This window comes from Rhea americana, unplaced genomic scaffold (genome assembly GCF_003343005.1).
Source record: "Rhea americana isolate MKP2758 unplaced genomic scaffold, rheAme1 scaffold_173, whole genome shotgun sequence".
Lineage (NCBI taxonomy): Eukaryota > Metazoa > Chordata > Aves > Rheiformes > Rheidae > Rhea > Rhea americana.
In genome coordinates this window covers 598,268-742,446 of record NW_028185850.1, presented here as the reverse complement: position 1 = coordinate 742,446, position 144,179 = coordinate 598,268, and the positions used below count along the sequence as shown (strand labels likewise).

The 144,179-nt window shown below is 40.6% G+C and overlaps 3 protein-coding genes across 5 annotated transcripts in view; 1 reads left to right on the top strand and 2 right to left on the bottom strand.

Moving 5' to 3' along the window:
* Positions 1-23,145, top strand: part of STRN (striatin) — a 70,482-nt gene extending 47,337 nt beyond the window's left edge. The window contains exons 12-20 of the mRNA XM_085301190.1: positions 1,700-1,836; positions 6,443-6,618; positions 7,677-7,724; positions 8,343-8,464; positions 9,276-9,443; positions 10,193-10,333; positions 12,171-12,278; positions 13,615-13,701; positions 13,790-23,145. Coding sequence (XP_085157316.1) covers positions 1,700-1,836; positions 6,443-6,618; positions 7,677-7,724; positions 8,343-8,464; positions 9,276-9,443; positions 10,193-10,333; positions 12,171-12,278; positions 13,615-13,701; positions 13,790-13,959 — 1,157 coding nt within the window. The 3' untranslated portion in view covers positions 13,960-23,145. The remainder of the gene's footprint in view (positions 1-1,699; positions 1,837-6,442; positions 6,619-7,676; positions 7,725-8,342; positions 8,465-9,275; positions 9,444-10,192; positions 10,334-12,170; positions 12,279-13,614; positions 13,702-13,789) is intronic.
* A 2,701-nt stretch (positions 23,146-25,846) lies between these two features.
* VIT (vitrin) lies at positions 25,847-88,306 on the bottom strand. 3 transcript variants are annotated; one of them, XM_085301148.1, is made up of 19 exons: positions 88,223-88,306; positions 68,567-68,636; positions 66,430-66,495; positions 65,256-65,412; positions 62,864-62,997; positions 58,022-58,099; positions 54,688-54,768; positions 52,711-52,917; positions 51,931-51,981; positions 46,672-46,710; positions 46,514-46,570; positions 45,843-45,905; positions 40,806-40,853; positions 37,306-37,368; positions 34,970-35,117; positions 33,997-34,100; positions 33,249-33,475; positions 29,888-30,401; positions 25,847-29,276 (listed from the first exon to the last, which is right to left on the bottom strand). In XM_085301148.1, exons 2-19 carry the CDS (start codon positions 68,595-68,597, stop codon positions 29,098-29,100), a joined length of 2,247 nt encoding a protein of 748 aa, XP_085157274.1. In that variant the 5' UTR covers positions 68,598-68,636; positions 88,223-88,306; the 3' UTR covers positions 25,847-29,097. The 3 variants fall into 3 exon arrangements, with proteins under 3 accessions (XP_085157274.1, XP_085157275.1, XP_085157273.1); XM_085301149.1 differs by having other exon boundaries at positions 65,256-65,401; XM_085301147.1 differs by lacking the exon at positions 88,223-88,306 and adding an exon at positions 86,998-87,235.
* Positions 88,307-107,415: 19,109 nt separating this feature from the next.
* Positions 107,416-142,570, bottom strand: LOC146597971 (visual pigment-like receptor peropsin). The gene is made up of 6 exons (XM_085301146.1): positions 142,450-142,570; positions 131,957-132,162; positions 115,777-115,876; positions 113,495-113,599; positions 108,654-108,877; positions 107,416-108,019 (listed from the first exon to the last, which is right to left on the bottom strand). Exons 1-6 carry the CDS (start codon positions 142,568-142,570, stop codon positions 107,582-107,584), a joined length of 1,194 nt encoding a protein of 397 aa, XP_085157272.1. The 3' UTR covers positions 107,416-107,581.
* Between the last annotated feature and the right edge of the window lie 1,609 nt (positions 142,571-144,179).

Sequence of the window (144,179 nt, the reverse complement as noted above, 5' to 3'; positions counted from 1 at the left end):
CCATAAGAGCAGAGCTTTATTTTCATGTCTTTTCATGTATGTGTTTTTAATTCAGAGACTCAGATGGAATTGCAGAAAAACAAAAGAGGACAGTTAATTTTTATTAGTCCGAGTTCAGTATTACAAGCTGTTAGTTGCGTAATCYTTTATAAATCTGAGACCCTCTGATATTTTTGGCATCCAAATCTTGTTATCCTAGTAGCATTTCAAATTCGGCGTTAAATTCATCAGAATACATGAATTCTCTGGTAGCGCTAACAGCAGTCCTATATATGTTGTGTTGAATGGAGTCTTATAGCACAAATGCGAGAGAGAGAACAGTGGTTTGTACTCATCAGAGTGTGAAKAGATGTTTGCAATTAATAACTTGAGAACTAATTAAACAGCAGAGCATTGAGGGGTGTCATGAAAACCTTTTACTTGTTTGTGAAAGATAACAGAAAGCAAACAGGGCATTTTAGAGAGGTGTGCGCRTGGAATGGAAAGACCATGAAGATTATCTTACTATATGCTGGATGGACTAGAGAGAAAGTGAGCAACAACTGAAGCCAAAGCACTGAGACAAAGGAGGAAGAAGCCTGAATAGATCAGGCTATTCCTTGTAAGCCATAGTTTGTTGTGTTTAAACTTAGTGATTATGCCATTAAACTAAATAACATTTTGAGGATGAGCTGATGTTCCCTTTCCTCTCTCCCTGGCAGCAACGGTATTTACAAAGGCTTGTGTTTGCAGTGCAACTAAAAGGAAAAGATAGATTGTGATTTGTTGAAAGACTCTTGTAACTTGAGATACAAAGCACATAAAACTGAGTAGGGTCTGCCATGCCCAGAGATTACATTTTTGTATGTTCAGCTCATCTTTTGTGATATATGACTACAGGAGAGCTGTAGTAGAAAGCTGGTAATGGCACAGCTCTTTCCAGTTACATCGCATAAAGCTTTGCATCAAATGGTACAAGTGTATGAACTATACTCCCCTTAGTCTTCTGTGCTTCCATCTCCAGTGAATCTACCATCAAGCACACTTACATTAGTGACTAGTGCTCCTATAGACATGCTGTATAGCGACTGTGAACTAGTAAGTTTGGATACTGCTAGTAAAAATCTGGAATTCAGTGCTGACTAACCTATTGGGTAGTTAAACTGATTTTGCAAGCAGCAAGGAATTCTCTGCTTCCAGTCATATTGCTAGCTTGGAGTGCATGTAAACAAATCTTAATGTAGATATATTTTTGGATTCATATATGTGCAGCATTAAGAAAAAAGCCCCCTCCCCYTTTTTTTAAGAATGTACTCTGTATCTATCTGTTGCTCCCACTAGCTATTCTTTTATACATTTTTTGCTGCTTCTTCAGTCTTGTGTGTTTTACAGGGGAGTTGGGGAACAGCCTGAGTTTGTGTTATTTTTGCATTATACATGTGTGAGTGATTACATACTCTTCCCTCCTGTGGCTAATTGTGCTTATTGTCCTGAGTCATGCAGACTTCAAGTGCAAATATTATGTTCAGAGGGCACCATTGATTAGGAAGCGGGGTGCTTACCTTTAGAATGTCTGGGTTTTTTTCTGCATCCTTTTATATCTTTTTGTCCCCAGCTACTTGAGAGATTTTGTCTTTTGAAAGTAGATTATATGCTTTTGTTAATAAACATTTTATAAACCTATGTGGTTTTCTGTATGTTTTTGTTTCTTTTCTTGCAGTGGAAGCTTTAACATTCCCTCCTTCTTCAGGAAAGTCTTTCATTATGGGAGCAGATGAAGCCCTTGAAAATGAGCTGGGTCTTGGAGAGCTTGCAGGCCTTACAGTAGCCAATGAGGCAGATTCACTAACTTACGATGTAAGTGGTTATTAATAGTTACTCAAGGTCCTGCTGTCTCTACATGTTGAAGGCAGATGGCAGTTGCATCCATGTAGACTCAGCAGAAAAATTTCTTGTGTTTAAAATTATATCAGCAAAGGATATCACAAGTTTTTTTTTTTTTTTTTTAAATATCTGTTTTCTCCCTGTGCAGCAGCCTTCAAGCTGTCTTCAAGCCTTTCTCCTGCGGTCCTTTTGTGTGCTGTTTCATTCAAATAGTTGAAAGCTGAAAGTAACTGTAATTGGCGATAGTGATACAGGGGCACTGTATACCCAATCGTGGAGTTGGGTTACATGCAACATCAGGAATAGCATGACCAGCAGATAGATGTCTTCTCCGCTTGTGGCTGGTGAGGCCATACTTGTATCCAGTTTTGGGCCCTTCCACTTCAAGAGGAGAAGTTTTGTGGAAGAACAGGAGAAGTTGAGGGAACTTGACCTCTTCAGTCTGATGAAGAGGCCAAGAGGTACTGCAATAGCAGTCTGTAAGCATTGGCAAAGTGCTTATACAAAGATGACGGAGCCAAACTTCTTCATAGCATCAGCTGATACAGCAAGGGGCAACAGTCACAAATTGTGGCTTGAGAGGCCAAGCTAGGTTGGACATTATGAAAAAGATACTATATAGGAGAGTGGTGTAGCACTGAAGCAAGTTGCCCAGAGAGCTTGTGGAATTTCTGTCCTTGAAGGTATTTGAGTCTTGACTGGGGAAAACTATGGCTGACTTCATCTGGTGTTGGTGATAGTCTAATTTCAAGTGGGAGACTGAGCCAGAGGTCTTTAGGTAGGAGGCCTTTGCAGCTAGCACTTCTATGGTTGTGTGGGTAGCACAGCACTCCTAAGTTAATTTATATGGCTGCCTTCTATTTCGCTTTTTGTGGAAAGTGTTTCTTAAAATCGCTTATTTGCAGCAATATGCAGCCATATGCAGTTTCTGTCTATTTTTGATTTCTTGCAAAAAGATACTCTGGATATTACTTTAATCACTTATTCCTTTGTGATTTGACAACTTCAGGTGAGTCTTGCCATTGCATTGTCAAGCTCAGTCAAAGTTGAGGCAATTCATAAATGACTGAGTACTGCGTGTTGGAGAGGAATGTTGTCCTTCAGCAAACCTGACTGTTTCTAAGCAGTGACTGTCTGGGATTTTACTGTCACAAATCAGATCCAAGACTTAAAATAACATGCAGGTACTTACTCAGAAGCTTCACTGTTGTATGTACTTGTAGAGGCATATATTACACAGCTGATAACATTTACAGATAGTCTATGAATGACATTGCAGAGGCATGTGTGTGACTTTTTGTGAGTCATTAGGATTGCAATGAAATTGAACATCCCTGATTTTAAATTCAGTAGCTTAGTTTTATCTCCTAATTTGTGCTCAGTGTGAATTTTTATGTTAATCTTGCCCAACCTTGTCTCCAAAAAGATGATGTGCAAGTTCCACTTCTTTTCCAGTTACACATGAAATCTCTGATAAATTTTTAAATTTAGAGATGATGACAAACCTAATCCATCTGTATGAAATCTTTCTGCTTTCATTGATCAGCTTCATTGTTTAGATGAGTCTAGTGTCGTTTGTCCCTGCCTTCACATCTTGAAGGAACAGCTTTCATTTATGAAATGTAGCACTTCTTTGCGCCCCCTGCCCCCTCCCCATCTCTTCCTCTATGGATGGAGAGTATTAACTTCTGTTTGTTCACTGATTTAATGGCTTTATTAAGCCAGTCACTGTGATCAGGAATTCTTAGTCATTCTCACCTCACTCCTCATCTTTTCTACTCTTGACAATTTTAAAAATTCTTATTTGAGAAACTCCTCTCATTGCTGTTATCCTTATGGAAGCAGAATAAAAAATCATTTTTTCCAGTTCAAATTCCACTGGAAGTGTAGCTTAGAAGTAATACAATCTGTACTCTGGAGTACTTGGTACCTTTTTTTTCAGATGTCAAATGTGAATGAGGTATTTAGGAGGATTTCTTTTAAGTGTTGATTTTCTTGAGATTGACATTGAAAATTTTTCATGTGACTCAGTCTTCAATTATGTGCCCTTAAAAGTTGCAGACGCTTTCTTATTTTGAGGCCTTTTCTTCCCACTTAAGTTTTTATATGAGTTACTTTCTTCCACAAAATAGGAATATTAGCCTACTTCATTTCACAGTTCATATATTTAAAATGTTGCTTGGGCTGTCTTTAATTTAAAGAACAGTTTCAATTAAAGTAGATTGTTAATTTATTACTTAAAAGAGAATTTTTTCCCTTTGTATGTCTGTTCTTAGAATATCCAACAAAGTGAAATTTTTCAGCTTATTGGCCAATACAGTCTTAAATTTATCTGTTCTTTTTCCATGGTAACAACATTACACAGTTTTGTCTCAAGTGTTCAGTTCAATTGGTTCTTTTTTCTGTTAAGTTTTCTGGTTAGATTAAGAATTTCATTAAAAATTATAATAGACTATGTTGTGAGTACAGTACAAAGTACCTAAATTACAAATTATTTTACAGTAATTAATAACTTGGAGTTTTAATATGGGGTTTGCGGTAGGCTCTTGCTTGTTTGCCTACAGCTTTGGTCAACAAAAGTATCTGTAATGTTACAGCGTATCATGGCATTTTCTGGATTTTGCAAAGTTGTTTATGTAATATAAAGTTAAATACTTCCAGAGAGCATTGCTGTTTCTGGCAAATACTAGTACTGCCAGATCAGATGCCAGCTTTGGTGTGCAAACCCCTGCAAATACTGGTGTTCTTATTTATTTATTTATTTMTTCAAATCTCTGAATAGCTCACTGGTATTTTAGTAGAGATAGAAAAAGGAATCTGGCTGCTTTGTTTTTGCCAACTTTTCATGGCCSTTAGGTGACTCTTGGATGAAAAGAAGTGATGATAGTGTGGGCCGGCCTGTGGGGCATCTGCCTTTGGTTCTAGCGCTGCTCCTGGTCTGTTGACTGGTACCTCTGGCTGTTTCCCAATCTTTAAATCAGCCATCTGGGAAGTATTAAATCAGCCATCTGGGAAGTATTTAGAAATAAATTTTTGAATGAATGAGAAGTAAATTGAGAAAAGTGTCTTGTCAGAATTGGTGTGTGCTGTTAGGATGTCTGAGACAGCTGTGTGGGTCTGACAGACCGGGCGTAAGCGCTCTGCTTCTGGCATGGTCAGGTGGGGTTCTCTGTTACCTAAATCGGCATTAGATGCCTGTGTCGAGGCAACTGAATTCTGCTCCAGATATGTATGATTACTCTGTACACGTTGTACCCTTTTTGCTGAGACATTCTTGGTCAACATCCAGAAAATCTGACAGAGCTGCTAWCTTTACAGTCCTGCCCCTTCCTTGCAGCAGCCCCAGCATTTGTGTGATCTGTCACTGAGCCAACAGAGYTCTGCAGACTGACAACGAAACTGAACTCTAACCGAGCAGACAGCAGATAATTACTAAGAAGTACGATGAGACTGAGCCTGCTGGTTGTTACGCCTTTTTTCTTGTTGTTTGAACATACAGAACTCTCTAAGGGAAGTGAGCAAGTAACAGAATTTAAGGAAAGTTAGTTCTGGTTTTAAACCCTTTGTACCTTGCAAAAATAGCCAAAATAAAGTATAGATTCCCAAAGTGGCTCAAAAYAGCTGTCTCTTCTTTGCGGTTAATATTACTAAAGTATTTGAAGTTATCTAGCTTTCAATAAAATCATCAATATTTGAATTAATTGTTTGTATTAATGGTTTTTAATAGACCATTTGCAATGGTTATGGCACAGTAAAACTAACCATGGTAGTGATGACTGAAGTCCTAAAAGCCTGTACAGCATTTTATGTCAGTATTTATTCAGAGGAACAATGCTGAAATAACAGTTAAGGGCTTTCTTTCAGATCTGTTAAACATGCTGTAATTGCCAAATAATTGTGTCTATATGTATGATAGTTTATTACATGCCAGTTATATTCCTCAGGTGTATCCAAGTCATTTTTGCTCTTTTTTCTTTTTTTTTTCCTTTGTTTTTTTCTTCCTGACGAGGCTTGCTTGTATTGCATTATTGCAAAGCTTATACTGCCTCAGGAGAATGTGCTAGCCAGTATTCCTTTGTGCTCTGCTAGGTATTTTCCTGAGCTCTTAGGAGACTCCCATGTCAATGATATTTCAGATATTTATGAAACTCAACTTCATTGAGTCAGGCCTAGTATCAAAGMGTGAACCTATATGAATAGGTTGACCTTCAAATCCCAAACCAGGGGTTTATGTTGTCATCAGTCAAAGTTAATTTTCAGCTTTTAAGTTATGGAGCTTACCAGCTCCATACCAGTTTACCAGCTTATGCAGTGTATTTCAGGTTTGTACAAAACACATTACTGTGGAGGTATACTTGCTATCTGTTTTTGTGGAATATCTTYGTTTTCATATTCATTTTGAACTGTCTAATCAATGACAAATGGACCATTGCTCAGGAACACGTTGTTATGAAAAAAGGATGAGGTGATCTGGTATCTGAAAAATAACAAAGCCAAATTCTGATTTTGTCCTTCCTCTCCTGATGCCTTCCACATTAATTACAGTTTTAGCTTTTTTTTTTTTTTTTTTTTTTAATAGATAGCAAACAATAAGGATGCATTGAGAAAGACTTGGAACCCCAAATTCACTTTAAGAAGTCACTTTGATGGAATAAGAGGTCTGGCTTTTCATCCAGTTGAACCAGTCTTAATAACAGCTTCAGAGGACCATACATTAAAAATGTGGAATTTACAAAAAACAGCCCCAGCAAAAAAGTAAGACTTCATTTTTCTGTGTTTCCTAAGAGCATTTTTAGTCATTATTTATAGAAATAACATCATAGATATGTTGTCTTCTAACATTCCTTAGAGTTAATGGGAATTGTTCTTTGACTTTAAGAGTACACAAACTAGCTGTTAAAGAAGGGCAGAGACTTATAAAGAGTGCCAGGAGAAAGCCATGCAAGKTCATGAGTGCTTTTTTGTTCTCAAAGAGAAAAAAAAATCACTTTTATATTTTTCTTGTAGCTAACATGACATGTCTATTTACTAATGAAAATATTTGGACATGGCCTGTTTCATGTTAGCGTGTTTGCATGTGTGTAACACATAAGAGACAGTGTACAAAGCCCAACCACATGTCTGATGAAGTTTGAATTTGTGTATGTATACGCACATGCATGCATGTAAACACAAATATGCATACACAGACACACATACAAATTCTGACGTGGACTGACACATTATTAGGAGCCTTTTTACACTGTCTCCTTTGTGTTGCTCGAGACTTCCAGAAATGAGAGTAAATCCTCTGCGAGGCTAACATAGTAAGAGAGTATATCATAAATTTTAGGAAGAAAGGACAAAACGAGGCCTTCCTGCAGTCCATAATAGGCAACCCCTGGCTGRTAAAGTTTAAATTAAGGGTTTTGAGACTGTGCTACAGCTTTGGTGTAAAAACAAGGGGTCAAAAGCTCTCTCCCTCTAGGAGGGACTGGGAGCACTTAATATTTCCCCCTGATACTGACGACACTCTGCTTCTTTGCTGCTTTTGATGTACCCGCTGGTTTGACTGGTGTGGGAGGACTCATGTACAGCTTACCACTACCTTGGAAGTCTTTAAACAGGAAAAAAAAGAAAAAAAATGTTGTAATTTGAAAGCCTACGAAGAATTACTAATCACATGAAAATCATGTTGGGAGAGGGAGATGTGGAGGACATTCAAAAGAGCTAGATTTTAAGAACGTAGCGATTTTGGCACATTTTCGTAAAATATTTCATAAAACATTGTATAAGGTCAAATACATACTAATGTCTTCCTGTACTTCATTTAGGAGTGCTTCTCTTGATGTAGAGCCAATATATACATTCAGAGCTCATAAGTGAGTATTTGCTAAGAATGTTGTCTTGTCTTATTTTGAGAAAAGTAAGATTTTAAACGGACACTATTTTTTTCAGTAGTTTCCAGCATGTCAGCTAGTGATTTCATGTGGTACTCTTACTTCCCACCTTACTTATTTTAAATATCTGCATATGCTCTGTTCCTTTCCACATAACTATTTACATCTGGATCTAGGTAAACCACCATTAAAAAAAATATGGTTCAAATGTGATCAGGTTTTCTTTCATCATTGCAGCTCTTGCCTTTTTGTTGAGTATATGCATCTATAGAATGAAGCTGTTTTCAGTGAATCAGAATCTACTGAATGGTTTTCATGAGCCTTAGATTTTCAAAAATGGAGAAAAGCTATTTAAACAGATTAACAAAGCTTACACTTTAAAAGTGTGACACTGTTCATGTTGTTCTGACTGTAATTACATCACTAAATATTGTGAAGGGTTTTTGTGGGAGGTGGTATAGCATGTGATCTGAAATGCCCATAATTTTTATTGCAGTAAGTGAATTGTTATTTAACAAAGTGTGAAGATTAAGTTATTGTTTTTCATTTAATTAGTGAAAATGTTAATAGTCAACCTGGTTTTTGTGGATTGTATTCCAGTGGACCAGTGCTTTGTGTGGTAATGAGCAGTAATGGTGAACAGTGTTACAGTGGAGGAACTGATGGCCTCATCCATGGCTGGAATACAACCAACCCAAACATCGACCCCTATGACTCTTACGGTATGTTGCTATCAGACATAGCAATGAAATGATGCATCTAGAGATTTGTGTGGCTAAAAAAAGTATAATTTCTAGGAAATTCTTCTTTGAAAATTTAAAAGAGAAAATGGAATGTTGGCTTCAGTTACTAGAAGTAAATTTTTGTTTTAATACTGGTTGATGAGAAGATTGGCTTGGTGTTTTCATAAAAAGGGCTTTGATTTTATCACAATTTTGAGAATCAGTTAGGTTGAAAAAGTACTGGACCTAAGCTTTGGCAAGTACAGCAAATGTCTGTTTTAATGTTCTTTTCTTTTACAAATTGRTGTGCATATGAGATAAAAAGAGATTGTATAGTCTGAGACCAGTTGTTAACATTGTCTGCAAATTGCCAGTTCAGAAGGTTTAGCAAATATGAATGGGTGTCAGCCTTGTTTCTGTGTTTTAAAACATTCTGAACTTCTCATAGCTTCAGATACGATGAGCCTCAAAGCTGACTTTTGGAAAAAGAGACTCTTATGCCATTAATGTCTACTTGAGAGTTGATTTTTAAAATTGAAGTCTGTGTTGCTGACTAAATTGATATGGTCCCTTTTGCTGAAACTTTGTTTTSTTCTGTTAGTTATAAATCAGATAACTAAATGCCAGATATGCTGATGAAATATTCTTTACACTGGGATAAGTGAGCTTTCTGCATTGATAAGACCTATCTGCACTTTTTTCTTTATCAACTAGCTTATTAAAGGTGCTTCATAAACAGAGACCAGGATACAACTATTGATGTAACTTGTATTTTGTTTTGAAATGTGAATTGTTGTCATTCTCTTCACAGATCCTTCTGTTCTAAGAGGTGCTTTTGTAGGCCATACAGATGCAGTGTGGGGTCTAGTATACAGTGGAGCACACCAGCGTTTGCTGTCCTGTTCAGCAGACGGCACTATACGTTTATGGAAAGCTACAGAAATTGCTCCAGCTCTTAATATTTTTAATGATAATCAAGGTACGGAAAAGCACCCTACCTGAATTTTTGAGTGTCTGTGTTTAGGCTGCCATAATTTTGTCCACTCAGTAGAAAACTTGCTTGTCTGTTTTGGTGGATTTTACATCTTTATGAATATTTTTGCGGGGCAGTGAAGTTTGGATCCCTCCTGCTATGGCACCAGTTGAATAGATACCTATACATAGGGGGACAGTCACACGTATCTAAAATCCAACTCCTGCAGATTACCTGCTGCAGTTACTAGAGCCATGGAGGGTAACACTTCTACTTTGCAGTTCAGACGCTAAGTTTCCATTAGGCTTTTGCTTCTGGTTTGCCCAGAATGAAAATCCCCTTCCACCCCCTCAGTGGTTTGGAATAGCCAGTGAATAGATCCAGGCCAGGGTTGTAATACTTTTTTAGATTAGATTCCTTGGGCTTCTAACACAGTAGTTCTAGCCCAGTGTCTGATTTTGTGTATATCAAAGAAATAGAATAAAAGTAGTGATCAAGCAGACAATCTAGATTCTTGGTATAATTTAGATTTTAAAATCTATAATAAGATGGCATGCTAGTCTTGAAGTAATATTTTGGTATAATATGTACAAGACAGCAGCCTGTGTTTCAGCATTTCAAATAGTGTTCTGGAGGGATTTTTTTGTTTTAAGGTCACATAACTTTTCCTTTCATAAAGATGAACTTTTTGATATCAAGTGCTTTTGTTTGCTTTGACTAAATCTTACAGAAGCGTTTTCTAAATTGTTTTCTAGAAATGGGAATCCCTTCATCAGTAGATCTTGTGAGCAGTGACCCAAGCCTCATGGTAGCATCATTTAATAGTGGACACACTAGCATTTTTAACATGGAGACCCGGCAACGAATTCTTACCCTGGAGTCTGGAGCAGATACTAGTATGTATCAAAAAAAGAAATAAAATTGCTTGCTTTAGATCAGATACTGTTAATGGTCTTTTTAGTGCTTTCAAAATAATAGGCAGACAGTGTCATGGTAGCTTATAATATAAATTATGTTATAAGCTGCATTTTAAGATGTAACACAGTTATCATTACTATACCAGATCTCATGGGCACTTCAATAGCAGAAGAATAGTAATATCAAGAAAATACAAAGTTGATTTTACTTTCTAAAAATGGGGGAGGAGGATTTTTTTTTTCCCCAATCAAAGGTAGCCTTTTTTCTTTTTTTTTAAAGAAAAAGTTTTTTAAAAAAGTTTTTGTGTATGCTTCTAGTTCATTTGCTGGTAGGGTTTGTTTGAGATTTTCACTGTAGAACAACAGAAACTCCAGTGGAAGAGCGTATTCACAGGGTTCCTTGTAATGCCTTGGATCGTGGCAATGGCCAGCATCAGATGTTTTAGAGGAAACTTTAAGAACTCTCTGTCAAGATCTTACTTTACCTCTGCGTTTGGAGAGAGACTACTATGAGCTGAAGTTCTGCTGTCTAATTATATATTTTTTTTTAATAGGAAATAACCCTCTTGCCAGCTTTGCCTTTTTTTTTTCTTTTTTTCTTTCTTTTTTTTNTTAAAAGGAGACCAATGTGACAACCAGCAATAGCTTATTAGTATTTTTAGTTACATAAAGGCACTATAGTACTTCTGTATCTATATATTGAAAAAGAACCACCCAAAAACAAAAAACCAAGAATCATACAAGAGTAAAAGGAATCATCTGTTTCTGTCCCTGGCCAATCCAGGTTATCACTGTTCATTATGGGCCTTGTTCTACTTGGCATTTTAAAGCTGAGGATAGCTAGCTCTGATAAAATGTCATTTGCTATAAAGAAGTACTTTAGGTGGTTTTAGTAATTTACATTTTGATGATTTTGGGTGTTTTGTGGATACTGGCATTTTTTGTAGGTTCAGATTTTTAGAGGAAGATGTAAAATTAAAGTTTTCACCATCTGTGTAGCAAGTGATCCTCCAGTGGTCTTTTTATTTCATTTGGCAAGATTTTGATTAGTCGATGTTGAGTGTCCTTTGGCCATTAGCTTGTTTCATGTGGGAGTTGACTGTATTTGGATGATCTGTGAAGCAGTTGTTTCCTCTGCTCATCTGTCCCTCTTGCACTAGTCTGTGGATCAAAACAATTTCTAGATTTCTAATCAAAACATAAACTACCAAAAATTCTTCTTTCTTACAATTTYCTAGTTCCTGCTGTGAGTAGCAGGAGTTTAAGGGCAGGATAGACCATGTATAGTCTGGATATTTCAAAACTCTTGAAGACTAGAAAAGTGATGCTACTATGAGTAGTCCAGTGTCCCTTTCTTCAAGAAGAATTTTAATCCCTGTGTATCAAGTGATTGTAGATTTTTGCTGCTGGTGGTGGTTAAGGTGGGGAATCCTGTTTGTTTCCAAAACATGCTGACTGTAATGTTAATCTCYCTCAACTGCCTGTATATTATGGAGAAAGTTTGGCTTGACAGAAAGAGGTATGTGAAGGTGGGGAATGCAAAAAGGTATTTTCACTCATTTTTGATTTCTGAATCGTAAGTGGCACATCTATCTGAAAGTGTGGACCTTGTTTGTTTATTTGTATTTACACTTGTATGTATGGTTAATGTATGCCTCTGTGTGTGTAATCTGAAAAGTATTTTAGAAGAAAATGTAGATAAGGTATTGAAAGAATTTCCATTTTTTAAAGGTAGGAATTATGTTATTAATAAGAGTGATCACGTATTTATTTTGTAGTAGCAATTTACATGTGTTATGTGTGGCTTTTTTCTTAGCAGTCAGTTCTTCCTGTCAGATAAACAGAGTCATCAGCCATCCAACTCTTCCAATTAGTATCACTGCTYATGAGGACAGACACATCAAATTTTATGACAACAATACAGGTAGGTATCTTTCCAGCAGAGCCTAGTCGTAGCAGTTGTATAAAACAGAAACAGAATTTCATTGTGATTAATATTCTTCACATAAATCCTAGGAGATGTTTAGAGGTGAATATCCTCTGACAGAGAAATAGCTTTTCACCAGTACGCCAGAAGATGGCCAGCCCATATAAAACTTTACTGGGTCAGTAATGAAGAACTTGCAACATTCTCTGTCACTTGTTTTTAAATGCCTTAAATATGGGTGTTGTCGATACTTAATTAGAAGAGATCTTCTGGTATGTTTTCGTGTACTCATGGTCATGTTTCTTCTATTGTGCCTGCTATCTTTGTCTGAGGGCAGGAAGCTTGGGCACTACTTCAGTGCTTCTAAGACCACTATCTGGATGGTCTGGAGGTAGAAGWTCCCTTGCAGGGCATCATTCTCAATTTGATTCAGCGTTTATCTTTAGATCTTGCTTTGGTGGAAGGAGCTGGACAATTTTAATACTATTTTTAATCTGTAGGGGAAGTCACAATAAGATGAGTAATTAAAAATTACTTCATTTAAAGGAATTTCTGAGTGGAATGGTAGTATTAATACGGTCTTCTTCCTGGGAATCTTGAGGATGTTCAATGTGTGACTTCTTTGCTTCCAGGTCACACTGTCTTTAAGTTAAGAACTTCCAGTATTCTTGTTGATTTTACATGTCACTACCCTGATTTGTGTTAAATGAGAAGTGGTCAAAGGATCCAATGGAAACTGTGGAAAAAAGCTGAAAATAGCTGGTTGATTTGTTTATAGTTCTGTAATGGTAGAGGAAACATATTTGGCATCTCCATTTTTTATGCTTTCTTATTTTCTGCAACAAAAAAAAAGGAAATATGACCTTTGATTTCTTATTTTTGATATAAAATCATTACAGTAAATAGTGAGAAGATGGAATAAAACACTGATTCTCTCTGTGTTGATAAATGTATCCCTTATTCCTGTTCGGTTTATATTCATTGCTTACCAGTGTACTCGGCCTCTATCCTCCTTTCCACTCAAGATATTGCTGCTGAACTTAAGTCACTTGAGACATATTTAAAGTGCACACTTACTGCAGCATCAGGGTGGTTTGACGCACACAATGTAAAGGACTAAAGAAGCTGGTAATAATGGTATCATTGCTATTCTGAGATGGTAAATATTACAAGAACGACTTTTTGTATAACTGTATTCAATTGTGGGACAAGATCTTGTTTTTATAGTAATGTAGGCTGTGGTAGGGTTTAGGCAATGAATACAGATAAGTCAATTGCAGAAAATAACATGAATCTTTTCTTTTTGTTTTTGTTTTGTTCCCCCCGCCCAAAGGAAAACTGATCCATTCCATGGTAGCTCACTTAGATGCAGTTACAAGTTTAGCTGTTGACCCTAATGGCTTGTATTTGATGTCTGGCAGTAAGTACATTAAATTTCATTATTTACCTTTCTCACAACAGTGGCAGATATGAGAATTATAACAAAAACTGTTTTTTCCTTTTTTTAGGTCATGACTGTTCAATTCGCTTATGGAATCTTGAGAGCAAGACCTGCATCCAGGAATTTACTGCTCATCGCAAAAAATTTGATGAATCCATTCATGATGTGGCATTCCACCCATCCAAATGCTATATTGCCAGTGCAGGAGCAGATGCTCTGGCTAAAGTGTTTGTATGACAGAGTGCTTCCCTTTCAACTCTAGCTTGTATATATTTAACCAGCTGCACAAAAGAGAAGGGGGCAAGAGTCTCCTTACCCTGCCCTATAATTCAGAGAATGTTTGTAAGTGTTTAGTTTTTGCAGGGTGCTCTTTTCTAAATTAAGGTTTGTTCTGGTTTCTGTGAGCTCAGCTGGTGCTGAGAGCTTGGAAACTCTCAGTTTCAAATAGTTCAAAAACAAAAGAAGCGCTTTTATTTCGGAGGGTGTGAGTTTTCGTCCAGGCAGGCCTTGGGTGAAACTTGGGTCTATGTATTCTCTATTAATAAAACGGGATACTGGAAAGGAAGAGTCCAGTTGCTTCAGGGAGCGGGAAAAGAGGGAAACTTCCTGGGATGCTTCTCATAGGGGAATCTTAATGTGCTTAAAATTAAATTGCCTGGAAAAAGTGTCAGTTCACATGTTCATTATTGTGCCATGTGAGAGGCACTTTTATCATCCCTTTGGTATTAATAAGTAGATAATGTTCAGAGAGCAGTAGCTGATAGTTAATCTCAGCCACCTGGCTGCTAGCCTAAGATAAATGTGGTTAAAGGAAAATTACTAACAAAAATTAAAATGCAGAAAAGTTTTGTTACATCTTTTATGTTATACAGCAAATACTTAGTTTGCAAAAAATATATATAATTTTTTTTAAAGACTGTATTAGTGTGTGGCTAGAAGCTGAGCCTTTAGTCTAGTCACAATTAACAACAGACTGAAGCAGTCTGTATATACTGTAGTAGCAAATTAACTTATTCAGATTTATAATACTGTTTATCCTTGGAGGTCTGGCACAAGAAATAATCACAAAACTTTCCAAAGAAACTCTCTTACAGTATAATTATCAAATGTTCATCTCCTCTTTCTGTTCCTGCTAAAAAAAAAAATAAAATAAAGAAGGTGTCATTCAGGGCATTAAGTGTAACAGTGAAATACTTTAATTCATTTGAAGATAAAAGCTATACCTGATACTCCATATGAGTTGTATTACTGTAATAGATGTCCATATAGAGTTCCACCAATTTGAAAGATTCTGCTATTTCTGGAGGTATTTCCTAACTTTAATACTTGTGGAACTTTTAACATGTTGTATTGTGCCATTGATCACGTTATGTGAAGAATGAATGCTTTTTTTTTTTTTTTTTTAATTATTCAACAAATGTGCTTTGTTTGTATATTCAGGGCTCATCTGTTGATCTGAATGACAAATAACTTTTAAATCGATATTTTATTCTCTTTATCCCTTCCTAAAGGAAGTGCATGGATTCTTTTCTGTTACGCATCATCATCAAAGTTTTTATTACTCTTCTCCAAGTCTATGGGGGTTGGTGTTTTCCTTTTAAGTGAAATGAAAAGCAGAATTTATGCTGGAAGTGGTGTGGTGCTGATGTGAGCAGGAAAGAACCCAATGCAACTCTTTCAAATACCAACTTAAGTTTAAGACTGGAAGTTGATAGATAAATCTTTACCTTTAAACTGACACTTCTTAAAAAGGAATCATTGAAAAATATCGACATAGGATTTGGTCATGTTGTTTTAGAATGATGTTTCAGGATGGGACCATGTTTTAAGCTGAACTAGTTTAGATTAACTGTATTATTTAGAATAAAAGATTGATCTGTGCTGTTTGAGCCTGCAACACATTGTATTTACTGCTAAAATACCCTGGAATACCTTTTATTGCTCAGAATATTCRGATATGTCACTTCATGATACTGATATGCAATATATTTCCATAGATAAGATTAGAACGTTTACCATTAAACAGATGACTACAATATTAATTCAGATTATTTAGTTTTTATAATGTGTTTTGATTATGATGAAAAGGGGGAAACTTGGCTGCAAAACTGAGCATTCAACTTTGTGAGAGTTCTGTGTACTTGACTCCTATTCTTTCAGTGTCATTATTTTATTTCTTTGTGAAACGGAATTACAAAGATTTATTTGAAAAATTCTAAAAGTTATGTATATTATATATGTGTATATATATATATTGTAAACTTGTATTAAATATGTCTAGTAAGGGAAGACTCCATGGGTGCATTTTAATGTTTTAGTATTAAGAGTTCTCTTGAGTTTGTGTATACAAAGGATAATGGTGTGAGTATGAAATGAATGTTGTGCTTTTGCTTACACAATACAGTAAATAGTTACAATTGTTTAAATTGCTGTACATAAAACTAATAGGCCAGCATGCTTGTTTTTAAAGACGGTCATTCTGATTACAATTGGAATGTAAGAAGTGGCTGTTTAAATGTGAATTGAAAGACGAAAATCACTGAAATGTGATTCTTTAAAGCTGGCAATAGCTAGAGGATGAGGTGCCTTTAAACAAAAACAAATGTAGCCTTATAAAGAGGTTGTGGAGTATATATATTTTTGTGCTGGTCTTCATAATTGATGTCAATGTCTTTTTACTGTACTTGCTCACATACTTGTAGGACTGCAGGGTATTGTGCATGAGCCTGTCAGGTCTTCTGAACGTCATCATAGAAGTTAGGGATGAAAAGATTATTTAGGTTATCTAGTTCATCTGCTTGCTAAAGCAGGTTTATAGACTTGTGCATTTTAATAGTGTCTTGGACAGTGAGGTTTTTATGTATGTTTGAAATGATTAGACTTCCTTTTATTGTATCTCACTGACAGGAGAATTTACCTGGTGTTTAGCAGTTCTTTTCTGTAATTTCACATCAGTATTCCAAGTCATGTTCTTTTGTGCCATTTGAAATATTACTCATTGTCTTCATAATTTGGAACCTGCAAGTGCACACTAGCCCTAGTTGTATATTAATGTTCCTTTCATCATTCTTCGAGCTATTTTTAGCTGACTCCTTATACACAACTTCTGTTCTTGTTTTCAGCTTGTTAGCTCATTTCTCTATAGCTTGATGCCTATAACACCATTCCACATACATGACTTGCTGGACTTAGTCTGGAAGTAACCTGATAATTTATTTTTTATTTTTTTTAATCTGTAACATGATGCCTTTGCATAGGAAGTCCAAACTTTTGGTCTTATGGCTCATGTCACACACACACAAATCTTATTTATCTGACAGTTTTAAATAATTACAAGCATTGCTGCTTCTCAGGTTTCTTCTTCACTTTTCAGTTTGTATTTGTTTCTTCTCCAGCTGGATACTTAACACTTTCTTCATGATTAATACTATTCTTTGTAAGTTTGAACTTCTACAGGCACTAAAGTATTTTTATTTTCCTCCCTTTTATATGCAGTTCTTCCACATTTGATGTAATTGGTAATTTCATGAATGTGATTGATACACACACACACACACACACACACACACACACACACACACATCATATATATGTATGTGTGTATATATGTATACATGCATACACACATATATGTATATATGTAATATAAATAAAACTGGACCTAATGCTTATTCTTGCAAGAAGCATTTTTGTGCAACTCAGTATATCGCGTTTTCCCATTACTGATTTTTCCCATATATAATTCACATAGTATATTTTGTAATGATTAACTCAGAAATTTTTGTGTATGTTAACCTGTGCTACTGATTTTGTACTAGTGACTAAATGAAAAAGAGAAGTTGCAGTGCTTCCGTACGCTGAAAATTGATCCACTAGGTTTAAATATTCTCATTTTTAATTCTRAATTACATCACTGTAGTATGTGTTTTCACATACTTGATTCAGTTACCAAAACACTCACACAAAATAATTTGAAGTAACTTGGAAAAAGCTCTAGATATAATTATATTGTGGAAAATATTTATTTCACTTTTATTATAGAGTCCTAGGCAATGCATTTATTTTTCTGCCTCAAAAGACAAAAAGACAAAATTGTTTTGATATGCGGTAAAAGACTTTGTTTACTGCTTATAGGAAGATCACCTGATTAATATTTTTGGATCTCATTCATCTTCATTTTGGTAAAATAATGTTTTAGCAAGGAGTTTGTACAACTGTATAGTACCTAGGTTTGTTCTTTTTCTTTGCCATATGTTTTCAATTAATGTGGTGTTAAATCAGCCCTTTACATAACGTGTTTGAGTAAGTGCGTGACGTTTTACATACAACTTCGTGATTAGGCCATACAGTGTCATTTTGCAGTTGTAAATTCAAAGTAAATATAAATTTGTCCTTTTGAATAAATATGTAAAGGATAAAGGACTTAATCACACTATCTTTTTCAGTATGTCTGTGTGATCTCAGATGTGTCCCTTTTCCCCACCTCCATACTTACGCTTTAACAATGTGATTTTGAGGAGCAGCRATTTCCATAAACTGATAAGTCGCTTGGGCAGTGTTTGATTGGCAGAAGTATTAGTCCGTACCAAAGGAAACAAAAAATTAAAAAGGCAGACATAACCATCAGTTCATAAAGGTTTTCAGGTGTCTTTGAAGATGTGTATTTGGGAGTGTTTGCAGCATGTGGTTTGGCAGGGTCTTTTCAGTACTGTCTTAGGGAGACTATTTGACACCTTTGTGAAATGTTTATTATGGATTGTAAGTAGTAAATGTTCTATGGTCCAGTTTACAGCTTCTTAAAATCTGTCTTACARTGGGTCACATTTTGTAAGGTAGGTTGAGTGACGGAAGAAGATGCAGCCAGTGTATTTGTTCCTGTGTCTGGACACCAAAAGACTACAGCAGAGTTCTTAATGGAGCCCTCTTGCTGAACCGTCAGGCTTGTGATCTAACCTGAATAGGTTCTTCAGCATTATATTAAATGAGATTCTACTGGAAAATCTTTATTAGTAGTAGTATTTTTGTTTTGAAGATCTGTAGACGGTGACAGTATTTGGCATTGTGTGCCTGTCAGTGAGGCAAGCTGACGGATCATTCTCTGAACTCCAGAGAGAATATGATCAGTGAGGTGTCCGAAACCAGTGTTGCTCCACGGGACTGGTGCGACCTCAGTAGCGTCAGACTGGGAAGCTGTGCAGGACTTAGCCTGGCACTGTCTCAGAGGACGAAGGAAACCCTTTAAAGGGTCAGAGGAGCAAGTTCAGTGAGGCTTGCCCAGGTCACTCCTAAGTTTATTCATTCATCCATTCATTGCAGGCTGTACGTAAGACAAAATTTAGTGCATATACAGGTTCTTTTGTGTCAAAGAAGTAATTTGTTCAAATTTCAAAACTACTAGTTTAGCAGAGGAGATGGCAAGATATTTCTAACAAGTCACTACTTAAATAAGAATACAACCTTTTTCTTAAATTAATGCTCTTGTTGGGGGCCTGACTGTGCTAAGATAGATACCTCGGACAGCTGTAATGGGACCACTCTTGCCCTTGTGGATGAACATTTGCTTTAAAAAATAACAGGATTAAGGCTCTGTTTTGTGATGTCTGTTAGGATTGAACCAAAGCCACAAGATTTGGAAAGCAGAAATGATAATTAGGCTTGTTTCTCAGTTTTCTTTTTTTTTGCATAAGTCACTACCTTCATGTTTAAAAGTAATACATTACATGCATAGTGTCATTTTCATCACTCATAAATATCCTAGTCTGTAAAATGCTCCCCCTTCAGATTGCTTGTGAGGGCACTTGTGAACTGTCGCTTGTAGCTTTCCAGTTCAGCAATAATATGATAAAGGAGTGTCCAAACCATTCGCCTATGTTGATCATTGTTTCTGTATCTTTTTTTAATGTTATTTTTTCATACAAATGAGAGGTGGATTGACCTAGTAGTTCCAATTAATTTGTAACTCGCTTCAGTACACATGTATTTCAGCTTTCTAACAGAGGAGTTGGAACTCTTATAAGACTCGTGGAAATAACTGTGAAAACATTATACTGTTTATAATATAGCATTTTAAAACATTCTGAAATTTGTGGATATTCACCGGAAATTGTTTTGGTCTTCACTGTTAAAAAAATGAAATCTGAATATGATTAAAACATAAAGTTAATTGGTTTGTATAAAATGCTGCAATCTTTGACGTGGTAGTTTGAGTTTTCTTGGACATCTGCTGTTGGTARGCATTGCAGTGATGCTCAGTTTAAGCTGTTCTTGTTGAATTACAGAGAGGAGGCAAAGATTTTTCTGCAAAGTCTACTACCTTTCCCTATCTGAAAAACATTTCAGGAAAGCCTCTTTTTCCATAAGGAGGTGAAGGGGTTGAATGTTCTGTCTAAATCTGATGCGTATTTAGTTGATGGGGTTACAATACATTAACAGTCTCGACTGTTTCATCGTTGATGGGTTTAGGCCTATAGAAGAATAGTGTTAGGGGAACTAACWGCCTGTAAACTGCCAGTCAAACCCTCAGCGATGTTTTTATTGAGCAGGAGTGAAACTAGTGGAAGTAGACAGTGTTTAATTCATCCAGTTACATAAGAGGTGCTTCAGGAGGAATAACTCACAGATAATCTTACGTACTGTAGAGCATAGCAGCAAACATCGACAGGGGAGGAACTAGAATGACTCTTGTGTAAATAGTCTTTGCTCAAATAACCCTGTTCAGCAGATGGGGTTAATCCTGTGAGGGAGAATCTTTGGGAAATCTGCCCTTTTAAATGATATCTCTGCCTATGCTGATGTACCTGTTGTGCAGATTTTTTTTTTTTTTTTAATCTAACTTTATCACTTAAATCCTTCTATAGACTATAATTTCTTGGAATCTTAGAATCTCATCTGCATTGGGCTCTCAGGGCAAGATAAATTATTAAAGCATTATTGATACTCTTTTAGAGTGTGTTTTGAAGAGTGGGATTTCACTTGCAGCCTAATCTTCCCACAACCACCAGAAGGCTCTTTTGCACCTCCTTACTCATAACACACTTTCATTGTACTGAGTTCTCTTATCCCACCTACTGACTTAATTTTACTGCTCCGTCAAATGAGTTGTCAAAACTCATGGAGCGCTGTATCAATTAAGATGATGTTCTTGAGAATCCGAATTCARCTGTAGAATCCGAAAGTGCAGTTGAACAGTGCAATTTAGAGGTCTGAACTGGTTTGTTGTCAGTAGATACTTGGTGGCTGAGGAAATCCAAACTATAGCTGAACTAAGGTAGCGTTTAGTAGCATATGCTTTTTAGCCCAAGTTTYTTCCTGATTGAGTCTACGTTGTGGTGTTGTGTGTTAAACTAGTTTGGCCCTGTTTGTGCTGCCAGGCCATGCTGTGGTCCAGGGAGATAAAACCATGTTTAAACCATGTCTGCATGTGTTTTAAAGCTGCTCCAAGCCCTGTGTTCACAAGGTCCTCGAGCCCTGCCTGCTTGCATTCACTCGGAGAGTTTACTCGCTTGCTTTTACAAGAAGCCCTTAGTCTTAGTGCCAGAATGTTAAGTAGAAGGTTGAGAARAGATTCACACAGCTGGATTTGTACTTTTCTAAAAGGGAAGGGATAACTTGTTACCAAGCCAAATATTTTCRTTATTTTGGATTACTTACTAAAAACAGCCAAAAACATTGTTTAAGGGATGAATGATGGACTTCAAGCTAATATTTTTCCATTAAGAATTTATTTTTTTATTCTTCTTTCATCAAGATAGCAGTCTTTGAGTGTAGCTTGTTTTCAGATGTATGGCTCCTAAAATTGTTGTCGTCTTGCAGTCAGACATTTACAAGCATACACAGATTTTGAAGACTGTCACATATGTTAAGACTTTTTCTGGAAATGCAAAGTGAGCATGTTAGCTAATAATTTCTTGTACCTTTGTAGCCTAAGCAGACTGCAAAGCAGTTTTGTGCTATGTTTTCCTTGAATCATGCATCTGAAAAACCTGTAGGAGAGAATTCATGATAATAAGACTATTGTTGCTGTAACATTTTCTATTTGGCATTTGTCAGCGTGTCTGCTAGCTGCATTGTATTTCATACAAGTATCTTCAATTGGTTTCTTTCAAAAGAAAGGTAACAAAGAATGTTTTCAGACAAATTTCTTTGGCTTATGGAACTAAAAATAATAAAACTAAAGTAATTATCCAATATGTTTCTCACCATAATGACAGTTTGGACTTTCTTTTTCTTTTTTTGTTGTTGTTGCTTGTATCCTCTACTACTTTTTTTCCTACAAAAACAACTATTGATTTAGTTACTTGGCAGTTTCCTTTCACAGGAGATAATGCAGGTTGTAACCACTTAAATGTTAGTAATTACAGTTGCTCCTATTCTTTTGGGGTCRCTTTCATGACAGGTAGTTGATAGGAAATGGCTACTGTTACTGATATGTAAACTCGTTGTTAAACAGCTAAAGGAAATTAAGATTCCCCAGCAGAAGGATGCTGAAGTTATGATGTTGCATGCCAGTTTAGAATGACTACTTTGAAAAAATGTTGGACTTTCAGTGTCTTGCAGAGCAGTGGATCCAAATGAGAAGTATCTGCTTGTTGAGTAATACGGTCCGCTTGTCAGTTTGCGTATGGTTCAGTACAAGGCTGTGTCAGAATTACGATACCACCAAATTACCTTGTTTAAATGCTACTGTTGTATAAAAGTGAATGTTATCTTAAGTCAGATGTTCTATTTTCTAGTTTGTGAAGGAAATAGTTCTCTTGGAAGTACGAATCCATAAACTTTGTGTAACTCATGATTCCAGAAAGGCTTTCTATTCATGGGAAATGACAGAAATAGTGATTTGTTCTTTTAGCATTTGATAAGCCTTTATCATAAAAAAAAATACAAAATGTTGCTTTAAATGAAAATGCTGCATCAAACATTACATTTCATATTAAACTTCAATATTTTAAAATCCTGGATGAATATCTAAAATGTCAAAGATAGAAAATTCTGTGGGAGATTATTTTGAAATACACCAGTATATTTTTRAGCATCTCAATTGCAACCCTGGATTTGCTATTTTTCACTGCAATACATGTTTTGTGAAACTTCTTGGTAGCTTATATTTCAAGTTACATTCACTTTCCTGATTAAACCAAGTAAATACTTTGTCATTAAAATTTTATTGATCTGCTTATGTTAGTGTGCAGTTCAAAATGAGACCACATTGAGGTGACCATGCAGGTATTTATATTGGTATGACAGTAGTGAAGTGGGATAGCTGTATACTGTACCTGCAATCTGTGCTGAGCAAAATCACATGGACTTCCAGAAATAAGCAATGTTTTTTAAGAGCAGCTTTATTTAATGTTACAGCAGCAAGTAAGTGTCATTTGTACCATATAATTATGTAAATTGGGTGCTAATAAATACTATTTTTCAACATTTTGCATTGTGTTCATAATTCTGCTCATTTCTTATCAAGAAATGTGTGGTCTTAGAGTGTGTATCAGGAGAGGGAAATGCCCGCCGACTAGCACAAATTGACATGAGTTTAGAGTGGCACAAGGTAACTTCGTGTGAACTTCCTTTTGAACTGTGCAAAGTATTTTGTCTCCACTTTTCTGTTTTCCATATGTTTTGTTTTTCTGCTGTTATGCCATCTTGACGCAGCTGGCACCCTACATCTTTCCAAGCCCTTAGGCACATGGTCTCCAATATCTGCATCGGGGAACATGCTCGCAGAGTGGGTACCTTGCTCCTTCGCTCAGGAGCTGATTTATCAGCAGTGCATAGATTGCAGCAAAATGTGGCACACTTCCTAGGTGGAACATTCTTTTAAAACAGAAATAAGTCCACAGCTCTGCCCTTGGGGAGAGATTGAGAGAGAGCAAACCACACATCACAGATGGCAGTTGTGTTGCTACAGGAAAGTGCTCAGGACGGCACTGTTGAGGGGGTGGGATAGGAACCTACACAGAATAGAATAGAACAACTTGTTAGCAAGCCCATCCTGTTTTTTCTAAGCTTGTAGGTGGGATAAGTAAAGTTCTCATCTCCTTTCCATGGTAGGTAAAAGAAGCGTTCTGATATAGTCCTACTTAACTTCCCTCCTCGTGGGAAAATAGGAGTTGCCTTACAAAAAGTAACAACACATTGCATTTGCTCTGGTATTCTACCTCCAAAGAGGGTCAATGGAAGGCTCCTTGAAATAAGGAGGAAAAAAAAATAATGAATGTAGAAGTAAACCCGCCCACACAGGACACCTTTCTTGCATCCTTAAGGATTTGCCTGTAAACTAGACRTATCCCTGTGGGAGAAAAGTGAGCGTGTTCCCTTTGGCCGCATGGTGAAACTTTTAACTAGCATTTGAGCGTGGGCTTAAAAATAATGCATTTCCGTGGGTGGTTGTTGGAGCTAGTTAACTGTATTATCARAGTTAGCAGTTTTGCTAGAACTCAGCTGTGGGGCTAAGCAGGTGTAAAGGAAAATAATACCTACTTCTCGTGTCACTCATTATGACTGACAGTTGAATGTGAACCATGTAGCTGATACATTGCTAAGTCTGTTATACCCTACAGGTTTAGCTTGTTAATTTTAACAAAGAAAAAAGGCTCCTTTGGGGAATTTGAGACACAGCTGTATAGATATATGCTTGCAGTGTTTCCAATATATAGATGATTGAACAAGTGTAGGTGACCTTGTGTGGTCTAGGACTTCTACAAACTGAGATGGGAATGGAAAAGAAAATGCAGCTGGTGCAAGTCCTTTCTGGAATGGAGAGATGTTGCTGGTGGGCAGAGAAAAACAGCTAGAGGGATGATAGTGATTTTGTTCTATAGTGAAATCATTTAAGGTAGGTGTAATACAGAGAACTTTTTCTGTTTGATATCTAGATAATACTTCTGATATTTGCTGCTTGCTTTGATTTGTCAGTACGTTATTGTGTGTTAGATTCTGGGGAGTTTATGGGTAGAGAATTAGACCCATTAGAGGAGGGTAGATCGAATTGTGCCCGTCCGGATGTTTAACCTCAATGTTTTTCCTGGTTCTCAGAACTGTTGCAGGGAGAGATGCGGGGGAGCACGGCTGCCCTTCGGCAGGAAAATGAAGCCACAGGCAGCTGTGGGGAGCTCCTCTGGCTGCTGAACAGAAAAGCAGCAGCTGAGGAGCAGGAAGGTGGGTGCTGCAGGCGATGCTGTCCGTGCAGGATGGTGCAGTAATGAGTGGTGCCCACTCTCCCACCCCTGGACTAGCCTAGGCGAGACACTGCTGAGCAAAGCAGACACCAGGGCTTTGAGTTACCTCTACCTGAAGAAATAGTTGAGCTTTTAATTGAACTTTGGTTATTCACCCAGAATGTGAATAGTTAATGCCGGAGTTGCATGTAAAGGGGGATGATGTTTGTTACAACACTCCCCCATCACTTTCCCCGACAGGGCTATTGGTCTTTATTTCGAGGTGCATGCTCTGCAGTGTGCTGACAAACACCAGCCCAACTCCTGARCACAAAGATACTTATGTCCTAGGACCAGATGATCAGACACCMCTTCTAGCCATGTATCCAGTGCCTGCTTCAGGCAGCTCCCAGCTTGGCTGGCTCCCTGCCTCCCAATCCAGCTCTAGGTGCTCTACTCTTCTGTATGCCTCAGCCAGACTGCAGGTTTGATAGCATTCACCAGGCACCTAAAATTAAGAGGCCAAGTGCCAAGCATCAGTACATCTAAATCCTCTTGTAGATGTGGGACTGAATCAAAAGAAGTSTAGACCATGTGTGTTGACTGATTTGCATACTCTTTTTTTAGCTGCAAAACTTGTATGATCTTGCAGACTCAAGAAAGGTACATAAAGGTTTGATACCTTTCAGCCAGTAGGCTCTGCTTYGATGACTGATTCCTTTGGTAGGTGACTTGGTAGTCCCTCCTCTGCTAGTTCATGTCTAGGCTTTTTTTTTTTTTTCCCTCTCTCTATCCCAGTTAATGTAAAAGAAGCAAATTGAAACACCTGAGATTTTATTGGACTTGCTAGGTCTTCCAAAATTCAATAAGAACCTCAGCTGCATTTCAGAAACTAAAATTGCATGGGCCATATTTGATGTTTATTTTGGTAACCAAATGTATGAGACAACATGTACCACATATGCCTTTTGGGACATTTTTATTGCAAAACATTTAGCAACTTGTGTTGTGAGAAGCTCAGAATAGCTTGTATATGTTACAAAGGTAGTTCTGCTGCTTTCTTCAAACAAGCCTTCCCTCCCTCCCTCCAACTTTTATGAAGAAAATGTAAATGCAAGTTATCTATCTATATAAAGTATAGAGTGGAATGAGGTAATTTCATGCGAACTTCCTTTTGAACTGTGCAAAGTATTTTTTTTTGTCTCTACTTTTCTGTTCTCCATATATCTCCATCTATATAAAGTATGTATCTCTATATGTACTTTATATATAAAAAATATTTATGGAGACTTTATTAGATGGCCAGTATTTTGTTTGCTATGAAAGGTGAAGGTTCAGAGGAGCATGTTCTGCACTGATCCACGTGCATGCTTTTGTTAATGGAAATAGATATATATGGTTATATACTTACAACTTTGGAGACTTACACTTAAGTTTACAGTGTTTATGAATCTGTTGGAGGAATCTGTTGGAGTTGGATGAAGAATTAAACCACCTCAAGAACTTAATAAAATACACATTGGCAGGCAAGCACCATCATTGTTCTGTAAAATTCAGATAAACCATTTAAGCAGCACAAACTCTGTAGTGCATTTTATAAATGCTTGATGCAGAGGATAACAGTTGAACTTTTCTGTGAGGAGCATTTGAAAACTTGCTATTGTTGCTTGAAGTTTAAGCTTTTGGAAGGACTTAAAGTGCCTGTCCTAAAGAACACCTGTGGCTCTAACCATTCCTGACTTCTCTGCTATCTGTGCTGTGCTTTCAGCAGAACACAAGCAATACAGTGGGAAGTATCTGAAGAGTCTCTCTTTTGTACTGTGAGAGTACCTTCAGGATAGAGCTAAATACACAGTGATATTTGTTGCGTTAGAAACAAATGCAGCATTTAGTTAAAATGTAGGCTCATTTCTCGGGTAGGCTTAAATAAAACCCCAAGCAAGCAGGTTTTCAAACAATAAATCTGGCATCGGAGCTATAGCCCCCAATAAATCCAGTTTGAGTTTGAGTTTTCTCCAGACCAGCCTTTGTCAGAAGAGAGCGGTGCCTTCAGCAGAATGATATTGAGGAAACAGGTCTGAAGATGGGGTGGGAAATACTGGGCTTTTTCCGATTCTACATAACTGCCTCTCCTTAATCTGTATTGTTTTTTTCAAGCCAAGAAGCTATTGCTGTAGAAGTGCTGCAACATAAATTACTGTTTAAAAAAGAAAAGAARCCCTTCTGTGTACCTATCTTTCATGTCTTTGTTTTGCTTGCTTTCTTCTGGCAGTAATCCATGTCCGCTGTCTGGGTAGCATTACTGTATTTTAGGTGTTCAGTTAAAGATGGAATGGAATATTTCTTCTAAAAGAGGAAGATCTGAATTTTTCCTGTGTAAAACTGTTGCTTCATCCAATTTTGTTTATGATAAGGTTGGAGCACCTCTTGAGAGGATCCTAGCCTGACTTATGCTATCACAYGACAGAGATCATGTAGAATCTACTGTGCTCGTTAATTTGGTTTATGCTTACTGTACTGGTATTTTTTGAACTACTGTAGTCATATTTTCAAACATAAAGATTTGAAAGATTGTGCTAATTTTATKGACAGAAAGGAGTCTTCTGTGATGGCAATTTACTTCAATTAACATTTTTATGTGACTAGATATTGAACATCCTTTGGTCATGGTYATTAATTAAAAGGGTAAAGGCTATTAAAACTCCAGTTTGTGAGTAAGATATGAAATTTAAGCTTTAATTTATTTCAGTTTCCTGTTAGTTCCACAAGCCTGATGCAGTATTGCTTTGACAGCCATAAGGTGTATGAACACACACATTTTGACTAGCTCTGAAGCTTCTTTCCTCTCCTTCTGTAGCTTCTGCTTAATGAACGTTTTCTTAAATTACAGTGGATGGAAACATAACCAGCAATTGCTGCTTCCTAATTAAAGTGTAATTCTTTTGACCCTCTTAATGTAGCACTGCTGGCATCACCAACTAGCGACGTGGCTAGTTCTTCACTTAAGCAGCAGGAGTGTATTTTGAATAATGAAGGACTAGGGTAGGTGCATTTTGAAATCCATCTACATAGCAGAAGCCAAATTTTGAAGATGATGTCTGTAAATTCTAGAAATCTTGTTGTTCCCTGTGTATAGTACAAACCATTACAATTCTTTCCTCTTAAAATCCTTCTAATGGCCCTTGAATAGTTCTCTTCATATTAGTGACTGCTATGAGCTGATCTAACTGAGTCATGGTTTAATGATAGAGCAGTGGTTCTSAAGCACTTTTTGGACTTGAACAACTTAAACCCATGTTTTTTCTCAAGAGTTTCTTCTGTCTCTGCAACTCTCCTGCTGTGCTACAGGCATTGAGCTGCCAGATAAAGTGCAGCAGCAAGAGAGAGCTAAGGGGAAAAGATCTTCTTCCCTAAACCAAATTTTAATGTAGGGCTRTGGGAAGAAGGAGAAGGAAAACTTAGATTCTAGTTTCTGTGTGTTGGCTGCCTTGTGGATCTGTGCCTTTACTGGCATTGACAAATGCTTGCAGGGTCCCCAGTTATAGTTGATCAGGTCACTTGGGAGCTTRATTCTTTCTTCTCACCTGTTTTCCAATCTCTGGATTTGAATAAATCTCAACACTTGAATTTACTTAAGCTGAAACTTAACTTGCTAGCAGGACAGCTCTATGGGGAGAGTGGCTGCTTTTAAGAAGGTGCTCAAATTTTACTCCAAAAAAGAAACAGATCTCTGGATTTTCAGTCCTGATCTGGAGGACAGCTGACAGCAGTGTTGCACAGAGGTGCTTCTGCCACAGTAGCTAGGCAGCATGGATGCTCCCTGAAAGGTCCTGCAGACCGGAGCTGAGGCCACACACCAGTCCAGGAAGGAGGTGGTTCATTTTAAGGAGGCTTGTGTGTGCCCAGAAGTGGGAATCAGAAGCTTATCTATACTAGAAGAAACTTTTCAAACAGCCCCCATCATCTCCTCCATGAAGTTTACTGCCTTTTTCACTATCCATCCAAGTCAGAGTTTCTGAAACCTGTAAGAAAAACAGAAAATCAGCAGCCAACACAGAGCATTATCATRCACAGGGAGAGAGCCGCAATCAGCTTTGCAACTGGCAAGTGCCAGAGAAGAACAATTCCAGTATTTCTTGACCTCAGAGCTGGCATTACTCCTATAGCATTTTGCGTGTCTTCAGCATGACGCCCAAGGATCCTGCTTTGTTTGATTTGATCAGTTCCGTGGCTGTGCGTTAAATTCTGTACAAATGTTTTGGATGAGCTGATTAACAAATTGGTAGAGGTTGTCAAATTCGTCCACAAAGAAGGAATGCTCCTTATCGGGATCTGTTGCAATAGCTTCCAGTTCATCCTGAGCTGCCCAAGCAATTCCAATGGAGTAAGCTATGACTCCTGAAAAGAAACCCGGAGTTGAGAATGCATCTAAAAGTAGTCATTGCATTAAAATTGATTTGCTTAAGTCTGATACCGTAAGCATAATTGCCAGGACACACAAATGTGGGCAATGAATTGCAGCACTCTCACTCCCTACAAAAATGGTATTTTCAAATTCAGACAGACCTAATCTGTTCTTTGGAGTGAACTTTTGTCAATAATGTAAAGGTTTAAATAATAGCAAATTTATAACTGTGGCTGTGATCAACAGGCTCCTGAACAAGAGGTTCTTGCTCCAATGTGAATGTCTTGCAATAGTGTAAGGGGATGAATGAATAGCCTGATTASAGAGCCAAAGGAGGCTTTATGTGTTACTAAGGCAATAGAAATCCACCAAGATCTCCTAGGAATAGATGCATATTACTAAATCTACATCTTTATCTATTTTTTTCCAAGTTACCAAACAGATGCCAGGCTTGCTTAGAGCTTGACTACACCACAGTGCAAGGTACTGTGTTCCCTTCCTAAAGTTCCCTCTGGTGCCTTCAAACCACAGAAAATTCTAATGCTCAGAGTTGGTAAATGCTGAGCTAGAAAGAGCAGATGATGACCGAAGAGCCCCAACTTACCGTTCTGGTGGGCTGTCATGGCCGGCACTCTGACATCATCGTAAGACCTGCCGTCTGTGATGAGAATCATGATCTTCCTTTTGTTGGGTTTGGATTTGTTGAACAGCTGCTCTGAGGCGTAGCTGATGGCTGCTCCCGTGCTGGTACCTCCACTSCAGTAATTGATCCTTTTGATAGCACTCAGCACGTCTTGCTTGGAGCTGTACTTGTCAAAGCTGAACTCCAGCCGTTGCTCGTACGTGTACTGAACAGCTCCGATGCGTGTGTCGGTGTCCGAAATCTCGAACTCCTTGCTGATGTTGGCTACAAACTGGAGGACTGTGCGGAAGTTGCTGGTGCCGACGCTACTGGAGCCGTCGATTACGAAGCCGATGTCAGCTGAGTTGAGGCACGTCTTGCTGCAAACCAGCCGATCGGTGTCGCAGACCCGTTTCACCAAGGGCTGGACTGCCTTGTGCAGGCTGAACCAACTGGGCACGTTGATGGAATAGAAACCGTTTGTTCTGCACACGGCCTGCAAAACGACACAAGTGGGGGTGCAATGGAGATGCAGTGCACCTCTTTCAGTTAGGATTTTAGTTGCACTGTAAGTTTGGGTCCCAGAAAGGAGGATGCCTGAGTCTGAAGTGGCCTCTCCTCCAGTTACCATCWGCTTCCCTGACAAGTCATGTCAATGTAACATCACAGATTCTTGTGTAAAGAGCCAGTCTTTCCTGCCCCTTTATTTACAAACTGGGGGATGGAGCTGAGGCTGTTATTCTAGTGAATGAAATGTAATAGGGAAGTTTGCCACCTGTCAAGCTTTTATGGATAAGTTTCCTGGGCAAAGCACCCAGATCACAGAGCTAGCATTGATTTGGCTCCAGTGGGCATTAGGGGACCCTCCAGATTTGTCAGATGGCAATTTCAGCTCGTGTCCTCCCAGGTTTAGGGTAACTAGCAAAGTTTTGCCTGCTGCAAGCTCTGCTACCTTGAACCAAAACCTGAGACTGAAGCGAGGTCTTTCCTGGCTCATATATATATACTTCTAAGCACAAAAAAACACCCAACCAAATAAGGAATTTTGGTAAAAATGCAGAAAGCCCATAAAGACTTCCAGTTGTGCTGGCTCTGCTGAGTAATATATTTTTTTTTAATTATTGTTATAACTGAATACTTGTAGGGATTTAGGGGTGGCACAGTAAAGTGAGTAGGAGAAGTCAAGCTGGTGGGGACAGGCTAGAGCAAATTTTTCTTGACTTTAGTGCCTTTAAAGTGTCAATGTCYCAGTTCTCTGGCTGAAAATATTTTGTTAAGCCAGACTTTCTCTATCAACTTCTTGTGTATGCATGTAAGGTGAAAGAACTCAGTAGTGCTGTCTTCTCTATGCCTGGGCTTGACTCCCATGAAGCATACCAGCTCTAAGCCAGTTGGGGTTCCCACCAGACTGGGCTTCTCAGCATATCCTGCTCTTGTATGTTTTTTTTCTGGTCTTGCTGCTTTTTAATGTTATGTTGTATGAAGCCACCAAACACTCTTTGCTTTCCTATTTTGGAAAATAGGAAATTTCCTATTTTTCCTATATGCTATATTCTCAGTTTTACTCTGTCTCTGCCAGGCTCACAGAGACTCACTCACTGTAGCCTTGCCCCCTTTAATAAAAAGTGCTACAACCAAGTAAACACTGACTGGTGACTGAGAAACTCTCTGGAACAGCTTTGAAGCTCGTTGAAAATGGATTTCGTGGCAGAGCAACATGACTCAGACAGGAATCTGCTTTCTAAAAATACCGGCTATCTTCCGCCCTGCTTCCCTAACCCAGGCTGGGCTGGTGCTCGATGCCTCCCTCCGCAGCCTCCTGCCAGTTTGCCCCGAAGCACTTTTAAAGTAGGCAACTGCCATTAGTGCTCAGTGCAAATAGTTCAGGGCTGGCGTTCTCCTCCTTGCTGCACRCTGCAGCTTTTACTCTCTTTTAAAGAGTTACTGTAAGGTCCATGACAGCAGAAGGAAATAATACATCAGAGCAGCCACTGATACAAAATGCTAGCTCTCCAGTGTCGCTGACTGGGATATCCCTGTGTTCACAGTGTCCCAACATTTGCATGTAGGAGTCTTTCCTGTAGTTCAGGCATGACTATGGCTGGTGTCTGGRTCTCTTACTGGAACTGCTGTCAAGATACCATGTAGCAACATTAAAAATCACTGCCAAAATACTTGCATCTGCCAGTGTATGGTACATTTTTACATTTTTATTTCCAGTTGTTTAGAAACCTTAGTGTGACCGCTGGATTAGACCTAGTGATTTATCTTTATGTTTAAAGTGTGGTGAATCATACCAACTAAAGATCTGGTCTTTTCTGATCTCTGTAAAAACAACAAAGAAAAGTCCACATTTTTTAAATGAAGTCACTTTCATTTAGAACTCTGTAAGTAGATAGCTATAYAGAAATGTTATATAGCATATAGCTATAGATAAGTATATATATATAATATGTTTGGCCTTTTCTTCACTGCAGAATATTGTGACAGATGTTAGTTATGTATGGTAAGCCTTAAAAAAAAAAATAAAACCCACAAACTCCATGCTGCTCCAAAAGCTAGCACAGTACCATTTCAGCTTGGCAAAGATGTTCGTGTCTAGCTTCAACTTAGATTTAAAAAGTTTTGTTTTCTGACTGACAGTRTCAGATCATGGTTTGGGTGTATTTAGCGATTCTTGATATCTTGCTGCTAATCTACTGGTGTTTTTTGCTCCAGTAGGTTTCTAACCAGCAATTCTCACTGTTGGTGTCAATTTGTTGTTGAAGGCCTATTAAGACTTTTTTGCTGCTGCTAGTACTCTAACACCTCTGAAAGGTGAAATAGATTTAAATGGTCTGTTTTTGTTATCCTGTGCATCCACCTGAACAAGGAAATGGTGCCTGTTTGTAACTGCAACACAAGCATTAGGGCTTCTCAGGCTTGACTGAGAGCGAGAGGTGCTGCTGGAGGCTCGTGGATAAGTTGGAGAGCAGTGGTGCTTTGTCACTCTACTGTGTATTCAGAAAACCTCTTGTCTCAGAATGACTGCAGGTTTGTGCCAAAGTTTAGTGACTGGTCAGCAAAAAGCCATTTGCTTCGTAATAGGTATCAAACCAGAACTTCATGGTGAGACCAAGCCTGCGGTATCTTTTAGCGTGCTGCAGACTCAGATTCCCTTTCTCACTGCAACTCTGCTGCCTGCTCTCTGGCTCCTCATGTGTGAGCCTCAAGATAGTATAAGTAGGGCAAGGAACAGACAAAAGCATCAAGAAGAAAAGAGGGATCTTCTGTGAGGAGGACTGCAACACCCTGATTTAAACAGCTTGAAAAAGTCAGAGCCAGAGCTTAGCCCTGCTAGTACCTTGTCCACAAAGTCTGGTTCAATAACGTTCTGCTTTTCGTTTTCAGCAGGTCCTTCAATAGTGACAAAAAAAATATTGATTCCTGATTCTCTGGCCAGCCTGGAGGCCTCCTCCACTTTGTCAGTAGGCCATCCGTCCACCATCACTATGGCCACGTTTGGCGCTCCGCCTCTGTTTCCATTAGCATCCGAAAAGAAGTTTTTGTTAACAAATGAAAGTGCCTTCCCTACAACAGAAGAGGAGATTGAGGATGAGTTATGGGGTTGGCAGAGCTGGTCTGATAATATCTCTGGAGACAGGAAAAACCCACTGGTGACAAATGAGGCAGAGAGCAGATTTAAGCGTTAGAGCCCTGCTGAGAGCTGGGAAAAGCAGTGAGGCAGTTCATCTAGCTGTGATAACAGGAAAGGGAGGYACCTTTATCCGTACAAAGACCTCCTGAGCCCTGCTGTGCCAGGGTGTCACCACAGCCTCTGCCTCTGTGGTGGCTGGAGGTGACAAACTCTGTTAGCAAGAGCCTCTAACGCACCAGCGGGAGCTGATGAGGAGAAGGGTGAATCCTTCCCTYGCGAGGGACTCTCAGGGCCTCCAACTAGTGCAGGTATATCATCGTGGAGGTGGTGTGCTCCTGCCATAGCCTGCAGCACAGATGGGTCACGGGCTCTGCAGCCCTGTGAGGAACTCGTAGGTTTGCCACTACCGAGGCTCTGAAGCCTTCCCCGAGCGTGCAAGCAGCCCAGCACCTACCAACATTGGACAGTCCGCCTTTCTGTGAGATTTTCTCAATGGCACTTCTTACATCCYTGGAGTTTGCATAAGTTTTTAGGTTAAATTCTGTGGAAGGGTCATTGCTAGCAGATCAAAAGAAGAAATAAAAGCAGTCATTAGTTTTGTGCTCTGCCTGCAGTATGATAGCTGTAGCTCCTGCCAGTGCTATCTGGTTCCTGGGAGAAAGCTGGAGTGTGACCTTTCCTATGCTTTAGCTACACAGCTACGTCTGCCAGCGGGCACAATTGCATCCCGCAGCAGTGGGAGTAGCTTGTCCCTAGGAAGCACCCTAGATATTATCTATCTGTTTCTACAGGCCACGCAATAGGACGGAGAAGGCTGTATGAAGGCAGCAGGCTGGGATAAGCTACTTGCTCGAAGCACGGAGTAAAACACTGGATTTTAAGGCAGGACAACTGTGCTTTACCCCACTGTTATTTTATGTGCACATGCCCCATGCCCTTGGGGGTTTCCCAGAGGAGAGGAGAGCTGGTCTTCTCGTGCAGCGCGCCTTAATGCACAGTCTCGGTGGAAGCCCCTATGTCTAGCTGCCAGCTCTAACAACAAACTGTCACCGTGCCATATGCGCAAGGGAAAAACAAACCAGTGAGGCTGCACTCGTGAGCTTTCAGATGTTGTTTCTGCAGTGACCAGCTCTAAATTCAATAATTGTAGTTCATGATAATAACGGGACAGAGCTAAGTTTACCGCCACTGGAGGTCTGCTCTCACTTGGATGCTTACTGTTTAGGGTAGTCACAGCCCGTATTGAAAGCACATGGCAGGTGTAATTTTTAATTAAGCTCAACTTTAGGCTGTGCTACAAGATAGAAAACTAGATGGTCTTTCCCTCAGTTACCACCATTAACTGGGAGGTAACTCAAAGTTACCTGAAAATCTGCTTACCCCAGCACGTCTGGCAGAGGTAGTGCCAATGTTTAAGAAGCTCTTACCCATACTGAACGACGCCCATCAGAGGACCAGCACTGCCCACGTCAAGGGCTTCAGCCACGTTACTGAGGAACTGCTTTTGGATCTGAAAGCGGCGCTTACCGATGCTCCAGCTCCCATCGATCAAGAAGGACAAATCAACTTTGCAGTCTGAGGGGAAACACACAAACACAAAAAATGTTTTTCTTCCTTTCTGACAGCTTTTCTTCTTGCCACGATCAAAACCCTGAAAATATCTGCATCCAGCAACTTGTCCTGCTGCGCAGGCTCTACTGAAAAAGCCTTTAACAAGGGCAAAGCCGTGGTCTCACGTGCCTACTGCTTGCTGGCAAACACGCTGCTTGGTAAGGTTTGCTCCCGCGCTAAAAGTCGCCCTCCCATCCAACAGCCACGCTGGGTCTGGGTGGCAGCAGGGGCTAGAAGCTGTCCCCGGTGGGCAGCTTGGACGGCGGTGGCCGGGGAAGCGAGGCTGGCCGGGCAGGAGGAGCGGGCTGTGCCGTGCCGCGCCGTTCGCCCTCCCGGCCGGCGCSTGGGCTCCCCGCGGTAGCTCGGAGCACTCTGACTCCCGGCGCTCGGAGCCCGGGCGCGGGAGCTTTCCGGAGGCGGCAGCGGGCCTCTGCCTGCTTTCCCGCCCGGCTGGAAGCAGCGCGCTTCTGTACGGCTGCGGCTCCCTACGCCAGACTCTTCCCGGCAGCTACGGCGCGCGCGAGYGAGCCTCGTCTTTGTGCGAACGGCGTCTTCGAGCGCCGTCGGCCTGCTGCTGCCTCTCCGCAAGCTAGCGGCGAGACGTTTGTCGACTGACCTGCGACCAGGAAAGGGATCCAAACTTGGCTGACCTGGAGCGCTAATTAACATTTTCCCTTTCCGAGTGCGTCTCTCGATTTCTCGCTGATGTTACCGCCTCCCAATCAGGCTGTCCAAAATAGTCTGTTTTAATCATTAGATAGCCCAGAGGCTACAAAGCCCTGATTGTCCTTCGTGCCTTACGCAACGGCCTCCCATCTCATTACTTCCTGTTTTTTTTTTTTTTTTTCCTCTCCCGCGGCTGCCTGTTTTTCTGATTTTAATAATACTGGATTATGGAAGCATGACAGGGAACTGTGTTCTTTCACAGCGATCGTGAGGCAAGGCCAGGAACCCACAACGAATAACAACTTAATTAAGGGCCAGATTCYCCTGAACTTCCTGTCCTTAAAAGGGAAATTCTTCCATGTGATGTGTACGTGTAAAGCGGAAGCTGCCTAGCCAAGAGGACCCGAGCAAGGAAAGCCTTACATGCCTTCTCAAAGTTATACACAGACTTAATTTCTGAGGGCGATTCACACAGCAGGAGCATGTCAGTGCCCGGACACGAGCAGGGCTTTGAAAGATCATGTGCTAAAAACGCTCTGCAGGGAGCTAAATGCTTTCTGATTCATAGGAGATCTGAATTCTACCTTACGGTCCCAGAGGGATCAGATGGACGGGCCTTGCCATTCTGGCACGTCCTATTTCTGCTCAGTTRCAGCTGTGCAGATGCTTGGACCTCTGCTAAACCACTAAATTTTCCTTCAGTGAGGCTGAGCCTGTATGGCAGATCCTTCTCCTTCTCCCCCTCCCTTATTTCTATATTAATTTTAGGTATAGTTGACATTCTTTGGAGCAAAAAAAAAATTTCTAAATATTAGATGAAGCACTCAGGAATATAATGACACTTGGTTTAGTATTTAATTTAAGGGTATTTATCTCGCTGCTCAGTTTGCCTTCTCATTCTTTCTCCTATTCTGAGAACGATCTAAAAGTGAGTGAAGTTAACGGGTAATCTGATTTTAATTAGAAAGGGCTATCCAAGATTTCCTTTCCATAGCCGGAGACCTAACTTCTCCAGGCTGAGGGATCCTAGATGCTCTCTCCATACCCTCCACCGYGGCAGGCACGGGGGCCCTTTCTCGAGTGGTTTCTTGCCCTCCCACCCACGGCAAGGTAGCCTCGTCAGCAGGGCTTACTTGTCCAAACTGGGCCACAGCGTATGGGTTTGCTATGCCCCCCCATCAATACCCCCGTATCGAAATCTGTGCCCCGGGAATGTGGAGATGACGCAGGCTCAGGCAGGGTAATGGTAGGTAGCCATCATCTCACTGCCTAGGTATGCCAAATTTAGGTAGGCAAAAGCGGACGATGTGTATGAAAAAGATCAGTGGAGAACGCCCGCTATTCYGCTGCGGAGGAAAACATATTCCTTAAGTTTCTTAGGTTCCTTAATAACTTATCTTTAGTTAATCAATTTGAAAACATTCTAGTAAAGTATAATTAATAAAATGCTACTGCTTAATTATGAAATTAATTCTGACACACGTACTTGGGTTCCCCTGGGATCTTGACTCCAATGGCTTCATATTCAGCTCTTCCTTTGAAGTGAAGCCTAGAGAAATGAATGAAACATTTAGTCCAGGCATGCACGGGAGCTACCTTAACTCTGGGAGAAGACAGGCSACAAGATTGCAGCTGTTCCTGAAGAAGGAGAAAGGCTTCCATAAAATTTTGTCAACAAAGAAGTTGGGGAAAGACTATAGACCTCAAAGAGAGATGGTAAAAAAATAACATTAGAAAGTGTGAACTTCTTATAGAAAAGAAGCTGAGAAATTACACAGTGCCTCAAGTTCCTCTTGCCGACGTAGCCAGTCACTAGCAAACCAGCTATGGCAGCGTTGATGTGTGTAGAGGGAGAGAGGGTGCCAAAGAACAGCAGTCAAGGTCACCACTGAATCCTGATGGGAGCTATAGCAGCTGTCGCTCAGGTACCACCTAAATTGGTTGGTGAAGATAYAAATGACCAAGCCACGATGCAAGAAACATTCAAGAAAAAGGAAGGAAAAAGCTACTCCAGCTCCCTCCATCACCAGTTTCCGTTCGTGTCTAATGGTCCACCTTTCATGAGTAATAACTACTACACTTGAGTCCTCCATCTTCATGGGGAAAGCTGTGCATAATTTTGGGCCAGGGCCAAATTTTTTATTAAATCTGTGTGTGCAATGCCTAATGCAAAGCTGCCCTGTTGCCTGATTCCCCGCAGGGAGGCTGTAGCATAATACAGCAGTTATTGCTAGACGGTTGCCTTGGAGTCTCATCTTTAAGTTCAGCTGCCAGTGAAGAAAATATTTTCTACTGTAAGGGCTAAACGGACCTGCTGGCCCCATCACTATATGGTTATGCCTTTTAATTCCTTTTGCTTTGCTCTTCCCTAGGCATGTGCTGCTGCCTGCCATTAGAGATGGGATACCGAGCTAGTGGGAGCACTGGGCTCGACCTTGTATGGAAATCACGTAAGGATGAAAAAGGCCAAGGGTGCAACGGTCGGCCTTAGTTTGCTCATGACAAAAGCTATGGCTATATTTATTTGTCTGAGGATTTGTTAATTGAAAATTGAAATCAGAGAGAAAAAAAAGCTGTTGAAAAAATAAGGCCAGCTTCTGCTTTGCTTGCATTGCCTTGCCTTTTTTCTTTATTTTTTCTTTTTCTTGCCASTTTTCCTTCCCTTGCCTTTTCTAATAACATTTATATTTTAAAAAAACCCAATCTTTTTAAAAAGAGCTTTAGAGTATTGTAAATAGATGAAAATGCTGAATTCTGAATGCTCAGTCAAGTCTGAGACTGAGCCTGGGCTCCCCTCGGAAGAAAAATTACTTTTTTGGAACAGAGGTTATGCAAAAGGGCTCCATCTAGCAATGTCTGCTTGAGCCCGTGTTTCTGTGCATCTCGGGCCTTCACATCTCCGTGGTGCTTTCAGGCTTCTCCCGCAAGCCAAGACTGGGCTGAGGACCAGTGACCCTCCTCCTCCACCAGCGCCCGCGGCTTGGCGAGCACGCGAGAGGACCTGCTTGCCAGCAGGACGTGAGGCACTGCGCAGCCTSCCCTCGTGGCTGTGTACGTTTCAGGACAGCCTTTAATTACACGGGCATGTAACAGTTCCTCAACTATACAGCAGAGCCACACTTCCTCTTACAGCCTGTGTGCCGCATACGTAACACGTGCCGGTGTGGTATCGCACACGTGCAGATCTCTCCACCTGCCTTATGCGCAGCTACATAAAGTAGATGAATTTAACGCTGTAGTGAAAATGGATATTAATGTGTTCCATCCATTTTAGCAACCAAATTGTATAGGGAAACTAGTTCATGCTTAGCTGCCTCATGCATTTATCTGCATCCAGTAAAATCCGTACTCCATACCCAGGCGTATAACTGATATTAGTTTTGTCAGTATGGAAAATCCAAGTCTAGGCAACACAGCACTTTCTTTTTTTTTTTTTTTTTTTGCTAGTGCCATTAATTAACAGCTCTTGAAGGTTGTAGGTCAGCTGGCCGCTTTGCGTTTAGTGGAACAATAAGGTCACCCACCAAATAGTCTTCTCCACTAATTGGGGAGGTGGTCGGTTCCCGTGGCTCTGCCTGTCCTGCCAGACCAACTTAATGTTCTTATTGCCATGGGAATTTCAACTGACTGCATGGGCAGCTCACTTCATGCTAATTAAAGTTCCCTTCACTGGTTGTCACAGCTGTCCATGCTGATTAAACTTCCCATTCATTTAAGTAAGACAGCAGTGGCTACATGCACGCCAGAAACCATTCCTTTGAAGTGACAATCTGAATTCATCAGACTTGAGCACGAGTCTGTGCAGACACTTCAGTTACAGAGAAACTATTAATACAACTTCCCTTCCCCCATGTGCAACCTTTCATTGCATTTCATGCGATCTGTCATTTTTCTTTCTCAAAATATCCATCTGCATCACTGGCCATAGTGCTGTAGCTTTTTTTTTTCTGGATAAATGCACTGACAGTTTTAGCTGCAATGGCTAGAAATGATTTCTCTCTCTGGCTCAGCTTGCAACCCTTGCAGAAGGGAAATCTGTTCATATTTAGGATGAGGCAAATTTTGACCAAACAGCCATCATTGCTGATAYTGGATTTTCAAACTAATGGAAATGCTTCAGCTTTCAGTCATTCTTCAGCTTTGAAGTAAGCAGAGCTTTCAGAGGAATGGTCTTTACAAGGATCACCAGCACTGCACAGCCTTCCTCCAGCAACAAAACTGGTGATGGAAAAGACATCTTACATTGGAAGGTGGAGTTCCTTGTGAGAGAGAGTGTGTCCCCTATAATGAATTGCCCTGTGCTTTGTATGGTCTGCTTTTAAATATTTCACAGGAAAAATCCCCTAAGTATCATGCACGTAGAAAGTGCAGTTGGTAATTGCTCCTGATAAAGGGTTGTGCAAGTTCTCTTCTGGCTGCTGCCTGTGTGTCCTACAAATGTAAAATTCTTTTTTCTMACCCATCAATAGTTATAAAAATGTTGGCATCTCCATATTGTCTAATTGAACTTTAGAGATATTCAATAATCTGTATTTTTCTTTACATTTGGTTTAAGTCCTCCTTTCCTTATCTGAATGCCCTTCCTTCTTCTATCCATTGACCTCAGAATAAATTCATCTCCTTTGCTGACTGCATCTCTAGACTGTTATCTGAACTGTGGCATTCCCCATATTCACCTTTGTAATATAGAAATGGATTTTAGTAGTTAGAACTCCATTTTTTGCAGTAGAGCTGCCAACTCTTTCCAGAGCTCATCTGTTCTGTTCCTGCTTGACGCACCACTTGAGACTGATGCAAGCACAGAATAATTTTAACTACTGAGATGTAAACTGTGTACCTCATTTATCACTTTAAATGCTATAATTACTCTTTAAAATGAGATTGCTATCAACAGCGTCATGGGACTGATTAATAGTGCTAGCTCTGCCCATGTGTGTTGGAAACCAATTATTCCCAGAGTAGTTACTGGATGCTTTAAATATTTACCTGTATCAAAAAGGCTCAATCCAGGTTTCCACAAGTCTGTTTCCATTGCTTTCACACATGAAAGAGAAGAAAAAGTATTACTGAAAAAAATAATGGAATTACTGGAGGTTATAAAGCTCTTGGGTCAGTTTAGAAWGGTCAGTTTGTACAATGAGTCATCATTAACGAGTAGGGGCTAARGAAATCATTAAACCTAGAAATCTTTATGGACACATTTCAAGCCATATTTAAGAGCCTCACATCACTGCCTCCAAAGTACTAATCTTCTTTATGATTTTGAATATGCCTTTTTAGATCACTTTCATTGTTTCTCTGAACTGCATTGATATTGAGGCAAGTATGCTAATTATGGTGTGTGTATGTGTATGTATGTGTATATATATATATATATATATATATGTATATATACACACATACACACACACACACACACATGCTGGGCCTACATTGTGTCTCAGTGAAAATCCGCAATCTCCTTCTACCAGCTTCTGTATCACCTCAACTCCTCCAAACACAACAGTGTTGTCTTGCCTACAGCCTATTAGGCATGAAAAACTATATCAAAATTGCTATTTTCATAATTAAATCCTGAAGTGTGCCTGTCTTTTAGAGACTGATGAAAAACTTTCCCAGAAAAGTAATGTTTTGTTCTGGACTACTGCCAGATGAAAGCACTTAACAGCCAGCTGAGGCAGTGGCAAGACCAAGAGCACCGATGAGATCACTGGCCTCCTCCTCCTCATGTACCGAAACATACCTGGCCTGCTATGATAATTCTGAGACGCACATTTCCCCTCACCACCTCACTCATAGTTTCCTCTATTTCCTTGATCACCAGCATTTTAACTGGAAGCTCATGATACATTTTCTTTCTTTTTTTTGTTTTCTTTTTCTTTTTTCTTTCTTTTTTCTTTTTTGTTTCCAGGATAAAACTATGAACCTTATGCATGCAACTGCTGTTGATCCTTGGGCCTTTCTCTATACTACTTTTGATAGCTGGACTTGAGTTCAGAGTGGTTTGCAAAAACCGATATATCCCAGGCCCCTTGAATCTATACTGCCTGTAAGGACACAGSCAACATCCTTCCATGGCTGCATTTCCTTGCCTAGATAGGCAGCTGGCTTGCTCTAGACTACAGTCAGTGGGTGAACCACTGCGTAGATGTGAAAAAACCTGGGAGTCTTGGGCTGGCCTTAGTCCTCCAACTTTATGAGAGCACAGACTTGGCCATTAGATCTCTGTCCATGTGAGGASCTATCAGTTTCTTTTTGAGAGGGAGACTTGTTGCATGAATAGGGTGGCTGAATAAGATTTATGGTCTCCCATAGGGTAGGAGGAACTTCAGCCATGTTTCATTGCGACTGTGATTCTTCTAGGTCCCATTCCCTCCTTATGCTAAACACTGTTTAGACACACTATGAAGAATCCCAGAAACAGAATAAGCAAAGGGCTGAGAAGTCAGTGAAGATTCACACAGAAGTTTTGCTGATTTTATTCAGGAGGAGACACAGGTTGAGGGGAGGACAGGACTGAGTAATGAAGAAGGAAACRGAAGGAAAGACAGGAGGAATACTCCTAGCTTATCATCCACCTGAGCAGGATTATTTACCAGAATTTGAATGAGTTAGCAGAGAAAACTTATTTCCTGAGAAAACAGCAGTGAATGGAGTGAGGGATGGTGCTTGCAGAGCAGGAGGAACCTAGCTACAGTGGAGGTCTGTGGTGCTTGTTTGTTATGAGAGTGCCCAGTGTGTCTCATGGACTCTGTAACCAAGAAGAATAACAGATTTCAACAAAAAGCAGCTTGTGAACAGCTGACCTCAAAATGTGTGCTTCACCTTCCAGAGCAGAGTTTCCAGTGGCTGTTAAAACAAAAGATYAATATGAAGCTGCTTTTCAGCCTGACCAGCTGAAGAAATAGCCAAAGAGCACATCATGAGACAGACTTCACCTTTCTTGAGTCTTCTATACCACAAATACGCTGACTGTGTAGGTTACAGGGAGAAAAGCTGTTTAAAAATGTAGGAACTGCATTGCACATGAAGCAAGCTGAGGAGCACAAAGAGTCTGAATGTCTTTTCTCTTCTTTGTAAGCAGGGACATGAACTGAAGGACTTAGAACAGGGAAACATACCTGTCTCACACATCACAGCTTTGCTTCTGCTGCCAGCTCATTGTCAAGGACTATTCTCAATTCGAGGCATTATGCTGTGTGACTGAAGCATTGGGTCTTCTAACTTTTCTRGATAGTTTAAGCTCAAAGAAGAAAGATGTTTTTCAGTAACTCCACGTAAAAACTGCTTTTTCTCTTTAGGAGCACTGCTGAAGTTTCTCTAGATCTGCTCTTCTCAAGAACTACTTTTACTCAGCAAGTGCTCTAGTCTTTCCAAATCCCCATAAGTGAGTGCTATCTATTGCTTCTTTGAGAAGTCTGCATGGCTTGCATCCTTTAAAACTTGGTGTGATGAGATGACCCTTGTGGTTTCCTTCTTAATGAAGAAATGAGTACTAGTTAAATGGTAGAGGCTAAGGATTTTGGGTAGCTGCCTGCAAATATGGAGAATGTACAGCTTTCTGAATGATCCATAAATCTGTGCACATAACAGTATTTCTTGCATGTAGTCCTAGGTAAATGACAAAAAGATGCTTGATAAAATGTTCATCTAAAAGGGAAATTAGTATTCTCGTATGCAACCAAGGATGTTTTTACTTGATGATGCTCATAAAGACTGAAGCGTTGTTTTTTAAAATACTACAAGACTGACTCAAAAAAAACCCCAACTCCTGAGCATAATTGTCTCAAAAAAAATTCTGGACTAAGTACTTGAGCAAGTAAGGAATTTCAAGAGATTTGATGAGCATTGTCAAGAGCTTGGAAGAGACGGGACGTTCTTAACAAGATGTAGCAAGAAGCAGAGCAGGCAAATGGTGTGTCGGGATGGGTGTTTTCCCAGTACACCTTTTTCCTAACCAGAGCCAATGACAGGAAGTTCCTCAAGAGCACGGCCAAGCCTGTAGAACTGATTATTGTTGTTCRCTGAAAAGTGTGTGCTTGCTTGGTAAGATCAAGAAAAACAACACTCCTTTCCAAGAAAGCAAGGAGTTGTCCAGGAATTTCCCTTTGATCGCTACAGAAACTGGCTGCTTGGAAGAAACACATCTGAGCTGCCAGAACCTGGGCCGAAAAAAAGATCAGGACTCGCTGGGAACATGGCAAGTATGTGTCTGTGGGGTTTTTCCTTCTTCTGTGATTGAGAAGAGAGAGTCATTCATGAGGTTTATGTTTTGTAATCACCTTGGGGGGGAATCTTAAGACATCTTAAGCCGACATATTTGGCAGAATTAAATGCTGACTTTGAGTTAAACAAGTCTCAGCACTGTTTCTCCATGTCTCACAGGCACAGATTCTGATAGATTGACGACTGGCCTCCTTTAGCATCCTTTGGTCCAGATCACAAGACTCTCCCCATTTTAATCCTGCCATCCTGGGCTATTCTTCTCCTGCCCAGGGTGTCACATACTTAGCACATTGCTGTGAGGGACACACAGGCAACCTATTTGCCCTACTGTTCTGTACAGGTAAGTATTGCCCATCTGTTTCTCATCTGAAGGAGGACATTGGATTTTGACACGGACAAAGGGAGTTGAGAGAGGGAAAAAAAAGTGGTAGAAAAAGGAATGGTTGTGACACTGGTATGGCAAAAGAACATGAGAAACACAAACAGGTGGAAACTAGAGGGAAGAATGATGGAAACAAGGAGGAGTAGTGGAAAAGTGAGAGAACAGAGTAAATCTTTGAAGGAGCAGTGGGTACCCATTTTAAATATGCTCTAACTAGGTCAACTACAAATTGTAATTTTGATGGAGACTGCTGGGCAAACTTACTTGTCCTGTACTATCTAGGAAGTCATACTACATACTACTGGCCTCTAATCTTAACATCTACAACTATGTTGCTCTCTTCTGTTGCAGTATCCCTGCTGTGTACTTTCTAGCCCTCAGCAAAGCTGTCAGGGTGCTGAGTGGACCAGCAGGCTCTGCCTGGTTCAAGGGCAACTGCATCACAGCATAGCTTTGTGCCAGGCTTCGGAGAAACAACTGAGCCATGAGAAGTGTCCTTGATGGCCTCCACCTGTGCAGTTCAGGACAAACAAATGCTCTGACTCTTGCTTTTGCTCCATGCCTGAGCCACACTGCAGGTGTAGCCCAGCCTTCACCGTGCTGAGTCTGACGTCTTGCCTTGCTGGCCTGATGTCTTGCCTTGACCTCAGACCTCCTTCATCAGTTTGGACTTCTCTGGGCTGTCAGCCGACCCTGGGCACTGCCACCAGACCTGCTCTGCTCTGCTTGCTTGCGGTATGCGTGTCACCTTTTTTGGTGAGTGCTGCCCTTCCTGCCATGCTGTCACCCAGCACCTTCTCRCCTAGGGTGACTGGCTCTGGCTCCCTAACAAAAGCTGCTTCTGAGAGACTCTGCTTCAGGTCAAGTGAGAAGTAATATTTATACATGAACTGGGTACTCTGGAACCACATAAAGTTGTCAGTAGCCTTCCAGAGGGCCCACTGAAAGGTCTGCTTGCTGGCAAAACATGTTATTGAATTTCACAGTCAGAGAGGAAGGAAAGTATAGCTGATGTTTCTACGCTTAGTATTAAAGGCAATCTCCACGGTTGCAAACAGCTTGGAGGGCTTCTGGGAACAACACGAAGAGAAGAACATTTAGCTTGCTCATAGACCTTATAGGCTACACAGAACTGATTTTTTTTTGTTCCACATTTTGACTAACAAAAAAGGAAAACTGCAAACATTGTGGTCTATGTTCATTCCCACGGCCTGAAACAACAGCTCACCAGTGACTGAGCTTGTCCTTTGCTTTTCACATTCAGGAAGTTGCTAGTTAGCATTCAGCACATGTGGATTGCTCTAGTGTTCCTCCAGGATACATGAAAACAATCTGAAATACTGCCTGTGGGTTTATTTTGGATTACTAAAACTATAAAAAAGAGCAGAAAAACAACTTCTAACAGTCTTGCTCACCCAGATGGACTGGAGATCCAGCAGGCTTCCGGAGGGCTGCAACAGGCTCTTGGCGCTGAATACCTGTGTGATTTTACAAAAAAGTTAGAGGTTAGACATCAGTTGGCTAGGAGACATAAGCATGTTTGCAAGGCACACAGTTGGCACAAACTGTCTTTTTATACATGTTTTTGAACTGAGTGGAAAAGGAAGATGGCAACTATGGATTAAAAAAAAAAAAGAAATTAAAAGCAGAAATGGGAGATATAAGAAGAAAAGGATTTAAATGTTAGTAGGTGCTGCACAGTGCAGCTGCACCTCCTGTGAGATGCTGACCAAATGCAGTCCCTGGAAACTGAAAGCACTCGTCTCYTCTAAGGGTCAGGCCAGTGGTCCCCAAACTTGCATATACACAAAGGTCTCTTGCTGCTTTGCAACAGGAAATGCTATAAAAGACCTTTACAAATGAATTTAGAATTCTGTTTTGAGAACAATTATGAGTTGAATTATTCTTTTTTTCTCTAAAAGTTATACTTTCGTCATGCAATAACCAATGTGATGCCTGCTAGCATTGCATCCTGCTAAGAACATGATTAGGAGTGGAAATACAACACATCGCTACATGTCTCAGTAGACATAAGTGGGGAACTAGCTACAGGGAGAAATTAAAGAAGAGATTTTAATGCCTTTACCTGTACTGGGTCGTAAAATATTCCTGTTGCTTGAGGAGGTGGAAGTGCCCCTGAATGCTTTGAAAACATTATATTGGTTAGTACATGGAATTTAAACATAATGTTTTCTAATATTCTAGTGACAAAAGTTTACTAATTCTTACTAATTTAAAACATACCTGTATTCTGTCCTCTTCCTTGTGCAGCCTGAAGCTGTCCTAAGAGGACATCAGAATGGAAAAGTGTAATTTATACCATGTTTAGTTCAAGACTGCTGTTACCTGGGATCTCCATTTAGTCTCATTGTATAGCTATCAGAGTTCMTGGTTCCTATACAGAGAGTTTTTGTTAACATACTTGTTCAGTTGTTGACRTTGTAGGGTTGGAGTCAGCTTTGTTCTGTCACACAGAAAAGGTTAGTTAACRTTTGCTTCAGTTATGAATATCACTGGAATAGGACTCAGCCTACATTAAGAAAACTTGTAGTTATTACTGTGATTTGTTTCCCATGAAAAGGTTCTTTATCTCACTTACATTTGTTATCTGTTTTTATTTATATTTCAATAGCTTCTAATTGTGCTGGCTGTGAGGGGAAGGAAATGCCAAACCAGACCGAATATAACCCTTCCTGCAGATAGCTTAAAACCTGTGACGAGAGCCAGTAAGCAGACACAGGCAAGAAGGTAGACTGTAACTGTGAGACAATGACCGTACGAATGTGGGAGGACTCGTGTGTCTGAAATGTCTTCAGCACTGTCTTCACAAAAGGCTTTTTGAAGTGATTGGGTTAATATATTAAATTCCCATTGCTGAAAATTACTGAAGGCTTTGCAGGTGGAAATTGTGTCTTTAGTCATGCCTTTCATTTCATTCATTCATTAAGCAGCTTGTTAATAAACTTACTCTTCAACAAGCTTTTACTTAYTTAGTTTTCCCGGCAAAGATGACTTCCAAAGCTTGCTGAAATCAATGAGAATATTTTTTCTGACTTCTGTGAACTTTGGACCGAGTCCCATGAGACATTTTTATGGATAAGATAGCATAAAYGAGACCATTTTGAATGGCTGGTTCAGAAAATAGGAATTGCTGCTCCTTGGGGCCTTGACATTGCAAAATTAGGTGACAGCAAATATTTTATGGTTGACCCAAAGTAGAACCTTTCCAGGCTACTGGAAGACCTTTTATGGGTTTTCTAGGCACTGTCTTGAGGGAAAGCTTCTTCTCCTGAATACCTTCAGCTAGCAAATGAGGTTGAGTTTTCAGGTTTTTGAGTGAAATGTCCGCTTATGCAGCAGTGTTGTATGGAGTTTCACAAGTTATACTTCCCACACTGGAGATCTGTGTGCGCCAAAGAGCCTAAAGAGAATGACCATTGAGCCCAAGAGCTCTCCTTATTTTTGGTTTGCCACAACTGAGCAGTATATAACTTTCTACAAGGACAGTAGCAACAGAGTATGAGAGGGGCAAGAGAAAGATTAGGTCAGTATCAGAAGTATTTTATGCCACTGAGCTTGCATTCGTGCCTGCCATGCYCTTTACACCACGTTGGCAGCCCAGCCTTCCCTTTCAGCTCCTTTTGACTGTGCTGGGCCGTGGGGCTATTTACTCTTGCTGTGTCACCCAYATTACCAGCACATAACCAGTGGCCCCACAGTAAGCTTTCTGCTAAGTCTTCACTGGCTGGGACAACCATGGCAGTGGTAAAGGGGAAAAGTTGGAATTGAACTTCCAGGGTCTGCAATGGTTGTTCTTCTTTCAAATACAAGGAGCAAATCAGTCTGTGGTGTGCAAATGTGAGTATTCATTAAAGCAGAGCTTTGCAGGAGCTGAAGTCTATAAAGAAAGGGGATGGGCAGTCTCCAAGTGAAGCCTGAGAACTGGGTCAGAAGTTAAAGCAGTGGAACAGAGAAACCTTTTAAATACCCAGATCAGAGAGGTTCCATTTCAGATTGATGCTGTGGTTGTAAACCATGAGAATGAGTGTAAATAATGAGCAGCTAATAGAGCAAGGAATGAATGTGCAATGCAAAACTGAGATCAGTTCTGGAGGGCTCAGATTAAATATGGCCAGGCAGAATAGAGAGCTAATGGGGTTTGGGATCAGTGACGTGCAAGCATGCTAAGATCTGTAGCTAGAAACCAGTCTCAGCCCATGACCTGTCCTGTCAAGTCCTGTAGTGAGCAGGGAGGCATGGAGTCAGTAAAGATGGGCCAAAACAGCTGACAGGGCAGCAGAGAGAAATGCAGTTTGGAGAGGACCTTGCAAGTGATGAGAACTGGTATGAGAAGGGGAGCAGCTACTCCATGCACAAAGCATGAGTGGCAGGAGGGTCTGCTGCAACTTTGTCAGCACTTTTGATGGGTCAGGATTAACTTCAGAGGAAAAAACAGCATCCAAATTCCAGCTGTTCTCCAGTGCTTCCTGTGTGTATAAACCCTGATGGTTAGGAACTACTGGGTAAGACTTTTCAATGCTTTTTATAGTGTTTGCAGTACTGTCGTTTGCCTCCACATTCTACTCCTCTTTTTTTCTTTTCTTACTACTACAGCAGTGCCAAAACTATGCTCTCGACTGARGACAGAAAGCACTGTAGAGTACAGTGGCAGACAGCACCAGCTTGGAGTCATGACCTGAAAAGGAAAGAGATGGAACAGTAGAACTGAGATGGGCACCGAGTACAGGACAGTGGACTTGCCTAAAGAAGCCCAGGTGCTTCCTGGCCGATGCTGAACTAACTGCCACCTCAGTGCCCTAATGTGGGACTGTGCTCTCTGTCACACATGGAGGGCTGGCGATATGACTGACTATGACTCCAGGGTTCACAGAAGCACTGGCTTTATACCAGTCCCTATCCAGGGTCCAAGCAGCTACACAAGAAAGGACTGCTTGAAGCTGCGCCTGGAGAGGGCAAATGCATTTGCAGCACTTGGGTGTGTGCTTAGTGCCTCTTTTGTAAGGCACAGTAAGAAAAGCTGTCAAATGTGAAGCTACTTGCATCAATATTTTCACATTTAGCAGTTCTGACTCATTAAAGTCAGGGGTCCTGCAGTGGAGCAAAGCGTCAATGTTTTCCCTGATTTTGTATCTTTGACAGCTATGGAAGATAAAGGGGAGAGAAGTACACGAACAGCAATGGCTAGGATGGGTGGTTTTAGCCCCCTGCTCAACACTGAAAGCCGTAAGTCCTGCTTTGCTTTTGGTCCTGTGAACTTTTGCCAATGCCAGTGGCTGGAAATGGAAACACCTTAGCTAGCAGCAGGCACAGCAGTGCTCATTCTGACTGTGCTCTATTTCAAGGGTATTTACTTTTGAGGTGTCTTTTGCAGGCAAACTACCAATATAGTGAGAGGTAGATCTGTGAGCCTCTGTGAGCCAAGATAGACAGGAGAACATTTGATTCTGCCCGCAAAGTTTCTTTATTTTTTTTAAGAGTCCAGTCAAGCCAAACTGTGGTAAAGACAAGGGCATCATCAGAAACTCCAGTCTGAGTAAGAGGAATGAGCCCTAAAGGCTCCTCAGACAGAAAAAGCTGATGATACTACTTCATATGTGGTCATAACTTCAAAAACATATTGTCATTTCTGTCGGTTTTAACCAGTTTTTCTCTTAAGAATCAAGAAGACATCATGAGAAGTTAGGAAGCCAAATGTCAAGTACAGACATGCTGGACATGATCCTAAAAATAAAGTCCATGAAATCAGAAGTAAGTCTCCACTACTCCTCTAGCTCACAATTAGCTGTCCCAAAATCTGACATTTTAATCTTCTGGAGATTAATTTACATTAGAACTTCAGTAAAGAGCATTATGAAGAAACATGCATCCAAATTGCAGTGAGGTGGCTTTAGAAAGACCTCCAAAAGTGAGAGGCTTTTATTTATATTTTTTTTTTCATTTTTTCAGCTAAAGTTTTGGTTTTATTAAAGACATGAAACCTTCAAACTGACTTTAGTGCTGCCAGAACTTCACTCTTGAGATGGATCTCTTACTGACTGGGGAAACTTGAATAGGTTTTTCTAACTATCAGTAGAAATAGTAAAGGCCTCACTTGTTCTCAGCCTGCAAGAACATGAAATGGAAAAGAAAACAACAAATAGGACCACGTTTACAGGGACTTTAAGCGCCAAATGAGGCAGATTCACAATGAACCTAAAGCCCACCGAATTACGTTGGCACTTTAGTAAATCCTGCCATATACATATTTGCAAATTTCCCTYTGTAAGATTAACCCTCAGCACCTGCTCCTATCCTAGAAGAGTGCAGGAGCATACAGATCCTGCCAAGGGTCGCTTGTGCTTAGTCCTCAGAAGAGGAGGGAATTAACGAAGGTGGATGGTTATGGGGCCTCAGGTACCTGTTGCCCCTTTGATGTGGACAGGTAGGAAATGGAGCACTCCCCCCACACATAYGTACTCTTTGAAAGGCCCAGCTGTAGCTCTCCTGGAGGGTGAACACCTGCCTTATTGCAGGAATATGCCGCAAAAAACCAAAACCTTTCGCCTCAGCCCCTTTCTTTCTCCCTGGGCTTTCCAGGTAGACATAGTGAGGTAGAAGACTTCCAGACTTGCAGCTAAATATGACTTAACAGTACTTTCCCTCAACACCTGAATTGGCCAGAAGATACCTGCCATGTGCTTTGGCTCTGAATTACTAGGYTGCAGGGATAGCTCTAGTCATGTCTGTGAGAGCAAAACTGAGCTCAAGGCATTCAGAAATAGTGTCAGAACATAAAACCTAATGATGGCCCACCTCCCTTTTCATTTGAAAGCAATCATATTCCAGCACTCAGAAATAGCTGAAAGTATTCTCCTTTACTTGACCGCACAGCTGAGAAATTGCACATTGTATGGGGAAACTCCTCTAAATATTTGTATTGAAGCCTGCAGGCTAGAATGGAAGCAGGCTTCTGGATCAGGATGAAGAGCTTTGAACAGCCACGATTTTGTTGTCAATAACACAAATGTGATGCCAGGAATAACATCACATTTATGCCAGGCTCAGAACCACTGCCTGAGGTTTTCGAAAGATCATTGATCTAATTTAAGTCGGCATTTCAGAGCTCTCAGCTCTAAGTTTAGATAGCTATGCAACCATCTGTATTATGTATCTTACAACAAGCTCAAAACTCTGAGAGACTAAGACTGCAGAAAGCAATATGCAAATATAATTCAAATAGCACRGGCTTTATCTCAGGTGTTGCCAAATCTAGCATTTGTCAAGGCTGAAATGTGCAGATATCCACTAGAAAAAGGCTTCTCCAAAGCTGTGGATGATTAGCATCTCTAACAATCAGACCAAGTGTCTATTTTTTGGTTTATATCCAGACTTGGCTTCAAGCATTAAATTTGCTGAGCCTTTAAAGGTTGTTATTGAATCATTGCTTCCTTAAAATACACAGTACTCCATGTCTCATGGCACATATTTCTTCACTGTACTTACTTGATGCTGCAGCGGCCACAGATGAATATGCTGGGTGGATATTGCTAGAGCCTAAAAACAAGAGATTTTGTCTTTCAGATATTAAACCAAAAAAACAATGATGTTAATGAATGAGAATAAATGAAGGGAAGGAAAAAAAAAAAAGATTTGCAAAAATCTTTTTGCAAATGTGCAAAAATCATAAGAGAACTCCTTTAGGGTGTTTTCATCTTTAAAATTCAAGAGYTGCTACAAAAAACATATATTACAACTCTCACTTCTTGGAAAGTTATCATAAAACTAATTCTAAACAGAGTCTTGACCTATTTTTTGAACTCTCAGTCGAGGTATATGAATCAAAGAAATATTTGTTGACTATTACAACTGAAAATTACAAAAACTTTTGGGAATGAAAAGTTTACTCCCACATGAAACAGCTCATGTCAGTATATTACAGGCAGAGATAAGGACTCGCCATAATTGCATTGTGTGCTGCAGACGAACTAAGTTAGATACAGCCGCTCTTATCTCAGAGAATCTATACACATTGTTTGAGTGTAGAATATAAGAAACACACTAATCTTGTATGTATCTCAGAGTCAATACTGCAACTCTAACTCCAGCCCATCTACTGGAATGAATTTCTTTATCCACTATTAATATTTCCACATTGAACTACTGAATACATGTTCACGATCTACTAAACAACAGCACATTTAACTTCATCTCCWGTTGCTGAATTTTTAGGAAAACTCCAACTTTAGGAAAAAACCCCAATGCTTCATAGTTCATGCTACTAACCTGTRTCTCTAACTCTTTGTGGTGCAGGTCGAGACTTGGCTGCAGCTGCAACTGTTGTGGTTCTGGTTGTCACAGGTGTTGTAGTTGGCTTTGTTGCTGTGGTGAAAGCATCTGCTGTTTTGGTCATCTGAGTTGGGCTTGTGGTGGCAATTTGTGTAGTTGGTACCGGTACTGGAGATGTCTGGTACTCTTTGTGGACTGTGTTGCCTTTCAGAACATTGAACAAAATCAGYGCGTGTCATTAGCTGGGTATGTGACACACACGGGGAAGCATCATTAATGGTGCTCACTCTTTAAGGCAACCAGGACACTGGCATTTTCCTCAGGATGTCTGCAGGCATCATCATCTTTGGATTCATTTGTGCCTTCATTGCTGTGCAGACAGGTAACRCACGTGCCTGTGTGACGCAGTATTACACTGCTCTGGAGCGTGCTGACGGCAACCTGTCATAACCTTGATATTTCCCCTACACTTTCTCTACATTGGACAGGAAAACCTATAAACTTGACAGATGTCTTAGAGCTATGAATTGGTTCAAACAGCCAGTTTCAGTTGCAGTTTCTGTTTTGTTGTCATTTTTTCTCAGTGTAATTAGGCAATTAGAAAGTCCATATAAATGGAAATCAACTGACATCTGGTAATAAAAGATGGCAACTTCTGAGTCATAGACYGGAATAAGATACGCACTACCTACCACAGCACTAAAACACTTTTGGACAAACGACAACTTTTAGAAAATAATAATTCAAGGAGCTGCTCTGAACTGGAGTGGAGAGCGTTACGGCTTTGGCTGGGGCAAGCAGGGGAGAGGAGAATTTTTGGGGTGCCAATTTCATCCTAACTTTGACTCAKCTCACAGTTGATACTATTTTTAAAGTTTATCATCTGTTGTGAGAGGAAGAGTCAATTCTAGTTGCAAAAAATGTGCATCCTAAATATCCTTATGCAAAATTGGTGACATGCTTACCATTATTTCAAGTCATCAGCTTAAGAAAAAAAAGCCTTCACTGTTATCTTCTCCATCTATCTGCAAAAAACTACCCTAAAGTATACGCCATGTTCAGCTCAGTCTTGTTCTTTTCCTTTCCACCTATATCCCCAGGCATGGCCTGACTGCCTGACAAACTGTACACTGAAAGGGAATGATGTGTCTTTATGCAGTTTATTCATTGCTGCGCAGCACAAGCTTGTATTTTATTCCTGGATGCTCTCCTTTTGGAAAGCRGCATCATGAAACTGTCCAGTGGATTAATTACTGCCTAATGCTAGCCAGTGAAAAATTCAGATCTCAGGCAGTTTTAATAGGATAATGCTGAAAGAGGGGTTGGAAGAAAAGCAGAACAACTCAGCTGAAAAACTCAATCTGAATGGCTCTTTTTGGGCTGAGCTGTGCCCTGCTCTAGGCTGGTGCATTAAAAAAAAAAAAAAAAAAAAAAAAAGACAGAGAGCACAGTGGTTCTTCCCAGGCAATGTGGTACTGCAGAAATGGGGAGCAGGGGTATCTGCGGTCTCTACACCCTGGACTGCAAGGAGCAAAGAAGGCTGGAGCTAATAATATAGCAGAAAACCCAGTGACAAGGCAAAGAGCAGTAAGATTTTCCCTTGGCACATACTGCTGGGACTTTAATGGAGCCTTTAGAGTGAGAGACATGTTCAGGAGGGCTGGCCCTTTCCATGCTCCAGCAGGCAGGATGTCCACCTCCATCGCAGCGTCTCAGCAGGGTTTGCAGGGCACATTTTCCTCATAGGAAATAGTTGAGAGCTGTAATGTAGGCTTTCAAAGGTCGTGACACACGAACTCACCCAAAACACAGAGGGAAGCTAAGCTGTGAGGGTGCCCTCTCTTCGAGTTGTCATGCACCCTCAGGCACAGGTCCTGAAACCGTCTCCTATATATTCCTGTTTGTGGGCAGCTTAGGCTGGGAGGGATAAAGTAATTGACTTTGGAAAGAGGGGCCAGGATCCCTGACCCATACCTTGTTCAGATGCTTTTTCTGAAGCATTCGAGGTGCTGGCATTCTTCATAGCTTTTATGTCTTGCTCCATTTTTTTAGGCTCTGAAGCAAAATTAAGCACATTAGGAAATGCAGCTTTGGGAGAAAATAATTTTAATTCTCCTCTTTAGAGATTATCCATCCTCAAATGGAGGCATCCCATTGCCTAGCTTGGAAAGGCTAGTCAGTCTCATCAGAGCTTTCCTCCTAGATGACAGAAGGTGATGGTTGCCTCTAGAGAACAGTCACCCCTTTTTATTGGTGCCTAATTATGTGTCTGAACTAGGCAGTACCTGCCCAGAAGCTCCTGCCAATGTCAGTAGAACTTCAGAAGTGAGCAATAAACACTGATAAACCCAGACTCAGAAGATTAATTCATCATGTTGTTATTTTTTCTCTGAGCAGCARTGTCCTGAGAATCAGGGTCACAGGGTGTGTAGGGTGTTTGGTGAATACTAGCTGGCATGTGATACTTCAGTAATTCTCATCCAGATGCAGTTATCTCTTGTTTGACATTGTCAAATCATCACGGGGCCAAAACCTGAATTCTATGCACTGGCTTAGAAGGAAAGATTTTTCTTTGGTCTTTTCTTCTTCTAAGACCCAGAATCATTGAAGTATTTGGAACGTTTGTTACAGTTCAGTTATCTCCACCCTGCAACAGAGTTTGCCTGTGCTTTTTGATCTGATTGAGTACTGGAGGTTCTTAATCTTGTACTTTTTTCTCTTCTCTAGCTGTTTTGGCAGCATTGACCTATTTTAGAAATTCCTCCAGGGTTAATAGTTTCCTATTAATTTGTATTATTTTTTTAAAAACAGCAACTGTTGGTTGTTTTTACCAGCTGTGAATTGTTGTAATTCTGGGAAGGTTTTTCTTGCTGTACCCTGTGTTCGGAGGGCACTGTAACCATCAGCAACATTTACAGAAATGTCAAGCACTATGAATCTCCAGTGCCCCTGGGACCAGGACCAAAATTGCATCTCTGCAGTTGATCAGATGTGAAGCAAGATTTTCCACTAATCTGGCAGTGAGTGAGTGTAATCCTCAAAGGACTCGCTTTAGATCCTGGAGATAAGGGGTTTAAGTATCCAACTGTGTAATGCGGTCTCTATAACTTAAATCAGAATTTTAAAAGTAGCTTTTCTTAATTAAACAAAGGTAGGAAATCCTCTATCACAAGATGGCTCTTGCACTCTAGAGCAAGCTGTTTGCAGCACAGTGTGGCCGAGAGGCCTGGGATGAGGTGGCGGGGCCAAAGAGGTCTCAGGGGAAGGTTGATTCTGGTGGTCAGAGCTCTTTGCTGCGTGTGGGACAGGGCTGCGGAGTTCTCAAGTGTGGTTTTTGATAAAATAGATATTATTTGTTCCTACAGTCATCCTGGGTTTTCACTGCACAAATACACAGTTTTTGTTACTAGGATCCTAACATTTTCATTCATACTATTTCATTCAAGAACAAAGTGAAGGAATTTGCTAGTATCTGTYGATTGCTACAGTCACAGTCTTTGGATATTTTGTTTGTATAACTGAGATGTGATTTGAGAGCATTCCCCATTCCTACACTATTTCTCATGTAATGTGGGTTTTAGCACTTACAGAAGAACTCATTGCTTGCAGCCAGCTGAGCACTATCTTGGCTGTGATAGTTCCTGGTTTGGCGTGATGCATTTGGGCTGATACTTAAAGTGTGGGCACATTCAGGAATGAAGGCATCTGTTTTTAGTGAACTTTTCCTGGAAAAAGACTAAGTTTCCAAGGTATTTCCTCCCTTCTAGAAGAGCTTAATATTTGGATCAGTGATTTCTATGTGCCTAGTCAAGGAGCATGTATGAGTCTGTGCCTGTTTGACTGTAAACACGAAGGTACTGCAAGCCGAAAGCATGGATTCAAGTGATGCATATTCAGTCTAAACAACTCGAGCATTCAGATGTAAAAGTGCCTTTGAGCAAGTAAAGGTGTAAAGATGAGGAAAGAGCATTATAATTTACCTCCATAGACCAAATGATAATGAAGAGATGAAGGGCACAGATTCCAAGTTATCTCTATGCAACCTTGGATGGATACACCCAGTGGCAAGTGTTTTGAGTTTATGTAGAAGCTACAGCACCGTTCATGATACCACAGCTCATGGTGGATCAGCTCAGCAAAAGAGCTGTGATAGCTAGGAACTGCTGATAGTGAAGTATGGTACTGTAAGACATTAATTTTGCTTTTGTTCATACTGCCAAGGAAGAGTCTGGATATTATACTGTTACGAGAAGCACAAACAAGTAGCATTTCAGTGATGGAGACACCTCCKTACACTTGAGTATCAACTACTACCTGATGTGAGACATAATCAAAGACCTTTCAAAACAACAAAATTATTAAAACTGAGTTAGGGCTATGAAGATGATCAGAGAGCTGGAGCACCTTCCCTATGGGGAACGGCTGCGAGAGCTGGGCCTCTTCAGCCTGGGGAAGAGAAGACTGAGGGGGGATCTTATCAATGTGTACAAGTACCTGAAGGGAGGGTGTCAAGGGGATGGGGACAAACTCTTTTCAGTAGTGCTGTGTGACAGGACAAGAGGCAATGGGCAGAAATTGAAGCACAGGAAGTTCTGCCTGACCGTGAGGGGGAATTTCTTCACTGTGAGAGTGAAGGAGCCCTGGACCAGGCTGCCCAGAGAGGTTGTGGAGTCTCCTTCTCTGGAGATCTTCAAGGCCCRCCTGGATGCAACCCTGTCTAACATGCTCTAGGTGACCCTGCTAAGCAGGGGGGTTGGACTAGATGATCTCCAGAGGTCACTTCCAACCTTACTGATTCTGTGATTCTGTGAGTTGAGTCTGACAGAGTAGGAAGCAAGCTAAAACGGTTATACAGAGTTGGTCCTTATCATATTATCCTTAGCTAAGGCTGCTGTAAATTGCCATTTTTATCATTAATACTCTATGATTATATATTATTATACTCTCCACACTGAACATCCCAAGAGATAACAGGAATAACACTAGGAGAAAGTCAACATGTAAAATCTCAAATGATTTCATATAACCAGTACAAAATCATACTTTCAAACAGATTTAAAAGAAGAGGAAAACTACTTAGGAATAGAAGTTCTGTGGAAAAATAGAGTAAAATAAATTAGCTGGAATAATTTCCATACAGTTAACATAAAAACTATTAAGAGGGATTTGGATGAGATATTAATACTGATGAGCAAAACAGATGCATTAACTTCAGAATTGAACAATCAAACCTTTGTATTATACGACTGAGACACTACAACAGATAGATAYGAATGGATTTGAGGGAAGGTCAGTCAAAAATACTTGCCTGATTTAACAACTGCGCTTTTTGAAGAAAAATATTCAAGAGTTGATGGGTATGTCACACCTTTCCTCGGCTTGCCCTCTACAAAAAATCATTAAATAACAACACAGAATAAAGTCATGGTCACAGAACAGAGACAAGTACTCCAAATAGCTAAGGASTGCCACAATACAACAGGCAAATGTGTGACTGGCATTTGAAGAATTGTAAGTTTTCTTTTTTATACCAAAACTACCATCTAATAAATAGGTGCAGAATCACACCCTGCTTCTCCCCCACCCAACTCCTTCTCTTTAAAATTTCTTTCATCTCACGCTAGAATCTCAAAACCATTCCACTAAAAATACCACTGCCTAAATTGAGCATCATAAAAAAAAATAAAAAGAAAGCATAAAAATGCAGGCCTGGGAGCATTTTGAAGAGGTTAGCTAGTTCATTGCTTTGCTCTTGGGCAGTGTTAAATATAAGGACATTCGTATAACCTGTACTTAAACCCACAGCCTTCCTAGGTAGCCTTTTCCAGTGCCTGACTATCCAGTTGAGTTAGAAAGCGTGTTTGATGTGGGATTCCTTTCTTCAGGCACACAACGTTCTTTTCTAACCTCACTTTTGTGATATGCCATTTCTGGCAACAGTCTTTTACAATAATAACAGTGAGAGAAGGCTGTGCTTGTGTGTGGGAGCACATGATAGCTGTATTTAGTTCTAAAATGAGGGTCCTGTCTTAAAACATTGAGGCACGTTTCCCAGTTCAGCTTGAAACCACGGATCTTTTCAGTGCTACAGCAGATGCCATTTCCACCGGCAYGTGTGGCCATGCAGTTCCATCTCACAGGGCAGTTTTTATATTCCTAAGGCATATCTACACCAGGGAATGAAAAATGCTGCAGCAAAGCCTAGGGAACTAAATACTACTCTGGCCTCTAAGAGCTGTTTGCAGCTCATCTGTGGGAGCTTGGATATGGTAGATGTGGGACTTCTGGACCCAAGTGACTCTCTGTGAGATGTTCTGCTGTGTCATTCATCTGTGCTAGCTCAGATTAGACCTACCTCTCCCTCCAGCTCCTGGAAACCCTGAAAAGTGGTGCTCAGTTTGCTTCCTCTTATTCTCACAGTGGATTCTTTTAGATCTGTGTACAGGGCACTATAAACTTGACAGCTATCAKCTTAGCTGATCAGTCTGGAGACCAACAGCACTGAAGAGACTTAGTTGCTACAGACCGAAGCATGCTTGGAAACTGGGAGATCTGTTTTCTCTGTGGTAGCACACAGTGAAGGACATGTATCTGTGGAGCTGGCCCTCTGTACGCAGGAATGACTGTGCTCATCCCTGGAGTGGAAGAGGCGCTGTCTTAATTCCCAGTTCTGTCCCCTTTTATGCCTCTAGAACCTTTATTTTTCTTCTTTCTGAAGTTTTAGATGTCATTAAGCTTCCTAGGTGAAGAAGTTAATTTGAGAATTAAAGTGATTTAGAAAAAGCTGATGGTATAAGGATCTATTCTACTTCTCATTTACAGAAATATAAACAGAGAATAGCTCCACTGAAGTCAACATAGCTCTACTGAAGACCAAAGCTGGCAAATTAACATGCAAGCACATGCCACCTTCTTGTGGAAAAAGAGCTTCTCTCTTGCCCTTACATGGGCTGGCCTAAGTGAAAGGCAGCAAATCTTGACTTCCACTTCCCCCTGAGCTTTGAACCTAACTAAAACTGGGATCAGGATCTTCTATTTCTTGCAGCAGCAAAGTAGGATTAGGAAGCCTTTCGGCCAATGTGGTAGGAAATCAAAAAGTTACTTAACAACAGAGGATTAATAAAAGCATTTCTTGATCTCTAACAGATGTAAAATGGTCAGATGTATGAGGTTGTTAATGGATGCAGCTRTAACGTGACAACCAGATTTTAATTTAGAGTCTCTCTGTGTGCTGACCTGGCTTCTAATGCAAATCTGAAGCCTACTGTTGTGCAAATGGCATGGAGAGGCTAGCTACTCCCAAACTCTGGGGTTTGGATGAACAGTTGCTTGGGTCCCACATGTGGTCCTGAGGTAGATCTGAGACCTGGGCTGCGTGTGGGCCAACTGCCTGGAGCAACGGTAATATGTCCTTTCCACTGAGGGATCATCTGGAAAGAGTTGCATCTAGGCCAGACTTTGCTTAACATACCTAAAAATGGGCTACACGTGGGTTGAAAACCTCAACTTCTGCCTGTTTGAGGTACAAGCAATGAGGTAGTGGCTGCTCATCCTCTCAAGCTTATTTGTAACTAGCATAGCCAGAGGTTTAGGACTCTATTTTCTTAACCCAGAAGCTGCTAAACTCCCGCTACTCTGAATGGAGTCATTCAACTGAGTGCCAAGGCATTTCAGTGCTTGAAAGTGAATACCAGTACATTTGCATACCTCCTGGTGTGCTCCCTGCTTTAATCCCCAAGGACAAGCCTCCCCCCCCCCCCCCCCCCCNCAAATCACACCACTTCATTGCCTGGCTCCCTGAAGGATTCCTCTTCAGTGCTCTTTTGTTTGGATGCTTATTCACAATTTAAATATCACAAACTCTTTGTGACAATATCCTAACTAGGAATAAACTGTCAGCACTTTTCCAGGGTACAACATCACATACGTTTTTGATCTGCTAAAAGGGAACTCAACTGGAGGATAGGAGACAGATAAAATTCAAAAGCTGTCCTGAAATTAATGCTTTGGATGACTTCATATTTTAATTGGGAATCCTTTGACTGATAATTGTAAAAAAAAAGAAAAAAGAAAAAAAAAGAAAAAAAAAGAAAAATGTTTTCTCCTTTTGAGAATGAGATCTGCGCACCTTCAGCCTCAGGCTAATGAGATGAATAGCACAGGATTCCTGAGTTTCTGTTCTTCTAAATTTCCCACAAACAAACCCACATTTTCAGAAGCCGTGGTGAGGATTTCCTTCCTACTGATATATTWTAAATTATATTTGCTTTAATACTTGAACTAGTTTATAAAACAAGTAGTTCCAATGACTTTAGTGGGACCACTCAATATGAGTAAAATTAAGTGTATGGGGGACAAATGTCATCATATCTATATGCACCCTAGTTTCTCATCTCATCTTACATGCATTTGTAACTTTTCCATCTCATCTTTTATAGTGACTCATTAATAAAGAATAAAGATTTGTTACTATAAACCAAAAGGTCCTACAGTTTCATAGGATAGCGACTGAACAGCTACAGAGGTAAAAAATCTTATTTCCCATTTATGTACCAGAATTACAATGTGCTGTTTGTTGGGGAAAAAAGCAGCAACAAGTACAAGTAGCAATTCAGCTATTCCAGGAAATTCCTGCTCATCCAAAATAAATCCCTCTTATAATGTGGTCTACCCATGGCAGAACGCTGTAAAAAAGTGCATCCAAATATATTAATGCAGATTCCAGATGGCAGTTCACTTTGGTCAGTTCTGAGACCTTCTTTGCTCTTCACAAATTTTCACATGAAAAGAACATTTCTCTATTTCTAGTGGCTGTTCAGTTGGTTGCTTGAACTGTTGGTTTTTCCARAAGTGATGTAGTTAACTAACATTAGCTGGTCATACTTATCCTAAATCCTCAGGAGAAATTGGGACCACATGTATGGATGCTGTGAGAAGTTAGATTTAGAAATAGTGCATAAAGCAATGTAAATTAGACCCTACTTCACATAGGCATAACAGCTGCAAGTAGGTTTAAGAGAATCTGAGGTTGGTGTAAAGGGGATTTAACTTCCAAAATTTTGYGAATTTCATCAGTGAATCCAAGGTAATACACTAAGTTGCTGAACAGTATGGAGAGAAAAAGGAGTTAGTATTAAATTAAAGCGGTGTTCCTTGCACTGAGTGCTGAGCCTCTGTTGCCTGATATGTCGCAACGTATTTGGGCTACATCAATAATACATTATGGCTGTCTATGGCTTGAGATGGGTGGAAAGTTTTATAGTTTCAAATATGTAGGTATATAAATAAACTGTGCATATTTAATTTTAATAAGGAGCTCGGCGAACCTAAGGGTCACTGTGGCTCGTAACTGTAGCGCAAATGCATTACTACATTAGTGAAGGAAACCTTTGAAACCTAGAACATGCTGGCCTTTGTCGGGAAGCCTAAATATACGGCAGATATGGAATACGTCAGTGGGCACCAATGCAGATGCAGCCTGAGGGTACTTCAAACGGCCAAGAGGTCATGTAGCCCCCTTACTGGCAGTACTTACCAGGGAGGAGAGGACATGCCCTAAGACCTACGCTTCAGTACTGAGGCCTTAATTCTTTTCCTCCAGATTTTAAATGTCAATAGCAAGAGTCAGTTCAGAATGGCTGCCRTCTCTGGAAGTGGATTTGTATCTAAGATATTGGCTGAAAAACTCTCTCTGGCAGCAAGTAGCTTTCTTCACCAGTTACATAGGAAACTGRGGATAAAGAGGCTCCTGGCTCAAATGCCTTGGTTGAATTACTCATCCGACAGTTAGGTGGGGTGGACCTCTGGTGAAAAAACAGGTACTTAAACCAAGAACAGAATAACAGAAAGTTGCAAGTGTTTGCGTTCTCTTGCAATAGAGTACGTAGGCACATTTTTCAAAAGAAGAGTAAATCACAGTGATTCAGGGCACCTGAGCAAGGGCTACCACAGAGTTCTTYGGCTAACTGCTGAAAGGGATCTGGCCCTTACAGTGCCAGAGGTGGAGGAGGCATTTTGCCTTTCTGGAGCCGAGTGCCTACGCAGGTAGAAGCTTTACAGTGACAGTTTTGCTTCCTCCTGCCTGTTCCTGACCTGCCCATCTGACAGCTTTGGGCAGCCTGGCTGTGGACTTGGTGCTTTCCCGCAGTACCTGCAACGAGGAAGGACTCCCTCCAGCGCGGCAGCGACAGGGATCGGACCCCGTTCGAGAAGCTCCCTCTGTAACCAGAATGGCCGGCGACTTTCTGGACGAGGATCTTGCCACCTGTGTTGTCAATTATACCACTGCAAGGGGGAAACACAGTGTCTGAAGGCAGAAATTCTCCCCTCAAAACATAGAAACCATTCAACAGTGCAAGAGCTATGAAGTGTTTACTTTTTCTCTTTAAACTAGGAGTTATAGTGAAGCTAGGAAGATACAGCTAGGTCTGCTGCTAATAAATATTTCTACTTCTTCAATGTAGAGAAGATCAGTTTGTTATAAAGTGCCATTTGGGTCTGTTTGCTCTTCTTATTTATCTACTGGTTTTATGTTTAAATTTGACCTAGCTGCAGGGAAGAACATRTTTCTGCCTTCATTAAAATCCCTAAAAGCTTCATTGAACTACTGAAGATATGTGAAAATGTAGTCAGTGGAGTTTTAGGGCCAACTATGTAGCAGAAATAATTAGACAAATATGAGGCAAACCTCCTCATTCTCTGACACTTTTGGTTTTGAAAAAAATTATGTTTTTTTTTTTTCAAATTCCAGTATCTGTGTTATCTGCAGAAAATTTAGCTTGGTTCTGATCTCAGCCTGGAGTAAACTCCCCAAAAAGTTACTGACAGCTGTAGAAAACCTGTGTATGTGGTGCACACTAAATGGTGTTTGTCATATGTTGTGACAAACAAAAAACATTCTGTATATGAAACCTGACTGTGCATTATTAGGGGAGTATAAAAACCAAGATGTGATTGCTACTCTAAAGGGATAATACAAYTGACAAAAATTATATGGTGCTGGAAAATAAGAAATGAACAGCAAATATGGTGAAGAATATGCTAGAGATGTAGATTTCTCTTATGAYTGCAAGATGCTGTTGATAAAATAATTGTAAGGAGAGGAAATTCAYTGTTTGTGGAAATGCAACATATAAGCTAACAAATCCAAACTCAGTTGTCAAATGAAGAAAACTGAGACCCTCTTCTCCAAAAGTATAGGCAGCCAGCATTTGAACTACGGGTACTCACTGTCAGTATTTTGAATGAAGATTGTAACTTTCYTTTGGGGCCAGCTCTGCTGGCAGAGGCATTCACACAGTTTTCGCTGTGTGCAGGTACTGGAAGGAGGAATTGGCTGGTTTTTGGCCGGGCACTTGATGGTCATTTCCATAGCAAACAGCCGAGCAYGTGTGGTTGCAGCCAGGAGATGGCAGCGGTATACACACGTCTGTCTGGCTGCACAGTGCGCAGCGGGGAGATAAGACTTACTGATACGATTTGCAGCTATGCAACCTCTCATTAGGTTGTGGTCCTCAACGCAAGGACAGCTCTGCTGCCTTGCGATAACCACCTCTTACAGCAAATCATTTTGTCCTATAGCTTCAAGTAAGAACACGTACCAGACAYTTTTAGTTAAGAAAACTAAATGCTTTGCATCTTCTTCTCATTTTACAGAGGGTTTCCCTAAGCAACTACAAACTTCACTTTAATCTCACCAGATCATATTGGAGTAGGTTATTACATGGCTAGAGCAAGTCACAGGATGGGACTGAGAAGAGAGAGAGAGAGAGAGGAGTGAACTTCCCAGCAGTGATACTGCTGGTTTCACCTAAGAGTCGCAAAACTCTCTTCATTTCTCAGCCAATGCTGCTGCAGTTCCCTAACACACTRTTAAGGGAAACTGTTTTCAAATACAGTACAAAATGTATTTGTCTTATGGTCTTTGCATAAATCTGCCTATAAATGTTGTGTGTTGTTGTTGTCAAGTCATTCTCCATTAAAGATTTCTGTACATTTTAACATGGCAAACAAAACTTTGCAAAATGTGTACCATGCATTTGCTTGTCCATTAGCCTTTCCTGTGGTGTGAAAGCCCATTACTCATCATTTGATGTTGGAGACTGTTAAATTGAAACCTGGRCAACCAAAACCAATCCCATAACCATGTGGGCTGCATATATTCTTCACTGGTGACATGCCTGTTTTTTCCTGATGCTTTATTAGTATCAATAACTCTATGCCCCTCTTCCACTTCAGTGATAGTAGTGCRACAACAGTCATTTGCTATACATAAATGAGACATCTGCAGATCTCWGTACATTTCTCCTAAGGTTGAGAAGCACCTTTAAAGATGACTAATTTCAACAGGAATGCAGGATTGACAGCATTTTTAAGATTGGAACCACAATATCACAGTCTTTCTCATGTGTCTTCAACTAGAACAGCAGCCTGCAATCAAACCTGTAAGGCATCAGCAACAGTAAATAATCTGAAAAACTAAGCGCTCCCTACACTGAAATTATGGTTCTGACTGAGTATCTTGCTCATTTAAACTCACTCACCTGTGAATTGCAGCACTACACACACTGGAAAAAGAAGCATAAATGTCTGTGCCGTAAACACGGTATTTTACATCTTGACATCCAGGAGGGCATTTTGCAATGAATTCTGGATTGATGATCTTCCCCGCCTTGACATCACAGTCGATCTGGGGAACATCTGTGAGTACAAAATCTTTGTAAACTCAGATTGAATGTTTTCACAGCTGACTGATCTTGTCGTGAAATGAGTGAGCTGGGTGACAGGGRTGCCCTCCTCTCATACATTTATACAAATGCTTCAGGGACACAAGAGCTGTCTATGTGTTATGCATGTACATGTAACGCATAACCCCTATGCCAAGGGATGTGGCTGCAACTAATGATGGACAGAACAAGTCTGTGGACATTTTTGACCTTGAATGTTTGTTTCTCTGAAAGAAAGCTCCATTATAACGCTTTGCTGGGGAGATAAAGAAATCTGCTCACTTGGCCTGTTGTTAAAATATGGGAAGGAGGCAGTAGGGAAACACGTGTGATTGTGAGTCAGGACTGGGGACTGCTGTGCATGTACAAGGCACGATGCTCCCCAAGCCTCCCTCTGTGGTCTTGTAGCTCTGTGYCATCTATAAAACAAGGCTGCAGCCACATCCCGTTATCTTGCCCTTGATTTTTAGAAATATTTGCTGGGCACAATTTACTTTGCACAAGGGGTCTAAGTGTGAGTTCAAAACCTCACAGCAGGCTTGCATGTCAACTAACAGAGCAAAATAATCTGTAAATAGAAATGTTCTTAYGGGAGCAGAGCACGAAGTTATACAGCCCTGTGCATAGGACATATACCTCCTCTTTCATGCTAATTAACTACATATGTTTCATGTTACAACAGGTTCATTTCACATATTTATGTCTCTCTTTCTGAAAGCTTAGTGCTACAATCCTTGCATGGCTCCTGGCTGTCCATAGAGATATATTTTAGTAGAGAAACAAGAAATACAGTCTTCACACATATTCAGTGGTATGTATTTTGCTCAGTGATGTGACTTCATTAACAGAATATGTTAGTTAATATACGTTCCCACTGCATCTACAGAGAATTGTGAAGAGTTACTAAAATATAATTTCACTTCGGACTTCTCCTGCACCAGACTTGCCTGCTATAAAGCAATCAAGCATACTACCGGGACCACTTACTTACACAGCTTAGCCCTTTTAGTCTTCTTCGTGGCTTCCTTAGCTGCATATGTATATGTAAGAAATACACCTAGAACAAACAAAAAACAGTATGAGGAAAATGGTGGACAACAGCGTTGGTCACCACAATCTCCCGTATATGAGATTTCCTAAGTTTGACCCAGCTGGTTGAAGAAATGATTCTAAGCCACAGTTAGTTAGGTTYCTGCTTGTTAGTGAACTTTGCAGACAAGATGATGTCTACTGTGGGTTACTTTTTCAAAGGGATTAAGCATCAATTCATCTCACATGTTAATCTGTGGAACTCACTGTCAAAAGACACTGTTGAGGCCACATGGTCAAGAAAATCATGAAAGGCCCAGATATTTTCGTAAGTAAAGGAAACACCTTATAATTAGTGAGATAGAGATATAAGGGATATGCAACATGCTGTGTTCATAAAGCACCTGGGAAGGTAGAGAGAGAAAGCKCTTTCCTAATAGCTTTTTTGAGGACTTTATCCCTTAACAGTGCATTGTGAAATTTCACTCATTGGTCTCTGTTTTTAGCAGATCTGGTATACCAGACAGCATTATGGACTGTATGAAATGGTAGTGTGTCATGTCCCAGTGTCCCATCTCAGCAGCGGTACTATTTTCCTTCAGAAAGCATATTTATGATATGAAAACAACGGTAAGAGAGAAATGCACAGTTATGTTAAAACATATCTCACTCTCTATACATATATGTAGCTTACCTTGCCAGGTTCATTTGGTAAGTGTATGGCATACAAAAACTCCCTGTTCTCTCTCCTTATCTTATAAGCAATATGTTATGGGTAATAACCTCATTACAAATATTTTCACCTTCCTATTCACCTTTCCCTTGTCTGAGTTTTCAGAGAGAATTAAAACTCCCTATGATGTTTTGGTTGATCCTCTGATGATTTGTTAGATTAATCTTACTAAAATATGCAACAACAGTCTTATTTCTTTCTTTTGTGGTTTTCTCCCCCTAGACTGATTGCCAAGAGTTTGCAGACTTAAAACGCTTAGAACTTGCTCAAAAGAAAGAACAGCCTCACGGTATCTGAAGTGAGGGTGTGTAGATGCAGCACTGGGGCCTTTTGTCATTGGTGTAATTGTGTTATCAAGGGTAACTTTCAGTTGAAGAAGAAAAATTAAAAAGAGAACCAACATAAAAGGAAGTGCAAAGTCCTGGCTATATRAAATGTTAGGGTGCAATTTTATGTAGAGAAAATAATTTGCTCTTTGTAGCAAAGAGAGGAACTATATGGATAACTATGAAGCTAAACATGGAGCTCTTGCTCTCTCTTTATCAAAGGGAGATAAGTAAGTAAAGTACACAAAGAAATTGTGCTAGATTCATTGCAATCAACCAGGTTGTTCATGGAAGATCAATTGTAAACTTTGGAATTTCTACACATTTCCTGAAGAAGCAAGATCCTGTCTGACTGCCAAGATAAAGAAAATATGACATATTTACAGTCATTTTCCTTTGGCACTCCTTGGTCATAGAAAGTCCTGCATTCTTGGACAAACCAGAGTAATACAGGGAATGGATGTTTCCAAAGCGTAAAATAGATTATTTTCATTTAGGGAAGATCTTTAAGATACAGACCCTTTTCAGTCCCAGTTGTGCTATTTGATATAGACTGTATGTAGCTAGTCAGGTATTTAGAGATCTGTCCAACTAGTTGATATAGTTTCTACAATAAATTTGCTATGACAAATATGACAAGTATGTCAGGAAATTCAGGCATCCAGTTTCTGAAAAGCTCTGTGCCAAGGCTTACTCCACCTTCCATTGRAAGCTTCAACGACAGTGGAGCCCAGAAGGAAGAGAAGAAGCCAACAGCCCCTGGTCAGCCAGGACAGGGGAATACAAACCTACTTCCCAGGGTTTCAGATTGGCTTAGAGTGTTTTTCATGCAGTTGTCTGAACTGGGTGTGCATTTTGCCTGGACTCTATGGGTATTTTCTTTTGGGGAGTGGAGGAAATGTCCCAAAAAGTTTCTCAGCCAGACTGACAATGTCTGAAACATGCAGACTCATATTGYTAAAATGATACTGTTGTTTTCCAGGAATCTTTGGCTTAGCTCTACTCAAGCTAGTAAAATGTAGCAGGTCAGCTGTACTTACCAAAAAAGGTTGCGATGACTGAGGCCTTCATGGTGAGAAAAGCAAAGTCTGGATGTTTCAGTAAGGAACTCTGAAAAGGAAAAGAAGAGAGCATCAAACTGCATTTGGAGGAAGTATAGCTGACTCTGAAACCATTGGGTAAGAGGTGTTGTGCACTGTTCTTCAACCTTTCACAGTCCTCACGTGCTGAATCTTCTTCTTCTAAGCTGCATGTGCCTTTTAGAGAAGTTGATGTCACTGCAGTAGATGATGCTTGGGCTATGGTCTTCCCATAGTTTAATTTTTACTTCTTTCCAAGTTTTACCTTTTACCTCAGTAGAACCAAGATTTCATTGCATGAACTTATTTCTGAAGCCAGTGGTAACAGAGGGCATAACAGATACTGACATGCTCTTGCAGCTATTAAAAGTAATTCACTTGTCTTTTGAAGAATATTCACAGAATTGTATTTATCTGTACTTCATACGACATCATTAAATCTCATAAAGCTACAGTGAATATAAGTCTACTTAGTCACTAAGCAAGTTGCACATAGTATCTTGCAATTGGGGGCAGGTTTAGCTCAGTTGGTTAGAGTGTGGTGCTGCTAATGCCAAAGTCGTGGGTTCAATCACTGTAAGGGCTACGCTGAGGGTTGGACTAGATGATCTCCAGAGGTTTCTTCCAACCTTATGATTCTGTGATTCAATTCTGCCATCAACTGTGAGCCATATGACTAGTTTCTTTCCTTTTCTGAGGATGTGTGTGTGTTTGTGTGTGTGTGTGTTTGTGTGTGTGTGTTTGAGATTAAGAGGATTCTTTCTGTTAGAACATCTGGTTAACATTTTTTTCTAGGATAGGTAGGAGGCAGGGCAACTTGATCCTAACTTGGGACAGAGGGTCCAACAAAAAGATGAAGACAGAGGAAATGAGTGGAAGCCTTTGTGACCCTGTTAAAACATGGATAGGATAAACTGCTTCAGCTAAAATGGATTTATCAGCAGAGTTCCAYGCCTTTTGAGGAGTGGGAACTCTATTTTATTTGGGATCATCATTCTCTTGGCATTTGGTTGTACAAAGGATCCCTGATCTTGTTTTCTAAGAACACACAGGAATCTGAAAACTGGTAAACCAAAGCAAATCATCTATCCATAAATTCTAGTACCTGTCTGACAGTTGCTTCCTCCAGATGTTTCTGTGTAAGTTGTAAAATCCCATTGAAGATCTAAGCCAGCTGGACTTATTCATACTGCGAACACATATACATAGGGGTCTCTTCATAAGAAATGATTGCATTGACCCGAAGTTCAGCATCATCTGTAACCATTTTAAGTAACCAGAGGAATCTAACCTAGATGTCCTCTCCTACAGCTAAACCCCTGCCTGCATGCAGGATTTGCCAGTCTGCATGTGGGTTTCCTGACTCCTGCTCACACTGAAGCTCTTGGTCAAACTACAGGAATACAATCTTATCAGAGATATGCTCTCTAAGTTTCTCCTGAGCATCACTTCTCATGCTGTTCTTCCAGTCACTCTTCTCCCATTCTAACATCCAGGCTACCTCTGGAAGCATGCTGTCTTTATTCATATTCCTATTATTGAKAAGCACAACTCTTCCATCTGCAAAGACTCCTGGCTACTCCAGGGTCATTAATCCTGCTGGGCCAGCAAAATCCACCATGGGGATTTGCTAGAAAGTTTCTCCCTTTTTCCAGGGAGGCCTCTACATACACCTAGTCATCTAGCAAGGAAATCTTGGTCCTACTGAGGTAAAATCTTCATTTCATCTTTACCCAGCATGCAATGGRTCTTTACAAGAAGCAACAAGTCTCTGCCTTTTTTTGTGTGTTCCCATCTTTTATTCCCTCTGTAAGTGTAACAGAGTATGTAGATTTTTTTCTTTTCTTGCCATTGAATAGGGTTAGAATTAGCTTACCGGCTTTTTACCTTACACATATGGGAAGGCTTGGAAAGTCAATGAAAGAAAAGCAGGCAATTTAAAAAGACATGTGCAACACTTGTTGCATGTGCCACAGGTTGCAAGTTGCAATGTTGATGCTTCCTGCAGATTAATTGCTGAAATCTTTACAGCCACCTAAACATTGGAATTGAAAATGTCCTCAATTTCTTTGGATTTCGAAGAGTTACAGGTGGGCTGAATGAGCACATCAGGTGCCTGAAGTGGTCAGTGAACAGAAACTCAGCACGAATCAACAAAATTCTGCATTACACTGTTGTTTCAATGAGTCACAGAAGGGAAGCTTTTTATCTTTGGTGAAGAATAATTAGGAAACTATTTTAAATAAGACATAGGAGGAAAAGAAAAGAAGAAGAGGAAATTATCACAATGTGTGATGATTAATTCCTTACCTCTAGTAACAAGTGTTGGTTATTTGGTGACTTTTGGGGGAATCTTGTATTGGGAACTCATAATCAATCATCTGAGTCATTAAAATACCACAAGATGCCTAACAAACATAGAGTAAAAGACTGAGAGGGAGGAAAGATTTGCATTTTTGTAGAGGAAGTCTCAAGGATCAAAATAAACTTGGTATTAAAAAGAAAAATGATCTCATGTTTACAAATGGAAAGATTTGTGCTAAAATCAAAGTTAGCTTTTTATCAAAGAAGAAAATGCATAGAACGTTAAAGCTGGAAAGGAACAGGAAGAGCATGTTGTCTTCCTCCTGGACAACATGGAAGTGGCAGATTTCACTTAGAGATGCTCGTATTCAAAACCTGTCCTTCATCTACTCTGAAAAGAAAATTTAGAATGACAAGATAGGTATGAGAGAGAAAAAAATGTTCTGCAATCTTTCTTCACTTACAATGTTTCCACATTTTTTTATTTTAGTTGCTCTTCATTTTCAAGCAAGCCACATATTTCTTCAGCGAGGATTACTAAAATGGTATGGTAGGCTCTAACTGAGATCAGCCAGCTCTACCCCTATAAATCTATACCTTTTTTTTCTACAGGCCAGCTGCACCTCTGATTTCTGCTTCTGTACTATGGTTAAAAAACTTAGAATGCCAGGACTGTAAGTACACTAACAATAGTACCTTATAGTGATTTGTTCTATGTCTGTCCCTAACAATGTTACTAAAACAATCTTCCTGCTAGGCTGCCAAAATTGAAAGCAACAGAAGTTGCTCAGAAGACACAGGACTGAGTTCTGAGTGGGCTTGGGAGGCTGCTCACCGCTTTAAGTATGGCTTTCTGCAAAGTAATAGTTTAGCAGGTAGCCCCAGGCTGCACAAGCCACAGATGCAACAGCAGTTGCCTAGTAATGTTTTGCTGTAGTTGTTGTTATTTGCAAGAAAAAAATCTTGCTTTCCTCCTAGAAGAAAAAACATTTATGTCATTTACTTCAGAGTATTTCCAGAGTAAAGCTCTCAAGGGAACAGCAACAACAGGGAGTTCCAGATCAGAGTTTCCCTCCCAGCTCAGATGCTTTCCTTTTCACTTACATGCCCATTGCCAAGTCACAGAAATCTTCCAATGTGTCAAAATGCAGACCCCTGTTCCTGAGGCAATGACRGTTCTCACTTCCATAACACCTACTGTCTTTTCAGATCAATCCCAGTAAAAAGAAGAGGCAGATTATGAGAGCTGCTGATCATTTGCTGAACCATCGTATATCACTAAGGGCTATATTGCAATTGACTTGGTCTTTGAAAAAGGTATCTTAATATGAGCATCCCCCAAACCTGTAGCAAGTAAAATCACTGGTGAYATCTTTATTTAAAGTCAAGAGGTTTGTAGGAATTTGTCCTGACAGTATTTGCCTTGGTACTGTTGTCATCTTTAGTTTAACTAGAGTAGAAAAGATTTGAGATGGTAAAGGACACATCTGAAAGCTCATTCATAGCTGGATTGCTGTGTGTGTTGCGGAGAGATTCCAATACTRCCTAGTTTTTCCTATATGACAAACATATAAGCCACCTGTACAACCAGTGTTGCATAGAAATTCTCATTGTGTTCCCAAGACTCTGCCATTCCCAGGGCTCTGMTGTCCCAAAAGTCCTCCCATCCCTAGAGGCCAGAAGTTTCAGTTCCTGAGGACCTGTGGTCCCCCAGATAATGCAGTGCTCTGGGGCAGCATTGCTTCAAACTTGGCTGCAGTCTGTTTCTCAAGGCAATAGGAACTGTTTTTTTTTTTTTTTTTTTTTTTTTTTTTTTTTCCTGTGGAAAGAGGAGTTCATATGTAAAGCCTATTAGGTGGCATATGAGTTGAGTAAGTAGACACCAYTTCCTGCAATAATAGATATTCTTTCAATAGGAAAATTAACAGAAGCATTTAGATAATACACTTGCCCAGCAGATTTGTTGTCATAGCTACACTTGAAAGCATCCTATGTGCGTCCTATGTTAAGTGCCTGGCTTAGATGCTCTAAACTTTCTATTGTAGAAAGTCTGTTTGCATTAACTGCATTTAGAGTCTAGGGAGTTACCTGGATGAGTGTGCCTCAGACGAGGTTGTATGAGATCCTCTATATTGTGCAGTAGCTTGAACACTGCTACTTCAGAAAGAGTGAAAAAGCCTGGAATAAAATAGTGCCCCCCCCACATCCCCTGGCCCTGTTTCTCTGGGATCAGAAACCAAGGCTCTGATCCTGCAAATGGACCCAGGCATACTGCAGACTCTTTAGTCTGTATGTAGCCAATGACAGATTCTGAGATGTCTGATACATCTTTTTCAGATGTTTCTGAAGGCTTTTTATACAAGTGGTGCAGGAGCATGCTGTGTCCTACTCATCTAGCTTCTAGCTAGGAAAATGTATTTGGGACATTTCAAAAAAGCAGGACAGCAGTCAAATATACCAATGATTGATTAAGAGCAAGAGCTATCCCAGTTTGGGGCTTTCTGATCATGTTCTGAGAGTCTTTCCTGAGTGAAGTGCGTTTTTATTAGTTCCTGCTGGCAGCAAGTGAAGCCAAACAGTACCTTCCACCAACGGTTCTGGATCATATGGTCCTCCTTTTGCTATCATCTTGTTTTGTTGCAGAAACCGCCCAGTGGCCAAAGCCCACAGCCCTTTAGCCACTGGAGGCCTGACCTCCAGCCCTCCGGCAGCCAGATCTCCTGCTTGTAGCAAGGGACTGGCTGGGAAGGGGTGAGGAGCCGTGTCCTTCATGGGAGCCCCTGCCATGGCTGGGCATGCAGCCCCACTGCATCGGAGAAGCACAGCTCCCTGYGCAAATTTGGCCCAGATCCCCCCTCACGATTGCTTTTAACTGGTTATTATTTATTGTTCTTCGTTTTCTCTCTTGCACCCTGCAAAGGGAAGGGAAAGTAATAGGCCTAAAGACACGGAGCGAGTCAGCAGCAGAGCTGGGAAAGGGACCATCTATCCTGAGTCCGAGCCTRACGTCTTACCCATGGAGCTACACTGTCTCTGGTGGTAAGTTAGAACTTCCAAACTTTTATTTTTCCAGCTTCATGCAATTTCTGTCACACAACACTGGGGCGGGGGGGAGGGAGGAAGCATCTAATGCCCACTGCCCTGCTCTTTTTGATTTGTCTAGTTGCTGCAACTTCTTTCATACACRACTCTGAGGAGACTTTTGAGTTTGAGTCTCACTAGCAAACCAGAAAAATGGATGATCTSGATGATATTTTGGAAGCCCCAGATCACTCATCTTCCTTATCTTTCCATCATACTTGGATCACATTTGGCACTCTTCATAAACTGAGTGATAATGCCAGTTACTCTTATCAGACTTCYATTAATGTCACATTTGCATTAATGTCAAATCCTAGTCAATACCAAGAACTAGTGACCACCCTGTTTTAAGTCACCTAAACTATATGCTGGTTCTTTATTTACCTGAGTTGATTTTCACATCTGTATCCTTCAAAATTCCATAACAGATGTTACTTCTTTCCAGAAAAGCATTGAAAAATATGCATTACTTTAACATGTTCCAATTCCAGCTAAGGGAAGCACAAATGGAGTAAGAAGCATCTCCTTCAATGTTTCTCAGCATAGGTCCTATCTTACCTTTTAAAATCAAATTTCTATTTGAAAGAAGGTGGACTGTTTTTTTCCTTAATACGAATATTTGAAAAAGTTTGAATATTCAGGAAGAAAAACATCTTTCAACATATGAGACACCTTTCAACATATAAAGTCGTATTTTTACACTGGTCCTTTATTAGCAGCTTGGCTTTTATAAAGCTCTCTGAGAGAGCTGCTACATGGGAAGAAAACCCTTCTACAAACAAACAGATTGTTTAAATCCATATAAGTTGTCACTGTGTGGCAAACTGCACATTTCTAAATCAAAATGCAGGTTTTCCACTTAAGGCATCCCTGTCTACTACATGTGCAAACAGAAACTCTTTGTTAGTGTCATGTGTTTTGTCTCTGCAAGAGTAAGCAGTTTATTTGCTGTAATCTCCTATGCTGCAGAAATTAATTTGTGTACTCTCTTTGTGCAACAGCAGTGTGTATTATTGTTCTCCTTCTCCAGAAGTCATAATACAGCAGCAGCAGTGATACCATAGCAAAACAGAAGTGGACTTTGTTTGGAAGCTATTTGAGCAAGTAGCTTGCAGTTAACAATACTATCTTTAAACACTGTGGGATGAGTTAAGTATGTGCTCCTAGGAAAATCAAGTGGGTTTGGTGTAGGTGAGTAAACTGGTTTGAATAGACAAGAGGTGATCATCACCTTCCAAAACGAAACTTTAGACTTTTGTTTCCTTTCTTTCTTTTTCTTTTTTCTTCTTCTTCTTTTTTTTTTTAAGTATTTCTCTCTTTTTCATGCTCTTTTTCTGTCCCTGCAGTACTTAAACCATGCAACAGTGTAATAACTGTGCATTTTGGTGGACACTAGGTAGTATGACTAACACTTGCCACATATGATCTATTCTCACCTCCTTTCTTCCCAGAGGGAAGGAATGATGTGTACTTAGTGCATTGTGTTGCTCTGKCAGACTATGCATAAAAACGAAAATCCTAGTGGATGTTTATTTTTAAACAGCAGTCAATGAGTTCCATTGAGCCAGGAAAGCAGATTTGGTAACTATATTTCTTTTCAGAGACTTAGGCTGCCMTGTATGTTTCCCAGGCCAGGTCACTGGTATCAGAAGGCAAGAAAGACCTTGCTGTTTTGCAAGGGTGAAGCTCATTCACATAAGATGCTGGACTTTTTGTCTTGGGCTGGTCTGAGTTAGGATATATTCATCCAGGAACTAAAAAATACCACAGACATCATCACGTTCTGCTATAAAAAAGGTGAGAATATTCTTTCATATATGAAAGAAATTGCAGGGAGGGTGCTATAATTTAAACAAGAGAAAGTTAGTATCCKTACTAGCACCATCTGCCAGAATAGGAGATACCATATTGTATCATATCAAAGATAAGACATTATTTGCCCACACTGTTTTATGAGAAGTGTCAATAAGATGCTCAAGACTGTTCCTACATCAGGGGCTGGTTGTGCATACTTCTTCAGCCTTCTTTAGCTTTCAGAGGAGCCTGTGYGGTGGCTGCAAGTAGGACATCTTGGCTAGACAGAAGGAAATGGAAATGTGAAAAGGAAGAGCCTTGTCTGAATCCCTGTCCACTGTTTGGACACAGGTCCTTCTGCAGACTAGGAGTAAGCTAGGAGTTGTAGAGTAGGGTGAGCTAGAACTCAAACCCCAAAATGCTTCCTGGAGCCCATAACAAGACTCAGAGCACAATGGTGCCCTTTGCCTAATCCTGTAATGTGTCAGAAAGCTGTCAAGGAAACACATGGTTTTGTGGCTGCAGGTCCCTCCACTGTGGTCGAGGAGTTGTATGAAATATTAGGCATTACACATTAAGCAATTGTGTACTTAATAAAATGAACACCCACTACTAAATGAGATTCTGAGCCTATGGACAATTTGTGCTTTTGCCTGAAAGAGTCCTTGGATAAAAYACATAGCTAGAAGCAGGATTACAAGCAGAACTATTAATTCTGACTAAAAAGCCTTTATTAACCAAGCAGTAGCTACAGACTTTGTGTTATCTACCTTCTCTGGCCACAGGAATCCCATGCTGTGGTGCACAGTGGTCCCCACCTCTGCAAATAATCATTCTTTCTGCAGCAGGGGTGGCAATCATGGTTGTTCTAGCTTAGCATTTAGACTTTTGCTTCAAAGATGTTAATTGTGGGCTTGAACACTGCTCTGTTCCTGGGGCAGGTGCTGTTTTCCACTACACAGCTGTACAGAAGGATACAGAAGGAACCTATTGGCTCTGTTTCTCAACCAAATGCAAAGAGCTGGCTGAGCTCACTGTTGCCAGTGTGCAGTAACTGCACTCGGACTGGGCTGTTTAGCCTATTGGATGGTCTGTGATCGGCCTAAAATGGCAGCCTAATGCCCCTGACAGCAGTTGGGTTCACCCTCTTTTCAGTATGGCCTGCCCCCAAGCATCTAGAACATAAAATGTTTCTCTGTATGGCCTGAAAGATCCTGGTWACCTCATTTTAGAGACCCAGGCAATATTGGCTTAGAGAAGATTGGTGCCTCTGTTATAACTCAGTCTTACTTTTGACACCAGTTTAGCATTTGTCCCAGACACAGAGAAGCCCCAGCATTTCCAGATGATCCTGGTTACAGCTCATCTGTCTCCTGTGAGCAGTGTTCACTGTCAACATGATGCTGTAGTGAGCAAAGACTTCACCTCTACAGGGAGGCTTATTGATCCTTCTCAGAGTGAAGAGATTTAAGAGAATTTTTTGAGAAAGAAGGTGCTATCCACTAGGTTACGGAGGATGCCTGGGGTCCCCCCTCTCTGCTGAAGTAAGACCACTCCATAGTCAGGATTATAACAGCCAGGAAGATGCAAAAAGTGCCTGCTGAAGTCCTGTGGTTTGGCCATTAGATGGGAGGAGGAAAAAGACATAAGGTGCTAGGACCTTTTTCCTCCTGGACWCTCTGCTTTTTTTCTCTGCCAGTAATGAGCTGCTGTGAAATACATGCCCTCTCCTGGGACCAAAACCATGAACTCTGGTCCTGCTCTGCTTCCAGGCAAGGATCAGGCTCCTTCTCAGTTGCTGTCTTTCTGATCCCATTGCTGGTGTTCCTGGTTGCACTGGGGTCCTGCTTCATCACAGAGAACGGGGCATACCCAACCTCCTGAGGCACCTTTGGAGCCTGATGACGAGGGGCCTCTTTGGCAATGAAGGAAATGTGAATTCAAACTCTCTGAGGCTGAGGACAGCCCTGAACTCTGTTCTTCTTGATCAAGGGTTTTCACCACCTGCCTCTTACACAAAAAGCCTTAACTGTGGGGGCTGCCACATCCTGTTTTAAAAGGTGCCTACTCTGCTCCATGAGGTACCTATCTCAGAAGAGGGTTAGCTGGACTGCTGGTATCTAGAACCTCTCACTGGGTGCCTAGCAAGTCCCTGAAGTGAGATATGGGTGGCACTGTCCTCGGGAGGTCTTTGAGCACCTACCTTCCTTCGTCAATTTTAGAGGGAACTTAGGTATATGCTACACAATATGTCTAACCCCAACTAAGTGAGGTGTCTGACTGGTCATATTGGATCTGGCCCTTAACTTTTCAATTCCAGTGTCTTTCCTCCTGCAAGAAGTGACACAAACAGCTCTAGAAAGACGGTGACAACACTAAACAGGAGTGTAGAGACCCAAAATGCTGCCAAGACCAGAGCCTCACAGTGCCTCAGTAGCCAGGACTACTCCTTACAGATTGCATACTTGAACTTAGAAATCTGAATTCCACCAAAATTGTACTTTGGGCACCTGAGTCCTTTTTTGAGAGCTGCTTTAAGAGATGTTTGTATGCAGCCTTGCAAAAGGAATTTAGTCCAAAAGGGCTCCACTCAGGTGRGAATAACAAAGAGACGCTATACCCTGCAATTTAGGGACAAACAAAAACATTCAAGCAGGCATATGCTACTCATTTTATACYCATGACATGCCCTGAAATTAAACCAACATAAGGCCAAAGTAACAGTGATGAATCAGGCCCTGCRCTTTCCCTGGAGCTCTTTCAGAAGATGGCAATTTATTTAAAACTGTTGTGTGATTTATTTTGCCAGACTTTTCTCAGGGCCTAAATAAAACTGTAACAGTTATACTTTCTCCTCGGTCTCACAGAAATAACTATCAATCAGTGCTAAAGCCTGACCTGCCCCTGCCAGCAAAGGAAGAAATACACTTAGAATATGCCACCCACTTGCAGAGAAAATGTAATTGGGAGCATCTAGATGACTGAATCCAGGGTCATTATATTTCACCTTCCTTTTTGCTGTTAATATAGCAAACATTACTTTACTGTCTTTCAATGGGCAGCTTTTGTGGCTCTCTGGAAATCTCCATAAGCTCAAACCCGTGAGCCCCTGTCCAGCTGGCTGCCTCTTTGGTCCTTCTGCCCGTGACTGCTCTTGCTGCCTCCCGCCCTGCCCTCGCGGAGCCCAGACCTCCTGTACGTGCCGGAGCTTGCCCTGCGAAACCGTGCTGCTGAGGAATACCTCCTTCCCTCTTCTAATGCAACCACCTCTACTTTAACATCAGTCAGGCCCCAGACTGCATCCCTGGCACAGCCCCCCGGATGGAGGGCAAAGGGGCAACATATGGGCGATAGAAGCATCTCCAGCAGYGCCTGAGGGCTGTGCCGGGTTTGGATTCATGTTCCTCTTACTTTCAATTTTTAGAAAATGAACCATTCCCTATTTTCAGCAAAAACACCCAGTTCTAGTGAGTCAAACTGGCTTTTTAAAGTGTAATACGTGCTTTCTGAGGTTGGACACCCAGTAGAAAAAGCACGAATACCAATACTATTGTGCTGACTGCAAACTCAGGATTGCTGTCGTGTGTCAGAATTCCCCTGAAGGTAGATATTTGGTCTGAAAGTGAAGAATTGGTATTAAAGACACTGAAAAAAACTGCAGATCACCCTGGGGATGGTTTTGTGAATTTTTCTAACATGTTCAAACAAAGCTTGAAAAACGTTTTTTGGGGGTAAAAACTTAGAAGCAGAAATTCAGAGAAACTTTAGGAGGTTTGTGCTCTGCTTATTAAAGCTACATATATACCTTTACTTTAGAAGCAAGTTATTATATGCATAGTACAAAAGCAGAAGTGATCCTGAAGCGTGCTAGTAAGTTTATACAACATCTCACAGGAAAAAAAAAAAGAAAAAAAAAGAAAGAAAGAAAAGGAAACTATCAATTCAGTGTCTCTGACAGTCAGTATGACTACTCATGCCTCATACCAGAGCCATAGGCTGGTTGGAAAATGATCCAGAAAATAGATACATTTTAACCAAATATCTAGAGCTATCCTGATAGCACTGGTTTGAAAAAAGACTAATAAGTGGTAAAACTCATCAATGACATAAATTATCTGGTAATGATGACTTAATTTTTCTCAAAATACCTTCAGCAAATCAGGAGGTATCGGGGGAAACTGTAGAAAGCATTTTGAAAAGCTAAGTTAAGATCTTCTTCTGTGCTGGAAGTCAGGTGAACAAAGCTGAGGAAATAACTTCAGTTTTGCTTTATAGTTCTGTCTTAAAATGATAGTCTCATGCTGAATATTTCCCCCTTATATATTTTGTAAAGGTCCTTAAATTTCAAARTAATATTTCCTCCTGAGTAATTGCATTAGTCCTAGTTGGGAATCACTCCCTCTCACTCTCTCAGATCCACCTCTGATATCTCTTTGGGGCTTTCTCTGAGGAAAAAACTCAGTACCAATGGGTCACATATGAGACYAAGGAAGGATGAGTATCATTGCTAATCACAATTTTCCTTATTTCCAAAGCAAAACAAAAACTATTATTCATTCAAGTCTCTCCTGAAAACCTGCATGTATCCAAGTAACAACCTGATGGTACCGGCAACATCTCTTGTCAAAGAACGTGTAGTGGCTGGAGAAGACTTAACCCTGAAAATCAGGCCAGTCACTAGCAGTCTGTTGCCCAGCTGGGAAACCAAATTTAAAGGGAAAATAATTGTATATAATGCAACGCTARCTGGGAGCAGAGCTGCTCGGTCAGAGTGTGTCAGCACACACGAAGACCAGCCTTTGCTTTTGGTAGACAGCTCAAGTAAATTCCCATCAAAGGTTATGGAGCAGTAGGCAGCCTTGCTTACTAAGACCAGCTGAAAACCCTTGAGCATACCCAGGTGTCCTGCTGGAGGTGTGCTCTGGAGCAGAGTACTTAGAAAAAGATGGAGGGCATAAGCACATGCCATCCTTYGGTCTCGGTTTCCGTGGCAGTTCAAATAAAAACTGTCATGTGGGCATTGACATCTGTCTACCGATACGAGGGAATAGTACTTAATGCCATCCACTTTCTCTGCCTTGCTATTTCAGGCTCTGAATCCACCTCGGACCATCTGCTAAGTGTTTGTTCAATATTAGCTGTTATCATAGTCTGTGAAAGAGTGTAGAAAAAGGACAACCCCTACCATGAAAGGCAAATCAGAAACAAACAAACAAACAAACAAAAAAAAAACAACAAAAAATCCACCTCACCCTAAACTGCCTTCTGATCCTCAGTCTAGCACTTCCCTGCTGGTCTCATACTTGCAAATCCTTTGCCACCCTGCTGGGCCAGCTGTCTTGGGTGAGGATGCCCAACTCCACCGATGAGTCCTATCAGATAGCCTCCCCTGCCCAYGGCCTGCCAGTGTAGTGACTTGCCTAGACTCCCCTGTCCCTTAGGCATGGGGATGGCTTACTAAGGAAATTTCAGAGGAAATGCATGGGCTACAGTGATACATCCAGGCACAAAAGGCAGGTCTGCAGCTCTCCTGCCAGAGATGGTCTTCATGTTCTACTGCTCTGGGCTATGAGGGACTCCTACTGCCAGTCACTACCTCTCTGCTTTCTCCTTCTCCTCCCTGAGAATGGCAAAGTTTAGTCTTTAGACTAGTCTTAGTCTTTAGGCTAAGCAACCATATTCCTGTGGATAAATTGAATGTTTCTCTGCTGCCCTCTCCAGAGATACCTTTGGGATTGGAAGCCTGTCCCCTCTCCTTCTTCTAGGAGGGAGGTATGTCCTGTTCCTCCAAGGCTTATTATACATGGCCACAGGGAARCAGGTGCCCTACACCTTGTATATAGGCAGGACAGGGTCCTGTGCAAGTAGCTGTTGCCACTTCAGCCTTGCTACAAGCCTGTTTCAGRCCCTTTAAACAAGCACTGGTCTGCAGGCACATTCAAGCTGAAGTCCCTGATTAGATGTGGCTGTTGTGGGGAGCAACTTGAAAACTATGGTCCTGTGAATGTTGTTTCCATTTTTCCATTTCTCCAGCTCTGCACTGGTGCCACCATTACAAGAGAGAAGATTTTGAAAAGGTGCTGTTGGTGGAGGTGCTGGTGCGTGACCTGATATAGCGTGGGCCAAGCTCTTCAGCCTTCTGGCGTACGTGTTGGCAGCTTTTGGCAACTGGCAGAAGTGGGTTCTCTAGCTTACAGGTCATGCAGTCAGCATGAGGGGAGACTGTGCTTCCAAAACTATACCCCTCAATATCTGGGTGCTCTGGAAGGCACTACAGGAACCAGATGTGGTGGCAGGGAATCCAGCCTCCATAGCATTGCCTGTGCTATTGCCACAGGGCAGATGCTGCCAGAAATCATTGAGAAACATGTCTCAGCACCAGACTGATAGTGATTTACTGATTTTGCRTATTAGAAGCTTTTAGAACCCACTTTTTCAGCACAGAAATGAATTACAGGATTCTGGGAGTGCAAGATCAAAAAGCAAAACTGTGCTTATCACAAGGATTTTAGGAGCAATCAGGCAATCAGAGTAGAAACTTGTAACTCATGGTCAAAGTTCTCTTTTAAAAACAAAACTGAACCCACAGAACTCAGTATTGCACAATCCACTTCCATGTCAGAAAGTTTGTTTTGAACTCTGGCTCTAAGAAATAGTCAGATGGGCTTCTACTTATTATAATCACATATTTTCTTCTACACACAAATTTCATCAGTGAGAATACAAGATGTACACTGTGGAAGCTTGASACATAACACCCCAAATTACCAAACATTTTGAGATGCCCGGTGATTGTCCCCAAAACAGGATGAAAGAAGATCTGTCTGACCACGGCCCTCTATTCTTACCCTGTGCTTGAGGAGAAAGGCAGATGCCCATTTAAATTCATCCAGATTCATGGATGCATATGCAGTATCTAAACATCTGTAACATTTTTCCTCCCTCATCTTCCTCCTATTTAGCCTGATCTCCATCTTCTTCTTCATATCCTTCACGTCTAAACACTTCTTCTACCAAGCCCAGCAGAACAAAATGCTGGAGTCCTGCAGATGCATTGTGAGAAAGGTGAATAAGATGGGCTCCCMTCGTCCTCAGCTGGCTGGGAGGTGTGAAAATAGTGGCACGAGTCACATAGCCATTGCCCTTTCGTAGCTCTGACTCACTGGAGGTAACTAGGGCCAGGATACACAGTGCCGTTGCCAGTATTCCTGTACGTCTCGCCCTTGTTCTATGGACTCAAGGGTAAACTAAGTATTTGGCGAAAATACAAAGAACGAAGCCTTCTGAATCCTTAAAGGAACCTGGCAGAGAGACTGAGAGGTACAGACAGAAATCGTTGCATTCAAATTTTCCTGTAAACAAGCAATTTTGGAAAAGGTAAAAATTTCCACAGTTTTATGTACAAGCCTAGAGCTACTGGAAATCCCCAATACATCCTGATGGGAACTTTAAAGAATTGTATGAAGCTACATAGAATCATTCAGAATTTTTCCAAATTTTTGGCTCATGTAAAACTGTCACTTGGCAATTATGCATTTTTTTAATACAAAAAAGGCTGCTGGCTGAGAGATGACTGTTGACTGCCCTGCTACACTTACAAGGCTATTTAATAAGGTGACAGGCAGAAAAACAGATTGCAGGTGTGGTTGACCTTGAAAATATTTTTTATATTTGTAACTATGGATGTCCTGTGGAATGAGATACATCAAGGACAACTGGCATTAGTAGTGTTCTTAATGTTCTTAATAAGCTCTGAAGACAAAACAAAAGTAGGAATGGACTTAATGGATGCTAGCAAACCAGTTCAGTCATGACAGTAAGACCTGTCAGCCTAAGAACTGCTTAAACCTCGATGATTTGAACAAAACAGAGGAGGTTCTGACTACCATGCTACAGGTAGCTAACCCATGAGTGCCATGTCATCGTGCCTGCCTGCTTCTGACATGTTCCAGTGTTAGTTATTTTGGCTACGTCCGTGCATGCTGCGGTCAGCTGGGCAGTATAGCTGCCCCCATAGACTCTGTAAGAGCCTGCCTAATTTCAATAGTCTCCTCATCCTGTGGGACACTGCACTGGAGAACATCTCATGAGGAATATATGCTCTTGTCTTTGTGATTGCAGGGTGGAGAAAGGGAGGGAGAGAAAACTGAAAGGATAAATCCTCTGCGTTGGAGTCCAGGGCTCAGGCTGTACTGATGAATTAAGCAGTGGCCAGGAGTGTTTGTATGCGCAGGACCATGGTCATCTACATTGTTAGACCAGGCAGATTTCTGGTTAATCTAGGACTTGTCCCATTAGTTCCCCAGCAAGTGTGAGAGCTTAGAAATTTCCAAGGAGTTCCTCTCTCTAAAGCAGTTTGCATACACTTTAGTTTGGGGCTAGAAGAGTTTAAAGCACGATGCAGGCTGTAGTGAGCCAGATAGAGTGCCTGGGAATGCTCCCAGGCATGTTTAATTCACTAACGTAGACACAACCTAAGTGGCTACAGATTTTCTGGGAACTTGTGCACCACTCTGACCCTCTTCCATGACACAGGGAGGCTGCACTGCCTGGGGAGCATTCACTCAAGTTTTCCAAGTGTAAAATGTGCAATAAGTAAAGGAATCAGGATGCAAAAGAATGGCATCTGCTCCAAGACTGCTGGAGAAGCTCTTTTACAGGCGAATGAACCATAAATTTGTAGTAAGACATTGTTTTCTAAACATAGTAGAAAAACTGTTGTTATCTTGCTTGGTTGGTCATTAGAAGAGCGATAATTATAGTCTCTTTGTAACAATTGGGACCAGAACAGTGAATACATTGTCCCTACTGCTAGCTGAATTCTATCACATTTACCCAAGGCGAGGAGCACTTGCGAACAATAGGGCTCCTTGTGCCACAGGCAAGTTCAAAAAAGTATTTAACTGCTTAAGTAGGTCCTAAGCACTTACCTGTCTCTGTGCATCTGAGCTTACTATAGCTACTCAACATGCATAGAGGGAGGAAGGAGGRTGAGAGCTATGATTACTTTCACTGCGTATTCTGTGGCTTTATGTACAGTACATACTATCACTATTGTTTTTTTCTCTTCTTTTTATACCATAATTATAAAGTTTGCAATTTGCTTCATAGTTTCTGTTCTCTACCATGGATCAATGAGACCTATATAGGTGGGTGCCACAGAGATGGGATTTCAGAAGGAAAGGTACATAAGAGGTGCCATCTGTGCCTACCTGCTAATTCAATAATTTAATTTTTAAACTCTGAACGTGAGTTTACTTTTAGTTCTCCAAAAAGCAGTGGGCAGAAGTAATTCTATTACATGAATCAATTAGTCTGTTCTCCCAAACTTCTGTTTTTATGCTGTGTCTATGGCAGTCCCCTTTTAGGAATATTCAAATTCAATCCAATTTTACAGAAGAGAGTGTTAAAATTAACCTCTCACTTCAATGAAAGCAAATAGCTGGGTGAAGGGGAAACATCTTGTTAATGCCCTCACTAAAGGAAAGGCTTCAGTAGGAATGCATTCTTTATTAGACACCAGAGARTCCACATGAGGTCTCCTTCTAGTATCCTTAGAGTAAGAACACTTGTTAGATTCCATGGTGTCACTCACTCATAAAACTAGCTCAAATGTRTCAAGTCTTGCATAAGAATACTGCCATTGAACATTAAAGAAGCACCTCACATAAACGTTAGTAAGCTAAGAACATAAAATTCCTATTACAGGTAAAACCACAAAGCAATATTAAATTATATTGGCAGGACACTAAGGATTTAGCTTTTTAAATATTGCTTATTGTCTTGAATGACAGAAAGTGTTTCCTGTCACCCTGGTGAGAATGACCTCAGCACCCTGAAGCATTAGATTAAAAAATGCAAGCAAAATAAGTTTGTTTAAACCAAGATACTAATTTAATATAGAGAAAGTAATGTGCATGTGCCTTGCAGTTAGTTTTGTTTGAGCTCTGTCTGAGTCACTTAATGAGATCAGCCTTACAGCCCTCACTTTAATTCAAGGGATGAACTGAATAAAATTGAAATGTGGTGCTATAGGTATAGAAAAATATAAAGGTGGTTGTTCTTTGAACACAATCAAATGCAAGGTGTTTTTAAATATGGTAAAATTCAAGCTATAAACATGCATGACTATTGCTGTTCTCAGCCAAATGTGTTTTAAAAGACATCTAAAGYAACTTTTTCTGTGTGAGTGTTTGCTTGGTTTTAGTGATTTGTTTAACTTTTGGAGGGGTTAGAGGAAAAGAAGTGTGTTCTAAGGAAGATCTGCCTCTGTAATCTGTAATTCCCTTTTTGCTCTGGACGTGGCGCAGTCCTCATAAAGTGTAGGAGCAAAATATCAACTAGCATCTTCAAAAGTTGCTCTGTGAAAAGTTTGCTTGGGGCATATAGTTCATGTTGGTACTAGTCTAACACGAACTGCATTTTGAAGAGCCTTATCACAAATCTAATCTCTCCACAGAGACCTGAATGGCTGTGGCAGGCTTGACAATGCTATTCATTTCTGGAGCCTCACCAGCAAAACAAGCACTCAGCACAAAAGGGTATAGAGATTCTAGGCTACTCTACTGTTTATACATGCATATCTATCTATCTAGCAGGAAAGTTCACACTATATATATATGTGTGTGTATATATATATATATATATAGTGTATAAATCACTGGAATAATAACCATTTTGCATTCTGTAGCTCAGAGATTAGTGTTCTCCAGCGTCATCTAATGCTAATTAATGTTACAACTCATACATACTTACTGATCAAAGAGGTAAAGAGAAAGTGGTGAAAGTAAAAGCATTTTAAACATAGGGAGCAAGTCACACTACCTATTACACATTTTATTTGAACTGTTAGCCTATATATGTCTACTGAGGTGTGAACAATATTCATCATTATTTATGAAATAGTTAAGCCCTTGCTGTGCAGACAGTGAGTATGTGTGTCCACTTTAACAGTAGGAGTTTAATGTTTTTATAAATAATTTATAAATAATTTATAAAATATAGATAATATAAAGTACAGTTTCATTCTACATCTATGTCTTCATCTTCTCAGGTCTTTGATCTCATGCATATAGCTGAACTGTTAGACAAAAAAGTAAGTCTCTACAGTTTCTTAGCAGTGAAAAATATTTAACTATTACCAGCACACCAAAAAAGCAACTYCCCCCTGTCCCCAATGAGTAAATATAATAGAGAAACGACATCAGCATTACCTTGCTTGAGGTGTGTAACTTTTTATTCCTTTTCTCCACCCAGTATCAAAAAGTGTAATTTTTTCCAAGTTTTCCTGTACCACAAACTCCAGTCAACATTATTCTAGAGAATCAGAGGCAGGCAGCGAAGGGGAGGCCTGGGCACCTTTTCTCTTTCCGAGAGGAGCTAATCAAACATTCCCACCAAGCGYCCAGCTCTCTGCAAGGCACATCGCTCCCTCGCCCTCCCTCTCCCTCTCTCTGTGTCTCTCTCCCTCTGTCTCTCCCTCCCTCCCTCCCTCCCTCACACACCGACATACAGAGCTCCTTACATTGATTTAGCAGCTGAATTAGGCGGTCCTGTTTTAAATATACGTTCCCTCCCACATATTTTTTGGTAGGCATTTCTATGCTCCTTTTGCACCAGCCTGTCAGATTTGTCAGGTTTTTCACTTTCGGAAGAGTGAAGCTTCCCTTGACTGATGTTTTACTTCAATTTTTTTCAGTTTCCGCATGCAGTTCAGCATTGTAGTAAAAGGATTACAGCTAGTAGCCTGGAGTAAACTAAGTAGCTCTAAAGGCTGCAAACACCAGATTAGTCAGGTGTGAGTCAGATATAAAGAAGAGAATTAGCTTTTGAAGAAACAGATTGCAATGCCTTTACTCACTTGAATAGCATCTTTCTCCATAAACAGTTAACGCTGAAGTCAGAGGATTAGTGACAGACCAGGGWCTTTATGAGTAAAGGGCGTTTGCGTCTAACCACAAAGAAAGAAAAGTACAAAATCAGCACTAGTATGGACTTCTTTTGTATGTGGCTGTGGAAATTTAATAAAATGCTTTCAAACCGTTTAAAGCCAGCATTCATTCAGTGTGGCCTAGCCAAATGAGATAGGCAAAATGGCTAGTTTGCTCAAGTATCTCTACGTGGATCGCCGCCCTAAAAATCTCAGGTAATCGAACAGATAATATAAGCTGCAATGTGAACAATAATCTGCAATTCCACCTAAGTACCCGGAAGTGTATAGACAGCATATATGCTTGAACATACACTGTTTTATCTAATTTTATTATTGTCTAAAATTTACATATAAAAATCTAAAATAAGTACCAGAGATGGGCTTCAAAAGACACAGTGAAAACACATGTAGTTCCTGACTATTTTTGATCTAACAGTCCTGTAGGTAAGTTTTGTTTAAATGAAAGCAATTACTTTTCATTTGTGAACTTCTACTCCCATACTTACTAGAAGAGTGCAATATCTCAGTGTATCAATAGACAGGATGATGGSAAAGGTTCATCAAGAAGTCCCAGCGGTGTTAGTACTGAATAACAGTCCATAATTTATTTCAGTGATTCTCTTTTAATGTAGAAGCTCAAGCTTGCTTGCCATGGTGGTCCCTTGGCRAGGCAGGATAAGATCCCTTGTGTGGACTGGCAGAAAGCCTGTCTAGATAGTAAATCTACTTTAAAAAAGTCCAGCCAATTCTAGTTAACACTTTTAGAATATCATCATCATTTTCCTAACGCTTTGTTAAGTTCCTTTATTCAGATAATCCTGGCCAAGAAGACTGAAACCTTAGGATCAGAAGTGTGAAGGCRCATAGGTGCTGGGTGCCAGACCCAATCCTGATCTAAATATAGGAGTTTTGCAGCTAAGTAGCGAGGTGTCATTTGCCAGTGCTAGTGGAAGGCTGAAGTTCTCACAACTACAGGTGTTGACAGAAATACTCTGAATTTTCTGGACCCAGATCTTCGCTGGTATTTAGAGACTTGCATGCCACTCCAGTAGATATTTGCAGGAATCTATAGGCATCTATGTATATATTTAGCTAAAGCCTATAGAGATATAAAAGTCTAGGGTCAGCGGGTTATCTAAGAGGCCTCCTGAGCCCAAACCAATTAAATCCTGAAGTGATATTATAAAAAGCTGTCTGCCGGGCAAGGAGAGCAGAAGAAATACTGTGACGGGGGTGCTGACGAGCGAGCCCCTGGCGAAGCGAGGCGCTGCCGGACCGCAGACGCTCTGGCTGTGCCCSCAGAGCGCGGAGCCGCGCTGCGGCGAGCGGCCGTCCTGGTGCCGACTGCTGGAGCTGAGGCACCGGAAGCGGCAGGTCCTCGGGATAAGCAGCATCGGCAAACTGTCCTGCTGGGGTGGCAGTTCAGCTGCTGGTACCTGAGCCAGCTCGTCCGGAGCTGCAGGCGTGGGCATACCTGGCATGGCGGGAAGGAAGTCACAGCTACAGCTACCGTGCCCACGCCGGGGCCACGCTCCGTCACTGCTGCTCGGCCGCGGCTTTGCAAGAGGAACCGCTGGTGTAGCTCCATGTCTCATTTTCCATAGCCGGGTTATCCAATTTGCGGGCAAACTGCACGACGGGCAACGAGCCAGCGTGGAGCTGGCAGGACTTGGCTCCAAGGCAGCGGTGCGTGAACGCAGCTCTGCCGCTTCCAGAAAGGCRGCCGTGGTGTGGCTGCGGCCCCGGAGCGCCCACCGCAGCGCGAGCCCACCGGCTGYGAGCTCACGCGTCGCGCTGGCCGCGAGCGTGCCCGAAGCACTGCGCAGAACCACGAGCGGGCAGAAAACCTGTCCACGTTTGGCATGACCCAGGGTATTCAGCCTCTTGTTGCCTTGTGTAACGGGGAGCTGAAGAGTATCGAAACAAAACCCTGGGGAGGGCACTGCCTGTCTGTTTTTATCACAACGTTTTGGATGAGGCCGCTCGTTTGAAGACAGTAAGTATTGGTCACTATTGTCCAGGCCACCGAAAGGTCTTCTGCATCTCTATGGGTTCGTGTTACCTACTGRCACTTCCAACTTCCATTTCTGTTTTCTGTTAGCTGGCAGTAGTGTTTGTGGTGTTAGTTTTTAAGTCTTGCTGTATCGTATTTTCATTTGCTTATTAACTAAAAGGATGTTTAGCACTCTCCAGTTGATAATATTATTAAATATACGCATCTATACTTAGAGTGGGCAACTAATTTCAGGCAATATTTATTTACTACTGTGAGACATGCATATATGTGTGTATATATGTATATACATACACACACACACACATATATATACATAGCAAGTAAAGCATATTATAGGCTCACTCCAGCACAGCAGCAGAAGCCTAGTAACTCCCCTTCAGTAAAAGATTTTACCAAAATCACTGCTTTCATTAATTTTCAAGTAGGCAGGGATAACTTTCTTTCCATGTAACATGAAGCAAGAAAGCAAAGGAATTCAGACGTCTAACCTGTTCTCTGAAAGTCTTAATGTAGCAGCTAATGATCACAAACAGTGAGTCTAAATACTTAGATTTCAAAGAGAGTGTGATAAAGTTCTTCTTTTTTGAGGAATATTTCATGACCACACTGAATTAAAATCTACTCTTGGATTACCAATGCACTGGAAGATACACTACCAGAAATCAAGAGATATAATAAGACACACAGAAAYAGCATCAGCATGGAAAGAGGGGACAATCTGGCCTGAGACTAGGTGAGGAAGTCTGCAGTTTTGAACAACAGAGTTAGCAGGCCGGGAAGACCAGGTGATTGCTGATGATGGCTGGATCCTAGTCATAGACCCTTAATAACTCTTCATTTTGGATCAGCTGTCATGAAGGATTTTTAAGGTCTTAAAATTTTGTGTAATACCTGAAAATGTAAATTCACTGAGGGAAGATCAATTCACTTAATCTACTCCTCGTTACAAATCTAATCTCACCATTTTTAATTAAGCTTTTTTTAATAATAAAATTCGTATTTATATGCATTTCAGCTGATACAGATATGTAAGATCCCTCATACGTGGCTAGCCTTTAGGTGGGGCTCAGGGAGGATGCGTGCCATTTTTTTTCAGACTCTCTTTTTTTGTCTCTAAGCCTAAAACCGTAGGAAGATAGTTGGCCAAGGATTTGCCACTGGAAACCTTTAAAATACTGTCTCAGTTGTCAAGAAATCCTTCGGCCGAGGCTGGTTTAGCGCAGCGCCTGAAGGGCTCGGCTGGCATTTTGCAGTCGGGGTGCCCTCTAGTGGCTGAAGTTTTAAAGGTTGGCTCGAGTCTCGAGTGCCGAGTGATAAATATTTATTTGCCTTTCGAGAAGCTTCAGTGGAAGGAAAGTCGGTCTGGGCCCGATGTGAAGTGAGGCGGAGGGGGAGAGCACAAGCGCCCGATCCTGCTGCCGACGAGGTGGAAGGAGACGCTTGGCGGCAAGAGCGTCTCGCTGGTTATCCACCTCCCTCTTCGCGTCGTGAATTAACTGGCACTGATAAATAGCAGTGCAGCCCCAAGACTTGAATCTGGCCCAGCAAATGCTAAAAGGGGGTTTCTACATCCCTCTCTGACACATAAATGGGAAGGAACTAATTGCAGCAGCATCTCAAGGCTGTGTGCGAGCATTCAGTAGCTCTCATGCGCTGGCCAGGTCAGGTGTTTCCAGGAGACACCTGGATCGCTGATGCGACTGGGATCTATACCTGCTGGGTTTCTTGGCTTTGCTCGACATGGCTCTGGGCTCAGTGACACTGTGCTCTTGCTGTGAGGCTCTTGAAAATATAGGAACGATGAAGTTAGGGCACCATCAGGGACAGGCGGAAGGTATAATTTTAGTCTCAAGTATCTAAATTCACTCTGAGTTCATTACTGATCTGGCCTGTAATCTTTTGATGGTGGCATTTCTGTAGTGTTTTACATGAATAGGTCAAACTTCTGTGGAAAGAGGAAAGAAAAGAGTTCTCGTGTTACTACTGAACAGATCATGTAGTAAGTCAACACTCATGTGAGAGCAGAGAGTTCAAGGTCCATGAACTACTTCGGAGAGGCCTGTGCAAGGTGACGATGGGGGTTTCAATCCTGTAAAACAAGTGTATGCTGCACTGCAACGTGTAGTGCTCATCTCCTCCTCAACCCAGATAGGACTCCGAGTCCACCAATGCAGGTGTAGGCAAAGAAACAACATCTTCATGTATATTATAGAACAACCTGTGCATGCGAAATTTGTAAAGGGCTCTGAACTTCAGTTGGAAAATTGTTAGGGAGAAGATAGAGTTTCTTCTGTGCACCAGATCTTTGTCCCAGCTGTGATGCCCAAGTCGCATGCTGCTTTTCTGGTRTGGGACTGTGGACCACTCTTTTAAAACCATGAGGCCATTTGTTCTCCAGGTTGCAAGTGGAAAATATGTGAGAAATCAAAGTGAGCCAAGGCCAAGCTAGCTGGCCTGTGACCACTACACAGAAACTATCGAATGTATCTTCTCAGTAAACCACTGCGGGCTAAGAAAGTATTGCAAAGTCCTGACTTTGCATGTAAAGGTATAAAGCATAGACAAATCAAATGATTTCTGCAAGATCACGCATAGCTATGTCATATCTAATCCCACTCAAGTGCTTAAACAGTAAGAAATAAGTTTTCTGCTCTCAAACAATTCCCSTCAAGTCTTTCCACCAAATACTACCGCAGGGATCATAAAGCAGAATGCTCTCCATACACCAAAATGTCGTTGCATAGCCTAGCAGTGCTTGCTCTGTTCAAAGAATAGTCAGTAGCACACGTTAGTCCTAAACTGCGAAAAAGTGACAGTGTTCAGTGTGTCTAGATTCCTGAAAGTCTGTGAAAGAAAATACTAATTTATGCATTACTATACTCAAGGCAATCTATGCTTAAAAACCATTTGTCTGTGAAGAAAACAAGGCTTGGTGAGAACACAGAACAAGTTAGAACTATAATTGTGACCATAAGGCAACTAGGGGTTAACATTGTTTGGCTTCAGCTGCTTGAAGTACTTACATCTAAATTGACCTCAAGTAAATAAAGTAACCAATGTCCTGGAAGGCTTATATAAAATACACTGATGCATTTGTCTTGTGTTTGAGAAAGGTACGAAGGCTGAATTATGTATGCTGTAGCTGCTGCCAGCATCAGAAACTCCTTTAAATAATTAGAGCAACTGAGTAGCCAGGCATCTGGGATTTTTTTTTTTTTTTTTTTTTTTTTATGAATGAGGAGACCTCATGGGCCAAATGAATGCATAATGTTGGCACGCTTGGCTTAAATGGAGGGATGGCAAACTTACACGGTGTAAATGTGACCCATTGGGTGTTTCTCCGCTGAGATGGCAGTGGTCATATTTTCTGAGACTGCAGAGAAACTGGGCTCTCTCMGGCCCATTTGTACTAGCCACATGGAAGGAATGGGGGGGAAGAGGACAAAATTAGCCTTTTCAGGTTTGTTGAAGGGAGGGCTGAAAAGCACCTTGCCCTGGAGCTCCTGCCGTGAGCGCTGGACCAGGCAGCAGTGCAGGGCCATGGGGTGCGGGAGTGCAGGGTCTGTCTGCGAGCACCCCCATCCCACCAGGCAGGCTCAAAAAATGGGAAGTCATAATGGGAAATGGGAAACAGGCCCTTTTCTGTGACTGATATATGGAGAGCTTGAGCAGCATCTAGTTTAACTTTCTGAGTACCATGGATTTGAACTGTTTTTTTTTTGAGTTCTGGGTAATCACTAATGGAAACTTTTGACCTCATCAACTTTGTAATAATCAAAAGACACAATGAAAAATGAATTTGTGTTTGGACAGAGAATATAGTAAGGTATTTGAGCAACCCCAGAAGTTACTGTAATTTCTAAAGAGCGTTTGTATACTGTGGGATTGACATAATGTGTAGTGCATGAGCTATAAGCATGCAGACAATATAGTTAGGACCAAGAAGTCAGCTGAGTTTGCCTGCAGATCTTGGACTGTAGCAGAAAGCAGCAACGCTCAGATATTGCTCTCCTTTGATTAGTTCAAGATATATATCTGTAGACAAAAGGAGAAAACAGGCCAAGGATGCACTTGTACTTGAAATACAACAAAGAGCTATCATCGGCATCAGGAAAACTTCATTTTTTTCACCATACAGCTGAATCTTCCCATACCATGTATCCCCTGCATTCCCCATGCCAGGTTTAGAACAGAGGCTGACACAAATCTGACATTGGAACATAAATAAGTTGAACAGTAAATGCCAAGGTTGAACAGTACCCGTTATATCTGGGATCAGGAAATTCCATGGGTTGCTGTATGGGAGGAGGTTTGTACTGATTACCTCCACAGGCCTTTGAAATGGAAAGGACTGTAACCAGCTTTAAAAACTGTTACATTATGGAGGTAGACTGTGATGTTTGCATCCCAGCACTCTGCTACCAGAAACTAAGCAGTCACCACAGTGCACCTCCGTTTAAGAACTGTGTTTTCCTGGCAGAACTTCCGGTTATTGCAGACTGAACAGAACTTGGTCCAAGGAAAGTATAGCACATGGATTTTGTTCATCTCAGATCTAGTACAGGTGGGGATTGAGTTTTCCCAGGATAAGCGGGATATACTTTATAGCTTCTATGAAAATGATTCACCGGCACAAACATCCTTATCTGAGGCATCAAGTCATCTGCTTAGGAGAGTGCTCTTCGTTAATCAAAACCAAATTCAGTGAAGAGGTTTGCCGATGAGGATGACAGCTCTAAGAAAATACAAGTGGCTTTTTCAGTTTGCTTTGCCATAAGCAAGTACTTGCAGCATGAGCCATGTGCTGTCATTGCCACCGTTAATTCAGCTTCCCAAGCATACCAGGTCTCACTCTGGATCCCGGAGCACCTTACCTCGGCAGTGAAGCGTAACTATTCATGGCAAATCAGRCCTGGAAAGTGCAAACCCAGTAACAGTCTTCTGTCTGTTCCTCCTGACCATTTTGCCTATGTGTTTTCTGTTTACGCTCTGTAGGGCATCAGGTGTCTGAGCAAGCAGGGGATGCCAGTAAAAGCCACTTCACAGCAGAGAGCTCATGGCTGCCTCCCAGCAACTGACTGCATCCCCTCTGTGGTGCCCTTATCCTTGTCTTCTCTGGGGCTGGCTCTCAGCACTGAAGGCTGTTCAAAACACAGTTTTTTTTCTGGAGGCAACACGCAGAAATCATACTGCTCCTCTGGCAAGTCAAAGCGTCCAAACATGCACTAGGGCCAGAACTGCCAGTGTGTTTAATGGCTGGATTAATGTATTTTCTTTTCTTTTTCTTTTTTTCTTCTTTATTTTTTTTTAAAGGCATGTGCCAGAGCTCATAAAAAGCCCCTCTGCATGCAGCCCCRGTGCAAAGGCTCCCCATGCAAAGGCTTTTACGTCGCACTCTCATGGCCGAGTGGCAGTGGCTTGGCCTCTCGCCAGGGTCTCTCTGCCTCYGAAGCCGCTGCGCTCGCGGAGGCCCGCTCGCCTTCACGGAGGCAAAACTTCCAGGAGGGACCTGGCTGGTGGAGGAGGGACCGGGCTGCAAGCAACTTGCCCCATGTGGGAGCAAGSAGGGACACACAGGGTCCCCCCACCTCCTGAAAGGTGCCACCCCTTGGTAAACCTCTCCCAGTGTGGAGCCAGGACTGGTAACACCTCCCCAGGGATGGCTGGYGTTGTGGAGATGGATCCTGCAGTGTTTCAGCACGGGGGATGCTGCTGGGAAGCAGAGAAGAGAGAAGGGGATGGGGAGGCTGCAGGCAATAGGAGGAGGACATGGGGGGTCGGCATAAGGGAGGGCTCGGGGTGCGCACACACAAGTCCTCATCCCTTCCTTCCCCAAGATCGGGGTGAAGGGAGGTGGTGTGGGTTTGCTGCCCACCGCAAGTGCAAAGTGAGGAGGCAGAATAACAAGGTGATCGTCTTTCCATCCTTGATCTGCTTCTGCACGTGCTCTCCTTCCACACTGGCACGGTGTTTGTGAACACCCTCCCCATTTCCACCATTTTATCCAAGGACCAAGTAATTTYGGGTGCCTTCAGCCATGTGGAGCCATGTGGAGCAATGTGGTCTACCATAAGGTACAGAAGATGTTAGACACGATTTTCTGCACTGCATTGGTCTGTACCCGTATGTTTTGTAAGCTGGTAATTTCTCACAATTATTTTCAATTAAAAAAAAAAAAAAAACAGGAAACAGAGAACATATGTAAACCTCACTCCATGTTGCAGCAGTTAAGGATGAACTCAGTAATGTAGAAATATAATAACAAAGAAGAGCTGTTCCTATTTCTTCTATGATGCTGTTAAGTACCATAGAATGAGCCAGTGCAATTTTAAATCCTTCTTTGAAATCATATCTTGAAAACAAATGCTGCTCTTCTGTTAGATTCAAAAGAAAGAAAAAACTTTTCAAAGCTCATTAGAAAGATAAATCCTTCTGAATAAGCTCAATCCTCTGTTCCTTGCCTCCAGTGCCACAGCCATACATTATAAGTTGAGCTCTGCATTTTGATCCCCAAATTAAGTAAATTACTTCTAATAAATTGCTTAGTCACATGCACAGTTAGGCTGGAATTACCACGTGCATTCTTGTAACTGCCAGCATTAAATCACTGTAAGAATTGCCAGGGAAAAGCCTCTCTATATTATGCTTGCTAACTTCTTGGAATGTTTTATACTGTRGAAAATACTTTCAAACTGCTTTAATAATTGACATTTTCCACTTTAGGTTCTCAAAGCTCTTTGCACAGAAGGGCAAACACTGAGATAATGTGCAAAATGCTTTGGGGAGAGAGAAAATTAAATTACCTGCATGTTCATATAAAGTATCAAAAAGGAAAAAAAAAGGCAAGCAGTTTTTTTGCAGATAAGAAAGTTGAGAAGCACAGTGCTTTCAGAACAGAGTTGGAAAAGGCATCTGGGCTGCTGAAGATGCAGCTGAGCACACACATCTAGAGAGAGACTAGGAACCTACTTCTTAGCATTAGCTCCACAAAGAGACATCTAAGAGGTTACTCCCTACAGCTGCTTGCAACCATCCCCAGCTACTAATTACGCCCCTCCCCCCCCCAATTTGGCTTAGTCCAGCCCTTTTGTTTCCTAATCTGACACAAAGAGAACTGGTTTAGGTTCGCTTTGACTGATGCTAGTAGGGAAGCAGTGCACAAGTGGCTGAGTATGTGAGTGACAAGGTGGCAATGTCTGGCACAAGAGAGAGGGATGTAGAAGGCAATCACCTGTTTTATTCCAGCAACCAAAACAGGATAACTGTGGACAGATTCTATTTTTCGCAGCCCTGTGAATGGTGCCCACGTTTTGCCTGGCTCCTGGAGAGGGGGCTCCAGTCTGTGAATGGCAGCTGCAAAAGCAAGGTGACATCAAAGCTGCTCAGGACCAGGCAAAGGGAAATGTTTAGTGCTGCTTCAACCACAGCCTTGGGTGCTGAGGTCAGTGCTTACACTTTAATTTGCAAAATCTTGGGGAGTTTTGCTCAATGGTTTTAGGAGGAGGGGATTCCCAGAGAGAAGGCCAGAGAATAACTAACCTTGAAAGAAGGTTGGGCTAGGTGTCTGGTGAATTAATTTTGCTGAGTTACAGCCGCAGCAATGCTGCGGTGAGTCTGCCTCCTGGTTCACTGTCTGAGTGTTCCTGGGACAGCCAGTGGAAACAACACAGTCTACTGCTTGCTTAAAATCTTCAGAGCAAGTTTATTGTAGCTGGTAAGCTCTAGTGATGGCTTCCTGGTCCCTTACCATAAAGTGAAAAGATGTTCACGATCAGGGAGGAATGCATACTGCACTTCGTGCTTGTTTGTCTTCTGTAATTTCAGGGAGACCAGAAGAAACAGTCCTCTTTCATGCCAGTGTAAAAGAAGTGGAATCAGCCCTGTAGAGCTTTGTTAGGTGACTCATTACCCTCCCAAGTGAGCTAATAGAGTATGTGACATCCCAGTTGACACAGCCTGGTTAAATATGATCCTATATTCTCTGTCACAGATCACCAATTTCCTTGGCTGTTTGCTTGGGTTTGGTGGAGGTGCAGTTGACAACTCTCTAACAACCCAAAAGAGCTGTAAATATTCTCTATCAAGGCCTCTAGTGCATGCTGCAAAGGTTGAACATTCAGCACCAGTTATGTTAAGTACTGAATAGCTTAAGCCTTCGTTACAGCAGCTTGTTTGATGTTGGTTTGTGACAGGAAGGTCCCGGTCTTTCAGATATGCGAGCCCCACAATATGATCATTCAACATGAGGTCAAAGAGCACCAGTCAGAGTGTGTTTTTGTGAGTATAAGGCAAAAACATTCAAGTTCTTCCTTGCTTCTGAAGGACCTCAAATAGCTGAACCCTGGGATTCATTCAGGAAAGAAGCAAAAGACCTCAGGTGGCTGTCAGGCAACCCAAAAACTCTTAGAGGAAGCTCTGGAAGGACAGGAGCCACCCATATGATATGTTTTTTTGGAACTATTACATTTTAAAGCTTCTGCTGCTCTAAAGTGAATTTCCCTGAAGCATTGATGCTTCACAGCCCAGAATGACCCAAATTAAATATAATATCCAGTCTTTAGTGAGGTTAAGGAAATTTAACTCCAACTTCTTGGCCCTGACTGCAGTRTTCTAGCACAAGTCCTTTCTCTTGCTACTTCACCCATATGTGCCAAGCATTGAAGATAATTTGCAGCAGTGTATTTGAGAACATATGCTATTTTCAAATGATAATGCTATGTCATCTGATGATACCTTTTATTCACTGCTTTCCTAAGCAGAAGCATTATGCAGTAAGTAAATCCATTTCTGTTAAAAGGAACAGACTTTCAACCTTCTTCTTCATCGCTCTCCTTTTTCACTTCTTTGCACAGAACCTCTCCAAGACAGATGCAATCATAATGCTGTTAAGAGGAAGGACTTCTATACAACATTGGCTTTCTGTTTTCTGTCTTTCAATAAGTGAATACATTTATGATCTAGTAAGAAGTCAACTTAAAAGAATAAAAATGAAAATAGGTACTGATTTCATGTAATAAATTGGATTATCAAACAATAAGTAATTATTAATTTGTTGTTCTGTTTTTCACTTTCACACATGAGGGAAACAGGAATTGGTGTTACTGCAAAGGTTGCAGTTTTTCTGTTTAGTTATGAGGAGTCTCGAGTAAACTCTCAGTCTAGATTGTTGTCTAGATTTCCAAAGCTGGACTTTCTGAAGGTCCCAAGGTCCAGATCACAAAATTAGGCTGACATCTGCTGAGAGATGCAAGAAATGAAAGACAGATGGGCTTCAAAAGAAAACTGAATACTGGCTTTTGCGTATCAGCTTCTTCCATCATCATGTTTTCTCTTCTACAACGTTTGTCTTTGGAAAACAGAAAATTAAGAACTCCATGAATATAGCAGTATCAGTAACTGAGGGAAATGATACAAAAATTTTTTTTTCTTTCTCTCTCTCTATTTTTTTATTTTATTTTTTTTGCATGTTCTTGTTTGTAAGCATTCCTTGTACCTTGAAGGGGAGTTCCTGAAGAAATTCTGTAGTGTCTTTGGTGTTTCTTTTGTGGGAAACTGTGACAGTGCAAGAGTTTATCTTTCAAGTGAATTTCCACGTAATCAGTAGCTCTGAAAAAATAGTGCCTAGGAACTCAATGTTGGTGCCTAGGCCAGTATTTCAGAAGAAGAGATTTGCCACATGATCACTTCTACCCGCCAACCTCTGTATAGAGTGCAAATCACCAGAGTGCAAGACACTTCCATAGACCATATTGGTAGGTTAGTAGAGATGGTGTGTTCGTGTTTCATAAGTTTCTACACCACAAAATTTGGTTGGAGAGAACATAGTCAGTGTGAAAATTGTTTCTATTTTACAAAACTTAAAATCTGAGAATAATTACAGTATTATACGCAACAATTTTGATAAGAGGAATTAACTGTGCCTAGACACTTGGCCTTGGTTCTCTCATGTTTCACTTCAGTTTAYTTGTTCTGTGACTTGGCCTCATCTAGGAACACAGTGGATGCAATCTTTGCTAGTTGCAATTAATCAGAGTTTTGCTGCTGCTTCCAAGGGAATCAGGATTTCCATCTCGTAACTGTAGGGTGAAAAGAGATGTGTTCTTCTGCCTCTGCTGTAAATGACAGACATAAAACCATAACAAGGTCATAACTGAAAAGAGAGGTGGAAGATGGCATGTTTCTCCTCCGCTACCCTCTCTTTCTGTTTCCCTGAACGGTCGTGGGAAGCTGTAGGGAGAACGCAGGCGTAATCCTGGCTGCTTGGCTCCAGACCCAAGAACAAGTGAAGTCATTAGGGAAGGCTGTGGTCCTTCCTTAGTGCCTCAACAGCTGATCTTGCAGATTTGATTGCGTTTGTAAAAGGCCATGATTGTAAACACATTATGCAGGGCTGGAACAATTTGGCCCTGGATTTTCAAGGGACAGCATATGTGATGACTCTTCCTAACCGAAAGCGCAGACTGTGGGGTTTGTTACAGTCACATGGCTTCTTAATCACAAGGTTTCACACAGTGAGGGTCAAGACTTGAGTAATAGCGTAAGGAATTTGGGCCAAAATTCTGATTTTGCATTGCTGCAGCTCGCAGAGGAATTGTCTCTCCCTCTAAATGATATTTAAGGATTTCTTCAGCTGAGTGCTATTATTAAGCACCACATTTCAGATGAATAGCCCTAAACATATATTCTACTACTGCAATGTAAATAATTGTGAAGATTCCTCAGTCTTCCTCTTGCCTCCCCCAGCCTAAGCACCAACACTCACTTCAAGGCTAAAGATAGATATACTCCTAAATCCCTTGTGACATTCCTTTGTTGCTGTCTAATGAAGGCTGGTTTGACGGGCTAGAGAAAAGTTATGTAACCCCTTGTGCGGACTTCACTGTAGAGTGGGCAGYGGGCAGCAGTTGCAAGTGTTGCCATTTGTCTCTGGAGTTTATTTATTTGCAACCCGGAACACCAGCATGGTGTGCAGGGCTCTGCCCCCCCCACCTTGTTTTTCTGAGTCCCAGTGAAATGTCCCAGTGTCGCGGGGTTCAAAGAGCAGCATAGCTGCTGTCCCTGCCGGCTTAACAAGGGGCCTCTTTGAGCTGCTGTTTGAGGGGGATGGTCCACGAGGGACGTGCTGGCTGCTGCTCCGTGCTTTCCCCAACCATTTCCAAGCACTTTTACACTCTGCTTCTTTCATTAATTGGATTATTTGTTTTTCAGCTCATTGCTGAGCAAGTCAAATTGTCCTATGCCTGGTTAACAAAGCCCAAAATAATTGTGTTTAGGTYGAAGTGGTGTTTAAAGGGGAGACCAGATTCAAAGACCAGGCTAGTTTCCTGGCCCTGATGCAAGCACTTAATCTGCACTAGGTTTATCCATATGTCAAGGAAAGGTCTGAATGGCAACCAGGGGCTCACAGTTTGTTTGAGGGCCTGATGTTTGTAAGCTGGGCTAACACAGGGGTTTACAGACCAATTGAGATGAGCCAGCTTTCTTGTGGGGAGTCCAGAAGAACTGTGTTCTCCTCCTTCTAAGGAATTAAGACAGACAGTTCAAAATGGGGACTTTMTTTGAATGGTTGGGAGAGCATTTTCCACAGAATAGTCAGTTGTAGGGTAGGATGACAGGACACTTCTGCTCTGGGGCTTTGGAGGAATAGATAGGTCAGTTCTCTATAGTGATATGCTGTAAATCCACAAGGTCAACAGATAAACTATATCTGCTGTTTTGATTAAGTAGAGGAGAATTTCAACAGTGTTCACTGACAGTGACTGCCCAGACTACACCTGGTTTTCACTTTAGTTACTGTGTAAAATCTCATATTAATAGGCAACAGTTCATCTCCCCAGAGCAGGCACAGTGTGGTCTGTAATCTCTGCTCCCGATGCCCCCCCAAAATGCAAGCAGTTTGCAGGGCAATTGTATTGCGCTTCTACTCCTTGCAGGTGTTTCCCCACCTCTGTTGGGTTATGTCGTCCCAGGGAACAAACCAAACCATGAGATGATCACAGCCACTTCACGTTTATGGCAGCTTTCCTTTGCCCTAACGTATGCTGCACCTCTGRTCTAATTCTTCCTTGACTTGCAGAGCTGTTCTTGTTGTGCTTTAATATTCAGACAATAATAAGTGGCTTTTTTGATGCTCTACCCTCCCTCCTTTGGACCACCTTCCACTCCACCRCATGAAATATATTATCTTTTCAAGAACAGGCATTTCCAAGAATATTTATCATATTTCAAATAAGAAGATATATCAGGTTTCCAAGAATAAATGCTTTCCTTTTCCATGACTCTCAAGGATAGAAAATAGTTTGGTAATAGGTGTCCCCATTGTAGAGTGATATGGATCTCATCTCTAGAGCTATGACTTAAACTCTGAAATTATTGATCATTTGCCTGGAATGACTTTTTTCTAAYAGGATCTTTGGGAACACTTTGGTACTTGGCTGTCCTTGAGTGAATGAAGTTGAGGGTTGGCTGAGTTGTCAGGGGACATGGTGCCAGTTAAGTATCAGTTAGAGCTCGCTTTCCATTCCCTTTAAATCCACATATAGGCCAAATGTTCTTACAAGGATTAAATAGCTTGTTCTCTGAGAAATTAGCATTTGGTCATTGCACAAAGCAATTTCCTGGTGGTGCTAAGCATGAAATGAATTTACTACATTTCTCCCACTCTGCTATACAAACAGTTTTCTCCTGTGCCTATGTGCAGGATTATGGCTGTTTCCCGCAGTGACAGGAGCAGTCACAGATTGGATTTGGGATTTCCTTATGAATTCGTTTGAAATTTGTCATTGGTACTTGGCAAGGCTCTGCCAGGTCACAGCACCAGGACACATTCGCTCTCATTTGTGCTGCCAAACATTGCTTGCAACTTCATAGTTTCTTTTGCAAATAATGTGGCAAATGTAACATGCAGGCAGCCTGCGACTTGGCTAGCTGGTTTTGTGCTGGACCTGGCAAGTATGCCACCAGCCTGGTGGCTAAATATGCTCCCACTTTGGTCATCCAAAATTTGCTCGAGTAGTGGTTCTTTGCAGCAATCAGGCTGACTGGCACACAGGGCAGGCTAGTCTAGGCTGCCAGATATCAATGATGGAACTGCAATTATTGCAGTGATTTCTGTAAGTCCTAGCATTCCTATTTCATTAGGATATATCCTTAAATTATATAATTAAATGATGTTTGTTCATCATCCCTGAAGGTCCCATTCAATGAGCATTAGAGATGATGCTTATTGGTACAGACTGTTGATAGACAGTATTCTTTATTTCTATCATCCAGTGTGTGGCCCTGGTTTTCATATTGACAATCAAATTTTTATCTTCCATAAGATAATCTTCTGATGTGTTCTTGTTGTAGGACTATTTGGACATCTTTTGAATCTTGAGTTTATTCTTACGCTTCTCCTGCACACCAAGAAGGATCATTCTTGTCACCTTTTTGTGATGAGCTATTGTTTATATAGAGAGATTACTCCCTGCCTCCCAAAAAATCCAACCCCCAACCCCCAAAAATAATGTTTGGCAACTTGAGAGGAAGGCAGAGGGACACTTACAATGTTGCAAGAGGACCTGATCTGYGAGGCTGGCTTGTATATAATGGTTAGCTCTCCAGGATTATCTACCTTTGCATTATTGCCCAGGGTGGGAGCAGTCAACAGGGCAGCCAGAGACCAGAATTTGAGTCAAATCCTACCCTAGGAAGGGATTTTGTCTCCGTCTSTCACTTTCAAGAAAAGTGCCAAATAGGACACGCCTGGATAGGCACACTCTGTATCCTTCTTATCTTGTCAGTCTGTGCTGCAAATAAGGAACGGGTGGAGAGAGAGWATGCAAGAATCTGCAGGCTGGAGTTGTTCGTACTGTAGTGAAGTCGCTGTCCTAAAGAGGGTAGGATTTCCTGTTTGCTGGTCTCTGCTACTTGAAATGTTTTTGCATGACTCATTAGGTAAAAATGCATAAATAGCTCTAAGAACAGGGACTGGACTACATTATGCCATCCCCACTCCCTCCAACTGTACACATAAGCTATTCATGTTACTCTGAGAAATGTCAAAGCTATTAAGAAATGTTTTCTGTGTTTCAATGCAATAATACTCAAAGCGATTTTCAGCTCTGCAAAAATGCCAGCAGGGGAAACGTAGGCCCAAAAGGTTTCCTTGGCATAAATAAASAGCTTATTACAATAGATTTTTTAAGAAAAAAAACACAGAAGAGGCTATTTGAAATGGGGAAATAGAATATAACTGATCCTGGGTTAACTTGGTTTCTTGGATTGTTGTAGGCCAGGYACTAGGGCTGATTCAGTAACAGAAGTGTTGATAATCCACCTGCAAGGTCAGGYTGTATATATGAGAATGAATAATAGATTCATTATTAATAACTACAATAATTACAGTATAATATTAATATGTTAATAATTATAAATTATAATAGGTAGGAACTGATGAGAGTTTGACATATATGTAAATGCACAATTTGTTCAGCCATTAAAAATTCACCTGCAATGAACACATTCATTGAAAAAGGCACCTGGTAGAGGATAGCAGGAGACCTGGGTCCTATATGCAGGCTCACACTGCCTGTATGCCATATGCCTTCATGTAAGGTGAAATGGCAGCACCAGCATGGGATCTCCTTCCTCATGGCGATGAGCAATCTGGTTCCTGCCTTTGATACTCTTTCTGCTTTTTTGCATTAGAATTGCTAGATACAAATGTAGTATTTCTAAACAGCATCAGGGACAGATAGTCCTTTGCTTCAGCCAGGAACGGGAGACCTGCACTCTAAGACCACTTCAGGCTGAAAAAGTTCACAGCTACAGAGTTGCAGGAGAGCATCCTGGCATATCAGCCAGGACAACAGCTTTTTAATGTCTCTCCTGTTAAAATTGACCTACTATAAAAGAGAATCCAAGGCTTAGGGGAGCAGCAAAGGTGTGGGGTGCGAGGGGGAAAGGAAGCTGTCTCCAGGACTGTTTTTTCCATTTGCACTGAAGTAATGGTAAGTAAAAAATAACATTGGGAATTGACCGTATGGCTCTCTTATTCCCCTTCAAGGCATCTAGATTGCATCCTCCCTCACAGACTCTCTCAAGCTCCTGAGTTTTTCATTCCTCTCTGAACAGTGGACCAGCTTTGGCCAAAAGATTAGCCTCCTGTGGAGCCAGGGACAGGAGCCAGGCTATTTCATCTAAGCAAGTGTGGAATTGCAGACACAGGAGKAAAAACAGAACAAGCAAATGGGATACAAAGTGTTTTTCAAATTGATTTGAGTTCATTCTCGCACTTTAAATCCTGAAGCACAATCCCTTAGCTGCACTTGGTATCAGATGCTGGACATTTTTCCACCTTAAATCATTTGCTGGTGTCTTACATGCAGCTGGAGAACATGTTGCTTTAGGGCTGGAAGCTTTCTACCTGAGTAGCTTCATGCTCTCACTGTTAGTGAACCTGGAGCACAGGTTGGTGCTTGCAAAGGCATCCCTCCTTTTTCCTGCTGTGTAACCTGCAAAACCAGATATTCTGCTCTACTGTTACTCTCTACTGTGCGCGCACAAAGGGCTGTAGCCTCAGGCCTAGCAGGAGGGAGGTCTGTTGTGGTCTAGACAAGGCTTTTTGTGTATTGACTGTTTCTAGTTCTCTTTCAGCAGGTTTTTGGCTTTTTTGCTGCTTGCTTATCTAGTTCTCCCTCTCTTATGTTTTTCCTCTATTCTGGTTCCCTTTAACTGCTCTTTTCACTTCCCACCCCTCTTCATCTAATCTCGCTGTTTGTACATGTGCAAAGTCACTTGGTCTGGCTGAGGTTTTGGTTTGCTTGCTGGGGGAGCAGCGTTCTTCTGCCCCAGAAACATTTTCAGCTGCTTGTATATCAAAGATCAGCGGTATTACTGCAGTGCAGTGGGACAAGAACTATCCCCATAATCCATAAATTAAAGGAAATATAGGTCAGATAACAGCCTGTTATCAACCGCCACGTAGGCTCTCATGGCAAGTGTTCAGCACRTCTGTGACTGCATATACCTCCAAAAAAGTATCCGATGAGGGTGCGTGACACTCCTCTTTGGAGAAGAGCTGAGTATGCTCAGCAGCGAGACAGCTCAGCACACGCTGCGTTGCCACGGTGGATTTTGTGCTAGACATAGGCGCTCTCACAACCGTGCTTTAGCCTTGGCTATCCAAGCCTAGCTTCATCCAACCATGACAGGGTTTTGCCCTAAATGGTTTCTTCTGTTACTGCAGGTATGGCCTGCCTACAGTTTTATCTGGAAGCAAACAGTTATTTGCTTTTAATTATTTATGGTAATGAAATAGGGGGGAAAAAAAGCACCCATATCTCAAAATTTTCCACAAAAATGAATGCAGTTGTAGTTCAGATCTCTGGTCGTGAAAGAAAACACAGTTCTCCACTATTGCTTATAATGTTTATTTGTTTTTAAATTCAAAACACAGTTGAATTTCTCAACACAAATATAGTAATGGAGCAAATCAAGGTGGGCTCTTTGTGTAACTTACCCAGGAAACACATATTTTAAAATATACTTTTGCAAAACAGCTATGCTGGTTSGTGAGAAATTCCAGTCACAAATAACAATGAGGTTTGCAACTAATGTTCTTTTCTGCCCCTTGTTTGACACACAAATGGCATTAAATAAATGCACAACATTTCCAGGGATAACACAAAGACATTTTTAGGGAAATCTTTGAGTATGTAGTAACTAGTATGAACTTATACCCCTGTGCTTTCATTGTGGAAAACAAATCTGATGCAGTAGTGGGGTATTGCTAGTAACATCGGATAGTTTGCTAGTGATATGAACCCTCCAGYTTAGTTTTTAAATCTCTGTTCTTAACTGCTAATAATTACATATTTATCAGAAAGTAAGTTTTTTACCTGTAAGCAGGTACAAACACGTTTTTTTGAAGCAGCAATAATGTCTTGGGTTATCTCYTGTACATAGCTCTGATGCCATGCTTTATCAGTATTCCTGTAAGGCTAGTGTTGTTATCTGTTTCATTGCCTGTACAACATCTCTTATTCCACTTGAAGAGTCAGAAAACTGTCAGTTTGGAGACAGATGAGTAAAATTAATTCAGATTCCTAAATCTGAATGGGCCTTGCTCACTGGAGAGATCAGGGAAGAGGGAAATAATTCCACAAATCTACAAAGAAAAGCGTCGGACCACGGCGACGAGGGAACACCAGTATGGACAACTCCTAGTGCTTGCATAGACACACACAGAGTCAGGCACAGAAACACACTCCCGGTCAGGCACGGACGATCGGCCAGACACGTGCACGCGCGCAGAGCCTGGGAGCACCGCGGCAGGCGGGCTTYGCTGCCCTGCCGGGAGCGCACGGCTTTGCCTACCATCTAGCGACCAAYGGTGCAGCAGCTCCAAGCTCCACAGCAAGCTCGGCCCGGCATGGCCAGGGGCAGTGCAGCACTGCGGAGCTAAAAAAGATTGTCTGTAGCGCGGACGATTCAAGATTTAAAAAAAATATTTGGAAATGTAACTTCCTAATTAATAACACTTGGATAGGAATGTTTCAGGTGTTTTTGCTAGCTAATGTTTCTTCTTCACAAATAAGTTTCCCTTTTCTTCCTATAGTCTTGCATGTGAAAATGAAATGTTTCTGGCTCTGGGTGTGCTGCCCATCATTATAATGCGCTTCATAGCATTTTGTACCCAACATTAAAGGAAAGTATAGCTTTATCATTCGATTTGCCTGAGTTGCATAGTTATCAGTGCTACAACAAGAAACTGGTGGATTGGAGATTAGGAAATTACTCAAGCAGTGATTTGAAGGGTCCTTCTGAACACAGAGTGGGTGCATGAGTTAAGTGGCCACAGAACTTACAGTCTATCACATTCAATATCAGGGTTATTAGATGGTGTATCAAAGACACCAAAATACACTTCCCTGTTTACTGGAGGTGGGGTGTTGGTTGGGCTTCCAACTCCAGAATCAGGGCTTGAYGCAGGAGGCATTTCTTCTGCATACTTCTCTTCTTTCTGAGAAGGTTCTTGTTTTTGCTTGAGGTTTTTGAAACGTTTGAGCTTCACAGGGTCCTTGACTTCTTTGGCACAGTGGAACAAGATGAAAATGTCCCTCCGAAATTTGGAGCTCATTCCGAAGTAGATAATGGGATTGTAGAAGCTGGCAGATTTAGCAAATAAGCTGGCAAGAATGCTGGTAAGATTGGGCACAGAGTGGCCACAGGCAGACCATATGGAGATGACAGCATATGGTGACCATGCAATAATGAAGGCTGTGCAAATGACAATAGAAACCTAAAAAACAGAAGGAAAATAGCTTTAAATCTCTTCTGGAAGCCTTATAGAGAAGACTTCATCAGAGAAGTGAATAGTAGCTTGAGCACTTGGCTAGAAGGGAAGCATTCAGGTTGTGGCTCACAGGAGAGTTACAGACAGGCAAAGGATTGCTTGGATCAAGCCAGGAAAACCAAGAAGCTATATATCTTAGGTTAGTACAATGTTATGCATGAGCAATGCCTTATCTAATGGAAAGTCATTACAATCCTTTGTATGTTTATGTGAATTATGTAGAAAAAGTCTAGGGCAAGCTGAAGCCAATGGTAAGTAATTGAAAGCTCCACTGTAACTTATGTATATGCTCAGAAGTAATATAGCTGTAAAAGAAAAAAGAATATGCCAAAACATGGTTTTCTTTTTGTGCTGTACAGTACACTCCGATAATATTTAGATTATTTTTCACCTGTGATGTAGCACCAAATATTAACCTACTGAGAGGGGAGAAGTTTTTAAAAATCTTCATATTATTCTGAGCTCAAACTCTGTTGCTGTAGACTGTAGAGACATGAAACGACTGATTTGTTTGGTTGTTTTCCATTCCAGTTGAGACTAATTTTAAGATGAAATCCATCAATGTAAAACTCAAACTCACCCTTGTGACATCTCGCTCCATTCTTCTCTGTCTGTCTGTTGGATCACCCAGGCCTGTTAGCATATGACTTAATTTGACAGTATTGATAATTGACACATATGAGAAAACCATGACAATTACAGGTAGGAAAAAACAGCAGATAAAAATGGAGACAATGTAGGATTTGTAGATTGTAGAGAAGTTGGCTTTTGCCCAGTCTATCTCACATGTTCCATACATGCGATCTGGAAAGCAAAAATAATTTGGTTAGCATTTTTAGAACATTTATCTGATTTTTTTGTGTGTTCATTTTATCAGTTTAAATAGTGTGGTTTTCTTCTTTCAGGAAGTAAAGAATAGAGTGATCTCGCTGACTTTATGAGCTGTGACATAATATTCTACACAAATAAGTTTTCAAGACACCTAGGCAACAAAGAGTATTAATGAGGATTATCACTGTTCAGTTTAGATTTCTAGTGTGAATCACTAATGAACAGACTGTTGTTTTAGAATATGAAATTGTGATACTTTATTATAAAAATGAGTATTCATTTTTCATCTTTCATCTTCTCTTATTTGATGTCATCTTCTACACAGTAACTTCCTAAGATGAGCATTATATAAAGAGGCAACATACCAAAGAATGTAAAAAGGCTCTACTTATGTTTTAGAGTAAGAAATAAAAATATTAAGATTTCTTTTAAAATAGAAGCCAAAAGCCAATGAAAATTTTACTGTAGTAAAAGGGTCATGAAAGCAAGTTGATTCAGCTAACAATGAAGATTATGGGAAGATGAAACATAAATATTTAGGTATGAGACCTTCTCTTAAATAGAAAGTGTACAATGCTACAATTACAAAGGAGCCACAAGCTGTTAAAAAGAAAATTGGGTGGATTGCAAGATCTGCAGCTAGTAAGATTTACAGAAAGACTCTAGATGATCAGGCACCTAAGGGAAAAACTGTGGGAGTAAGGTGCTGTCTCTATTTAAATATTTTTATGAATAGCATTTGACCTCTTTAGATGGTTTGATGTGTCCTGATATCAAAATCTTTAGTTTGATTACTTTAAGGATTTTCTGTAGATTTTAAACTGTTGTTTTAAGTAAAATAGGCAGTGTTTTCTTTTCAGTGGTGGCAGCAAACTGCATTATAAATAAATGAAGCATGAACCAAAATTACCTAATCAAGTATTAACAAGTCCTGGAAATACAGAACAGGTGAAGTCTGTGTGATTTAATGACAGAACTTTCCTTGACTTCCAGTGATAATTCGGGGGGGGGGGGGGGTGGGGAAATCCCCACAGGTGATCTGAAATTTAGACAGAATTAATTAAAGGAACAAAAGATGAAAATCTCTTTAATGGGTCTCATAAAAAAAAATCAGTATTTTTAGTATCAAAACTTTACATGCTTATGTCTAGGTATGTTGAGTAATAGAAATAGATTTTTGCCTCCTTTGCTGCCTTTTTCATCCATAGGTCCCAAAGTTTTATTCAAAAGGATAACCATAAAATCTGGCTTAAAACCAGGTTTCTGGTTCATGAGAACTTTTGATTGAAAAAAGAAATCAGCTTCCACGTGACAAGAAAAGAAAATCCCACCAATTTTCTGTGACCTACAATTCTGGACTAGGTTCCCTCCGCCTTCCCCAGAGACATGGACAAGTGACACTTGCAAAACTGAATGGGCTCGTAGGGGCCCCGGCAGCTACAGCGCAGAAGTGACACTTCACATGTGGCAAGGCATAATGTACTGTGGTCTGGTGGGACATGTCCTGCTCCGCTGACTGCTGCAGGACTCGGCATGGCTCAGCTCCCAGCTGGCCGCGATTGCCCTCTTTGGTGTCAGGAATGTGTTTGGAGGTGGATAGCCTGGGAATCAGAAGGGGCTGCAATTCTCAGCAGGAGAAAGTGCTCAGAGAAGCGATCTCGAGGACCACTGTCAGGGTGCTGAACAAGCAGATTCATGGGGCACCTGGATACCCTGACAGGGCAGAGGTGCCCAAGACATCCTAGGCTCTGGGACTGTGCTTAGGGCCAATAGTGGATGTCAGAAATCTTTCTAGAAATGAAAGGGTAATGAGGATTCATATACTATGAAAATACAGATTGCCAGAAGATGCACTGAGAATGAGAAGTCCAAACCCCTCAAGTTTTATGACATATCTGGAGGATGAAAAGAACAACATAAAATTAGAACAATCATCCTGGCTAAAACTAAAGATACATTGAGCCCGACATCCTGGAAATGGATTGGTTTGGGAAAGGTATAAGAGAGAGCAATTACACAAAGGGATCCTTTTCTTACATGCACCTTTCAAGGGTAGAGCTTATGTATTTAGTAAGGATATATTTACATCACTATATCTAATAAGCCTTGTTAGGTTCACGACTTCTCAAGGACATTTATTTAAAAGAGGTATACTTTGGCTGCCAAAATATCCTAAATACCTAGCAATGGCCCCATGAACAAGCTCACCAGGGAGGAATCTTTCCTAATGTCCACTATCATGGCACAGACCCTTTTCATCACCACAACAGCTGGAGTTACAGGCTTTTTTCTTCTCCTAAATATAACCCTAAGCCCCATCCTCTGCTGAGCCTTACCCCCCAGCAATGGCCTCCATGAATAAGATCTTCAGGGAAAAATATTTTTCATGGTCTTTGTTGTTTTCCAGCCCCACACCAGCTGCAGCTCTAGGCTTTCTCCTTCTCTTAACCCTAGGCTTCAGACTCTGTTGAGCCTTAGTCCCCAGACCCTCAGCCTTGGTCCCCATGAACATGCTCTCAGAGGAGAAAACCATTTGCAGCCCCCACAGTCTCTTTAGTCCTGTGCCCTCTTCAACTCTCTGCTTTCTCCTTCTCCTAAACATAATCCTAACACAAACCCTAGGTCTTAGTCTCTACTGAGCCTTAGCCCCCAGGTCCCTGCCGTGGTCTCCATGAACAAACTTCCTAGGGAGAAATCTTTTTTGATGCTCTCGTCATTTTGTAGTTCCTTTTGAACCCCATGCCAGCTAGGCTGTGTCCTTCTCCTAATCCTAATCCTAACACTAGGCCTTGGTTTCTGATGAGCTTTGTATCCTAGATCCCCAGCCATGGCCCCATGAACAAGCTCTCAGGAGAGACAACTATTTGCAGTCCTCAGTGTTATATTACAGATCCTTTTCTGCCCCACGTCAGCTCTTCCTTTCGGCTTTTTCACAACCCTAACCCAAGGGCTGAGTGTTGGCGTTTGCTGAGCCTCAGCTTCCAGATCCCACACATAGTGCCCATGAACACACTCTCCAGAGATAAATATTTATGATTTGCAGACTGTTTTCAGCCTCATGCCATTTGCAGCTCTGGGCTATCTTCTCTTCCTGACTCTAACCCTAGGCTTCTGCCGCTCCTTAGCCCCCAGACACCCAGTCTTGGTTTTCATGAACAAGCTCTCCTTGGAGAGATCTTTTTGCAGCCCGCATGATTGATTGCTTCACAGCCCATGCCAGCTGCAGCTCTAGGGTTTCTCCTTTTCCTAACCCTAGCCTTAGATCTCAGAGTCTGCTGATTATTAACCCCCTTCTCCCTATCCTTTTTCCCCATAACATGCTCTCATGGGTAGAAACCTTTTTTTTCCTGCTGTTTTGCAGCCTCTTTTCAATCCCATATAACCTGGAAATGTAGGCTTTATGATTTCTATTTGTTTCCTGAGAGTACTTTGCATTTTCTTTGTCTATTTGTCCCACTCTGAGTATTATGCGTATGTTTTCATAGCCTGACACATGACATGTATCAGTACATGTGGGCTGGCATGGCTCCACATTCTCTTTTCTAAGTGTTAATGGTTATTTTGGATGCACCAAAGGAAGGGTTGTTTTTTCCTATATGACTTTACATGTCTCAGCTCTGAATTCTGTCTGACTTGCTGTTACCCAGCAGCTCAGCTTTCTGCAATCCTTCTGCAGGTTGTTGTAGACCATCTCTGCTCTTACTATGAAATTAAACTCTGTCCAAAATAATGTTGTATCTTTAGGAACTCTGTTGCTTCATTTTTGGCCCTCACCTCTCATCTGCTGTTTTATGAATATGTTGAACATTACAGGTCCTAACTGATGCCTGTAAGATACAGGCAGCTAGTTGTCGGATCATTTGAGTTGGCTGATTTCAGTAATTAGAACTCCTGTACAATTACCATTTGTTCCTAGAGATTTGTTAGTGTTTGATTTATTGATCTGTTCTACATACTTAATTTTAAACAAGTTATCCAACTTTTTCCCTATGAATAAGTTTTCTGATGTGGGAATCAATTGTAGCTGTTGAATTAGCTCAGTGTTCACAATCTGCCTTTGTTTTTCCTTTCTTTCCCCCTACTTTTTTTTTTTGCTATGGCCTTATTTTACACCCTAATCATTTCTTGTATTGATAGATTTCCTGGCATCTTTTTCTTCCGCTATGTTAGTGTTCGTACTTTTAATAAACTGTTCTACAAAAATCTTTTTTGGCATGTCTTATTATAGTTTTACGCTTAACTTGCCGGAACTTGTGTTCTTTTCTTGCTTCCTAATTTTGACAGTTTTTGAAGGATGTCTTTTGATTTGGTTTCCTTTACCTCACTGCTTTACCATGTCAAATATTTCTGCCTCCTTTTATTCATAGGTAATGCACTTTGGGTCCAAATCTCTGCTCTAATATCTTCAAGAAATCTCCTTAGAGTTGATAATAAAGCAGACAACATTCTGGACATAAGCCATGCGTGATGAATGATCTTCTTCTCAGTTCCACTGATAATCAGTCTGGCTTTCAGCAAGCAAGAAAGATAAATATCTTTGTTCAGTTCAGTAGAGAATTGCTGAATAAGTACAACTAAAAGATATGTTACCTGTGTAACTGCCCCAGCCAAGTAATGGAGCTGCTGACCAGAAGAAAGCTGCTATCCAAATGAGAACCAGAGCCACTGTCATACTGCTGTTGCTGATGCAATGACCTGGAATGGTATGGTTTATTGAGACAAGGATACTTAGCAAGTCAGCCATATCTCTGCAGTTGAAATCTGAACTCGTTCTTACACTAACTGCCAAATAGGAAGATACAGTTATTTGAAAAMATGTTAAGGTGAAAAACACGTAAAGCTTAAATTTGAAAGCATCTTGCAGACTTATAAATGTTCAAGACCTTTACTGAACAGTGGAATTGAATGGCTAGTTAGAAGACAAAATCTGTTTGATGAACACTGCAGAGTTATCAAATTCTATGTTGGATTCATGTTTTATAATTTTGTAAAAAGTAGGAAACAATTATTAGCTAAGTTCTACACTAAAACAAGATAAGTGTAAATTCACAGGATTTTCTTATTCACTCCAAAGTTTTCACTGTTAAAAAGGAGAATAAAAAATGCTCAAACTATGYTATTTCTTCCGTACGCTTCATTTAATCCATCTTCCTGTTGCCATATATTGGGATTATTTTTCATCTAAACTGGAAATCTTCATACAGCCACCAAACTGTTCCTCGACACTTTTTTAGAGTTATACTGAGCACTTGCTTAGATTTGCTTAAGAGGTAAATTTAAAATATACCCAACCTCAGTGAACATATGCTACAGCTTGCAAAAGAGAAACCCATTTAGCTTCGTAAGATGCAATGAATATGAGAAATAGAATACATTATAGCCAAATTCTAACAGCTCAAACAGCAGGCTGTGTTGAAAATGAACTTCAATAAATATATCATTGCAATAAACTGCAGAACTTCCTGTGGAAAAAGATGTTCCTGCAGAAGTTCTTTTCACAGCTAATCAGAAAGAAAAACACATATGATGCATCCAATGTATTTATGCATGCTTTATATTCAGATGTTGATAGTTTCCTGCTTGAAAGATAGTGCAATCCAATCATAACAAAAGCAGGAAAACTGACAATACRTGATCTATGAATGGGTGTGGGAATTACTGCTGCCTGGAAGACTAGGGAGAATTCATGGAAGATGTAATTGGAAAGGAGAGAGAGAAAGTAAGACTCCTAGTGGAGATAAAACTTTTCAGCAAATCGTGAGATCCAGGACGAACGGGAAGGAAAAGTTAATCAGTACTGATCTCATGAAAGGGGATGTCTGAGATGAGTGTGATGATGTAAAGGTGCAAAAAGGGAAAAAAGGTAGATGGAGGCATGTTTATATTGGCTTGCTTGAGGGCTACACAGTTAGCAGGGTAAGGCACAGGAAATGTGCAAAGGTTTTTAGATTATGTTTGAACAGTGAGACACTGATATGCCTTTAGAGAGGCAGTTATATGAAAGGTAAAAAAATCCCCCAAATTTAAAAAAAAAAAAAAACAGAAAAAGTAAAAGGTTTCTAGCACTGGAGATAGTAAGGAAGAGTGACTGCCTGAGATACTCAGATTGCAGACCAAAGGCCTTTAGAGAAGGAAGAGGCATGAGGGAGAGGTGGTGCTGAGAATGTCTCAGAGACCTGGGATGCAAGCGTGACTCAGGGGCTATCCGGATGGAGTGAGGCTCTGTTTGGTTCGGGAGGCCGTGGGGGTAATGCTCACCTCCCTCTCCATGAATCTGTCTGCAGAGGGGAGACTGGAGGGGCTCGCTGGGACCTCAGACCACACGGTGCTGCAAAGCTCGGGGGGCAGATACGGAGGCTGAATGCTCCCAGTGCCATCTAAAGTCCACTGAGCCACCAGGCTCAGTGCCTGCTCTGAGCAACCCCCCACCAAACAGCACTGAGAGTGAAAATGTTGGCGTGGAGGGCAGCCTTCCGAACCAGGGTTATTATCAATGACTGGAAACTCTCCTCAACATTATTTCATTGATTAGACTCACTGCTTTACAGTGTGGTCCCACCTAAGATGTTTGCATCACTTAGGAATCATTTAAACTGTATTTTGAGAAGTACAGAGGACCAGCAGAATCTGTGATATCTTTGGCACAAGGGTGACTTTTACCCAGGGTGACCAAAGTGTGCTATAAATAATTTGGCTCTTATTTGGGTTAATTCTCAGGAGATCTGTTCAAATACATTTCTAACAGACTTAAAAGGGYTAGGTTTTGGTTTCCAATGCATCTACTTTATATTCAATAAATCCACCAACTGAGTGGAGTACAGATTTACACCACAGGAAGTGAAGGCAGAATTGGACCTGCCTTTATTACTTACCTCTCTCAGGATGGCAGCCTTTTATGTAACGAGTCACGCTGATTACTGTAAGGGTGTTAATGCTAGCCAGGCCAAAGAGAAGTGTCAGGAATCCATCAACCTGAAAAAAAAAATAGTTGTGCAGGAGGTTCTCTTACTGCAGGATGCGAAAGGCAAAAGGAACTACAGGGTTTGCTCCTGTCATTTTCATATTAATGCTCTCAAAAATTGTTCCAGAAACCAAACTATCAGGGAAATATAAAATGTCAGGAGTAGTTATCTTCTATAGGATCAGTGAGCAAAGAAATGTTCAAAAATTAGAGAAGTGCTCTGTCATGTACGTAAAATAAGCAAACACACCCTAAACTATATGCTTTCCAAAAAATGATTTGCCAAATAGAGGAGAAAAAGAATGAAATGAAAACAAGTAAAACCTTGAACAGGCAAAAAGGGACTGGATGAAGCTGGCCATAGCAGATATGCAAACTGAGCCTGTAAATTTTAAGCCAAAGTAGGAAGAATGCAGGAGTTAATGGGCTTGGCCAAGTGAGGAGGAATAAAAAAACAATTAAATTAAACCATCCAAAGCTAAACCAGCCAAATAGATTGACTCTGAGGTGATGTTGGTGTTATTGATTGCATGTTGCTTGTCAAACCCTCATCTCTGACTCACACTGGCCGAGCCTTATGGCCGTGTAGACGCCTTTTGGCGTCGGCATCTCAGCAGTCTACTCGCAGAGCGGCTGCAGTTCTGCTAGCCRCGTTTCTGGGTGCGGGAAGGACTTTGCTGCTGAATGCAGTGAAGATGGACGTAGCCATCTGCTAGGGAACACTGTGCGGCTGGGAAATGACCCGGGCAACACTTCGCAGGCAGTCTTATTTTTGAAAGCTTGAAATCATATACCAAAGCAGCAGGAGCTGAGGATCACGTGGAGGTGCCGGCTCTACACTGGGTGAGGCTCGGTGTACATTGAGTGAGTGCCACTGGGCTGAAACTTGGCATTCAAGTAGCAAAATTATCAGAGGGAAGCCACAGCATTATTCTAAGGGAACAAACTCAGTCTTTGTGTGACTGGGCACAGCTCCCAGAGAGTTTATTCCAGAGCTGAATCTGGGGCTTTAATCCAGGCTTATAGCTGAGTCCATGGCGGATTGTATAAATTAAATTGGGTGAAGGGTTAGGAAAGGGCAACTTTATCATTTCTTCCACTGGTGCTTTTTGTTGCCACCAGTGCCCTTACAATGCCTCTATACACTTTTCAATGCTGACTTTTTCAGACCCACGGCATTTTAAGCATGCACAATGTGCTACTACAACAGTCTAAGTCCAGTCTAAAGCTAAATCTGTGCTCCATTTACAATCAGCTCATACTTGCTGTGTAGTTGTTACCATGTTTTCATCAGAAACTTTCATCGTTGTATGTCTTGGTTGCTTACTACAAGCTGCACTTGGTTGAACTTGCCCAGTTGTTGGCTTTTGGGGATTAGTGAAATACTTGGAAACGCAAATGTGCTCTGTATTTCAGTACCTTATGGATACAAACAGCTCCCACTTCTCTGTCTGCTCTTCCTGTACTTCACAAATTCAGGAAACAGCATGGTCAAGGACTACTGAGTAACTACACAGCGTAAGAATAAACAATTGCATTAGTTGCTAAGTTAGAAAGGAAACAGTGTTTCAGCAGTAATGTAAAGAAACATGCTGAAATTAAGCCTAAAGAGTTGTGAGATTTAATACTAAATTACTAGGACAAGCTTCTTAGTGTGTATCAATTAGCCCCTCCATGCTGAAACTTTTTTTTTTTTAAATGAAATATGTTTGTGTATGTTTTGTCACCTGCAGTTGTGAGCGCTATTCTTCTATTCCTTCTTTCCTACTGTGTGAACAGAGAGACAATTATATTAAACTATCAGTTCAAATAGCCCTTCAGCACAAGTACAAAGGGAGGAAAGCAGGTTTTGAAATATACTCTTGCCCTTTGTTGTTCAAGAGGAAACTGTGTCACCATAGCAAAGAACAAACCAAAATGTTTTTTTTAGATTGGTGGTCTGCTAAAAAAATGCAGTTCTATCTAAATCCACATTATTTCATAGCACCGAGCCATTGTCAGTGCCCCGTGCCATTTTTATAATATTTCATAATGTTACAAAAAATTGCTTCTTGCATCCCCTGCAAGAAGCCGTCCTGTATGGAACACTAAAACAAGAGAGGGCATCCAGCAGGGCAAAGTGCTGCATGGGGAGTACAACCCTCAAACAGGTAATTTCCCTGCCAAATTTCTGCAAATCTACCAGTGAAGAGTTAGCTCTTGAGAAGAAGGCTCTTTCTCTAGCTGTAGCCAGCCTATTCTAAGCAAATACAAATGTATGGAAGAAAGATCTCTGCTGTTCTTTCTGTTCTTAAGACAACACTGACTATAGCTAGCAACTAAAGCAACTCCTTAGTATTCAAAGTAATTAGCAATAGCAAAATTGCTATTATATATTGCCAATTTCTGTAGCAGAGATACTAATATATGTTGGTAACAATAAATTAAGATATTCTCATTTCTTGGCAAGTTTAATAATATATGGAATGTCAGTCAAGGAAATACTAGAATACTAGTCAACATTTCATCACTTTGATGCTTTTCTTCTTCCCCAGTTCTGTTTTTCCTTTTCTCTTATTCTGCCACTAGGCAGCTCCTTCTTTCCACAGTCATAACTTATTTGAAGATCCTACTCCCGCTGCAGCACTTCCCCTTGTTGGATGCCCCTCCGTTTCCATGTAATGCAACATTGTCCCTCCTATTATCAAATACGATCAAATAACAGCAGTGTTTACAGGTGCTAATGAATCCTGATACAAACACCAAGCTGATCTTATGGTAATTTTGATTCACTAGCCTTTTTCTTTAACTCATTGAGAAACAGTAGTAAAAGCTTTTGCGCTTTAAAAAAGCTTTAAAAGCTTTTCTCGCAGTGCTGTATTAATATTGCTCCCTTGGCTGTACAGATATTCACAGAACTTGCTCATTATCTTTATTGCTCTTTGAAGCTCAGGCACAAATTGAAGAAAAAACTACTTATTCTTCTGCCTCTTGTGCCTTGCTTTAAATCTCATTAATGTTCTGGATATTTTATTTACAACCTGCAATAAGTAAAGCTGCTATTGCATGCAGATTAGATTTTAAAGGTTTGCTTCAAACACACTGAAAGTTAGGAATCCCCTTTGCACCAACAAATTTTAGCTATGAGTTTGGATGTGCTGTGGTTTTATTACTTTTATACTCATGTGTCCCTTCTGACTTCATATGGGTTGTCTTCATCTAAAGCAGATGGAGTAAAATACAACTTATTGTTGTTTCTTGGATTAATTGAGGTTTAATGGTGCAAAAGCAGATTATCAAAGCAGCTATTACATTTCAATTTAGGCTGAAACACTAATCTCACCAGCGAGAAAGGCTGCATCATTCCTTCCTCTGGCAATACAATACAAAACAGACACTGGTGAATCTGTTGCAATTTCCTGAAGTACATTTGCTTCCCTTCTGAACCACAATGCCTTGTCTTTCTCTTCTATTGAAATAAGATAAAGTAAAGAAAAAAGAAATAGGGATTTTTTTTCTCTTCCATGCATTGAAACTTACCACAATAAGAAGTTTGCTCAAAATAATTTTATGAATTCAAAACAATTTTTTCATGATTATAATATAAAGACATAATAGTAATAAACCTCCTTAAACCCAAAATACAAGAAAACACCTGAATAATCTTTACAGAATCTACTTGGAAAAAAGATAGGTAGAACTTTAGACAAGAGCATTTTAAAAATTTTAACAAGTTCTAAAAGTTTGCAGTAAGTGAGAAAATATTTGAATTGAATCTAATAACAACATTGTTCTCCCATTTCTCCGATACCTGAGTAAAGTGTCAACTACAATATTTTGCTATATCTAAACCCTTCTCTAACATGGAAGAACTGTCAAGGCACATGATCACAATCAGTCTTCATGGTAGACTATTCAAAATGTGCAATGTATAGTGTTTCCAAAGCACTAAAAATAGTTTCTTAAAATTTATTATAATATAGGAAATAAAAAAGAATTATAATCCACTACAGTTTCTACAACGCCTTCCATTCATGCCAGGTTGCTGTGCTGAGTGGTTGTATTCTGCCCTTTTACAATGTCTGAGCAGACTTCACGGGTAGCCCTGTTTAGAGGTCATTATATTAATCCAATCCATTATGGGTCCTTGACACAAAAAGCACTTAATTTACTAAAAAGCAATGAGAAATGATACAGTACAAGATTAGAGTTTAAACCATTAAGTGAGAACATCAGGCATTTGGTATTTTGCATTCCCCAAGTAATTAGACCTTTCTATTGATGGCATATATAGAAAAATGTTTTAAATATAGAAAAAAATTAATGCAATATTTAGGCTATACAGTTAAGTGTTCAGATATATAGTTATACTAAACAGTCAAATATACAGTTAGTGACAGCTATTCATGTAAGTAGCAGCTAATGTATATCAGGTTTTGGCCTTTCTGACCTTAGTAATGTTAATGAATCCAGAATAAGGCCACTTACTTACATGAAGTTATCTTAGGTTTATATAACGGCTTAATCAAATGAGATTCAAAGTGCATTTAATTTGGGCTGGCTTTCAGCGATAGAGTTGTAGCCCTCTCATGTCATGATTTATATTTGTAGTAGTATATACCCTTACAAATGAGTGTGGTTAAGCTAGCCTCAGACCGTAGCAATCACACCGAGTCTACGTGCATGCCCTTTAACAAATAGACAGAAATTTCTTTCAGAATTTCCTTGTAGAATCTCATCATGTGATAACCTCATTGCAAGTATCGCATCTCTGCATGCTCATGAGCTCCAGGCTCATGCTGTGGGACCGTGACAGTTTTCTTACCTCCTCCATCAAACCATAAAAACTGAAGGAGGTGGGAGGAGAGGAAGCCACCAAATACGTAGCTCATACCACCTAAATCCAGATACAGATAATAAATGTTTTATTAGCTCCCTCCCACTTCAGTGATATTATGACCAGGCCTGCTTGTTTATTTAGCACTATTATTAAAAATTAAATAAATAAATAAATAGGTACATAGATAAAAGGAGGAAAAGCCTCTTGAGCCACCTATCTCATCTTTATGTTTCCAGGGAAAACAAAGCTGGCTTGTCGGACATGGTGATCTAATCCTAATAACTGGGATCCTTTAATGTCAGAATAAGTCCCAGTTTTATTTTCAAAGTAAAGATATACTAGCTTTGCTCTTCAGAATGTCATAGTAAATGGTTCTGTAGTCTTATAAACCTCTCCAGGGAAGAAGGAGCCGTGCAGACTGTTCACGGGCTCTGCAAAATAGCCTGGAGATTGCAACTGACCCTCCAAGGCCTCCAAAGTACAATTGTCTTGCTGTTTCCCAGCAAGAGGGAATCTGCTTACGTAGTCACCATCAGGTTAATACAAGGTCATTTCTGATTGCTGGCTGAATGCCTGCCAGTGAAGCTGTTATTCTGCTCGCAAAGCTCTTAGGCACAAGGCAGGGCAGGTTAGCTATGGCGCCAGCTCGGCTCTCCGTGGCCCAGACTAGAACAAGCTACGTCCCTGCAAGTCTGGAAAAGCACCTTCACTACTTGGAGCTCTCCTGATATGCTGATGCTGTTGGCTCCTCTAGATGCCTTACTCAAGTAACTGGAGAAAAAGAAGATAACTGAAAGAGCCAAAGAAAATGCTTATAATCCTAAAATGGGTAAGTGCTGTAAGAGGTCTTCATAACACATGCTGTGTACGATAGAACCTGATAACTCCTAACACAAGAGTCATACTCATTGCCGAGGTGTCTTAGTAGCCCAGGGAAAGCCCAAAATGAAAGAACAAAAATTGTAGATTAGTCCTAGCCTAAATGAGCTATCATGGAAGCGACCTGGTGCAACTTCATCCTTTCTCAAATTGTATGGAAAGTTGTGTCAAAATTAAGTGCCAAATATTGGATGCCGTGTCATATAAAACTCATTGCAAGCAATGAGCATCTTATTGTTGGTTCAGTCAGTACCACCAAATCTGGCTCAGAATCTGAACAGGAATCACTTCCTACATATTAGAAGCATACTGATTTAGTAGAATAGATGTTCATGAAATAGAAGGTAAGCATGAGGCAAAAATATTTAGGGTATTTGTAGACATTATCATAGTAATTGTTGTTTCATATGAAATTTTTGGTAAAAGTGAGCGAGATCCTGGCACAGAAGCCATCCAGAAGGACATGACTGTCAGTTCAGTCCTGTGGTGAGAAGATCTAGAATGATGAAGGTAAGTGAACAGCAGTTTTTGAGAAGACATTTAATATCTTTGAAATCCTCATCCGCACCAGAAGGATGAGGAAGACTATTATTTTCTACTTAAGGAAGCAGAAACAAAGAAAGGGTGTTTCAAAGCTCTCAGAGAGGAAAAGCTAGTGCAAGGGTTAGAATTTAGACCTCAGAAATTCCCAGATCTGTGCAGTCACTACCAGACAACAAATGCCCTTTCCGGGGCATTTACACAGTACTTAGATGGCAAGGGAGGGGCTACATCACACTTGCTAAACAAGCAATCAGATAGTTTGAGTATTCACAATTTTTCAAGTACCAAATACATAACTTCCCTAATTTGTCACAATAAATAATTATTTATTTAGTTATTACAGAATTTTAATTATTGCTGCAGAAATAATCATTTACAGAAAAATGAGAGAGAATTCATAGCTAATGAAAACTGGCATAACTTCCCTGCCGTCACATTACTTACACTAAAATGATCTTCTATGTTGCTAATGATTCCATTTGTGCAAAAGCACAGCTTTTTCCCCCTTCCATGCAGATGAAGGATTTTTCTCATTAAAATTTAGCTGAAAGGTGTCTACGTGATTTGCTTTTACCTCTTTGACTGCAATGTGCACACTTTTTAGATTACATCAATGTGGACCACAATTAAATTAATAGGAAAGCCTCTTTACTCAGTTTGCATTTTTCTTTTCAGTATTCAAATCTCATTTGTGAAAAGAAACAAGAATGAGGACACATTCTGGTGTTCATAGCATTTCAGATACAAAAGTCATCCAGAAAAACATATCTGGGAGAGGAGGATTTGTGTAGCACAGTGTGGGCTAAGTAAAGGGCATCTTTTTTTTTGACTTTGCTTTATAGATCAGTTTCTGTATCTGCCTTTTTGCAGTGCCAGGATGTTAAAATGAACTGAATACAGAGTTAATGTTACACAGCTTTTCTTTAGCACTTTCAACATCTGTTTTATCTGTTAATGCTCTTAGTGCTAGTTCCTTGATTTGACTTTGGGTTATTTTCATCTTACCAAAATGTCAGGAATGATAAGCTGTGTATAAGTAAAATCCCAGAAATGTCATACCACAATACTGTGCTGAGATGTGCAATAACTATTTTTTAGTCCCCTTTTACATTTAATTCATTTTGTTTGGCTTTTAATTTCTTTTGTTTAATTTCTACAGCTTGTAGGTAGATATTTGACCATTTATTCAGCTAAATTAGACACTAGAACAGATTCCTGTGCTATTATGATTTTGGAAAAAGATCTGCTTCCTCTGTCCCAGTATCAGTCCTAGAACTGCAGTCTTGGATGATGGGACATACAGTGATGTTGTGGGATCTGTACACACCAAGCAGGGTTGAGCTAGCTCAGTCTTTGGGTCGGAAACTTCCACCGATGTTAGTCCACTGTAGAAAGCACTCCTGAGGCCTAAGGGACTTGTGTTCTTGCTCCATTGCACACAAAAGCTAGTGAACTCAAGGTGTCTCTATGCAGATGGTTCCCGAGAGAGAGAGGGAAAAAAAAAACATGAAGGAATAGTGATATGGGTGCTGTCTTGTTGGCAAGGACAGCAGTGGGGAGCCATCACTACTTTCCCCGGGAGAGAAGGAGCAAAGGAGCAAACCCTCACCCACCTTGACGGCTGTTGCTAGGGGGTGAAGATGAATGTGTTGTGGATTTGTCTGGGTTTTATGATCAAGAGCTCTGTGGTAAATGGGATAGCCATATGGACAGCTGCTGGGGAGAACAAGAGAGAGAGATGGTGGGGGAGAGAGGTGYAAAGGCTGCTTCTTACATATGGAATGAATTAAAAGTGGGATGATTTGGTGAAAAGAAAAATGAGTGGATGAGTAAAGAGGACGAGTGGTTGTACTGAAGGATGTTTGATGAAGAATGGGATGGGAAAGTGGGACGCCATGATGCTATTTCCCCACTTTCTTCAGCAATCCCCCAAATACCAGCAGTGGAAAGGAAGACCACGAGCTTCCATTTTGGTCATTTCCATCTGCCATTGCCTTAATCACCCAGTCACATTGACTGCTGAGCTACCTCTGCTCAGTCATCTCACCCAGAGCATGAAGAAATATTATACCACATACATAAGCCCTATATTGGATTTTATAAACACACAGCATCACAGACTGAGTCAATGGAGCTAGTAATCTAGCTAATTCTGCCTTTCTTCGAACACCAGGATCTAGTGAGCAAGATAGAAGAATCAGAAAGGCAGAGCAAAAAAATTAGAAAGATGGTTAAAAATATCCACAGTGAATGAACAGGCTTTCATGCATTTTGTCRCACAGCAGGCTAACCACGCATTTTTATACCCACATATGTTTTCCCTGCTGTTTTGCAGTGCTGCTAACTAGGTATGGTAGGCACCCAGAGCCCCTGGGAGTCCTGCGCCATACAAGGAATCAAGACGTGCTCAGGCCATTTCTGTACAAATCGCTTCCTAGCAAGGCAAACGTTTCATGAGCTCATCCTCCTCTTTTTAGCCATGAAAGGCTCTTATGGCAACTAAAGGGTTAATAATAACGAAGGGGGGTTGGGGACCAGCAATGGCTCTCATACAAGATTTTCAGAACAGGTGGCTTAGTAAGTGGCCACAGATTCCAAAGTGAGACTTCTAAATATAAATGAACTGCTTTGTAGGCTACTGACCGCTGGTGAAACCTGTTGAGTACTGTAAGCATTTGGCACGACACACAATCAGGCCACTGTTTTATAAGACTCAACAGAGCTTTAAGGACCTACTTCTAACCCAATTCATTTGAAAATCTTGGCATTAATGCATTTTTAGAGGATTTAAATAGCTAGGGAAAAAAAAGACGTATGYGAACCATATAATCATACAGCTCTTATCAACTACCAGCAAATGTTCTGTCAGCTCCAACGTCATTTTTCATATTTCCTTGTAAATTCAAAGTACCCTACTCAATAATGAGCACTAAAATGAAGGCYCACTTTTCATATCAGACTCTATAACATTATCATTAAACATCCAGCTAAGACATACAAAGCTCTGCCAAGGTTTTGTTTCCTGGAGAAACTAATGGGACTTGAGATTTCAAATCTCTCTCTCTCTTTTTTTTTTTGAAAACATTAGAAAGGACAGAAATACTTGGTTAAGCATTGGGGGAAAAGGTAAACTACCATAATAACAATGCAAATAATGGAAGGGGAAAATAATAAATCATTAAAATAGGAGTTTCACATTAGGCCACATCAAGTTTTAATTTTTTAGAATGAGATGAAATTCTAATTATTGCATTATTTATAGTCACAAATACTCATAATCTAGTAGTATGCTACACTGAAGTGTCAGTTCTTTTTATTTATTTCAGTGTTGCTAAAGCAGGGCTATTGGACATCCAGCTCTTCTTAGAGATCTAAATTTGTCTGGGATTTAGCCAGCAACTTGATCAGCTACAGTACCACAATTCAAAAAAAGCTGTTAGGGAACCAGAAATCCCAGAGACACTCCTCAGTGCACGCACAGTAGACATGGTACCTATAGAAGATTCTGGCCACCCAACATCCTTTTAGGATGCACACAGGCCACCACAGGTATGGTGCTTGAGGAAGCGTCAGACAAACTGTGCACAAGTGAATTTACGATAACAAAGCGTGCACAGCTAAACAGTAAGTCTGTGCAACATTGTGCTCACCACGTTATCAAGTGTCTCAGTCCAGGATACACCAGACGAACACAGAAGCAGTGTATAAAGCACTGAAACGCTAAGAGCGCAGGACTCAAAACCAGGTCTCCTCACTGCTGTGTAGGGGTGAGATGCTGCCAGTGGGTGAAATGGCCATCTCTGTCCGGCTGCCCTTGGTTGCTCAGAGAATACTTCATTTTTCCATAAAAGCAAAACAGCTTCAGCAAAAGGGGATGAAAGCATCTCCTTGCAGAATGGTGCTGGCGAGTATGTCCCGACAATACAGTGACCTGRAGATATTTACCATGTAACCCTTCACTCACACTTGGCATACATCTTTCATATATTTACAGACGTGTGTATATGTATTTAAATATATATACACACATCTGTATACATATATATGTATATATAAAGGTGGGTTGGGTCCCTGCTAACAGTCAGGACGCACCTGTGCTTGCAACATTATTTGCAGATTTCATTGCAACTTCTAATTCAACAGARTATGAATGAAAAGCTTCTGGAACATGCTGAGGTGAGGTAGCTATTAACCAGAAACATGGTCGGCAGGTGATAGATGGCTCTGGGTCACTGGCTTATGTTCACTGACCTGAACTTCACTACATAAATTGGTTGACTTACTGATAATCTTACTAGAGGCAAAAAAAGGTGGATGTGCTAAGGACTGGCTGGCCTCCCTCTCTCCGGATCAGGACCAACACACATTGGTAGAGCAGGGAAGGGATAAACAAGAAGTGAAAAATATGAGAAAGCCAGAAAGCCACTGCTGGAAAACTGCAYCCGTACAGAGCAGTCAGTGAGGACAGTAGGTGGATACAGACCAACCATGCAACCTCCATTCTGCAACAGAGCTMCTTTGAAGCTCCAAAAAGAAAAAAATGTTTGAGATGATAGAGAAGAACATAAGTTCTTCTTCTGCACAGAGGAAGAGAAAACAGGCACATATGCTTCCCACTCAGCGGGTATGCAGCGAGATGGTCCTTTTTTCTGGAGATACTTTTCATTCCTTTTTTTTTAATAGAGAGTTTTCGCAGACTAGACAGTTTCAGAATGAGGAGAAGTATCTGTAGTTCTTATCCCTGCTCCCTCTAATTGGGACAAACCAGATATGGTAAACCTTACATTCAAAAAAATATATTACCTGAAGGCAGAGAGGAAGACCCAAGAGAGAGGAAAGGAAAATGGGTGGATTAAGTTAGGTGAACTCCTGAAGTAAAGAGAAATGACAAGCTAGCTTGGAAAAACAGTTCCCCTAAGCATGCCTGACAGCAGGAGCTGCCTAGTCACGTAGGGGCAAATGCTCCATGAAACGGGCAGAGCTCAGGGCTCGGCAGAACGAACCGAGCTGGGGAAAACACCCTGGCCGTGCTGAGGAAAGGGCGGTATTTGTGTGCGTGACAGCCTGGAGGGTGAACCCGCTCACTTTTAGAGGAATTCAGGAGAAGTTAGGAGGCCAGACAGATGTTGCCTTAGGAAAGCTGTCACAGGAGCCTGGCCTTTAGCTTCCTGGCATCTGGCCTGGCCAGGGTGAGACAAACCTGCTAGCTCTGTGGGGCAGCACCAAAGACAAATACATACATATATATACATATATATATATATGTATGTGTATATATATATATATGTATGTGTGTGTGTGTGTATATATATATATATATATATATATATATTTCCATTGGACCTTAGCTTCAGTGTCTTAGAGCTGAAGTATAACTCAATAACATGCACTTACTGTACCAAGCATACACATGCTTTTTTTATGCTCAGATTTCCACTATTTCTTTACAGTATTCCTCCCAGAAACCTAAAAATAACCATATTACTCCCATAAATTATGAAATATCTTGACAAACTTTACCTTTCATCATTACCTTCTGTTTTGACAAACTTAATAATAAGGAAGAGGRGTGCCAGAGTTTACACTTATTTTTGAGACTCCCAACACAGAACAAAATCTCGATAAGAACAGGGATGCTGCCTGTTATTGGATATATCCTACTTTTCACTCAGTAATTCACAGCCAGCTCACAGTATTCATTCACACTGAAAATTGACTTTTCCAGATTTCTCTTAGCTTTTCCCTTTTTAACTTATAAGTTAGTGGAGTTGTTCAATAAGTAAGAAAAAAGAACTTCTTACATGATGCAGTCTGCTTAGCACAGGTACTACATGTAATAATTCTAAAGAATTTTTTGACTGATCTCTCACCCAGTGCATGCTTGTTTAAAACTTTGACTCTGAGCCATTTGTTTACTCATTCTGCCAGGAAAATGGGCTATTTTCTGGTCTTGTTSGATGCTGGTAAATGGATGCAGGTCCACAGCAGGAAATCAAATTGCTTGGATTTACATCTGTATGACAGAAATCAGAATCTGATTGAATAGCTGTAAATCTCCTCCTCCTTACGTGAACTATAAGCTGAATTGCTCTTGTATTGGAAGTCTTGTTTTGCAAGAGAGAATTAGAAATGATGCTTTGGATGTATTTTACCACTTAAATTCTACTCAGATGTTTAAGTCATTAAAAAAATTAATTACATACATATATGTGGTATATTATGCATATATAATATCATTTTCAAATTAACACAGCCTAAAATGGAAGAGAAGACTGAGGGGGGATCTTATCAATGTGTATAAGTACCTGAAGGGAAGTTGTCAAGGGGATGGGGACAAACTCTTTTCAGTTGTCCCATGTGACAGGACAAGAGGCAATGGGCAGAAGTTGAAGCAYAGGAAGTTCTGCCTGAACGTGAGGGGGAATTTCTTCACTGTGAGAGTGATGGAGCACTGGAACAGTTTGCCCAGAGAGGTTGTGGGGTCTCCTTYTGTGGAGATGTTCAAGGCCCACCTGGATGCAACCCTGTCTAACATGGTCTAGGTGACGCTGCTGAGTGAGCAGGTTGGACTAGATGATCTCCAGATGTCCCTTCCAACCTTACTGATTCTATGATTCTATGATTCTAAAATGCACTAGGTAGGTAGAAACAATTTTTTTTAACTCCTCCACTTTTTCTATTTAAACTTTTTTTTAAAAAAACTTTTTTGTCTAAGATAGTTACAATACTTGCAACAGAACATGCAGTGGACTTCTTTGCACAGGTAGGCCTAGAGTACCTCTGCAGAAGTAGAAATGTTGATTTCTACAAATGCAAAGATGATGGAATTTCTAGTCATTAAGAACAGTTTTAGTTATCATGAGATTGGTTATGCCTTCATTTACTCCTACGAAATAGCAAATCCTGTTGCTATTTTTCTTTTCTTAACCCCTTGTAATTGAAATCAGCAGTTTTTGCCTATCTCTGCATAGGATTGTTAATATATGGAAAAACAAAGATGTCATTAATTTTTAGTTAGCATGAATGCACTATCAGTTCCTATTTGAAATGATGAATTTTAATCTTTASAGCCTATTGAGGATTACCAAAGAAATAACTTCAATATTTTACAAATCGGGGTGTTTCTTTAGAAAAGCCAGGTGTCATTAATGTCCTGAACTAAATCTTTGGATCTCAATGATCTCAATAGCTTCAACTTTTATTGATGTCTAGATTTTGCAAATGGATGCTGTTTAAAACCAGGAGATTCAACTAAAATTACTTAACAAACCCTGATCAACAGATTATGTGGGTACCCCCAAAATATTAAGGACCTCTTCYCTTTTTTTAAAGGCAGTTCAAGCACAGCAAGATTAAGGGTGTGATTCTCACTTCCATCCTAGTGTTTTTACAACTAGAAAAAATGTTTGAGCTCCCTAAAGAGACTCTAAATAGCCCTAGTCAGCCAAAGAAGAACTCCCAGGCACAGATATAGCCTGGGATAAAGCCATAAGGCTGCTGTCAGAGAACTCCCTTGCAAATGAAGAAGTACCAACCCAGTGGGCCATGAAGCGTTGATTCTTGCGTGTGCTRCATTTTATACAGCAGCCCCCCGAAAAACAGCCATAACACAGGTAAGACTACAAACCATATAAAAAATGTCAGGGGCTTCTCAGCCTCTGGAAGAGCTTTGATTGGGAAAACTGAATGGTCATTTAAAATTACCTCTTCCCTTCAGCTGAGCTGCAAATTTTATATTATGCCCTTAACCTGAGTTCAGGATTTCATCTGAAGTGACTTATCCCATCTCTSACAGGAARTCTGTGGCAAAGCTGGGACTGAACCCAGAGATCTAGACTTCACTTTTCATTTCTTAATCACAGGACCATTCTTCCTTGAAACACAAGGCAAAATAGGAATTTGTTTAATTCTGAGGTTGTGTGTGAATTTTACTGTTTGCAGATATCTGTTTTCCTGATGATTTCAAAGGCTTACATTAATAAAGAAAATTAAAGAGGTATCCTGAAGTTTCTCCTCAGTTGACCTTAAAATGCAATTGTAGATGTCTTCATTAGAGAAAYGATAGCATTTTGCTGAGGAAATAATTACCTTCCTTTTGATAAATCCTTTTCTGCCAAATGGGCATAGGCATGTATATTTTGAGAAAGAAAGTAAACATATTGTCAGTTCAAGATACAGCTTTTAGGTTAATCAGTCTTCTGTGGGAAATGTGCCTCTCTGAGCAAAGTAAGCCTTTGCATTGAAGGGAAGGAGACGCAAGCTGTAAAATTCTCTCAATCATGCTACACAATAGTTCAATCTCCTCTCTAAGTAAAAATAAATAAGAAATACAAGAGGATTATTCCTCCCTGTCTTTTCCTTCATCATGATCTTGTTTGAACCTTGCCATAGGCTCTCCTGTCATTTGCAGGTTTCTGATTGCCTCATGAGACAGACACTCACACTGCGTATAACCTCTCCCGCAGGTGTTGCTGGAAGAGCCATTGAGCCAAGATTCATCCTTATATTCCCCCTATGCAGGTGTGCATTTTTCAGAATTAGCAATAGTAACGTTTTCCAATTTCTYCAGCAAAAAGATGCCTCCAAGTTCAGGGATAACTCTATGCTAAAGAAAGGAAGTCACTCATCCTACCTTAGGCCCTGAACCGACAAAGACTTTAAGCATCAGATCAACCATACGAACAGTTACCACAGACTCAAGTAGCTGTGTGCTAAAATATACCGGCATAGCCAGGCGCTGTGTTTGATGAGACTGACCAATAATAAAGCGATCACACAAAACAAGAAGGCTTTGCTGTATAGAGTGCTTTATCGAGTGGGAGCTTACACTGCCTTGAGTCAAGTATTAAAGCGCCAACAGTCAGGCTGGGTTGCAAGGGGCTGAGGAAAAGTAGAGCCTGTGCCTTTGCTTCCAGTATGACTGGTAGCAATGAAGTGAAGTCAAATAAAGAAACAACTGTTGTGAGCAGATGAAGTTAGAATCTCTTATCATTCACGTGGAGAAAAAGAAAGACTTGTTAACTGCAGGAAACAGAATACTGTCTGTGAATACCTGCCAAGAAAAGCAAGGAAGAAAGAAGGAATGTTCAAGTCCCTCCAGAAACACAAATTCCAGCTAACTCACCATCTTTTTTTTCCCTTTTAGTTTAAATATCTAAAATACCTTGCAAAACATAACAAGTTCAAGTGAAATAACAAATGCTCTGCAAATGCATTTTTGATCCAAGTAAGATAAGAAAAAAAACGATATAATTTCCAATGGAAAAGAAAACAAGTTTAAGTAAGAGAAGAAGTATTACTGTTGAAGTATAAAACCAAGATTAAATCTCTCTAGAAAGTGAATTTTAGGTTGCCTTACTAATAAATCCTTTCTTACAATATTAATRGATTGAACTGATYAGTGTTGATATTCTTGAGCAACCGYGAGAACRCAAAGAAGACAAGAGTCAAATTGTAACCATGCTATAGGGAAGGACATATTTTGTTCAACAGTTGTGAAATATGCGTTAGACAAACCTTCTCGTATGTTTATAGACCTTCTCCTAAAAAACAAATAATGAATCACTGATTTATAGAATCCCTTTTAAGGAGCAGAGCAACATTTAATAGTATATCCAGTGTGTTGGGAGGGRGGAATTTTATGGTAGCAAAAATCACTGAAAATTGGTCGAAAACACATCATAYACACGGATTTATAGATGTAAAGAACTCAACACTGTTCTTTGGAAGGTTACTCTGTATTCATCTTCACTCTTTTAGTCCTGTCTGGTTATTTATATACAGTACATATACAGAAATAGATGTACTTATTTTGTCTAATTAAGTGTTCCTACATGTAATCCGGTCTTACCTGGCAAGTCCATATTGACGTGATAATGAATCCATCATCTCTAAAGATGTTGAAGATTTCAATGATCCCTCGTGAATAACCAAACACRGAGATACTAGCATCTGATATCGCCAAATTAAATGTGAGGTAATCTGTGGGTTGCAGAAGAGCTCTTTGTTTATACAGGACAAAAATCACAATGCTGTTTCCAAACCAAGACAGCCAACCTGGAAAAAAAAATAAAATCCATGAAATCAAAAAGAAAATAAAGCAAGAAGCAATTCAGTGTGTGATATCTCTTCTAAATTTACCCCTGTACTCCATTAGAAACAAATTAAACAACAGTGGCTTATCTAATCCACTGTAAAACTTATGAGTGAAACCTTTTGAATGAGCCAGGTACATTTCAGAAGCAGGAACAAGTGAATAACTGGCAATAAAAGTGAATAACCACAAATTGCTGGTGTGGCATGATGCATTTGCCTGTTGAAGAACCACCTTTTGAAGACCTGGAAAAGGGAGTTTGCTTGCTTGCTTGCTTGTTTGTTTTCCACTGAGCAGCCAGATAAGAGCCATGAAACGTTTCTCTAGCTGAAAAAGGAAGGAGGAAATATTGGTAGAGTGGAGCAGAGACTACAAAAAATCTGCCAAAGCTGCAAGTGCTTAGGTAGACTATATACAAAAATGGATATTAAAAGTKCATGAACATAGCCAGAAAGTAGCTTTACTAGTCTTCTCTAGAGAAGTACTGCCCTTTTCAGCTAATAAGATTAAGTTGCTTCTTTCAAAAGTCTAGGATCTCCTTGTGGCATGTATTGTCTGTTCAGGGAGTATTTTGTGCAGTAACGCACATGCTAGTCTGTAAGAAAAGAACATTTAGAGCAGATCTTTTGGAAACTTTGAAGCCTTTTTTCTTTTCTTTCAATTCTTTAGTAATGTTGTGTCCTCTCTGACAGCTCAGGTACAAAGAGATGTCTAATTTGTGCTTGTCTAGTTCCAAGAGGAAAACACAGGGAAGGGAGATGACTCTGGATCTGGTGCAAATCGGTCRCCTGCTCAGCTGGAGAGGCTAGTTTTTCAAAATACATTTGGCCATCAGTTTAAGACCTGGATGGCTTGCATCTCACTTTCTGAAATGATGTAGACATGTGAAAACTACTGACTTCAATAAAATATGTTCTCATAAGCATCTAACTCACTGTAGCAAGTGGGGCTTAGCTGCTTGTGAGCTCCAGGGCTATCGGAGAGGGCTGAGCACGGCAGCACCAGGCCATCCACTCACACATCCAACCTCCCGAATCAGCTCTGTGCCTGCAGCACAGATGGTCTTGAGGTCACTTCACCTTTGTAATATGTGGAGCAAAACACCACCTCTTTTGGGCGTGCACAGCCTAGGAACCCATGAGCTGCTGTTTTTCTCCCCATAGTTCGTGCCCAGATACATTACACACCAAGTCAGCGAGAAGAGCATTACTCAGTAACGCTCTATCCAGGGACAAGCAGGAGAAAACTCAGTGTGGGGATGCCTTATATTGAAATAGTAAGAGGTGAATATATGCACTGAAAAGGGAAGGTAACATWACGGCATTTCACAGCACCTCTGAATATTCAGAGGAGTTCACAAAATGAAAGACTGCTGATAGGTTTAGTGTCTGAGGAAGAGGGCAGCTGCCTTCCCTGAGGGACAGTTATTAATCTCTGCAGCACGGGAACCTAGTGCTTCACGGCTGGGCTGCCTTGGCTAGGAAGGCTATAGCTCAAAAGCAAAGACCTGGGGGGGGGAATTGTCTCTGTATTTCCAGATCATCTGGGAATATTACTAGCTGAAATGGCAAAGACCAAAGCCCTGGTCCCCTAAACAGAGCTCTTTGCACCCTGCAGTGGAGGAGAGGTGGTTGATCAATCTCTGTACTGCAGTATGGACTCTTCTACAAACAGTTTCCAYTCCAGCGGAAACTGCCGTGAAGCTGATGCTTGCTTAGCAAATGCTGATGGTTTGCTACAGACCTTTAGCACACAGAGGGGCTGAAGTACGGTGTTAACCAGAGGTTGTCACTGGTGAAATGGTACCTAGATACTTATATATGTATGTGTGTGTATATACACACTGATACACTAATTCATATATATATACACACATGTATGTATATGTACATATATTATTATTATAAGGATAATGATAGTGATAATAATAAATACATCTTTAGTTTGGCCACTAGGTGACAATGTTTCTTAAAGGAGTCTCATTTCCAGTGGCTTCATGCACTTTTAAGCCAGGAATTGTTTCTGTCACTTCTCTGAATCTGATATAAATAGCCACAGCAGGGGACTAGATGACTCGTTACTTTGGAAATATATTTGGATAGTTTGCAATTCAAACATGATAGTTGTTTGTGTATGTTAACTCTACCTCCTAAAATATATGGTAGTTTCAAGGCAGTAGCTAGGAGAATGTTTTCCCTGTCAACATTAAGATAAAATTGTCTGCTAAATGGCAGATAGAAAATAAAACAGAATTTCTTTTGCAAACATTAAAAATTTGTCAAAGCAGAGTAATGGCTAGGAGGGCTAGCCTTAAAATATCTGCAYTTCATACACCTGCACTGCACTTCCTGGGAATATACAGAGCAAATGCTCCCTAGTCTGGAGAGTTTGGGAAGTTTTCAGCTAGTGTATCATAAGGAAAACAAGAGTGGAAGAAACTGAGCAAAAAGTCATGTAAAAGAACAATACGGATATTCTAGATGACAGAGACACAGAGTACTTGTGATCACTTCAGAGTACGCTCAGACCGTGAGGCTGGGGCTAAGGTAGCTCCTGCTGAAGGAGATAAAACTGCAGAGYGCTTGTGTGCACAGCACTTCCGAGGGCAGGAACAACTCCTTTTAACAGGAGCGGGCTGGTAGTCTGCACTGCCATTTCTAGACCTTCAAATGCATAATGTGTCTTGGAAGTAGGCCAGTTTAATATTCTGATCAAAAAAAATGGAGAAACTCATTTYTCAGTAAACCATAGAGTAACTAGAGAGTGACCACACAAAAGTACTACCAGCCAGAGGAGTAACTAYACTGACTTATTTCATTAACCAAGACAGAACAAAACCCCTCTGAGAGCAGAAGAATAAAAGGTTTAAAATATACCTTAAAAAAGGCAGAGCGAATAGAGCAATAGCTCTGACACTCTCAGTGGGGGCAGGAACTTCTCAACTGCTCTGCAGGCAGTATATACATCTGGGTAGATCACAAACAAATAAAGACCCTGGAAAGAAACCTCTAAGCCTGGAAGTGCCTAAGGCATTTGTGGCACCAGGTGGCACCTCAATAAAACAGAGGATAGAAAAGAACTAGTTGAAGGAACTAGATTTGCTTTTTGCAAGCTGCCAGCTATAATCCCTCCAAAGAGGATCTAGGCAAAAAAAAAAAAAAAAAAAAAAAAGACCCCTCCAAATCTTAAGGTAATCCTGGACAGAAAGAACAGATTGCAACTGAGATCAGAAAGTGCCCAAGAAAGAGAAAAAATAATGGATAGGATGAAATTGAACATCCAACACAACATAAGGTTTGGAGAGGAGCTGCCACGGTTCCCCCACGAAGTGTAATGCTGTCCAATATGGGCTGCTCATCAATGAGAAATTACAGGTGTTTCTGAAACAGCAAAATCTGCAGAGAACCTAATTACTGAAGTTTGTTAACACAGGGCAGGACTGACAGCGATTGCTGTAAGACTTGTAGGATCGTAGTAGACTAGGGTAAATGAGCATTGATAAATAGTATTTATTTAGTATTATTTTGTTATTAAATATGGAACAACTAAGGAGTCAGCTTCMCTCCTCAGGAACCTGCTTAAATCTGTGGACAGTTCTGTGAAGACCTGTTCTCAATCCAGAGAAAAATACTTGGTACCACATTTGCGAGCACTGGGAGGTAAGAGGAATAGGAGGGGRAAAAAAGGTGTATTGCCCTTATATAATTGAGCAATAATCCTTCTCCTGGAATAATAGCTCCTAATGGAGCTTTTGAATTCATAGACATCAAAAACAATCCGCAAAGGAGCTAGGTGTTATTGTCCATGATTTGCAGGGGAGGAAGAGGAAAGTTGTCAAGCAAGCTGGTGGTACTCAGGAACTGAAACCCTATCAGCCAAGCCCTACATCAGCATACTGTTGGTCAGTCCATGCAAAGAAAGCATCCAAAAAGTAGACAGCAAGAATGATAGAGAACATTGAAAATCTCTCTGCTGAAAGAGACTGAAAACAGTGAGGCTGTTTAGCTCAGAGAAGAGCTAAGAGGGAATTTGACAAGGTCACAAACGTTTCTCCCAAATTGCTCAAGCCTGAGCATGCAGAAATACTCTTTTTCTTTCATGTACCTGAGAGACTGTGCAGTTTCTCTGTGTTTGATCTGATTTTGCAGAGTTAAGTTTGGTATAAGGGAACCAATGGCTCTGAGATAATAAACCACATTTTTAATAGATGACAGTATTCAAGCCCAAATAAGCCAGTTTATTATGCTTTGTACTTAGGCTTGTCCTTACTAGACAGAGATTGTTGCAGGGCCCAAACTTGTAAAATCTTATAAGAATGAATTTAAAAAATGGAAGTTACAACTCATCAATTTGCAGCTTAAAATATGTAGAGAGCTGTAAATGGAAGAATGAAAGAAATGACAACACAAGGTGAAGGCTCAATGTCACATGACAAAGATGACAGTAACTTTTCAAGTGGCAAATAACCTAATTTCTAGGACAGAAATTGGGTTGAATATCTAGATGTACAGCAGTCATGAATGAAGTCAACGACTGATTCAGTTACCTATTTACAGGTATAAATGTCTATCTGAAGAGGTTTGCTGAAAGAGATTTTCAGATTAGAAAACTTCATCTAGAATAGTGAGAAAATCTAGAGAACTTGCAAAGCTGTCATTAACTATTCCAACTGTGAAGTGACCCTGCCTTGTTTTTAATCCTCACTGCTAATTATACGTACACAATATCCTATCCGGGGCATCTTGCCAGCTTTGGCAGGAAGAAGCGTCATCATGCTTTAGACTTGACAAAGCCTGAAGAGATTATTTGTTCAATAAATGTGATTATTTTGGGGATRAATGTTCTATGAATAGCTTATTTCCTTTCCCACCTTCCCAGATTTATCTGTCAAGTAAGGTCCAAAAGTAACACTTTTTTTTTGTAATTTGTCAAATAACAGTTTACTGTCACCATTCTGAAACGCGTGCCATTTAAAGGCGTGTGTGGTTCACGTGGTCTGTTCCAATTTTCTGACTGGATGGGCAATGCTTTCAACATGTCTTTTGGATATAAACACTCATGAGAATTCAGACTTTGTTCTCTAACAAATATTCTCTCATATTCATTTAAATATATATAAAAATATTGAATGATTTAACTCATAATCAAATGAATATAAGAGAATATTTGCAGAGAGAACAAACTGATTAAATTACAGAGAACACATTTTGGTATTTTCCCATGTCTAGGTTTGACTTAGCTAGTATCTGTGGACATCGCTTTTAAATTGTACCTGGTGATTTAATCTATACAAGAAATTTTCACAATATTGTTTAAATTTTTTTTCCTCTGAAGGACATAAATGCAGACTCCTTTTTTTTTCTGTAAATTATGCCACTTAGGGCAAAGGACAAAAGGGGTCAGATGTAACGCTAGCGGCAGGACTAGTTCCCATCTGTCTGCCAAAGACAGTTCTGAGCCCACCTGAGAGAGCAGGAAAACAGATTGCTCCAAAGCGGGATGGTGACGCAGTTGACCCGAAGAAAGGAAATGCGTTTGTGGYGATTGCCTTCAGCTAGTCTCTGTGGCTGCACTGCGAGGGCTCTCTGCGACACCATAGCCATYGCAGTTTCCCCCGCTCTGTTGGTTCACTAGCTAAAGCGTTAGTGAGGAGAACGGTGGTACTGTGACCTGGGTGTCAATCTCCAAGCAGTAGAGGGATTGCAAAAGTCATTTTCATTAGCAGAATGACTCTTGCACTTTGATGCTGGTTTACTTGCAATGTTAGTGTGTGATATCTATTCCAGTGTGGGCTGTGAACTCAGATTTCCGTAAGGTATGCTGGTATGCCCTCTGTCTGGATCTGATACAGCTTGGCTAATGTGGGTGTCCATCAATGTGCTTGCAGTTATAGCATCCATGGTATCTGTGACATGAGAACCTCCAGAAGAGAACGCATAAAGGTATCCCAACTCAGCAAAATGTTCTTGAATATCCACATCCTCGGCTGAGATGTGTGACTGCAAGAAGACCTGGCCAAAGAAACTTAGTTTTTTTGGACTTCGTCTTGTGGAGGTGAAGAGATTCAGAGGAGTCTCATCTTCTAGGTAATGCTAACATCCCTCATACACATCCCTTTGGTGTATAAAATGTATATCAGAATTTGCAAGAAGCTGTACTGACGTGTTTAGATTCAAAAGAGAAGAGGACTTTCAGCAGTTACTGAATTGTAGTAGCTGAAGCACTGAAGCTGTTTTCCACAGGCATCAAAACAACAGAAGTATCAAATGTGAACATCTTTGAGACTGTGCTTAAGCAAATGTCCCTAGACTCCTGCTAATGTACTGTCTTTCCAGACTCCTTAGAGAAATGCAGACATCAGAAGGTAACATACTGACTGACCTTCATTCTCTGCTTCTTGAAGAGCAAGACTCTCTCTGTGTAACGGAGTACATTGCTCTGCCACATCATTGCTTCCCAGACAGACTCAGTTATTGGTGTGCATAAAATGAATATCCATAAATTTTTATTGTTAGTGTTTGCAGAAGTGAGGCAGCAAATGTTTACGAAAAAAAAAGATATAGAATCTCTTTGAATATATACATTATTAGCAGAATTTCTTCTTAACGTTCCCATTGAAAAAAGGTATACCTACTTCCATTATCTTTTAGCCAGGACTGTACTACATTTCAGCTGAAGTAGTGTTTCTTCYGGTTATATATAATCTGCAAGGAATGCAACCTGAGTTTTAAACCTGGAGTTAATTTTCAAGACTAGCAGTTATGAAAAGTTCATTTATAAGCCTTACAAAAGGATCTAGAGCAATCAAGAAGCAACAAGCCTACAACATAGTGGCTGTATTAAGTACTAAGTGGTTGTATTAAGTGGTTGTATTAACCACATACAGCCACATAGTGGCTGTATTAAGTTATCATAGCAAAACTGCAGAATGGCGGAACAACCTGGTAACAGGCAAACTCAGGCTTCAAAAAGTAAACTCAGGTGGAGGTCAGACTGCTAACAAAAGTCCTTTTATATATAAAGCATAAATAAAGCATAAAAAACAATAAAGTGTAAAAATATTCTTTTTTTTGTATAGTGGGTATGAGCAGTAGAATTATGTTTTCTATTTCCATAAAAATAGAAAATCTGATTATTTCTTGAGGGATGCTTGGGAGAATTAGAATGCTGAATTCAAACGCCTTAAGCTGGAATAAATGGGAAAAAATCGAAACATTTCTGCCAAAACTTGTTATTTTCTTGTCATATGTGTTTCAACTGACAACCTCTGAAAATCATTCTTTTATTAAGGTATGAGGGAAATTTTCCTCCCTTAAAATGTATCTGCTATTGATTATTTTCACAAYCTCCCAACAGCAATACTAAATATTCACTTGAAAGATATGGCAGCTTATAATAGAAATTAATCCAACTGGGAAGTTTTAAGCTTTTCCTGTGACAACATATGAATTAAAACACACTGCTTCTGAAGAGGACATTGAGATACTTCTATTGTCTCCAGGTACAAAACCCTGGAATCAATGACATTATAAGATGGACAGGTTGAATCAATAAGCTTCAAGTAGAGAGAGACATTTGTGGGAAGGGGAGTGGCATTTACAAAAGCAAAGGAAAAAAAAAACATGCTTTTATTTTTCTTCTTTCTGCAATACCTACTGCTTAACAAAAACTACCCTGATATAGTAGTCAGCAGGAACACTCCCTGCATACCTTTCCTACAGTCTTTGCAAGTGAMTTTTGGATCTGAAATATTGCCATCAATACAATTTTTCTCACTTCTTTGAGACCCTTCTTAGAGGTACTTTCAGTTACCTAACGGTTCAACGTTGTGGCTGCAGGTCCTTTTGCCAAATTTTCAAGGAAAGATAAAGATTTGRCTATAAAATGGAAAATAGGATATAAGGTAATAAGGGCTTCCAAAAAGTAGTTCATGTCATACTATCATTTTTCAAAGAAATTGATGTAGAATTTTAAAGCTGTTTTTCTTAAAAAAAATCATAAACCACCTTTTTTTTTTTTGGATAGATAAGGAACAAAAAAAATGCAAAATGGGTGTAGAACTGAAGCAGGACAATATATGTCAGGCAGATTACAAATGAATTGTCTCCATGTCACCCTTAAAACTGAGATTATATTCATGACACGTTTGGCATAAACAGAAGGAGCCATAGYGAGGGTGAAATTCCTGGTAAAACCTGACAAGAACCAACAAAATATAGAATTATTAAATGGCACATGAAAATAATTAGGTTATTTGAAGAGAGGAGTAATAAGGAATTAATTAAATTTAATAGAACAGTATGAAAGCTCAAGCACGTATGTACTAAAATATTTGCTACAAAGAGGTAGGTAGGGTCACCATTTGGAAGCAGAGGATAACACCTCTGTCAGCTCTGTAAGAAGAAGCATGGACTACCAGTGCGGTGCAAAGACAATATTAGGAGGTATCAGGAGACCAAAAGAAAGTGCTCAGGAGAGCAAAGAAGTGTTAATATTATCAGTAATGCCAATGGCAAGACCTTGCTTGGATGCTGTACGCAGTTCTGGTTACTTGTTCAAGAAAAAATGAATTTATTTTGGAACAGACAGTGCAAAAGGCTGCTGCCATAATAGTCTAGAACGTTAGTGGAAAGAATGTTATGAGAGAAGATTGGAAAAAAAAAAACACCCAAAGCTTGTTTGCTCAATAGAGGAATGCAAAGGTTGACCAAGGGGTATGACTGCTCCTCCACAAATACAAGGTGGCTGTGGGAGGCTAATTGCAGGCAGCAAAATTGTTTCAAATAAAAGGCGTGACAGAAAAGGTATAAACTGGTCATGTGCCACTTCAGCTTAGAATGTAGGAGAAGGCTTCAAAYCACCAAGAAATGAAGTTAAGAGCAGCCTGTCTGCTGGAAGTGTGGCAACAACAGCAACCACCACCCTAGGTAGCTACAAGGGGGAGCACGATAGCTTTGTGAAGAGGATTATGTATCATTACAGCAGGGGACTGGCCTGTGGACCCAAGAGGTTCTTTCTAGCTCTAAATGCAAATGATTAATCCATTAGCTGATAGTATGGCCAATTCCCAGACATTCATGAAGGGTTGCACACACATTAACAGATCTGGGATAAATCAGAACATCTCTGCTTTATCTTATTTATACTCTCTTAACTCAGTTTCCTAAGATAGATGCATACATTTTTCTATTAGAATTTCTACTTTTTATTCCAAACACAACCACTTTTTTTMCTAGTTCTTGCAAGTAAAGAAGAAAGTCTTGTAGGAATATATGAAAATCCTTAACATTTTACATTGCAACTTTCACAGATCTTTCTCCAGCACTAGCTGAGGGCTAGCAGGCTATTTGCAATATGTGATATACTTAGAAAAGAAAATCTGATTAGCTTAATCATTTAAATATATTAAGATTTTTATATTTATAGTTTAGAACAACGGATTTAATAAAAGTAATCTTTCCTACTGCTTTCCTGTGAGGCGGTATGGTTAGAAATTTTGATTATTGAGTATATCAACATTCTTTRAAATTTCATGCAGTTTGCTTACATCTTTGAATGAGTCTGCTCTAAAGAAAATAATGTTTAAAAAAGCAAAACAAAATTATTCTAGGATCAGAATCCACATCGAGTTCCATTTCCAAGCTTTTATTACTTTATGTATAACAGCTGTCTTGCAATGGAACTGAAATAAACACCGGATATTGTGACTACTAACAAGAGATGATATCCTAATCCTTCAATCTTTAATAGAATCTATTTGAAGAACTTTTCTTTCTATGTCCACAGAACATATTTAAAGCAAAAGCAGTACAAATAGTTTCAGCATTTTAAAAACTACAAAACGGTATTTCTTGTCTCTGCAGGAGACAAATGTAGGATGCCAGCTGACTGGCAGCTTTCGAAATTCTGGAAATCACAGAACATTAATTCAGTGCTAATGAGACATAAGGAGAAGGCACAGCAGTATCATGTATTTCTGATAAGTTTTTTTTCTCTTTCCACATTTTAAATTCTATGAACATTAGTTAAATGTTTACAGGCTTATCTTACTCACTTCTTCACAATATTTTTGCATTGGTTATTAATCTTTTTAACAAAAGAAAGCTGTACCTCTTTGATCTGTAATAGCTGAAGAAAAAGGCTGCATTTTATCTTGTTTATGGATGAAAAACAAAGGAATCACTTTGAACTTTATACCAAACTCTACTAGGAGCTTCATTTCACAAGCCAGGCAAAGATATGGTACATACCTAGAGCCAGTAGGTAGAATCCTATAATAGTCTCTCCCTGTTCTGTTACAGGAGCCTCTTTGTTCAGAGAACTGAAGTTGTTGTTCCTCCACGGTGCCTGCTGAGAAAACTGGAGAGACATTTTCAGCAAAGCTGATGACCCAGCACTTGCCCTTTTCCCCTGGTATGCCTCAAGTGCCCAGTGAAGTAAGATGGTTTCCAGCCTTTCCTTCAATTTCTGCTCCCTATATTCTGGGAAGCTGTTCAATGAGCCTGATAATCTAAGGAAGGAAATCTCAAGGGACAAGAGCTTTGCAGCTTTCTGACCTGTTCTTATTCCCTAATCCTATCTGTTAATACAGTCTGTGAATCTGTGACCAGTCCAAGGCAGCAGATTTCCTCACATCCTTATTACCAYTACACGTACAAGTCTATGCGTAGAAGATGCAAAATGTATATCTGACAACACGATGATCTTTCTTYAAAATAGATCGATACCACATAACATACAGGTTCACAGACACACTGACAACCATAGTATGTATAGCTATATTGTGAAATTACTGGTAGTTTTGCCCTCACTGAAGACCATTAGAGTTTTCAGGCAGGACAGTTCTTAATTAGGGAGGAGAAAAAAGGCAGGGGGAGAAAGACATTTTCAACCTATACTAGAAATAATCCTAAGTACTGTGGATCTGGTTTTCACATTGCTAAGCACCTGCCAATCTTATACATTCCAGCTACAGTTGGATTTTTCCACACTGTTGAAAAATGAGATTTTTGTCTTGTTGAAGAGACGTGTTACATGTGATTTAAAAGTGAGTCAGTCTGGAGTATTTTTAGTCTTCACTGAAGTACAATCTATCACTGATTATATTTCAGGTGCAGCCTCTCTTACCAACCAGGTTATGACCATAATTCAAATTCAAGTCTGAATTAACACTTCTGAAGCAACAAAACATTCCTTCAATTTTTTTCACCATGGCAAGCAATTGATAACCACCCYGAGGCTGCTCAGATTCTTGCTGTGATTTATGGTTCCCCCTAAGTGCATGGTGTACGCGTCTTCCCTGTCTCTCTCTCCCTCCCTGCTRAAGTAGGTGTTTCTTGCAGCTGCAGAACAAAACCCTAGTGCAGGGAGGGGGGGTGCTACAGAGGTGTAAACACTAGGAGAGTAGCTACTAATTTCAAACCAGGGTAAATCAAGGAGTAAGGGAAACAAGCTTCCACCAGTGTGACACTCTAGACTTACATGAAATGCGGCTGTGTGTAAGGGTCCTMCCAGCCTTACATGCTCACCTAAACCTTCCCTCTTTCCTGGATGGAAGCCAAGCTTTGGGACACATGGACCTTGGCTTCACAAGATTCAGCTCCAGCACTGAGAGGGAGAGGTTGAGGAGACTCTGGGTGTTGGGGAGACTCTGGGTGTTGGAGAGAGGAGAGTCTGGATTAAGCGCAGGCTGGTCACTTCAGTTTCTGACCCCCAGCTGCGGGCAAGGCTCACACTACGAATGCAGAAAGAAGGAGCAAGCAGTCCCTCATCTCTCTGAGGGAGATACGACCCCCTCTCTCCTAGGACATAAAACATCTCTAGGTCTTTCCCATAGTGACCCCTGACTGATGCTATGGGTCCTGCTCAGCCATGATCCCCCTCACCCCCCCTTTGCCACCTAAGCCCACAAACTCTTTCAGGTCTGTTAACGTAAATAACATAGAAATATATCTGTCCAGATAGATATAAACATCTCAGT